This window comes from Panthera tigris, chromosome E2 (assembly GCF_018350195.1).
Source record: "Panthera tigris isolate Pti1 chromosome E2, P.tigris_Pti1_mat1.1, whole genome shotgun sequence".
Lineage (NCBI taxonomy): Eukaryota > Metazoa > Chordata > Mammalia > Carnivora > Felidae > Panthera > Panthera tigris.
In genome coordinates this window covers 2,894,993-3,030,371 of record NC_056674.1, presented here as the reverse complement: position 1 = coordinate 3,030,371, position 135,379 = coordinate 2,894,993, and the positions used below count along the sequence as shown (strand labels likewise).

Here is a 135,379-nt window from a genome sequence, read left to right as displayed (position 1 = left end):
AGGCGCCGCTCTGCCGCATCCGGGCCAGTGCCACCAGCCTGTCCACCTGGCTGCGCGGGAGACGGAGGTCGTTGGTGCCTTGGCCCGCACGCCCAGATGCCCGGCAAGGTTGGCAGGGATCCCACTCCTCCTAGACACCCCACCTGCGCCCACGTGCACCCACCCCTCAGCAGGACCCCCTCACCTGCGGGAGGAGCAGGCATCCACCACCACATGAACCTGCAGCCCCCGGTCCAGGAGGTCCAAGGTCGTGTTCTGGGGGCGAGACATGTCAAGGGCAACCTCAACCCCAGACAAGAGCAGGGGCCTGGGGAGGGGGACGGGGATGAGGGAGCCTCAGATCAGGGCAGGGGGCCCCCACGTTACGGCAGGGTCCTAGGGCCCCACGGGACCATGAGGCAGAGAGGGGTCCTGGGAGGGATGAAGGTCCCAGGTCAGGAAGGGGGTCCTGCCAGGAGGACAGAGGATTCGGGGTCAGGGAAGGGTATCCTTTTGAGGATGGAGGTACCCAGGGGTGAGCTGGGGGTCTCACCAAGATGCAGGCCTGGGTCTCAATGCCACAGAGGAGCACGGAGCGAAGCTGGGGCCGCGTGTCTAGCTCCTGTTGCACCGCAGGCACCATGCTGAAGCAAGTTTTGGCCAGTGGCCGCAGGCCTTCGGCCCCCAGCTCGGGCACCGTGGGACCCAGGCCTTCTGGGTACTGCTCTGTCAGCACAGCGGGTACCCCCAGCAGCCTGGCCACCTGCGCTAGGGAGGTGAAACAAAGGCCTGAGCCTGAGGGAGGGGCCTGTGGGGGCAGGACTCCTGGGTCTGAGGGAGGAGGGGGCTGGGGGCCTGGGCTCCTGGGTCTGAGGGAGGAGGGGCTGGGGGCCAGGACTTCAGGGTCTGAGGGAGGAGGGGGCTGGGGTCTGGACTTCAGGGTCTGAGGGAGGAGGGGGCTGGGGGCCAGGACTTCAGGGTCTGAGGGAGGAGGGGGCTGGGGGCCTGGACTTCAGGGTCTGAGGGAGGAGGGGGCTGGGGTCTGGACTTCTGGGTCTGAAGGAGGAGGGGCTGGGGGCCAGGACTCCTGGGTCTGAGGGAGGAGGGCCTGGGGGCCAGGACTCCTGGGTCTGAGGGAGGAAGGACTGGGGGCCAGGACTTCAGGGTCTGAGGGAGGAGGGGGCTGGGGTCTAGACTTCTGGGTCTGAAGGAGGAGGGGCTGGGGGCCAGGACTTCAGGGTCTGAGGGAGGAGGGGGCTGGGGTCTGGACTTCTGGGTCTGAGGGAGGAGGGGCTGGGTGGGTCTGAGGGAGGAGGGGCTGGGGGCCTGGACTCCTGGGTCTGAGGGAGGAGGGGCTGGGGGCCTGGACTCCTGGGTCTGAGGGAGGAGGGGCTGGGGGCAGGACTCCTGGGTCTGAGGGAGGAGGGGCTGGGGGTCAGGACTCCTGGGTCTGAGGGAGGAGGGGCCGGGGGTCTGGATTTCTGGGTCTGAGGGAGGAGGGGGCTGGGGTCTGGACTCCAGGGTCTGAGGGAGGAGGGGCCGGGGGTCTGGACTCCTGGGTCTGAGGGATGAGGAGCTGGGTGGGTCTGAGGGAGGAGGGGCTGGGGGTCTGGAGTCCTGGGTCTGAGGGAGGAGGGGCCAGGGGTCTGGATTTCTGGGTCTGAGGGAGGAGTGGCCGGGGGTCTGGATTTCTGGGTCTGAGGGAGGAGGGGCCGGGGTCTGGAGTCCTGGGTCTGAAGGAGGAGGGGCTGGGGGCCTGGAGTCCTGGGTCTGAGGGAGGAGGGGCCGGGGGTCTGGAGTCCTGGGTCTGAGGGAGGAGGGGCTGGGGGCCTGGATTCCTGGGTCTGAGGGAGGAGGGGCTGGGGTCTGGACTCCTGGGTCTGAGGGAGGAGGGGCTGGGGGTCTGGACTCCTGGGTCTGAGGGAGGAGGGGCTGGGGGTCTGGAGTCCTGGGTCTGAGGGAGGAGGGGCTGGGGGTCTGGACTCCTGGGTCTGAGGGAGGAGGGGCTGGGGGTCTGGAGTCCTGGGTCTGAGGGAGGAGGGGCCGGGGGTCTGGACTCCTGGGTCTGAGGGAGGAGGGGCTGGGGGCCTGGAGTCCTGGGTCTGAGGGAGGAGGGGCTGGGGCCTGGAGTCCTGGGTCTGAGGGAGGAGGGGCTGGGGGTCTGGAGTCCTGGGTCTGAGGGAGGAGGGGCCGGGGTCTGGACTCCTGGGTCTGAGGGAGGAGGGGCCGGGGGCCTGGAGTCCTGGGTCTGAGGGAGGAGGGGCTGGGGGCCTGGACTCCTGGGTCTGAGGGAGGAGGGGCTGGGGGCCTGGACTCCTGGGTCTGAGGGAGGAGGGGCTGGGGGCAGGACTCCTGGGTCTGAGGGAGGAGGGGCTGGGGGTCAGGACTCCTGGGTCTGAGGGAGGAGGGGCCGGGGGTCTGGATTTCTGGGTCTGAGGGAGGAGGGGGCTGGGGTCTGGACTCCAGGGTCTGAGGGAGGAGGGGCCGGGGGTCTGGACTCCTGGGTCTGAGGGATGAGGAGCTGGGTGGGTCTGAGGGAGGAGGGGCTGGGGGTCTGGAGTCCTGGGTCTGAGGGAGGAGGGGCCAGGGGTCTGGATTTCTGGGTCTGAGGGAGGAGTGGCCGGGGGTCTGGATTTCTGGGTCTGAGGGAGGAGGGGCCGGGGGTCTGGAGTCCTGGGTCTGAGGGAGGAGGGGCTGGGGGCCTGGAGTCCTGGGTCTGAGGGAGGAGGGGCCGGGGGTCTGGAGTCCTGGGTCTGAGGGAGGAGGGGCTGGGGGCCTGGATTCCTGGGTCTGAGGGAGGAGGGCTGAGGGTCTGGACTCCTGGGTCTGAGGGAGGAGGGGCTGGGGTCTGGACTCCTGGGTCTGAGGGAGGAGGGGCTGGGGGTCTGGACTCCTGGGTCTGAGGGAGGAGGGGCTGGGGGTCTGGAGTCCTGGGTCTGAGGGAGGAGGGGCCGGGGGTCTGGACTCCTGGGTCTGAGGGAGGAGGGGCTGGGGGCCTGGAGTCCTGGGTCTGAGGGAGGAGGGGCTGGGGGCCTGGAGTCCTGGGTCTGAGGGAGGAGGGGCCGGGGGTCTGGACTCCTGGGTCTGAGGGATGAGGAGCTGGGTGGGTCTGAGGGAGGAGGGGCTGGGGGTCTGGAGTCCTGGGTCTGAGGGAGGAGGGGCCAGGGGTCTGGATTTCTGGGTCTGAGGGAGGAGTGGCCGGGGTCTGGATTTCTGGGTCTGAGGGAGGAGGGGCCGGGGGTCTGGAGTCCTGGGTCTGAGGGAGGAGGGGCTGGGGGCCTGGAGTCCTGGGTCTGAGGGAGGAGGGGCCGGGGGTCTGGAGTCCTGGGTCTGAGGGAGGAGGGGCTGGGGCCTGGATTCCTGGGTCTGAGGGAGGAGGGCTGAGGGTCTGGACTCCTGGGTCTGAGGGAGGAGGGGCTGGGGTCTGGACTCCTGGGTCTGAGGGAGGAGGGGCTGGGGGTCTGGACTCCTGGGTCTGAGGGAGGAGGGGCTGGGGGTCTGGAGTCCTGGGTCTGAGGGAGGAGGGGCCGGGGGTCTGGACTCCTGGGTCTGAGGGAGGAGGGGCTGGGGGCCTGGAGTCCTGGGTCTGAGGGAGGAGGGGCTGGGGGCCTGGAGTCCTGGGTCTGAGGGAGGAGGGGCTGGGGGCCTGGAGTCCTGGGTCTGAGGGAAGAGGAGCTGGGTGGGTCTGAGGGAGGAGGGGCCAGGGGTCTGGATTTCTGGGTCTGAGGGAGGAGGGGCCGGGGGTCTGGAGTCCTGGGTCTGAGGGAGGAGGGGCTGGGGGCCTGGAGTCCTGGGTCTGAGGGAGGAGGGGCCGGGGGTCTGGAGTCCTGGGTCTGAGGGAGGAGGGGCTGGGGGCCTGGAGTCCTGGGTCTGAGGGAGGAGGGGCTGGGGGCCTGGAGTCCTGGGTCTGAGGGAGGAGGGGCTGGGGGCCTGGAGTCCTGGGTCTGAGGGAGGAGGGGCTGGGGGTCTGGACTCCTGGGTCTGAGGGAGGAGGGGCTGGGGGTCTGGAGTCCTGGGTCTGAGGGAGGAGGGGCCGGGGGTCTGGACTCCTGGGTCTGAGGGAGGAGGGGCTGGGGGCCTGGAGTCCTGGGTCTGAGGGAGGAGGGGCTGGGGGCCTGGAGTCCTGGGTCTGAGGGAGGAGGGGCCGGGGGTCTGGACTCCTGGGTCTGAGGGATGAGGAGCTGGGTGGGTCTGAGGGAGGAGGGGCTGGGGGTCTGGAGTCCTGGGTCTGAGGGAGGAGGGGCCAGGGGTCTGGATTTCTGGGTCTGAGGGAGGAGTGGCCGGGGGTCTGGATTTCTGGGTCTGAGGGAGGAGGGGCCGGGGGTCTGGAGTCCTGGGTCTGAGGGAGGAGGGGCTGGGGCCTGGAGTCCTGGGTCTGAGGGAGGAGGGGCCGGGGGTCTGGAGTCCTGGGTCTGAGGGAGGAGGGGCTGGGGGCCTGGATTCCTGGGTCTGAGGGAGGAGGGGCTGGGGTCTGGACTCCTGGGTCTGAGGGAGGAGGGCTGAGGGTCTGGACTCCTGGGTCTGAGGGAGGAGGGGCTGGGGTCTGGACTCCTGGGTCTGAGGGAGGAGGGGCTGGGGGTCTGGACTCCTGGGTCTGAGGGAGGAGGGGCTGGGGGTCTGGAGTCCTGGGTCTGAGGGAGGAGGGGCCGGGGGTCTGGACTCCTGGGTCTGAGGGAGGAGGGGCTGGGGGTCTGGAGTCCTGGGTCTGAGGGAGGAGGGGCCTGGGGGTTGGACTCCTGGGTCTGAGGGAGGAGGGGCTGGGGGTCTGGACTCCTGGGTCTGAGGGAAGAGGAGCTGGGTGGGTCTGAGGGAGGAGGGGCTGGGGGTCTGGAGTCCTGGGTCTGAGGGAGGAGGGGCCGGGGGTCTGGACTCCTGGGTCTGAGGGAGGAGGGGCTGGGGGTCTGGACTCCTGGGTCTGAGGGAAGAGGAGCTGGGTGGGTCTGAGGGAGGAGGGGCTGGGGGTCTGGAGTCCTGGGTCTGAGGGAGGAGGGGCCGGGGGTCTGGACTGCTGGGTCTGAGGGAGGAGGGAGCTGGGGGTCTGGACTGCTGGGTCTGAGGGAGGAGGGGCCGGGGGTCTGGATTTCTGGGTCTGAGGGAGGAGGGGCCGGGGGTCTGGACTCCTGGGTCTGAGGGAAGAGGAGCTGGGTGGGTCTGAGGGAGGAGGGGCTGGGGGTCTGGAGTCCTGGGTCTGAGGGAGGAGGGGCCGGGGGTCTGGACTCCTGGGTCTGAGGGAGGAGGGGCTGGGGGTCTGGAGTCCTGGGTCTGAGGGAGGAGGGGCTGGGGGCCTGGACTCCTGGGTCTGAGGGAAGAGGAGCTGGGTGGGTCTGAGGGAGGAGGGGCTGGGGGTCAGGACTCCTGGGTCTGAGGGAGGAGGGGCCTGGGGGTTGGACTCCTAGGTCTGAGGGAGGAGGGGCTGGGGACAGGACTCCTCGGTCTGAGGGAGGAGGGGGCTGGGGTCGGTCTCCAGGGTCTGAGGGAGGAGGAGGTTGGGGATGTAGACTTCTGGGTCTGAGGGAGGAGGGGCTGGGGACAGGACTCCTGGTCTGAGGGAATAGGGGCTGGGGGCCTGATTCCTGGGTCTGAGGGAATAGGGGCTGGGGGCCAGGACTCCTGGGTCTGAGAGAGGAGGGGGCCGGGGGTCTGGACTTTTGGGTCTGAGGGAGGAGGGGCTGGGGGTCTGGACTCCTGGGTCTGAGACAGGAGGGGGCTGGGGGTCTGGACTCCTGGGTCTGAGGGAGGAGGGGCTGGGGGCCTGATTCCTGGGTCTGAGGGATTAGGGGCTGGGGGCCAGGACTCCTCGGTCTGAGGGAGGAGGGGGCTGGGGTCGGCCTCCAGGGTCTGAGGGAGGAGGGGCTGGGGACAGGACTCCAGGGTCTGAGGGAGGAAGGACTGGGGGCCGGGACTCCTGGGTCTGAGGGAGGAAGGACTGGGGGCCAGGACTCCTGGGTCTGAGGGAGGAAGGACTGGGGGCCAGGACTTCAGGGTCTGAGGGAAGAGGGGGCTGGGGTCTGGACTTCTGGGTCTGAGGGAGGAGGGGCTGGGGGTCTGGACTTTTGGGTCTGAGGGAGGAGGGGCTGGGGGTCTGGACTCCTGGGTCTGAGGGAGGAGGGGCTGGGGGCCTGATTCCTGGGTCTGAGGGAGGAGGGGCCGGGGGTCTGGAATCCTGGGTCTGAGGGAATAGGGGCTGGGGGCCTGATTCCTGGGTCTGAGGGATTAGGGGCTGGGGGCCAGGACTCCTCGGTCTGAGGGAGGAGGGGGCTGTACCTTGAGCATGCGGGCGGCCACCGAGACTATCTGGGGGAAGTAGGCGACATGGCGGAACTTCTCCTGCATGTCACACAGGAAGAGGATAGAAGACCCAGGGAGGACTCGGCCCAGGTTGGGCCTCACAGCTGCCATGTCCTGGGGGTGGGCAGAGGTGCGAGAGGGAGGGGCCAGTCAGGGCAGGGGCTTTGACTCCCTGTCCAGGGTCTGTGCACTCAGACCCGTGAGGGTCCCACACAGTCCTTTGGAAACCTCCCCCTTCCCATGTGCAGCGTGTCCGCAGATCCCTGGGGCCCGGAATCCATTTGTTTCTTAATACGTCCTACTCGGCTGGGAGGTCACTTTCCCTGGGAAGCCTTCTCTGACCTTGACCACCTGGTGCTCCCAACCTCACTCTCCCAAGGTCCCTGGGAAAGCCTTTTCCTTCCGGGATACACGGCAACATCAAGGTCACCCTCTGCCCTCCACAAGGAACACTCCAACTGTGATCCTCACCCTGCCCTTCGGGGTGGGGGTGGGGAACAGAGGAGGGAGGTGAAGGCCGGAGGGCCCACAGCAGGTAACAGGGCGCGGGTGTGATTCCGGATGAAAACCAGAGCCCAGGTGCAGTGGCAGTGTCCTGAGTGAGGCTCTTCAAGTCTGACTCCCCCTACGCAGCCTCTGAAACTCAGTTTACCCTCATGCAACATGCAGGCTGCACATCCCTGCAGGTCGTAGAAGGAAAGGCCGGTGCACCTGCACAGGGGACTGTTATTCATCCGCAGAAAGAATGAGACCCTGCCACATGCTACATCACGGGTGAACCCCAAGATCGCCGCGCCCACGAGCGAGGCCAGTCACCAGAGGCCACACGTTGTGGGAGCCCATTCGCATGAAACGTCCACAGGGATCCAATCCAGAGACAGGGAGCAGACTGGTGGGGGGCTGGGGCGGGGACAATGAGGGCTGACTGCCTCTTGTGTGCGGTGTTGCTGCTGGGCTGATGAGCACATTCTCAAACTAGGTGGTGGCCACGGTTCAGCAACATCACGAATATTTGTTAACTGCCACTTAATGGTACGCTTAAAAATGGTCGAAATGGTCAATTTCGTGACTTGTACTTTAGCACAATGAAAAAAGGGGGGGGGCGGGGCTGTTGGAATCACCTGCCCAGCAGCCCTGTTACAGGGGAGGCCACTGAGACCCGAGGGGTCCACGACTTGCCCCCGGTCCCGCAGGACTAGAGGACAGAACCCCCCCCCCCCCCCCCCCAGTCAGAGCGGCTCCGTCTCCAGCATCTGGGCCCCGCCTCCGAGACTCTCAGCATGTCCCAGCCCATGTGCCCAGGAGGCTTGAGTCCCAGGGTCCTCAAGTTGCTGCTCAACTGGGGGTTCTGGCCCCGCTTACGTCTGCACGTCTCACGCCCTCGGCGTGTTCACTCATTTACTCGTTAACTTATGTGGGACATGGGAGACCCTGCAGACCCAGGGGAAGGTGAAATGGTTAATGCGGGGAAGTCTGGAGGCTGGCTGGTGGGCGCACAGGCTGTTTATGACGATTCTTTCAAATGAACACATCTACTGTAGAAAATGTTTTCTATGGGCAACATAGTGCAGAAACAGTGTAAAAACTCATGGGTGGTTACAAGGAAGAATTTTATGCTATGTGAATTTTGTCTAAAAAGAAAAAAAAAAGGAATGGAAACTCCCGCAAAAACAAAACCACGCTGAATGAATTAATCACATTAATTACGACTGCGATCAGTGCTGGGATTTCGAGGGAACCTGATCTATCTTGGCAGAGTCTGCAAAAGTCTCCCCCGAGGAAGTGGAGGGAGAGAGAGAAAACAATGTTTCTGAAAACCCACGGTTGACTCTGTTACTCCCCTGTCTTAGCCCCCACCTTCCAGGGCTGCTCTCAGGTCTTCAGGACTAAAACGTAACCTGCTCAGGCAAGACGCCTGGAACCATCCCAGCCAAGTCCTTCCCCTTTGTGGTTCCCTCCACCCGGGCTGCTTTCCTCACTTCCCTTCTAACTTTTCAGGAGACAGGAGGGACAGGGTCAGATCAGGGCTATCATGGCTGAAAGCCTAGGTAGGACAGGGTGTCTGAAGCCACAAAGATCTCCCTTTCAGGCTGGTAGGAGTGTGTTTTGCAAGAACCCCCAGGGAAACACATGTGGCCAAGGTTTCTCAAAATTCTAGTTACATGAACCCTGTGACCCAGAAAACGTGCTAAGTATTTACCCTGCAGACATACACGTGAAATGACACAAGGTTATTCCCTACCAGACTTTTTGGTTATTCATTATGGGACTTTTCCGCTGAGCAAAGGAATGGAAATACATGTAAACGTCTATGGTTAGGGTTCTGGTTATGTAAGTTATGGTATAGCTGTACTATGGAATTCTTTGTAGCCAGGGAAAATTACAAGGAAGCTCTTTGAGTAACAAGAGATGTTAACAGTGAAAAGAAGCGGAACAGTATACACAGCAATGCTTCCCTCTTCGTCTCCCCAAAGAAGAGAAAAAGTGAGTTTTCTGCTCCTATATTTGCTGTCTCTGGTGGGTACACGTGGAGGTGCTTCAGGTGGGGGGGATGGGTCACTGAGGGACAGGGTATGAAGGAAATCTTATTTTCACTGAGTACTGTTCCTTTTGAAGTGTGGACAGTGTGTGATAGGTTGTCTGGTCCGTAATATATACCATAAAATACTTAGATAAGCTGAGAACCCAGCAAAACCAATCTGTGTTAGTAAAGTTATAATGGTTATCACTGGGCAGCAGTAAAGAAAGGGGCACAAGGCAGGGGGGCTTCTGGGATGCAGTGGGGAGTTCTACTTCTGGATTTGGATGTTGTTTACACCAGAGCGTTGGCTATGTGAAAAGTTATTTGAGGTATTTGTGATTTGTATGTATGGTTTTTCCCCCCTGGATATGCAGTATACTTCCATAAAAAGTTTTCAAAGTATCAGATAAAAGGGTGGAGGCCAGGAGAAAACCGGGGCTGGAGTCTAGGTGGACAAAGGTGAGGCCTGGGCTCCACTTTAGGCAGAGAGAAGAGAGAGGAGGAGGCAGGACAGAGAGATTCAGGGGGCAGGTGCCGCTGGCTGTGGGGGAAGGGGCAAGGAGGAAGATCTACAGGTTTCCGGTCCATGGGTGGTAGGTCCTAGGGACTAACTGGGAACCTGGAAAGGGGAAGTGGTCTGGGGGAGATGAAATACTGAGGGTGGAGGGTGGGGAGTGTGTGTGTGTGTGTGTGTGTGTGTATGCGCGTGTGTGAAGGTGGAGAGGTCTGGGCTGGAGACTGACTTAGAAATGCTGTTAGGGAGAGAGAGATCTGAGCTCCAGGTGGGGGGAGTCAAAGGCCGGAGGAGGAGGGGCAGTAGCGGGGGAGGGTGGGGCGTGCAGCCCTGCAGCCAGGATTCCCTGAGTGTGACCCTGGGCAAACTTCACGCTGTCTGAGCCTCAGTTGCCTCATCGGAGAAATAGGGGTCAAACTAACCCACCCCATAGGGACGATGCAAAACTCGGCCAGTGATGCACAAAGGGCGGGCGCGACCCGTGGAAGGTTCGAGTCCCCGGTCAGCCAATTCTGTAGGGCCGGCAGGAGTCCTCGCCCTGGCTGTGTCACCTCGGCCCGGACGTCCTGGCAAAGCCTCAGTTTCCCCACTTGCAAAGCGGGAAGGTCAGCGCCCCCGAGGCGCTGGGGGGCCTTACCCGGAAGGCGCTGGTTTCCAGCCTGGCCCGCCCCTCCGCTGGAGAGGCCTGGGGGACACTCACCGCTCCGAGCCGGGACTCACGCCGCTCCGGTCCTCACGCCCCTTTCCAAGGCAGGGTCACCGTTTTGCACTGTTCCGACACGTGGCCCGCCCCCGCGGTCCGCGTCCCGCCCACCCAAGCCGAGCCGCCCAATCGGCGCTCGCCAAACTCTGCCCCGACCCTGAGTCCGGCCAACCTACAAGCGGAGCTGCTTAGCCCTCCTCGGAGGGGCGGTGCCGGGCAAGATGTCCATCCTGAGAGCGTGATTGGTCCGCCGGTGGGAGGGGGCGGAAAGGCAGCGCGTCCGACCAATGGGGAGCCGGGAAGGGCGTGAATGGCGGGCCCGGGACAGAGCGGCTCGGTGGGTGCAGAGACAGCGAATTCCAGCTGGGGCGGTGGGTCGCCCTCCTGTGGTCTAGAGGAGACCCCTGAGGCCCAGAAAGAGGGAGTGAGGGGTGTGCGCAGGGCGGAAGCAGGCCTGGGGTTCCAACGCTGGCCTTTGAGTCAAGAGTCAGAAACTTATCAAGAGACCCAAGCACTTTACAAGAAAGGGAACTTAAGTCTTTGCAACCCCGCTCAGTCTCAGTTTCCCCATCTGTACTGCACCTGCCTCCCAGGGTGACGTTTGTAATATTTAGACTCTGTGCTTGGGAATGGGGTTGAGAAAAAAGCTCGGAATGAAATCCAAACTAGTCCCAATTCATGTCGGCCTTTTTGATCTCTGTGACCTCATCTCTTACCGCGATCCCCCTGCTTACTCTGCTTCAGCCACCTCAGGGCCTTTGCACATTCTGTCTCCTGTGCCCAGAACCCCAGACCTTTTCTCAGCCAGCTCCTTCTTGTCATTCAAGGCTTTCCCTGAGCACCAGATGTCAGACAGCCACTCCATCAGGTCTCTGCTTTATTTTCTTCACAGCACTAATTCCAATCTGAAATTGGAAGTTTATGTTGCATTTTTTTAAATTTTTTTTAACGTTTATTTATTTTTGAGACAGAGAGAGACAGAGCATGAACAGGGGAGGGGCAGAGAGAGAGGGAGACACAGAATCCGAAACAGGCTCCAGGCTCTGAGCTGTCAGCACAGAGCCCGACGCGGGGCTCGAACTCACGGACCGCGAGATCATGACCTGAGCCGAAGTCGGACGCTTAACCGACCGAGCCACCCAGGCGCCCCTATGTTGCATTTTAAAAAGGTACCGGCATATTCATTTATTGTCGATCAACCCTACCTGTGCCCTGCCCCCCAAGCCCCTTAAATGTTTATTTAACAGTTTATTCACTGCCGAATCCTCAGCACCTAGATGGGGCCTGACACATAGTAGGTGCTCAGTACATATTTGAGAATAAATGAGACAAGACCAGACATTAGGCAGAGATGAGCCAAGGTGAGAGGGAACTGGAGTGGCAGACACTGAGAAGATGGGGCTGGGGAAAAAGAAGAGAGAAGTTGGGGGTGTGGGAGAGTGTGAGGGGCACCTCTGGCAGAGGCAGAAGTGGGGGACATGCACCGGGGAGCCCTGTGAGGCCGTGGTCATAGGTGGGGGTCTGGGCTTGATTCATGTTCCCAGGGGCTTCCAGGAGGGGAGTGGATGGGACAAGGGGTTCCTGGGGGTGTTTGCTGAGCTATCATGAAGGGGACTTCTGATTTGTCCCGGGGTGGGGGTGGGTGGGTTGGGCATCATGGGGAGCAGCTCCCCCAGCCCTCAGGGGTTCCCTGAGAGTGACAGGCACAAGGCACCTCCCACCTGCCCACCCAGTCCCCCTCAGGAGCCCAGAGCCCGTCCACTTCCTCCAGTGCATTCGGGGTAGGGGGCAGGCGGTTATAGAAGTGTGAGGCCTGCCTCAGGTCTGGCTGGCCCCAAGCACAGTGGGATAGACCAGATGGCACTGAGGGACACTCTGGGGTGAGTGCAATGTCATCAAAGAGGTCGAGGGTGGAGGCGTCCAGGGCGGCGAGACTTGGGCCGGGGCTGGCGCAGGGCTCCTCAGTGGGGGCCACAGCACAGGCCACCCCCAGGAAGGGGGACGGAGGCGGCGGGGGCGGCCTTCGGGGTGGCGGTCTCTGGGGAGGTGCCTTCTGAGACAGGATAGACAGGGCCAGGCGCTGGGTGGCAGCCTCAATGTTGGCAAACTGCCTGCAGAGAGACAGACATATGAGCTGTGTGGCCGTCAAGCATTCGCCTCCTGTTTGCCCTCCCGGGAGTGGTTTCCCTCTTCCTTTCCTCTCCATCTTTTTTCTCCGTGCTAGTCTCCCCGCCCCTGGGTCCATTTTCTTGAGTCTGACAATTCAGTTTTTCCAATCCCGTTCATAGGGGAGCCCTGAACGGCTGTGGGGTTTGTGTACTGCACAAGGCAGCAAGTCCAGTTCCGCTATAATGCACGTCTTTTGTCATTTACATTTATTATGGCCACATTCCAACATATAAAAGTGAAAAACGGGGGCGCCTGGGTGGCTCGTCGGTTAAGCGTCTGACTCTTGATTTCGACTCCGGTCACGCATGGTCTCACGGTTTGTGAGTTTGAGCCCCGCTTCCGGCTCTGTACTGACAGTTCAGAGCCTGCTTGGGATTCGCTCTCTCTGCCCGCCCCCACCCCCCCCCCGCCCCCACCCCCTGCTAGCTCTCTCTCTCTCTCAAAAAAACAAACTTGGGAGAAAAGTAAAAAACATCCGAAGGAAAGGATGCTTTAACAAATGTTTTTCACACAAAGGCGCACTGTGGGCTAGGGGTGCACCTGTAACACTGATGCCCTGTGACTTCTACTTCCGGCAGAGCTCTTAAATCTGCCCACCTCTCATCTCCAGCAATTCTTGGTTCAAGTCGCCAGCATTTCCCACCTGGATGACTACAGCTGCCACTGCACTGGCCTCCCCCACCCAGCATTCCTATCCCTCAAGAACTATATGGATGGATCTGACAGCGATGGGCTCAGTATTGTCCCCCTAAAATTCGTATGTTGAAGTTTTAGCCCCCAGTACCTTAGAATGTGACTGTATCTGGAGACCCCTGAGGGTGGTCTCTCATCCAACGAGAGATTAGGGCCCGTGGAGGGAAGACCACGTGGAGACACAGGCCACCTACAAACCAAGGAGAGAGGCCTCACCCTGCCAGCACCTGGTCTCGGATTGGGTGAGAAAGTAAATTTCTGTTGTTTCAGCCGCCCAGCCTGTGGTGCTCGGTTCTGGCAGGTCGATTTCTGTCTCTCAAAGCTAAACATTAATTTTTTTTTTAAATGGGGTGACCCAGTGACAGAGAAATCACGATGGCAGCTTCTGGGAAGGAGACACGATGAGGGCCTCCGGGGGCCAGAAGTGCCCTGTTCCTGGATCTGAGTGTTGCTTACACGAGTGGGTTCCTTTTGGGAGCGTTCATCAAGCTCTATGCTGACAATGTGTGCATTTCTTGTAGTTTTTTTTTTTCCTTTTTTTTTTTAAGTTTTGTTTATTTTTGAGAGAGCACAAGTGGAGAGGGGCAGAGAGAGAAGGAGACACAGAATCCGAAGCAGGCTCCAGGCTCCGAGTTGTCAGCACAGAGTCCGTCGCGGGGCTCCAACTCACGAACCGTGAGATCGTGACCTGAGCCGAAGGTGGACACTGAACTGACTGAGCCACCCAGCCCCCTCTCCCCCAAAGGTTTTATTTAAAAAGGAGTCTGATGGGGGCGGCTGGGTGGCTCAGTCGGTTGAGCGGCCGACTTCGGGTCAGGTCACGATCTCACAGCTCGTGACTTCGAGCCCTGCATCGGGCTCTGTGCTGATGGCTCAGAGCCTGAAGCCAGCTTCGGATTCTGTGTCTCCCTCTCTCTCTGACCCTCCCCCGTTCATGCTCTGTCTCTCTCTGTCTCAAAAATAAACGTTAAAAAAAATTTAAAAAAAATAAAAATGAGTCTGATGTTGTATGTTTCTGTTTACATGAAATGTCCACAATAGGCAAATCCCCAGAGACAGAAAGCAGATTGGTGTCTGTCAGGTTCTGGGGAAGGAGGGGTGGAGAGTGACTGCCTACTACTAATGGGTATGGGATCTCCTTTGGGGGTGATGAAAATGTTCTGGAACCAGACAGAGGTAATCGGTCGCCAAACATTACGAACGTAGGAAACACCCACGAAGCGTCCGCTTTAAAATATTCGAAATGGTGAATTTCACGTCGTGTATATTTTACCACAAGAAAATAGGCTTAGAAATAAGTTAGTAAGAGCTGACATTCTGGAACTGTCTCTGGAGCTAAGGAGGATAGTTCTACTCTGAGTGCCCCTGGGAAAAGTTCAGAGAGGGCAGGTCAGGTTAAATGACAGAGAATGGGAGGGGCAGAAGGGGGAGCTGATTTGAACAAACTTAAGTATAAATGACACTTAGGGCCGAAGAGTCATGACGTCTGTGACTTACTACAGCTCTTTTAGGACGATAGGTGAAGGAAGTAGGCTAAGATGTCATCGGCAGTGAAGTGTAACAGTGGTGCGTGAGTGGCAGCATTTCTCAAACTTGAGTGCCCGGCCTAACACCCGGAGGGCTGATGGGAACACAGGTCCTTGGGCCCCGGAACTTTGGGTTCTGCAGGCCCCGGGGTGGCGTCCAAGAAGCTGTGTTTCTGGCACATCGCCACGCCATGCTGAGGTGCTGACGCTGCTGGTCTGGGGTCCAGATGCAGACCAGATGCCGCTGGCCTGCTGCGTCAGACAACTGTCGTGACGTTTCTGTGGGCTGGAAATCCTTCACAACGAAAAGCCAAAAATCCATGTCCAGGGTGGGAGGGGGGCTCCTGAGGGGGCAGGGCCTGAGGGGACCTGGGGGGAGGAGGAGGAGGAGGACGTGGGTGGGAAGATGCTGAAGGTAGTTTGCCTCTGACCTGGATTTTCTCAGGGTGAGCCCGGGCGCTCAGGGGAATATACTCCATAGCTGCCTGTGCCGCCTCGTGGGTGGCCTGGGTCTCTGGGGAGTATGTGGCAGGGCCAGGCGTGGGGGTGGGAATATCTGGGATGCTATAGGAGAGAAGCTGGCCCTGGGGAGTGGGGAAGCTGAGCTGGGGAGGGTAGAGGGGGGACCTGGGAGGTGAGAGACAGGCATTAGCACGGGGTCCAGACTGGGAGTGAGCAGGGAGCCCTCCAGGTTGGGGCTGCAGATGGGGAGGGGTCCTTGAAGTGGTTGACAAGGGGGGCTGGGGAGGAGTTAGAAGGCTCGCTCTGGGACGAAGGGCTGGACCGTGTTTGGGGAGATGCATGTTTTCCTCTTCGATAATGGGTTTGTAGAGTGGTGGTGGTGAACATTCTGGGCTGGTCAGGGCTGGGCATTCTGGTGGAAGGGGGTTTGCAGTGTGGAGGCAGGAGTTAGGCTGGACGAGGCACCTATTTGCTCAAATTTGGTTCCAAGACCTCCTGGGACAAGATTCTGGCTGGCTGGGAGGAACAACCTACTTGCAGAAAAGCAGGTCCTTGGACGAGTAACTTCGTCTCTCTGTGCCTCAGTTTCCTCTTTGAGAAATGGGGATTGTAATAACATCTACTTCCTGGGGTTACTATGGGGGATTAATGAGTTCCTGTTCATTGTGAGTGAGTATTACCAGTTACCACTAAAGTACTTAGAACAAGCACCCGGCACATATGAGTGTTGATCACCACCATCATCACCATTATTATCACCACCATCACTATCACCATGATGAGACTCCTTGTCTGCAATGTGAGGACAAAGTCAACCTACTGTGCAGGTCTCTTGGGAGCATTAAGTGACATATTATATGTCAAAGCCTCAGTGTGGTGTACCTGACACCTGAAAGTGCTCAAAAAATGGTCACTGTCACAGAGTGAGGAGAGAGCACAGGCTAGGGTGGGATGGGGCTGGGCGGGGTGTGAGAGCGGGGACAGGCTTGAGCAGAGAACTGAGGGGCTGAGGTTCCCACCCACACTCCCAGAGACGGCGAAGGACATTGCCCCACAAAGCGAACAGGATGGGCAAAGGCCAAGAAGTTGGATGGTCAAGTGCTAAAGGGGGAGCTCCTGTTTCTTTAGAACCTAATTCCCTCCCCCCTGTCCCCCTTTCACCCTATTCTGGCCACATTGGTCCTCAAACATTCCAGGGATGTTCCTGCCTCAGGGTCTTTGCACTTGCTGCCCCTTGCCTGGAATGCTCTTCCCTCAGACATCCACAGGTCTTATCCTCTGGCTTCAGTCAGGTCTTGGCTCTGTTGGCACCTTCTCAGCCGAGCCTTCCCTGACACCTTACCCAGTCCTTCCCCCACCCCCGCATGCCCTCCATAGCACTTATCACCTTATAACATGCCATATCATTTTAAAAAATTGAAGTGAAATTCACATAACTGAACCCCTTTACACGTGCAGTTCAGTGGCATTTAGGACATTCACAGTGTGCAACTACCACCTCTAATTAGTTCCAGAACTTTTCGTCGCCCCGGGAAGAAACCATGAACCCCCTGCCAATCACGCACCACCCCCACTTGCCTCCAGAGGTGCCTCCTCTGGCCCCGCTACCCCGCTTTCTGGCTCTGCCTGTTCTAGACATTTCACACAAATGGAATCATACAACAGGTGGCCTTTTGTGTCTGGCTTCTTTCACACGGGATCGATCAGCTTTCCAAGGTTGGTCCATGTAGCGTCATACTGTCTCACTGACATTATGTGGCTGTCCCTTGCCGGCCACCTTCCTGCTGGAACACAAGCTCTATGAAGGCAGGGAATTTTGTCCGCCTTGCGCTAATGGATCTCGGGCCTGGCCCACAGTCTATGCTCAATAAACGCATCCTGAGTGTTGATTGCGTCCAGCCCTGGGGTCCCCTTCTCTCTGTTCTGTCTGAGCCTGGTCTCCCCGCCTCTGAGGTGTCTGACCCCGACCCCTCCCCCTCTGCCCATCTCCCACCCTCCACCCCTCCTCACCTGCAGATCTGGTTGTGCAGAAACCTCCTGTGGTTGGGCCTCCTTTTGGGGGGCCGGGTCCTCCGAGGGTGTAGGGCGCGTAGCACGTGGGCGGCTGCCCCACTCACGAAGGCACACAGCTCCCGAGGGCTGGGCTCAGAGCCCCCAGAGGCTGTGGGGGCCCCGGGGTGCATGGCTGGGGTGATCTGGAATAGCCCCTCCACGGTATTGCTGCTGGTCAGAAAGCTGCTTCCACATCTGAGGAGAGGGGAGCAGCCGGGGCTGGGGGCTCGGGGCTGGGGAGGCAGACAGGAGGAGAGAGGGCTCTGGGCAGGGTAGGCCGACCCTGGAGGGGGGCCACCGCTCTGGTTGGAGGAGACAGGGCCCCGAGAATTAGGGCAGGCCCTCCCTCCAGTGCCTCATCCCCACCTCCTGGAGGCTGGATGCTGAGCTTTGAGGAGCCCGCGGGTGGAGGCTGATATAGGAAGGTGAGGGGGGGGGGTGCTTTATGTGTGCCCCCCAGGGGCCCAATTAGCACATAGTTGGACCTGGGATATGGGACAGGGCAGCATGGTGGGGGGCAGAGAAAGGCGCCTGGAGATAGCCAATTAAGGGGACAAAGGCCTCGTTAGGGAAGCGAGGCCAGGGGCTGAGTCAACCGGCAGCGATTAGCGTTGAGGACCTTTAATTGGAGGGGAGGGGAGGGGAGGGGGCGGCAGGAGGCTTGGGTGCAGGCTGGGAGGGAGGGGGAGATGACCTTCGGGAGGGCTGCCGGAAGCCTTCAGCTGTGGAGCCCGACGCTTGGACACCGACTCTGCCCACCTACCTCCAGACGCACCTGCCTGGGCCTCCCTGCCTCTCTGTGCCCCGGGCCCAACCTCCTGGGGAAACTGAGGCTCAGAGAGCAGGGCTTGCCTGTGCCCAAGGCCTCCAGCCAGCCGGAAGGGCTGGCTTCTGTGCAAGAGGGTTGATCCCCAAACTCTGACTTTCCGCCAGAGCGGCTAGTGAGTAGGGGAGAGGGGAGGATACACGTGCTGGCCCAGCTGGTTGCTCAGGTGGGTGACGCTAGGGACTGTTTTTTGGCGCAGCCTGGCTGTGGCCGTGGGAGGGGAAGACAAAACATGGGTGTGTGGTTTCCCTTAAGGCATTTTACTGAGGGACTGGGGGGCCCTTGGTATTCGGGGAGGCAGAGGACAGACTGGGGCATGGCGGGGTGGAGAGGCTGGCTCCGGCGGGGGCGGGGGTGGGGGTGGGAAGGGGGTCCTCTTGTCTCTGGAAGGGCGCTGGCCGGAGTGGGGGGGACCCTGGTCTGGGCTGGTGTAGGGATAGGTGCTGCGGCGCTTGTTGTGAGGGGGCCGCGCGGAAGGTTCGCGTTGGGGGGCGTGCGGGTCACCTGTGGCTACACACTCACGCACACCCAGTGCCTCATAACCACGTGCACTGATTGTCTTGCACTTCTGGAGGTCAGAAGTCCGAGGCGGCCCTTACGAGCTGAAATCAAGGTGTTCCATCTGGAGGCGGCGGAGGGAGAATCCATCCGCCCCCCCCCCCCCCCAACCCCGTGACTTTTCCGGCTGCCAGAGGCGCCGGAGACTTCTAGCTCACGCTGCGAGTTAAGTGGCAGAGCCCAGACCCGGAGGTGGCTCAATGTGGGCCCGACACCGTGTGTTTGCACGGCAGGTCTGTCTGCTGCAGGGCCAGCAGCAGGGGGTCAGCGCAGGGCTCCGACGGGGACCACCAGGCAGGCAGGCTGTGCCAGCAGCGGGCGGCCGCTTGGCCTCCCTCCTCAATCTCTGTCTTGGCCTGGGCAAGTCGTGTGTGTGTGTTTGCCTGTGTGCGCACAGCCTGGACGCGCATGTGGTGTTGTGGAATCGCCTGGAAGCTTTCCCGTCCTGTTACTTTCAGGCCCCGCGGGGAACGCAGAAGGTCGCTTGGCAGGGGGCTGTTAAGGGAGTGGACCCCCGGGTCTCTGGAGAATTGGAGGTCAGCGCTCAGGCTCAAGGACGGCCGCCACTGCGTGGCGGGGGCCCGACCTTTGCTAGCCCACCTCCAGGAGGGGGCTTGCACCCATGCCACCAGGAGCCGAGGGCGACATCTGCTAGCCAGCCCTGTCCCACCGACGGGCAGGGTCGGGAACACACGTAGGGCCACTGGCCGTTCTGGCTCTGGCCTGGGGACGCGCCACCAGGGGGCGCCAACATCCCAGGCAGGGCCGGGAGGCCGTGCGGAAGCAGGCTCACCCTCACTCACCCTTGGGCCCCCCTCCTCTTCTCTGGTGGTGGATAAGAGTCACCCACAGCTGGGGACTGGCTTCATCTGATGTTTGTTGAGGACCCGCCCTTCCCGCTATTACAAGGTATATACACAGGCTCCCTTCCCCTCGTCCCAGCCCTTGCAATTAGAGGCGGGTTATTTCATAAACATTTATTGAGCACCTACAGTAGACGGAGAATGTAGCAGTGAGCGAGACTAGCACAGTCTGTCCCTGGAGGAGTCTGGGAGTGAGATGCCGACAAACAAGAAAAGACCGGTTCAGGGTGTGCTGGACAGTAAGTTGGATGCTGGATGGGGGAGCGTCCTGCTTCAGATGGAGAAGCCCTCTCTGAGAAGGTGACAATTGTCCTGCAACCTGAGCGGAAGAGGGGGCAGCCAGGAGCTTCCCAGGCAAAGGGCACAGGGCATGCAAAGGCCCTGAGGCAGGAGCAAGCTTGAATGAGGTGAGAGAGAGGGAAGGATAGGAGGAGGTGAAGTCGGAGAAGGGGACAGGGGCCAGACCTGAAGGGCTTTGTAGGCCAAGTAGGAGTTGGGTTTTGAAGGTAAGAGTGACGAGGGCCATGCTGAGTTCAATGTAGGGGTAGCGTCGAGACCTCAGGGCCCTGCCCCAAACTTCCTTTGCTGTCTTTACACCTAGAATGTGGAGACCCCACTCCTAAACCCCCCTCCAATATGGGGAGGGGGAATCGAGAAGCTGAGATGTCAGGGCCAGGCCAGGAGCCCAGGCAAAACTTGTCTGTCCTTGCCCCCATTGTGCTCATCTCCCACCTCTCCACCTAGTCCCAGAGGGACTCTGGTTCCCTTAAAATTTATTGTGAAAATGTACAGGTGGCAGGTTCCTGGTGTTTCCAACCCAGAACTCTGAGAGGCCAACACTATTATATTTATTTCCCATGTTTTCTTCTGAGAAGAGGGATGTTATGGGCTAAATTGTGACTCCCCAAATTCGTCTGTTGAAGTCCTAACCCCCATATCTCAAAATGTGACTGTGTTCAGAAATAAGGTCTTTATTTTTTAAAAATGTTTATTTTTGAGAGAGAGAGGTGGGGAGGGGCAGGGAGAGAGGGAGACAGAATCTGAAGTAGGCTCCAGGCTCTGAGCTGTCAGCACAGAGCCGGACACGGGGCTCAAACTCACAGACTAAGAGATCATGACCTGAGCTGAAGTCGGACACTTAACCAACTGAGCCACCCAGGTGCCCCAGAGATAAGGGCTTTGAAGAGGTGATTAAGTTAAAATGAAGTCATATGTCTGAGCCTAATCCAATTTGCCTGGTGTCCTTATAAGAAGAGGAGATTTGGATACAGACAGGTACAGGTAGACCATGTGAAGACACGAGGAGAAGACAGATGTCTACAAGCCAAGGACAGAGGCCTCAGGAGAAACCAACCCTGCCCACACCTTGATCTTGGACTTCTAGTCTCTGGAAATGTAAGAAAATAAATTTCTGTTGCTTAAGCCACCCCGCCTGTGGGACTTTGTTAGGGTGGCCCTAGCAAAGTAACACAGAAGTGTATTAGTTATCTATGCTGTGTAGCAAACCCCCGCAAATACCATGGCATGGAACAGCGTATACTAATTTTCTCCCAGTTTGCATGGGTCAGGAGTCCAGGCACCACGGCTCACTGGGTCCTCTGCTCAGGGCCTTGCGAGGCTGCAATCAAGATGTAGGCGGGGCTGCAGTCTCATCTGGGGTTCGGGTCCTCTTCTAGGTTCACAGGGAAGTATTCATTTCCTCACATCTATAGAATTCGTGGAGGTGGATGGCTTCAAGGCCAGCAGGAAAATCACTGATGTTTCACATCTCTGACTTCTAGACCCAGTTTTAAAGTTTGCCTGATTATATCAGGCCCACCCGGAACAACCTTCCCGTGTTAGGGTTCTTCGGGGAAGCAAAACTAATAGGATCCATATCTACCTGTATCTACATCATCTGTATCTATATCTACAGCTATCTGTATCTATTCTATCTATACATACAGTCAGAGACACACAGAGATGTTATATATATTTTATATATAAAGAGATTTACTATAAGGTATTGGCTTGTGCCATTATGGAGGCTGAGAAGTCCCATGATCTGCCATCAGTGTGCTGGAGCCCAGGAAAGCCGGTGGTGTGGTTCCAAGTCTTAAGAACCAGACAGTCCATGGTGTGGATCCCAGCGTGGGTCTGAAGGTCTGAGAACCAGAAGCGCAGAGGGCCGGCAAAGATCCACGTTCCCGGCTCAGTCAGGTAGAGAGGGAATCCAACCTTCTGCCCTTTTGTTCTAGTCAGGACCGCCGTGGATTGGGTGATGCCCACCCACCCTGGGGAGGGCCGTTGGCTTTACTCAGTCTACTTATGCAAATGCTAATCTCTTCCGGAAACACCTTGGCAGACACGCCCGGAAATCGTGTTTCACCAGATACCTGGGCATCCTGTGGTTCAGTTGGTGGACACGTAAGATTAATCATTACATTTCCTTTTGATTAACATCAGCTGATGGGGAGCCTTGATTGCACTTGCCAAAATCCCTTCACCTTTGCCAAATCACATAACCTATCGCAGGAGTGCCATCCATCATGTCCGCAGGCCACCTGAAGAAAAGGCACTTGGTGTACAAGGACATGGGTCATTGGGGATCATCACGGAAAGTGGCGGCCACTCCTGGGGAGGGCAGTTAGTGTGTATCTGTCTCTGGCCACATTTCTGTACTTAAAACAGATGAATCTGTTTTCTTTCCTTTTTACTTTTATTTTTTTAAGTTTATTTATTTATTTTGAGAGAGACAGGGACAGCGCAAGTGGGGGAGGGGCAGAGAGAGGGAGACAGAGATTCCCAAGCAGGGCCCCCCCACACTGCCAGCGCAGAGCCTGGTGCGGGGCTGGAACTCACCAAACCGTGAGATCATGACCTGAGACGAAACCCGCAGTCAGGCGCTTAACCGACTGAGCCACCCAGGCACCCCCGGAATCTGTTTTCTAGGTACAGATGGGACTGTGTGACCTGGTGTCAGCCCTGGTTCCCCCAGGGATGGGCGGGGAGGCTCCTCTGGCTCCCATGCACTGGGCCATGACCACGCATGTGGGGACCTGCCAGATAGGGCTTGGGTGGGGGCGGGTAGACTCTGGGGCTGGAGACACCCTCAGTAAATCACTTCCGGGTTACAGGAATCACTTCCTGGCTGTAGGATGTATATCACTTCCTGGTCCTGTGTCTGGCCAAGAGACTTTAGAGGGCCTCTATTTGCCACCCCCTCCTCTCACCACCCCCACCCCCGCCCCGCATTGAAGTGAGGATAACACCCCTTCCCTGGAAAGAGGCCCATTCGGGCAGGGCTGGCTGGGCACCCATGGGAGCCACAAAAGATGTCAAAAAGGAGCATCCTTAGTCTGTGGGAGAAACAGGCCAGCCCTCTTGGCTCCTGCCCACACCCCAGCCCCCCCCCCCCCCCCCCCCCCCCCCCCCCCGCTTAAAATGCATCTCTGCTCTCCTCCTGCACTAGGGTGAAAATGGATATTTTACTTTTAGTCTTTGGCCCTGGGAATCCTGTCTTTGGTCCAGATACCTCCTGTTGCGTGTCAGGGGGAGACCGGTGCTCCAGGACAGCCCCCACCCCAGCCCCTAATCCTCTCCTCTCTAAGCGCAGGTGGCGCCATTACCAAGGCAACGGACCGAATGGCCCAAACCACGATCCAGTGTCCACTCAGCCCAACACCACACACCTTCTCCTTCCAGAGGGAAGGGATGTGGGTTGGAGGGCTTAAGCATGTGGGGACCAGGAGCATTGGTGCGGGCACAGCGAGTGGGGCCTGAGCCCTTCCCCACCCTGTGATCAAAAAGACTCTAGTCCTTGTTGGACCACCTTGGAGCTGGACTGTTCCAGAAGCCCAGGACACACCTCCCACCACCCACAGTATGGCTGGCAGGGTTGGTTGGGGGGGGGGGGGCGTCTAGTGTGAGGACGAGGGAAAGGTCCAGGTTCCCCACTTACTTCCAGGGTTTCTCTTCTCCTTTGACTACCAGTGAGGGTGGGGCTGCCTTTCTCTGGAAGTGTGTGTATGTGTCGCCCTTATCAACTTTTTTTTGGCTGACAGATTTAGGATGGGGATAGAGAGGGACAACCTCCCATGCACACAGGACTTTGGGGCACGGGTAATAGCCTAGGTCCCTGGGAAGGGTCAGGTAGGTTTGGGCTGCCTTCAAAGCCTGCAGTCCCCACTCCCAGCTCTGTCCTCTGGGATGAATGGTTCATCTGGCTGGCCAGGTGGGGGAGAGGGGTTCAGAGGGACTGGGCTGGATAAGATGCCTGATCTAGTTGGACGGGGCTAGTATCCCCTGGAGAGAAGGTGGAGGTCAGGGACAGGGGCGCTGCTAACCACCCTACGGTGCACAGGACGGCCCTCAAAACAAAGAACAATCTGGCCCAAGCGTCACTAGTGTCAAGGCTGAGAGACTGTTGGGTGACATGCAGAAGTCACCAAGGCTGAAGCCGTGGTGGGGTGACTTGGAAAGGAGGGAGAGGGGATCCGGGACAACTCAGTGGTTCCCTAAGCCCCCAGGCCTCCAAGGAGCAAGCACAGCAGGGTCCAGCTTCCCGGGACAACCGCACACTCCCGGGAACTGCGTGCACGTGGGACCTCTGCAGGGTGGGGGTGTGGGTGTGAACAGAAGCCCTGCGGGCCTCAGTTTCCCCGGCAGGGAAATTTTAGAGATCCAGGGACTGGGCGTGGCGGTCAGGCCAGGAATGACCACACCCTTGATGGGCTAGGCCCGTTCGGAAACCGCGCAGCTGGAGAGCAATTCTAGGACAGACGAGACGAGAGGGAATCGGTAGTAAAACACGGGGAACGTGAGACCCCGCCTCCGGGCGGGTCTTCCCGGGCCTTGAGCTGACTTCGGACACCGCCGAAACGACCGGGCCGTCGAGGTCCGGGGAGGACTACAACTCCCACGATGCCGTGCGCCGCCTGCGCCGGGGAGCGAGCGACGGCCGCAGGCTAGCGGGAGGGGTGGGGCGGGGCCTCGGCGCACGTGGCGTCGTGACGCGCCGACGGCGACGTCGGGGTTTGTGTGCGCGAGAGGCTGCCGATAAAGGTTGGGTGCCTCGCGCCGGGGGCTGTTGGGAGGGAGCGCGCCCCCGCCCCCCTCCCACGCCCCCACTCCTCTCCCGCCGCTGCCGGGGCCCCGTCTTCCCGTCGGCCCCCGCGGGAAGGCCCTGGGTCTCTCCCGCTCATTCCCCGGGTCGGGGCCGCAGGTGAGAGACCGGAGGGGTGGGGGTGGGGGGAGGGACCGGAGGGCGGAGACGTTGGGGAAATGGGGGAGCGTGAAGCCGGAAGGGATGCCTTAAAGGGAAGGGCGCTACTTCACCTCCGATTTTTGTCCACCAGGCCGGCTCCTCCCTTTTAAAGGGCGAGGGGCTGCTTTTCAGAGGGGCGGGGCAGGTTCTGCAGTTCCCCGCAGCTTCCCGCTTTTTATTCTCTGAGGAAGGATTATCTCGCGAAGGAGCACTGGCAGTGCCCCAAACTTTGAAGGAAGAGCCTCTGAGTCCCGGTGGCTTCCAACCAGACACTAGCTTAGCTCAACAAAGGTGGAGATTGGTGTGCCCTAGGAGCACCCTCTTAAAGGGGAAGTCGGGCCTGATGGAAGGGTGTGGTCCGGCCTTTTGAAGGGGATGCTCTTTATCGGACTAGATGGGTCCAGCTCTTCCAGAGAGCCGATGGCTCCTGTCTAAGGCGTGCTCGGCCTTCTGAAAGGCACGTGCAGCTTCCTGGGATAATTAGTGTCTTAAAGGACTTGCTTACATTTTAAAGAGGATGTTCATCTTGTTTTTGTTTGTTTTTTTTTTTAACTTTTTTTTAACATTTATTTTTGAGAGAGAGAGACGCAGAGAGTGAGCGGAGGAGGGACAGAGAGAGAAGGACACAGAGAATTTGAAGCAGGCTCCAGACTCGGAGCTGTCAGCACAGAGCCCCACATGGGGCACAAACTCACGCAAGATCGTGACTGAACCGAAGTTGGACGCTCAACCGACTGAGTCCCCCCAGGCGCCCCGAGGATGCTAACTCATCTTTTTTTTTTTAAGAGAATCTTTATAGCCTGTCCAGAGGGGATGCCCAGCCCTTTTACATTCAAGATGTGTGCTCACTCTGTGCCAGACGTTATTTTAGGCTCTGGGGTGCAACAGTGATTGAGATGCCACTAAAATTTAGAGGGGAGAGGCTAGGGATGCTGCTAAACACTGTGCAGTGCTCGGGACTGGTCCCTCGACACTGGTCCAGCCCCGGATCGCAACAGTGCTGAGGTTGGGAAACCCTGCTTAAAAGCAGGTTAGAAGGTGCTGAGTGCTAGAGAGAACAATAGAAAGAGGGGAAAGAGAACGGGGAGTGTTGGAAGGGGTTGCAGATGTAGGTCCGGTGCAGGGAATGTCTCCCTGAAGCGACCTGTCAGCAAGGACACTGTCGGGAAGGGGCTCCAGGCGCCGACTAGATGACGTGGGGGGAGAGGCTAGAGGAGGTCAGGGAGGGGAGGAGGCTGTGGGCACGTATGAGATGTATCTCCTCTGAAATGGGAGCTGTAGAAGCTTGTGGCACGTTCCCTGCAGCCTCTGTGTTGGGAACATACCAGAGGTAGGAAAGAAAGAGGGGTGGAAACAGGGAGATCTGTTTTGGGAGACTGTTGCAGCTGTCCAGGAGGGACACGTTGGTGCCCTGGACAAAGGTGACAATGAGGGGCTTGGAGAGAAGTGGCCAGGTTCCAAATATGTCCCTGCTGGAACAAGGGAACCGGCTGACGGATTGGTCATAGACGGTGAGAGAACGAGAGGGTGGTGAGGAAGAATAGAGGGGTTTCCGGGGATGGAGAAGATTGTGGGTGAAGAAGGGAGAAAGCAGGAGCAAAAAAGAAAAAGAGATTTGGGGCATGTTAAGTGTGAGTTGTCTGCTAGGCGTCCCTATGACAACTGTAGCAGGGTTTGGAGTTCAGAGGAGAGGTGTCAGATCTGCATTTTGGAGTCCTTCTGTTTAGACGGAGATCCTGAGGGTGAGTGAGGGCTCCCAGGGACAGAGTGTGGATGAAGAAGGAGTCCAAGGGTCGGCAGAGCCCTGGGCTCTCCCACATTCACAAGTCAGGGAGACGAGAAGGAACCAGTGCCCGAAAGCGAGGAGAGTGGCTTAAGGAGGGAGGGACCCCGTAGGGATTGAGGAGGGGCCGTGGAATTTAGCACCAGGGAGGCCATGAATGGAGTGGAGGGTCTGAGTGGTGGGGTTTGAGATGGGAAAGAGCATGTATTGACCGCACGTTTGAGTTGCTCTGCTGCAAAGGGGATGGGGAGAAATAAAGCCATAGCTAGAGGCAGTAGTGGGGTGAAGGCTTTTTTTTATATTTTTAATTTTTTTAATGTTTGTTTTTGAGAGAGAGAGGGAGAGAGCATGAGTGGAGGAGGGGCAGGGAGAGAGGGAGACACAGAATCTGAAGCAGGCTCCAAGCTCTGAGCTGTCAGCACAGAGCCCTGTGCGGGGTTCAAACCCACAAACCACGAGATCATCAGCTCTTAACCAACTGAGCCACCCAGGTGCCCCTGAAGGGTTTTAAGTTTATTTTTGAGAGAAAGTGTGAGCAGGGGAGGACAGAGGAAGAGAGAGAATCCCAAGCAGGCTCTGAACCATCAGCACAGAGCCTGACGTGGGGCTCAAACCCACGGACCATAAGATCATGACCTGAGCCAAAATCAAGAGTCAGTGCTTGCCAGCTGAGCCACCCAGATGCCCCTGTTGGTTGTTAAGGGAGGTGCAGCTTGTGGGTACCCAGATGGGAACGGTCCAGGAGAGGAGGAAAGTAGGTGGGAAGTCCGAGTCCGTGGGCCAGAGGCGGGCAGGTGGGAGGGTGGTGCACGGATTCTCAGCCTCAGCACTGCTGCCGTTTGGGACTGGAGCATTCTTTGCTGTGCTGGGCCGTCCCATGCACTGTAGGGTGTCGACCAGTATCCCTGGTGTCCCCCTCGCTAGATGCCAGGAGCACCGGCCCCTCCAGTCGTGACAACTTAGCGTCTGCAGGCTCTGCCAGATGTCCCCTGGGGTGGGAGAGTCGATCTCCTTGAGAATCACCGCTACAGTGGTTGGGATGTGGCGACATTCTCTTCTGATTGCATTTATGTTTTCAGTGACCAGATCAATGGCAGGATCACCTGCTAAAAGCAGGAGGGGAGAGGAGAGGTTTGAGGGGAACAGAAACATGTCTGAGTACCACCTGTTGGGTGGGAGTGAATGGACTAGAAAAATGCAGGTATGAGCAGTGCCGGGAACTTGGAGATTCGTGGGCATGAGTGCAGAGGGAGACCCGGACTAGGGGCGCCTGGCTGGCTCCGTGGTAAAGCATGTGACTCTTGGCCTCGGAGTTGTCAGTTCGGGCCCCATGCTGGGTGTGGAAGTTACTTAAAAAAAAAAACAAAAAACACATTTTTTTGTGTTTTTTTTTTTAAAGGGAGACGGAAGCCAGGCAGGAAGCGAGGAGGTGGATGGGTGTGGAAGGTGCAGCGTGGCTATGGATCTGGTGGAGTCTAGGGATTTTCGGTTAATGTGCGACAGGAAATAGGCAAGCAGCAGTGGGGGGTGGAGTGTGGAATGCTCGAAGGGGCTCTAGTTACAGTGGCTGGGAACTGGCGTTGAGGCAGGGTGGACGAGGAGCTCCTCAGAGGGAGCGGGCTCAAGCATCAGAAGCCGGGGTGTAGAGAGAGCCCAGGCCATCCTCAGGGACAGTGTCTGTCTTTAGAGGGGAGGAGCTTGGCCCTAAAGGACGCGCTTGGCCTCCTCAAGACCACGCCCACCCTTCTCACACTTGTCCAGCCTCCTGGTGAGGGGATGACCAGCATGCTGTGGCCGGTGAGCACTCCTCCCAGTTTGCCAGAAGTTTCTGCGTGGGCACCTAAGGTCTCGCTTTGGCGCAGCCCTGGGCCGCCGGGGGCCCTGATCCTGAGGGAGGCGTCCTGCCGCGCGCGTGGGCCGGGGACGCACCCTCTGCCGCTTCCAGGGCGAACGTGTGCGTCCAGGTTGAGAGGACCGGTGTTGGGGCGGAGGTGGGGCGGGGTCCCGCCTTCCCCTGACGCCGAGTCCCCCACCAGGTGTGATGGTCGGCTCCCACGCGGACATGGCGCCCGCCTCCACCTCCGAGGGGCCGGCGGAGAAGCCGGGCCCCGCGGCCCCCGCGCCGACGGCCCAGTACGAGTGCGGGGAGTGCGGCAAGTCGTTCCGGTGGTCGTCCCGGCTCCTCCACCACCAGCGCACGCACACCGGCGAGCGGCCCTACAAGTGCCCCGAGTGCCCCAAGGCCTTCAAGGGCTCCTCGGCCCTGCTCTACCACCAGCGGGGCCACACGGGCGAGCGGCCCTACCAGTGCCCCGACTGCCCCAAGGCCTTCAAGCGCTCGTCGCTGCTGCAGATCCACCGCAGCGTGCACACCGGCCTGCGGGCCTTCACCTGCGGCCAGTGCGGCCTGGCCTTCAAGTGGTCGTCGCACTACCAGTACCACCTGCGGCAGCACACGGGCGAGCGGCCCTACCCGTGCCCCGACTGCCCCAAGGCCTTCAAGAACTCGTCCAGCCTGCGGCGCCACCGGCACGTGCACACGGGCGAGCGGCCCTACACCTGCGGCGTCTGCGGCAAGAGCTTTACCCAGAGCACCAACCTGCGGCAGCACCAGCGCGTGCACACGGGCGAGCGGCCCTTCCGCTGCCCGCTCTGCCCCAAGACCTTCACGCACTCGTCCAACCTGCTGCTGCACCAGCGCACCCACGGGGCGGCGGCCGCCGCCGCCCCCGCCCCGCCGCAGCACGAGCCCGGCGCCAAGGTCTTGGTGTCCGACGCCTACCTGCACGCGCCCGCGCCGCCCCCGCCCCCCGCGCCCCCGCCCGTGGTGCCCGAGCTCTTCCTGGCCGCGGCAGAGACCACGGTGGAGCTGGTGTACCGCTGCGACGGCTGCGAGCTGGGCTTCGGCAGCGAGGAGCTGCTCTTGGAGCACCAGCCCTGCCCGGGGCCCGAGGCGGCGACGCCGCCCCAGGACGGGCAGGCCACCGCGGCGCCCAAGGCGGACGCTGCCCCCGCCGCCCTCGCGGTCCCCGCCGGCCCCTCCGCCGCAGCCCCCGCCTGCCGCCGCCGCCCCGGGCTTCGCCTGCCTCCCGTGCGGGAAGTCCTTCCGGACGGTGGCCGGCCTCTCCCGCCACCAGCACAGCCACGGGGCGGCCGGCGGGCAGGCGTTCCGCTGCGGCAGCTGCGACGGCGCCTTCCCGCAGCTGGCCAGCCTCCTGGCGCACCAGCAGTGCCACGTGGAAGAGGCGGCCGCGGGGCGCCCGCCCCCCCAGGCGGAGGCCGCCGAGGTCACCTGCCCCCAGGAGCCCCTGGCCCCGGCCGCCGCCGCCGCCGCCGCCGCCGCCGCCGCCCCTGCCGCGCCGGCGCCCGCGCCCGCGCCGGCTTGTGCCGAGCGGCCCTACAAATGCGCCGAGTGCGGCAAGGCCTTCAAGGGCTCCTCGGGGCTGCGCTACCACCTCCGGGACCACACGGGCGAGCGGCCCTACCAGTGCGGCGAGTGCGGCAAGGCCTTCAAGCGCTCGTCGCTGCTCGCCATCCACCAGCGCGTGCACACCGGCCTGCGGGCCTTCACCTGCGGCCAGTGCGGCCTCACCTTCAAGTGGTCGTCGCACTACCAGTACCACCTGCGGCTGCACTCGGGCGAGCGGCCGTACGCCTGCGGGGAGTGCGGCAAGGCCTTCCGCAACACGTCGTGCCTGCGGCGCCACCGACACGTGCACACGGGCGAGCGGCCGCACGCCTGCGGCGTCTGCGGCAAGAGCTTCGCGCAGACCTCCAACCTGCGGCAGCACCAGCGCGTGCACACGGGCGAGCGGCCCTTCCGCTGCCCGCTCTGCCCCAAGACCTTCACGCACTCGTCCAACCTGCTGCTGCACCAGCGCACCCACTCGGCCGAGCGCCCCTTCGCCTGCCCCATCTGCGGCCGCAGCTTTGTCATGGCCGCCTACCTGCAGCGGCACCTGAGGACGCACGCCCCGGCCCCCGCGGCCCCCGCCGCCGGCTCGCAGCCCCCCGCCCCGCCGGCCGCCGCCCCGGCCCCGTCTGCCACCCAAGACGTCCACGTTCTCCCCCACCTCCAGGCCACGCTCTCCCTCGAGGTGGCCGGGGGCCCGGCCCAGGCCCCGCCCCCGGGTCAGGCAGCCCCCAACTCCCAGACGTTTCTCCTGGTGCAGACCGCCCAGGGCCTCCAGCTCATCCCCAGCAGCGTGCAGCCCCCCGCGCCCCCGCCCCCACCCGCCCCCGCCAAGCTCATCCTGCTGCCCTCCTCGGGCACTGCGGCGGGGAGCAGCCGTGGCAGGCAGGGCCCACGGGCAGCTGGGAAATCTGGGCAGGGGCCTGGAGTCGTATGGCTGCCAGGTCCTGGGGGACTAGGGGTTCAGGGAGGGGGCAACGCAGGGGCCAGCGGGGGAGGGCAGAGCCTCATCGTCCTGCAGAATGTGGGGGGTGGGGAGGCAGGGGCACAGGAAGTGAGCGGGGTCCAGCTCCAGCCCCTCCGGCCAGCCCCGGAAGTGACCACGGTCCAGCTCCAGCCGGCCCAGGAGGTGACCACGGTCCAGCTCCAGCCGGCCCAGGAGGTGACCACGGTCCAGCTCCAGCCTGTGGCAGGCCAGCTGTCCAATCCCAGCGGGGCAGCTGTGACCACGGAGGCCCCCAATCTGCTGGTGGTTCAGAGCGGTGCGGCCGAGGATTTGCTGGCCGGTCCCGGCCCTGGGGAGCCAGGTGACGGTGAGGCCGGTACTGGTGTCGTCCAGGATGTGCTCTTTGAGACGCTGCAGACGGACGAGGGCTTGCAGAGCGTCCTGGTGCTGAGCGGGGCAGATGGGGAGCAGACCCAGCTGTGTGTGCAGGAGGTCGAGACGCTACCCCCTGGGCTGGCTGAGCCACCTGCCCCTGGTCCGCCGGGACAGAAACTGCTCATCATCCGCAGTGCTCCCGCCGCTGAACTGCTGGAGAATAGCAGTGGTGGGGGAGGCGGTGCCACGCTGCAACTGCTGGCCCCACCCCCACCTGGCCAAGCCTCTGTCCCAGTGGGCATCTCCACGGCTCCCGCCTCCCAGATGGTACAAGTGGTACCCACCGGCACTGCACCTGGGGGCGTGGCCCCGCAGGCCCTCCCCTCCATCCAGATAGTCCAGACTCTGCCCGCAGTCCAGCTGGTGCACACGTTTTGAGCAGAACCACTGGTATCTCTTCTTGCCCCACACAGAGACCCGGACTCACTGCTGGGGCTGGGCTGGGGGGAGGGGAGCTGCAGGCTGGGCTTGCTAATAAAGACCAGAATCTCCTCCCCTGTGTTTTGTTTTCTTGGCGATGGGTGGGATGAGGGGGAATGTCGTGGTCATAGCCACCGCTTGGGAGCTCAGAGTCTTGTAGCTTTTGCTTCCCGGCTCCCAGGTGACTGACTGCGATTTGGGGCCAGCCACTTCTATGTGAGGTTCAGTTCATCCTTTTAAAAAGATGCAGTGGGGGGCGCCTGGGTGGCTCAGTCTGTTGGGCGTCCGACTTCGGCTCAGGTCATGAGCTCACGGTTGGTGAGTTCGATCCCGCATCGGGCTCTGTGCTCACAGCTCAGAGCCTGGAGCCTGCTTCAGATTCTGTGTCTCCCTCTCTCGCTGCCCCTCCTCCGCTCTGTCTCTGTGTCTGTCTCTCAAGTAAACATTAAAAGAAAGTAAAAAGATGTAGTGGTCACCATAGTGGGGAAGCATTAGAGTCTAGAATCCTGGTTCTGTTTGTTCGCTGTAAGTCACCCCACCGCTCCCCTCATCTGAAAAATGGGTGGGTGGGAGTCCTTATCCCGAAGGTCCTCCCGGAGAGCCCAGGTGGGCTGGGGTGGAGGTTCCTGGGGCGGGTTCTCTGGGAACTGGTGGGCCCAGGATGCGGCCCCTCCCTCGAAGACCCCGGAGCCAACGAGAACTAATCCGCTCCCATCACCGCCCCCCCTCCCCCGCCCCCTGTCCCCCACGCTCGGCTCTCCGCTTGTTTAGCAACCAGGGAAGGTCGGGAAGAGACCGTGCGCTCCTCCTCTGCGGGCCGGGTAAGTACCTTGCCCGCCGGGACCCGCCTGCGGCTGCCCCTGTCTCCGCCCCCTACCCCACCGCCGGCGGGGTCGCCGCGTCCAGCTCTGGTCCCTACCGCCCCCCCGCGCAGAATCCTGCCAGGACGCTTGGCAACCGTTGCTAAGGCCGAGTGCAGGCCCCGCCCCCACTGTGCGCGAGCTTGACGTCACTTCCGCAGGCGACCCCTTCCCGACCCTGCCGCCCCCACACCTAGTGGGAAGATTGCAGCCACCTGCAGAGGTTCTTGCGGGCCTGCTCCTGCGGCGCGGGTCGGGGACGACTGTGGGGCAGGGAACGGGGTCCATGCCCTGGCTGGGGCGGGGGGCGGTGTTCCGCTGACTCCCCAGGGCAGTCCCTGAGCCTGGGAGCGAGCCCCGGCTTGCAGGGTGCTGACGTCCGCGGGCGTTTAGGGGGAACCGATTGAGCACCGCGGCGGGCGGGGGCGAGGGGCCGGGAGACTTGACAAAGGTCGCTGGGTGGAGGGTGCATCCCGAGCTGCGCTCGCTTGGGGGCCCCGAGCGTTCCCAGTGTCCTGATCTGGGACACGCTGCTGCGGGTCCCCTTCCCTGGGGCGCGGTGGGGACCAGAGGTGCCCTTCAGTGACCTGCTTGTTTTCACCAGGTGCACGCCTGCTCCCTTGGGGGGCGCGGGAGCCTGGGGGTTGCCATGGCCCCCAGCCACCTGTCCGTGCGGGAGATGAGGGAAGATGAGAAACCCCTGGTGCTGGAGATGCTGAAGGTGAGAACGGGCGCGGGGGGGGGGGGGGGGCGGGCGGCGGCATTGGGGCGTCTTCAGCCACCTGCCTGAGCCAGCCCGGGCTCCTGGGAAGGGATCTCTTCCTCCTAAGCGTCTTCTTGGCTCGGTCCCTTTTTCTAGTGCCTTCTTCCCACCCTTAGGGTCAGAAAGGTTTTCACAGCTGGAGGGCCGTGGGGCGACCCTGGCACAATTGCCTCCTCGTCTCAGACTTTGAGTCTGCCCTGCACCAGCCCGCGGAGCCCGTCCTCCTGCCCACACTCTGCAGAGCAGAGCCCTGGGGCCCCCGCCTGGGACCGCATCTCTTCCCTCCCCGAGTCCTGCCGCCGGCGCCTGCTCGGAACTGGGGCTGTCCTCTGTCCTGTTCAAGGCCTCAGCCTTCCCTGAGCCTCACACCTGCAGCCCCCCTGAACTGGGCGTCCCCCACAGCTCCTGATGCACTCATTCGCTCCGGGTGCCGGGAGCAGATTGTGTCCTGTCCCCTGCCTGTTCCTTGGCTGCAGGGCCCTTGCCCATCTGGGGGCCCCTGCCCCCAGTGCCCGGCACTGTCCACTCCCTCTCTTTTTCCCTGGTGTCTCTTGCCACCGGGCCCCCCTCCTCTGACTGCTCCTTCTGCCCACAGGCTGGCGTGAAGGACACAGAGAACCGCGTGGCCTTGCACGCCCTGACACGGCCACCAGCCCTGCTCCTCCTGGCCGCGGCCAGCAGTGGCCTGCGCTTCGTCCTGGCCTCCTTCGCCCTGGCCCTTCTCCTGCCCGTGTTCCTGGCCGTGGCGGCCATGAAGCTGGGCCTGCGGGCCCGATGGGGCTCACTGCCCCCACCAGGCGGCCTGGGGGGCCCGTGGGTGGCAGTGCGCAGCTCGGGTGACGTGTGTGGGGTGCTGGCCCTGGCCCCAGGCTCCAGTGCTGGGGACGGGGCCCGGGTCACCCGCCTCTCCGTCTCTCGCTGGCACCGCCGTCGAGGTGTGGGCAGGCGGCTGCTGGCCTTTGCCGAGTCCCGGGCTCGAGCCTGGGCGGGAGGCATGGGGGAGCCCCGGGCCCGGCTCGTGGTCCCAGTGGCTGTGGCAGCTTGGGGCGTGGCAGGGATGCTGGAGGGGTGCGGCTACCAGGCTGAGGGCAGCTGGGGCTGCATGGGTTACACGCTTGTAAGAGAATTCAGCAAGGACCTGTGACCGGAGCCAGCCGGGAGGGAGATCACTTCTCGAGCACTCGCCGTGTGCAGGTCCTCCCTGTGTGAACCCCCAGCCCTCTGGGGGCCCACAAACAGGCCTGCAGAGGGCAAGTCGCTCTGCTGCAGGCTGATGTCTGTGTGTAGTGCGTGAACTTCTCAGAGAGGTCAACCTGTGCAGGGGTTTTTGCGCACCGAGAAATCTCGGTCTGTCCGCAAAGGCGGCCCCCTTTGTGGTATGGGCCTGGGAGAGATGTGCGGGGAGGAGGAGAGGGGGCCGGACGAGCGTGCCCGCCTCTTGTGCGTTAAGACTTGGGGCGGGGGCACCCCAAATGGGGACACAGCCCTCCTGGGAACGGGGTGGAATGCGATGTCTGCAGGGGATGAACAGAGCCTCTGCAGGGGAGGGTCATCCGCTCAGAGAGGCCTGGGCAGGGTCGGGGTGGGCGCAGGGTGGGCGCAGGGCTGCCCGAGGCGGTCCCCTCCTGGGAAGGTGAGCCGAGAGGAGCGGCCAGACCCATCTGGATTTTTACACCCGATTGTTAATAAAGCCTGGTCTCGCTCTCTCTGATGCCTTTTCCAGTCCGTCTCTGCACACCACCCCCCTCCTTCTGTCTGGCTTCTGCTTTTCCCTGAGTTGACATTAATTGTTGCTGGGGGTGCTGGACGGGGAGAAGGGGCGGCGATGAGCTCACGGCAGCCCCACTCCCTGCCAGCCTCTGACTCACGCTCCCCATTACCGAATTTTTTCCGCCTCACAGCTGCCTGGTGCAGAGAGAGTGGGGGCCGGGGGAGCAAGTGTGTGTGTGTGTGTGTGTGTGTGTGTGTGTGTGTGTGTGTGTGTGTGGTGGCCCCCTCCCTCAGCCAAGACTGGACCCCCAAGTCCTTCGGCCCGCCCCCCCCCCAGCTCCCTGGAGTTCAACCACAGCTCCCACAGACAGGGGATCAAAGAGTTTGCATTGAACCCCATCAGGGGGGACAGACAGGGGTTTTTGTCTCCTTTTCCAACCAGGAAGTCCTTCCTGGTGTCTGGCTGCAAGCCTTCTTGCTGCTGAACCAAGAGCCCCAGATGTACCGGGTCCCCAAGCCCAGCTGCTAGTTTGAATCCACTCCCAGTCCGCTCCCTCCTGGTCTCCCCGTGTTCCCTGCTGGACAAGAGAGGAGCAGATGGGCGGGTGCTGGTGCGTGCTCCCCCCCCCCCCCAATCGGGTCCCTTTCCTGAGCATCTCTAAGCACAGCGGGTTGCCTAGCCTGGAGTCTCCGGCTCCCAGTGGGAGTTTGCAGTTGGACACCCTCGCTCCCCGCCGCCACCCCCCTCCTCTCCAGGCCTCAGCTGCCGGCCAGCCCCCTCCCTCCCCCCACTCCTGTCCCCTGCTGCCGCTGCAGCCTCGGCAGGCAGCCTCTCTTCCTTCTGGCAAAGTGTCCAGCCCCTGCCTGCTCCTCCCCGGTCCAGGGCGCCTCTGGCAGGCGCTCCCCTCGCTCCCGCCCTCCCTCTCTCCTTCCCTCCCTCCGGTGGCCGCAGCCTCCTCCCCTCTCCAGCTTTCGTCCCCTTTCACCCCGTCCCTGCCTTGAAGTCTGCAAACATGAGGGTCTTGGCCTGCCTTATCGGTGAGTGACCCCTTCTCCTTGGGGACTCAGGGACCTCTGACCCCTGAGCTCATCCACTTGAACGACTCAGACTTCCGGGACCCTGTCTCTGGTGCTTGGGATAAGGGACATCTGGTCCTCCTTAGCTGATTCCCCGAGGGACCCAGCCTTCTGCACAGCCAGCCCTACCCTCTTAGGACCCCAGGGACCTACCCTCCTCCCCCACTGGCCCTGACCCTGGGGGGGGGGTCACCCACCATTTGACCTTAGCCAGGCCCCTGGGGGAGCACAAAGCCTGGCTCCCAGCCCTGACCTGAGGCTTGTGGGGCCCCGCCTGTCTCAGGGACCTGAGTCTTGCTCAGCCCTCTACCCAGAGTCCTGCCTTGCAGTAGTGGGGTTTTTGGTTCAGAGGTGTGCACGTTCTGTGTGTGTGTGTGTGTGTGTGTGTGTGTGTGTGTGTGCGTGCGCACATGCGTTGGGGTATTTAAGACGAGGGGTCTGCACTGGAGAAAGCACCCCTTCGGGCCTGCCCTCACTCTACCCTACCCCTCCACCCCCCTTCCAGCAGCTCTGATGGGGATCCAGGCTGTTGGTAAGTGGCCCTGAGCACGGCTGCCTGACCTTGCACAGTTGCAACCCACCCCTGCCCAGCCTCACCCTCCACTGCAAACCTGGCTGCCCTGCGTGGGCCCATGACCTCGAGCACTTCTCCCCCACCCAGAACCACCGCTGACCAGCCTCCCACTTCCTGTGGGGGCCACTGTTCTCCTGGGAACTCAGGAGCTGGGCGGCCGGCCTCACACCACACCCTGCAGGACAGACAGCCCCCCACCCCGCCTTTCCCGGGCCCCGCCCCCCCAACTGTCACAGCCTTTCCTCTGTCCCCCCAGAGAGGCTGCGTCTGGCCGACGGCCCCCACGGCTGTGCCGGCCGCCTGGAGGTGTGGCACGGCGGGCGCTGGGGGACCGTGTGCGACGACGGCTGGGACCTGCGGGACGCCGCCGTGGCCTGCCGCGAGCTGGGCTGCGGGGGCGCGCTGGCCGCCCCCGGAGGCGCCTTCTTTGGGGAGGGCGCGGGGCCCGTGTGGCTGAGCGAGCTGGCCTGCCGGGGCAGTGAGGGCCAGCTGGGGCTCTGCCCCCATCGCGGCTGGAAGGCCCACATTTGCTCCCATGAGGAGGACGCGGGCGTAGTCTGCGCAGGTGAGGGGCCCTTGACCCTCCTTCGGGGGCGCTCCCACAGACGCGACCCAGAAGTCCGGGCACCCCCAGCCCCAGACGCCCCCTCCAGGACTCCCAGCTCACTGCCGCCTGCCCCCCCCCCCCCCCCCGTCTGCCTGTCTGGGGCGGGGGGGGGCGCCCCGGCCACAGCTTCTGTGCTGTCCTCAGGTCAGCGTGTGGCCAACTCCAGGGACGGGGACGATCCACCTTCTATCCTGGAGGGGGACCCCTGGCCGGGGCTGTCTGGGGAGCTGAGCCCTGGCTCGGAGGAGCCTCCAGGGACACACGGTGAGCCCACCCTAGCCACGCTCTCTCCCCGCTTCCCAATGTGAGGGAGAGGGGTCTTCCACTAGCGCCTCCCAGGGGACAGATGGAGGCAGCAGCCGCGTCCCCCGCAGGGCCCCCGTCACAGCCCCCTGCACATCCTCCTGCACCTCCTGGGGCTGTCGGGCAGCGTGGCCTGGTCCCCCCCCACCCCCCCGCGGGAGGGTGAGCGGCTCCCGGCTGAGGTCTCCCCGCTGTCTCTCCCAGCACCCCGCCCGGCTGGGACCCCACAGAACAGCTCCAGGAAGAAGGGTCCCCGGCCACCCAAGCAAGCCAAATCCACCAGGGCCCCTCAGCTGACAGCCGGAGCCCCCCGACACGGTAAGGCCCCACCACACATCTGGACCAGCCCAGCGACCCCTGGGTGCCCTCCTCTTCACCTGTAACTGGCAGGCCCCCAGCGCCACTACGCCCCTCGGGATCCAGCGAGGCCCAGCGCCCTGTCGTCCCCCGCCCCCACCTGCCCACCTGATCAGGAGACCCAGGCACCCCACCCCGCTCAGATCCTGGCACCCCTCTTCACGGCCTGGCTGGCAGGTGCATCTCAGGCCACCGCCCCCTCTGGGCGATGGAAAACCAGGGCTGTTTGAATCTGCTTTTCCCAAGCTGCCCCCCCCCAAACAAAACTCAACACTCCCTTCTTCCCTGCCCCCCGCAGAGCGGCTGCGCCTTGTCTCGGGCCCCCACGGGTGCTCCGGTCGGCTGGAGGTGTGGCACGGCGGGCGCTGGGGGACCGTGTGCGACGACGGCTGGGACCTGCGGGACGCCGCCGTGGCCTGCCGCGAGCTGGGCTGCGGGGGCGCGCTGGCCGCCCCCGGAGGCGCCAGATTCGGCCCGGGCTCAGGGCCCGTGTGGATGGATGACGTGGGGTGTGGAGGCGGAGAGCAGGCTCTGCGGGACTGTCCCCGAAGCCCCTGGGGTCGGAGCAACTGTGACCACAGCGAGGATGCGGGGCTGGTCTGCACGGGTATGTCCCCCGCCTTCCGGACGCTTACCCGAAGCTGCTGCTTGCCCCCCCTCATCTGCCCCTACTCACAGGCTGCGGTGCCCGCACCTGCTTGATAGAGCTCTCCTCGACTCTCTCCTTCCTCCTGCCCCTTCCCTCCTCTCCCTCCTCCCTTCCTTCCCCCTCCCCCCTCCCTGCCCTCCCTCCTTCCTTCCGTTCCCTCCCTCCTCTCTTCCTTCCCCCTCCCTCCTCCCTTCCTTCCCCTCCCCCTGCCCTCCCCCCTCCCTGCCCTTCCCTCCTTCCTCCCTTCCTTCCCCTCCCCCCTCCCTGCCCTGCCCACCCTCCTCCCTGCCCTGCCCACCCTCCTCCCTGCCCTCCCCCTCCCTCCTCCCTCCCCTGCCCTCCCTCCTCCCTGCCCTCCCCCTCCCTCCTCCCTTCCCTGCCCTCCCTCCTCCCTGCCCTCCCCCTCCCTCCTCCCTGCCCTTCCCTCCCCTCCCTGCCCTCCCTCTCCCTCCTTCCTCCTACCACTCTCCCTTCCCTTCCCTCCCCTCCCTGCCCTCCTCCTCCTACCTCTTCCTCACTCCCTCCCCTCTTCCCTCCTCCCCTCTCCCTTTCCTCCCTCCTTCCCCTCTCTCTTCCATCCTTCCCCTCCCTTCTCCCTCCTCCCCACTCTCTACCCTCCCCCTCCCTCCTTCCTCTCCTTCCTCCCCCTCTCCCTTCCCTCCCCTCCCTCCTCCCTCTCTCTCTTCCCTCCTACTCCTCTCCATTCCCTCCCCCTCCATGTCCCAGGGGGAGGGCAGGGAGGAGGGAGGGCAGGGAAAGGAGGAAGGGGGGGGAAGGGAGGAGGGAGGGAGAGGGCAGGGAGGGGGAGGAAGGGAGGTAAGTTAAGACTCCAGGGAGGGCTAAGTTGCTGGGGAGAAGTGAACCCCATGAGGCGCCTGGGGAAGCTTGGTGCCCACCACACCTTTCATTCCTGGGGGGGCCCCACAAGGGAGCCCCTCGTTTCCTAGGAGCAGATGCAAGTACAGGCGTGTCTGACCCCTCTGGTTGGTTTGTGTCTCTAGAACACTGACTGGGGGTGATTTGCCCCCCAGCCCGTCTGGGGGGGGTGGAAAGATGGACTCCACGCTCCCCAGTGGGCCCAGGCCTCACCCCAGAAAGACCTAACAGAAATGTACCCTGAAACCAGAAGAGGTTCCTATGTAGCAGGTGGTTCTCAGCGGTGGCTGGGGGGTGGTTTTCCCATCCCCCACTCCCCAGAGGACATTGGGTGAAGTCCGGCAGTCACGCTGTAGATGCTACTCTCATCTGGGGACTGGAGCCCCGGGAGGCCGCTGGACATCCTACAGTCGCAGGACGGCCCAGGCAAGGAATGACCTGTCCCGCGATGTCCTCGGTCCCGAGCTTGAGAAGCCCTGCTTTACAGGACTGAGGCAGGCGGCCGGGGAGCGGGGGGCCAGGCCAGGGCGGTGGACGGAGGGGATCAGGGCCAATGTCACCAGGGCCTGCCCCCGGGGAGGCAGGGGCATTGCGGGCAGGTCACAGCCCGACTCTTGGCGAGAGACTTCCCATCCTGGAGCCTTTTCCTCACCGGCAAACTGAAGTTGGAGTGCCTGCTGCGCAGCGTCACCGCGGCCCGGACGGATGGCTCTGCACCCGCGTGTCTGTGCTGGTTTCCTGCACGTGGGGCTTACACCTGCTCACCCGTCACAGTCTCCCGTCTCTCTGTTCTCCCCGTCTCCCCACATCCAGGCCCAGCCCCCCGGCTGCGTCTGGCCGACGGCCCCCACGGCTGTGCCGGCCGCCTGGAGGTGTGGCACGGCGGGCGCTGGGGGACCGTGTGCGACGACGCCTGGGACCTGCGGGACGCCTCCGTGGCCTGCCGCGAGCTAGGCTGTGGCGGCGCGCTGGCTGCCCCCGGAGGCGCCTTCTTTGGGGAGGGGGCTGGCCCCATCCTCCTGGATGACCTTCGGTGTCGGGGTAACGAGACAGCCTTGCGATTGTGTCCAGCACGGCCCTGGGGCCAGCACGACTGTCACCACCGGGAGGACGCCGGGGCCGTGTGTGACGGTGAGGAGGACAGCAGGGACCGCCTGGCCGGGGGTATGCTAGAGCCACCAGTAGAAGTGCGGAGAGCTGGGGGGGGGGGGGGGGGCTCGCGTGGTCTCATAGCGTACACCCCACGGGCCCCTCTCTCCTTCCGTCCTGACTGCCGCCTCGCCCCATCTTGTCCCCATCCGTGCAACCTCGTCCCGCAATGGCGGTCCTGGGCTGGAGGGCGGCACGTGGTGATCACCTTCCCCCCGCCCCAGGGATGCCTCTTGGATATGTCCCTCCCACGGCCCCGGCGGCGGACGGCAACCACTCTGCGTCCCGCGACGTGGCGTCAGGGCCCCCGCCCCCCACGGCGAGTCAGGCCTCGCGGACCGAGGGCGCCTCCCCTCCGCCTGCCTCCCCCACTGCCCCGCGGGAGCCTGGACCTGAAGCCGGTGAGTCTGGAATGCTCCCCAAGGAAGCGGGGTCTTCCCTTCTGCCTCCTCCCCCTTGGTGCCCCCCCCCCCCCGCACCCTTTCTCCCTGCTCAGAGACCCTCTCATCAGGGGTGGAGGAAACAGAGCCCCACACCCAGAAGGGTCTGTGCTTGCTTGAATACTCTGCTGTCACCATCCTGAATGTTTGGAGGTTGTCTCCTCACAAACGCTGAAGGGACCCACTCGATAGTTGTCATTTTCATTTTTAAAAAATGTGTATTTATTTATTTTGAGAGAGAGTGAGCATGAGCAGCGGAGGGGCAGAGAGAGAAAGACAGACAGAGAGAGAGAGAGAGAGAGAGAGAGAGAGAGACCGAGTGTCCCAAGCAGGCTCCCAGCTGTTGGCGCAGAGGTTGATGCGGGGCTCGAACCCTCAAACCGTGGGATCATGACCTGAGCTGAGAGTCGGAGGCTTAACCGACTGAGTCACCCAGGCGCCCCTCGTTTTGATTTTTTAAATGTTTACTTCTTTTGAGAGAGAGAGCTAGTGGGAGAGGGGCAGAGAGAGAAGGAGAGAAAGAATCCGAAGCAGGCCCCAGGCTCCGAGCTGTCAGCACAGAGCCCCACGCAGGGCTCAATCCCACTAAGCATGAGATCACGGCCTGAGCCAAAATCAAGAGCCAGATACTTAACCAAACGAGCCACCCAGGTGCCCCAGTAGTTGTCATTTTTTAAACACCGGCGTTAGTAGTGTTCGGGGTTGGTGCAGCCAGCCGATCAAGACGGGACCGTCATTGGAAAAATAGTGGGTTTCTCTCCCACCCCCGGGCAGGGGCCACCCAGGGAAGCCCCAGGGGCGGCCAGCAGGCAGAGGGAGCGAGGGGCAAAGGCCAGCAGGAGCCGTGACTGTGGTTTCTGTGGGAAGGATCGGGCAAGGCCAGGTGGGCAGGGTCAGGACCGGCTCGCTGGAATCACTTCAGGGAGCCGTGGGGCGGAGGGGCTGCCCCTGGTTGTGGGGCACCCGGCCCTGGGTGGCTGAGGGCAGGTGGCCGGTGGCCCGGAGCGTGAGAGCCGCGTGGAGGCGGTGGGGGTGGGGGTGGGCCCCAGACGGGCTGGCCTGCACAGACAAGGCACGCTCCGGCGGCGTCTCTAGGAATCAGCCAACCCTCCGAGGGACAGGCTGTCCGGGTCAGCGAGGCCCGACGTCACAGCAGGAGAAATACAGAAAATAAGAAGGCAGGGTTGGCGCAGCTGTCTCCTCGAGAACAGGAGGAGAAAGGCCTCTGCGGGAAAGGCCGCAGAGAGGGCAAAATTGGTTCTCCTACTGGAGGCCTCTTTCCCCTTTTGCTGAATGACAACAACTACGAGCATTCACTCAGCACTCGCTGGCTTGTGTGTGCGCGTACTGTCCCAAGTACTCTACGTGTCTACGCCAGGTGACGCTCCCAGCCACGCGGGCCCTGGGTGCTGTCTTGTCTCTGTGTCACTCATGAAACCCCGTGATTAAAAAAATATGGGAGGGGCGCCTGGGTGGCTCAGTCGGTTCAGCGTCCGACTTCGGCTCAGGTCATGATCTCGCCGTCCGTGAGTTTGATCCCCGCATCGGGCTCTGTGCTGACAGCTCGGAGCCTGGAGCCTGTTTCAGATTCTGTGTCTCCCTCTCTCTCTGACCCTCCCCCGTTCATGCTCTGTCTCTGTCTCAAAAATAAATAAACGTTAAAAAAAATTTTTTTTTAAATATGGGCAAGTCAGGACTCCAATGAAAGCAATTTGTTCCAGGGCCCATATTCTCTTTTTTTTTATTATGGTACAATATATACATAATATAAAATTGACCATTTCAGTCGCTAGTAAGTGTACAGTTCAGTGGCATTAAATCCATTCGTAAGGTCGTGCAGCCGCCAGCATCCAGCTGTAGAACCTTTTTGTCATCCAGACAGACACCCCAACCCATTAAACACGGACTCCTTAGTCCCCCAGCCCCTGGCTTCTACTTTCTGTCTCTAAGAATCGGACTCCTCTGGGGACCTCGTAGTATTTGCGCGAATGCCCTCCAGCTTCATCCATGCTGTGACACGTGTCTGAATTCCCTTCCTTTTAAAAAAGTTTTGTCTTATTTTATGTTTGAGAGAGAGCGCGCGCGAATGAGGGAGGGACAGAGAAATGAAGACAGAATCCGAAGCGGCCTCCAGGCTCGGAACTGTCAGCACAGAGCCTGACATGGGGCTCAACGAGCTCAACGAGCTCACGAGCAGTGAGATCATGACCTGAGCCGAAGTTGGAAGCTTAACCGACTGAGCCCCCCAGGTGCCCCCAAGTTCCCTTCCTTTTCAAGGTGGAATCATATTCCGTTCTGAGTGTATACACACCTCATTTTGCTGTCCCTTCAATCTAGTGACGGACGTTTGGGCTGTTTCCAAGAACAGTGCCGCTGTGAACATTTGTGTGAATAGCCATTTTCACTTTATCTGGGGTATATCCTGGGGAGTGGGATAGTAATTCTATGTTTAACTTTTTGAGGAACCGAGACTGTGCCCGACCCTATCCCTGTGCCTAAGGCGGACGGTGGCCCAGCGGAGGACTAATATGCGGCTGGATGGAAGGCAGGTGGAGGGACACAGAGAGCTGGACGGCTTCCTGACTCTCATCCTTTGGGTCTCTTCCATCCTAGGCTCCCCCCAACTGCGCCTGGTGGCAGGGCCCAGCAGGTGTTCGGGCCGGCTGGAGGTGTGGCACGCAGGGCGCTGGGGGACGGTGTGTGACGACAGCTGGGACCTCCGGGACGCTGCGGTGGTCTGCCGCGAGCTGGGCTGTGGCGGAGCTCGGCAGCCGGACCCTGCCGCTGGCCGCTTTGGCTGGGGGGCCGGCCCCATCTGGCTGGACGACGTGGGGTGCTTGGGCACCGAGGCTTCGCTCTCTGACTGCCCCGCTGCGCCCTGGGGGAAGCACAACTGTGCTCACAATGAAGATGTTGGAGTCACCTGCACTGGTAAGGAGGCCCTAGCCACCCACTAGTTCCTGGAGGGCTTCCTGGAGGAGGGAATGGGAACTACCATCTACTGAATGCCCGTCTCCTAAGCCCGGGCCCTGGGCTGGGTGTTTTCACACGTGTGACCTCACAATAGGTCCAAGTTAGTGGATGTTATGCTCAATTTACACGATGAGGCTGAGGCACAGAGAGGTTAAGTAACTTGCACAAGGTCACACGGCAACGAAGTGGCAGAGTTGGGATTCTTTCTCCCCCTCCCATTCCCAAGAACGCTCCCCAAGATGAAAGGAAGTGAAGACAGGGCCACTGGGAGATGCACAGAAGCCAGAGTGAGGGCCAGCTGCAGTAAAATCAGGCTTCGTGTTCGCCGTTCGCTTCCAACATTTATCGAGTGCCAGGCACTGAGCCAGGTGCTGGGGCCTCCGGATGCAAAGAACACAGTCCCGGCCTTTGGGAAGCTCGCAGCTCACTGACGCAAAGATGTACCAACAGATCACTGCAAACCTGTGTGACATGTTACCATTTGGGAGGTCCCCAAGACCAACTTCAGGTTCCATAATTTCCTAGAAGGACTCACAAAAGTCAGAAAAGCTGTCTTAAAAGCCAGCCGAGGGAGGCAGCACAGGGGGCAGGTTCAGGAGAGACCTTCATGGAGCTTCCAGCCACCCTCTCCCAGGGGAGTCATGCGACATGTGACAGCACATATGAAGTACTGCCAGGCAGGGACGCTCCCCAGACTCGGTGTGCAGGCTTTTTATAGGAGCTCGGTTACAAGCTGTGCCTGCCCACCTATCACCTGTCCACGGCACAACGTGGGTACCGATTCTCTGGTCGCCCCAGGAGCCGGGGGGCAAAGGGCCCAACCTTCCTCTGGGCACAGTGAACATTTTCCTGCACACAGTGCTAATCCGAGAGATGAGAGAACAGTGGCAGCCGTAGCAATGGAGCCCCTGCACCTACGCCCTTTCCCTCTCCTCTGGAGGCCGTGGGAGCCACGGCAGGGTTTTCAGCTGGGGAGTGAGCCGTCGGATCTGGTACCACCCTGGTGACTGGTGAGAGGTGGACAGTGAGAAGTCACAGGAAGTGAGGCCATGCGTGGCCAGAGAGAGGAGGACGACAGGTCGGATGTGAGAAGGGCACAGAGGGCCAGTCACATCACTGTACGAGACAAGGAGGCAGGGGGTGGGGTCAGATTTGGCTGGCCACAGTATCCCCAGGGTCTGGCACAGTGCCTGGATCGCAGAAGATGCTCAACAAATGTTTGTCACGTGAATGAGTGAATGAATAATGAAGGGATTAATGGAAACTTGGTGATTGCAGAGAGGGGAGGTGTAGACAGATAATCTTGTCATTATGGTGTCCGCCATCTTCCCTGTCCTCTCCTTGCACCTTCCAGAGACCCCTGGCCTGGACTCTATCTCAGACCCCTTCAGTTGGAGCTGGATCCCTGGCCTGGGTAGAGATCCGGATGCCTGGCTCCCCGGGGAGCTGGCCACCAAGCCCTCTGCGAGGCTGACCCCCAGCGTTCCTGAGAAAACCACCACCAAGGCCCCAGGGAAAATGCCCAAGAGTACTAAGAAGTGGGTGACCAAAAATGCAAAGCGACCGACCACTCAGCCCCCCGTGATGCCAACCACTAAACATTCCAGGGTCCTGAGCACCCAGAGGCCCCTTGAACTGACCTCACGGACCACCACAACCCTGACCACTGAGGCCTCCCACAGACCAGTTTCAGAGTCTACTGCAAAGCTGACCACTGGGGTCCCCCACGGGATGACCTCACATACCACTGCAACACGGACTCCCCGGGCCCCCCGAGAACGGACCTCTAAGGCCGTGGCAACGTCAACCACTCAAGGCCCCCGAGAGGTGACCTCTGAGGCCACCGCAACGCGAATCCCTCTGACCCCCAAGGAGTCATCAGCTGAGATCCCAGCACAGGGTTCTCCAGAGTCACCCAAAGACCCAGCCCCCTCCCCCACTGGGAGCACCACTCGGGGATCAGGTGAGTGGAGGGAACACAAGAGGTGAGGCTGGCCCCTCTTGACCCCTCCTGACTTGGGGCCTTCTACCGGCAGGCCCGTTCCGCGTGCGTCTGGCTGATGGGCCCAACCGGTGTGCTGGCCGGCTGGAAGTGTGGCATGCTGGGCGCTGGGGGACAGTGTGCGATGACAGCTGGGACCTGCGGGACAGTACCGTGGCCTGCTGGGAGCTGGGCTGTGGAAGGGTCCGGCCCCGAGTGGGCAAAACCCACTACGGCCCCGGGACGGGCCCCATCTGGCTGGATGACGTGGGCTGCAAGGGAATCGAGGCCTCGCTGAGTGACTGCCCTGCTGGGGCATGGGGCCAGCACAACTGTGACCACGAGGAAGACGTGGGGCTCACCTGCACTGGTACTGGGGATGGGGTGGGGGACCCAGAGCCACTGCAGGAGATTCTGGAAGGGTAGTTTGGAGCTGCAGCAAGGACCTTGGAGACAGGGCAGGGCTCAATCCATGCCCCACTTTCTCCCAAGGCTACGCCGATGAGGATGATTATCCCCCCTGGACCTGGGATCCCACCTCGGGAGAGGACCTGGCCAAGGGGACCACCGCCGCAGGGGTGCCTGGACACACGCTCTCCTGGGGCACCACCAAAAGCCCAGGGGGACCCTCCCCAGCAACCAGGCGTCTTCCACACACAGGTGAGGGGCACGGCCAGGGTGCGGAGGGGGCCATCATCGACCTGTGCGCGCCTCCCCAGGCAAGTTTTCCGTGGCCCTAGGGCCCCTAAAACGTTCCCTCTGGAACTCTTCGTGGAGAGGCTTGAAGAGGAGACCCCCCCCCCCCCATTCCCACCCCAGGCACCGTGTGTCTCCGAGAATCAGACCAGACTTCGCAGGGTCTGAGCCCACGGTCCTCCCGCAAACCAGCCAACCAGCAGTGACACCTGAGCCTGGGCCCTTCCACCCCGACAGCCCCAGCTGGCCCAGGTCACCGCGTTGTCATCCCCCCAGCGCCCTCCACTTGGTCCTCCCCTCATGCTCTGGTCTGGGTCAGGGAGTGGTTCAGTGGCGGGGTGAGGAGCCCCGAATAGAGGGTTCCCCTCCCTTTGGCCAGTGGGGCGGCCTTCAGCCCCACAGCTCGGCCCGCGGCCCCTCTCACTGCAGCGGGAACTGTCCTTTCCCCCTCTGTGGCCACACCTGGGGGCGTGGGCCTCAGCCCGGCTCTCTCCGGCTTCACAGCGCCTCCCTCCCGGGCCAGCGCCCTTGCGCTTGCGTGTACGTGCGTGCGCGTGCTTTCGTAGGCGTCTGCGCGGCCCACGTCCCTGCGCGTGCGCTTACGTGTGGGCGCGTGCACTCGTGAGCGTTTGCGCGGCCCACGTCCCTGCGCGTAGCGTGCTGTCGCGGGTTTCTCTGTGGCCCGCCCCCGCGTGCGTGTTGGTGCTCTCGCGAGTTTCTCCTTGGCCCGCGTGCGTGCGCGTGCACGCGCCCCTCCATCCTCTCGGCCCTCCCCGCTCGCCCATCCACGCCGCCCCTCCGTCTCCGCATCTCCGCGTGTCCGCCTCCTGCTCCCCGTGGCTCTCGCGTGCTCGCATCCAGTGCACGCTCCCAGCCTTCCTGTTTTCCACACTCCACGCCTCCGCCTCCTCTTCGGGTTCCGCTGTTTCTCAGGCCGGGTCACTACTTTCCCCATCTGACCATCCCCCCCCCCCCCCCCCGCGCTCCTTGTCACCCTCGTGCTCCTTGCCTCGCACGGTGGCTTCTTCGTCATCTCCTCACGGCTGTCTCCTCCTGCCCGGCCCCACCTTTGCCGCCAGGTCCAGCCTGCCGCAGCCGCTGCGCCTCGGGCTGCTCTCGCCCTCTGCTTCTCCGTGTGCCCTCCCATCTCCTGAAGGTCCCACTTCTGCCTGTCGCCCCGCGCTCCTCTGCCCCTCTTCTGCGAGACTCGTCCCCTCAGGACCACCCCTCCCCTCGCCCCCTTTCCCGCCTTTTTGTGGCGCGCAGCACGCACGCGCACTCCGCGGCCCTTGGCGAGAGAGCCCGGCTCCAGCGGTCTCACGCCGTGTGACGTCACAGGCGCTCTGCGCCTTCTGATTGGCCGGCCAGCCCCCGCCCGCGGTAATAAAAGCCGGGTGAGGCGCCGGGTGAGGCGCCGGGGGGGGGGCGGGGGGGGCGCTTCTAGAGCGGCAGCCTGTCTGCGAGGCTGGGCTTCTGTTGCGAGCGAGAGAGGGAGGGGAGGAGCAGGCCAGGAGCAGGCCGAGGGGCCGCCGCGCTGTAGGGTGGGGGACCCGAGTTGTGAGAGCCAGGGCCCGTCCAGCCCAGTTTTAGAGGTGCTGCACCTCGGTGCATTGTGGCCAGGGTTCTAGAGCTCTTGTTCTCTGCAACCCGGAGCGGGACCCCTGCCTGTCCCGTGGCGCCCCCTCGCGGTGGAGACGGTCACACGCTGGGCGGGGAGTCCCTTCCCTGGGAGTGGGGGGGTGCGGGGTGAGAAGGCATTGCTTGAGACCGAGAAGTGCGAACTGTGCAGGGGGAGGCTCGGGGTAGTCACGTGTACCGTCTTCACAGTGAGGCCAGCTGGGGAGTGGGAGCAAGCATAGACGTGGATTCTTGTCCTCACTGCAAGGTGACCTCGAAAAACATGAGTCCACCTCTATGAACCTCACTTTCTTCCTCTGAGGAAGCAGTGCAGGAGAGCTCACCTTTGCTGGGCACGCGTGGTTCCAACAACCGGGAGACCTGCGTCCTGTTGTTAACGCTCGTGTTTCAGGTGGGGGAAAAAAACTCCGACTCAGAACTTGAACTCAGGAACCCCCATGGCGATCCATTTGAAACGATTTCACGCACAGTTTGCTCATTGGGCTGGGAAAGATTACTGAATTACTGAGGGAATTAGCGCTGAGTTCTGGAGTCCAACTCCTTGGGTTCCGGTTGTGGCTCCACCAAGATGAGAACTAGCTGGGTGACCTCCGGTCGCAAACCAACGAGCAAAATGTGTGTGAAATAGTTTCAAACCACAGAACGTTGGCTGTTAGGTTTATTTACCGTAAATGAACAGTCCTGGGGAAGGAGTCGTTCTTTCTAGCAGAGCAATCGGGAAAAGCCTCACAGAGGAAGTGGTATTATCCCCAGCAGCAGACACCTGGAGGAAAGGATTTCTCAGAGGAGCAAAAAAGCTGACGTTGAGAAAATTGCACTGCCAGTCTGGGCCATTGTCATCTCCACTGGACTTTTAGTTCTGTCGTGTGTTTAACTGTCCGTTTGTATTGCTACCCTGACACGGAACCACACATTTAGTGGCTTAAAACAACACAAACTTATTTTGCAGTTCTGTAGGCCGGCCAGAAGTTCAACAGGGGTCTCCTAGGGCCTAAAACCGAGGCGTCAGCAGGGATGTGTTCCTTCTGGAGGCTCTAGGGAGAATCCATTGCTGTACCTTTTCCAGCCTCTAGAGGCGCCCACATTCCTTGGCTCTTGGCCCCTTCTTCCATCTTCGGAGCCAGCAATGTTGCATCTCTCCGAACTGCCTTCAGATCTTTCTCTGTCCTGATTTTAAGGAGTTGTCCCAATTGGATTGGGTCTCCTTGGACTGATGCAGGACAATCTCTTCATCTCAAGGTCTGGACCTTTAATCACATTCTGCAGTATCCCTTTTGCCACATTAGGTAACATATTCACAGGTTCTGGGGATTAGGGCATGGACATCTCTGGGGGAGCGTTATTCTCTCTACCACAGAATCTGTGTTGTAGAGACTCAGTAGGAACTTAAATGTTTGTTCAATGATTGGTTGAATGAATGAATGAGAAACCACAGTGTAAGTCTGGAGACGGCATACAGCCGAAGCTAGACAAAGTCTAGCTGAAACTCACAAAGCTTGGATTTTCACTTCCTAGTTCACTGAAGTAACATTTCTTGAGGCTTCTCTGAATTTGGAGACACGGACATTAACTTTCTGTTAAATGCCCACTGTGTGTCAGGCACGAATACTGACCCCTGGGAACGTAGCAGTGATGAGCAAGGGAAAGGGAGGCTGAGATTTACAATTTAGAGTAGGATGGGCAAGAGATTCCTTACTGAGAAAGTGCCCTGTAAATGATGACCTTAAGAGAAGGGCCAGGACATCAGCATGGCTGGAGCAGAGTGCGCCGGGCAGGGGGAGAGTGATAGGAGAGGAGGCTAGAATTTGAGTTTTGTTTTGCATGCAGTGGTGGAGAATTTTAAGTTTGGAAGGACATGATCACATGTGTATTTTCAAAGCAGTCACTGAGGATGCCAGATGAGAAATGGATGGAGAAGCTAGAGTGCATGGAGGGAGACCCGGAGGTCTGTGGCGAGGTGACAGTGGTCTTGACTGGGGTGGTGGTGGAGACTGAGGGAGAAGTGGATGTATGTAAGCTGTATGGTGGGAGTTTTGAGCTGAGGTATTTGAGCGATGGGTCAGATAGGGTGTGAGAAGAGGAAGGTAGGGGATGGGAACCCACCTTCCACTGGATCTGGGGACATTGCGGGTGGATGCAGAGGACCACAGTGGGAATATAGATCCATTGGGGATGCATTGGACACACTCAAGTGGACACATTAGATACGCAATCCTGGAGCTCTGAGGTGTGCCTGGGCTGAAGCTATAAGTTGACAGATGGAATTTGAAGCCGTGGGGATGGATGAGGCTATGCAGACGGACAGCTGTGCCTAGCGGACCTCACACACCCAGCTCGGAGGGTGGGATGACTCATGGATTTGGGCTGTTGCCGTATGTCATGGCTGCATGAGGCCGTGCAGAGGGGAGAGGACCCAAGATCGAATGCAGGATTAAATGTAGAGGTTGGATGATAATAAAAACAGTAATAGCTAATATTCATCAAATGCTCTCCATGTGCCAGGCACCATCTACATGTGTCACATGGTTTAATTCACTTCCTCCCCGTGGAACCTTATGAGAAGAGAAGAGAACTATCCTTAACACCGTTTTACAGATAAGGAAACTGAGGTGCAGAGAGGCCAGTACAGCAAAGGGCAGAGCTTGGCTTCATACTCCATCATTTACATTTGTAGCCACTCTAGCCACGGAGACAGGGAAGGAGCATATGACAGAGTTAGCTCTGAAGAACCCAGGAAGCATAAAGCAAGGCATGACTTCATTGAGGGGGAAAAGGGAGGGGGCTTTGAATAAAATCCTGCAGGTTGAATAAAAGCTCACCAGGGAAGGAGTGAAGACTCGGGAAATTTGCACCCCGAGGGAAAGAGGTCTCCATTTAGGACCAGGTAGACCTGTGTGGGTCTGAAACCTAATACTGCGCCTTAGCTGTGTGACTTTGGGAAAGCCCCTTGCCCTCTCTGGGCTTCAGTTTGGTCATCTGTACTGAGACAGCAGCTTCTCCACCCACCCTCTCCGCATGAGATTGCCAAAAATTAATATGTCTGACAGCACCAAGGATGTGGGATGAAGGTGGGCATGAGACTCTGTTCCTGGGTAGGAGAGCGGTTTGACACTAGGGAGATACATTTGCCTTTCACACAGCAATTGTACAACTAGGTGTTGAGCTCTCACTCATGAGCCCAGGGACACAAGTATAAATTCACTACAGTTGTATTTGTAACCGCGGAACATTGGCCACAGCCTAGCCCTCTGTCAACAGGGGCGTCGATGAACCAACAGATGTGTATTTGTACAATAGAACATTATCCAAAGGTTAAAAAGAAGGAACCGGAGATATATGGATTCAATTCCAAGAATAAGCTTATCACATGCCATTCAGTAGATGCCACCACGGTACCCACTTTACAGGTGAGGAAATTGAGTCGTGGAGAAATTGGTGGCTTGTTCACCCAGCTAGGAAGGGACACGTCCGAGAAGTAGCTGCCCAAGGACATGTACGGGATATACGTGGATGTGCATGGTCTTAAACTAATCGTAGGAAGTGTGGAGAAACAATATGGCGTCGGGGAGTACTTCCTCTGTAGCCAAGCTGTAAAGACATGTTTGGCAATGATAAGCTGGACTTTGAGCAGCGGCTCCCCCTGATGCAGGGAAGGGATGTGGTTGGGTCTCATGAGGGCTATAACTCTGCCATGCTGCTTTTTTCAATTAAAAATGCATATATTTCAATGAAAAAAAAATCAAATCGATCACACACTAATGGACCATGAGCAGGTGGCCATATCTTAGAGCACATTTCAAGAACACAGAGACCCAATGCGTGTGCTTGCAGTTGGGGGACTGACACTTTAACAGGAAGAGAGCTTCCATTTGTGTTCTTAATGGAGCCCTCCTAAAACCCAGCATCCCGAGAAGAAGTCTTCACAGCTAATGGTTTTTTTTTTCCCTCTAAACTCTTTTTTCCATTTTTAATTTTTAAATTAATAGTGCTGCTAATGTTTTTTTAAAATTCCATGGGGCGCCTGGGTGGCTCAGTTGGTTAAGTGTCCGACTTCGGCTCAGGTCACGATCTCACGGTCTGTGAGTTCGAGGCCCGCGTCGGGCTCTGGGCTGACGGCTCAGAGCCTGGAGCCTGCTTCTGATTCTGTGTCTCCCTCTCTCTCTGCCCCTCCCCCATTCATGCTCTGTCTCTCTCTGTCTCAAAAATAAATAAAAACGTTAAAAAATAAAATAAAATAAAATAAAATTCCTAATGAGTATGACCATCAGGTAGGATTTCATAGCTATCCTCTTAAGGTATTTATCAGGCATGGGGAAGGTATTTAATTAAGAACAGTTAACAGGGAGACATGAGTATAGTATCTGCAGTGCTGGGCATCGGGATGAAGACCCTTGTTCTGTTGGCATGCAGTGTATTAGGTGACAAAGCCAGGGATTTCTGCACCTGGGACAGCTAGCCACAGAGCTCAAGGCGACCTGGACAAACATGTCCAGGGTGGCAGACACCATCCTTCTGAGCACCTCAAGGTTTGGGGTCCAGTGTGAGCAGCAACGTGTGGAAGGTGCTGGAGAGGTGGGCAGGGACAGTTAATGAAGGGATTTGAGGAACGTGGACTTTATGGTTGCACAGTTTGAATACACTAAAACCCACCGAATTGTACAGTTTAAGGTATATGAATTATATCTCAACAAAGCTATTGTTAAAATAAGTTTTTTGATCAAGCTAGAAGACTTATTTCAATCTTTCTAGTCTCCCTATATAAAATGGTATATTTTACATTTATAAAATGGCATATTTTTATATTACACAGCTGACCATTGAACAACATGGGGGTTAGGGGCACCGACTCCCACGCAGTTGAAAATCTCCATGTAACTTTTGACTCCCTTAAAACTTAACTACTAATAGCCTGTTGACTGGAAGCCTTACCAATAACATAAACAACACACATTTTGTATGTATGTATGTATGTATGTATGTATATGTATATATATGTATGTATATATGTATTACACTGAATTTTTAGTAAGCTAGAGAAAAAAGTTACTAAAATCATAAGGAAGAGAAAACGCATTTACAGTACTGTACTGTGTTTATGGAAAAAATCCACATATAAGTGGACCTACACATTTCAAACCCACAGTGTTCAAGGGTCGGCTGTATATTATACATTTCTATGTTATATAAAATTGTCATGTAGAGATTATCTAAGAGACCTAGGAAAAATATTATGGAAATATTCCTGGTAGTTCATTACTAAATATATTACAGGGTTTTTTTCCCGCTGGGAAAAAAAAATAAAGAATGAGGAAGAGCAGGGACTTCAGGAAAGCGAAGTAATAACTGTTCTTATTTTATAAGCTAGTTTAGTCCCGGTTTCTGTTATTGGTAGTTGAAAGCATCTCAGCTGAGTCACCAGGGTGGCTGTGGGGTCAGGGAGGAGATTGGGGTGGTGGTCCAGGTGACACAGGATGAGGCCTGAGTTGAATTCCGGGATGAACAGAGGGTCAAAATCAAGAGAAGTGAGACTCAGTTCTCCCTATATCTCTTAAGGTGACAAGGATGGTTACGAGTCTTTTCGGACATGGGATACACCTTCAGGAGGGGCTCTGCCCAAGGGGACACCCACCACTCTTACCACTGGCACCACCCGAGACCCAGACCATCCCTCTCCATCTCCAAGGATCCGTGGAGACACAGGTGAGGCATGTAGCTGTGGTGAGGGACCAGGGGTTTGTGTTGTGGGGCAGAGATGGACTGCACATTCCCCAGTGGTGACCCCACTCTTACCCCACAGACCCAACAGAAATACACCCTGAAACAAGGGGTTATTATCTACATCAGTGGTCCCAACTGGGGATGGTTGGCAATATCAGAATATGTTTGGGATCGTCACAACTAAAAGAAGGGAGTCTACTAGAACCTAATGGGTAGAGGCCAGGGATGTTGTTACATATCCTACTCCGCACAGGACAGTCCCCCACAACAAAGAATCCCAGCTCCAAATGTCAACAATGCCTGGATTTGAGAAACCCTAGCCTATACTATGCAGTTCACTCTGACAAATCAGTAAGAAAATGACAGGAAACGCTCTAAGAAAATGGGTAAGAGTTATGAACAGGTGATTCACAGAAGGGGAAGCCCAAATGGCCAACAAGTTTATGTAGAAACACTCACACTCAAAAGAAATCAGGAAATTCAAATGAAAATGATGACAAGCTTGGAAAAAAAATGGAAAGGTAGCTAATATCAAGTGTGGGTGAGGACGTAAGGAGACAGACATCCCCACTGGATACAGCGATTCGATAAAAACAATTCAGCGAAATTAGGGGCACCTGCCTGGCTCAGTCGGAAGAGCGCGCAACTCTTCATCTCAGGATCGTGGGTTCAAGCCCCACGTTGGGTGTAGAGATTGCTTAAATACAGAAAACTTTTAAAAATTGTAGTGAAATTAAATATGATTGCACATTATGACCCAGCAATCCTGCTCCTAGATGTGTATTCCAGAGAAATTCTTAGGTAGGCTTATAAGGGAAACCTATATGAAGGTGTTCTTTGGAACGGTGTGGTATCAGGGAGTTGGAGGCAAGTTAAGTGTCCGACAGTGGGTAACGAGAAATGCAATGGGTGCACACGATGGATCCATGCAGTAGCTAAAAGAATGACTAGCTGCACACACAGCAGCACACGCAGTTCATGGTAGGTACGAACAACATGATATGGAGGAAGGAAGTCAGAACCAGAGTGAGAGCTCCAGCAGAATGTGATTTACAAAAACTCAAAGCACAAACACAAAAATACACGTACACTTAATGTATTAACATACGCACTTATATGGATTCTATATTGTGTGAGAACATACATATCTTTAAGGACATATGTCAAATACGTTAAAGGAGGTAGCTATGGGAGAAAGTGAGAGGGATGGAGGTCGGGGAGGAAAAAGAAAAAGGAAGAGGAGACCCTGCAGGACTGTTGGTGACAATGTACACAGGAGTATGATTAGCTTAGCTCTCTGCACCGTGGGTCTGAAAAATTAAAAATCAATACCACTCTAGATATCTGAACCCCTACAATACCTAAGCAAGCTGAGATTCTTGAAATAGTAACTAAAACCAGCTAACATTTACTGAACAATATGCCGCATGTCAGGTATTATTATTCTAAGCAATATATATATATATATATATATATATATATATCAATAAAAACAATTCAGTGAAATTAGGGGCACCTGCCTATTACCCCTTTAGCCCTCATAACATCTACATGAGCCCTATGATGTAGGTGTTAATGCCCATTTCACAGAAAACAGAAATTGAGGTACAGACATCAAGGCCTATGACAGTATTAATAGTCATGAGAGTGTCTATTATGTGCTGGGCATTGTGATAAGTGCTCTGTATACACATGAGCTCCCTGAATCCTCATGACAGCTGATCCACAAACCGAGATTCAAGACAGTTTTGTGACTTGTCCACAGTCACCCAGTTAGGAAGCGATGGAGCCGGGGTGTAAGCCCAGGCAGCCTGGCTGGAGGCCAAGCCCTTTACTTAACTGCTTCTCCAACGTTGTAAACACAAGGCAGGAACAAGATGCACCTAAAAAATCCTACAGGAAAACTGGAATCCTCTAGCGCTGTGTCATTCAATATGGTAGCTACCAATACAGCTATTTTAAGTGTAAATGAATCCAAACCATTTCCTTGGGCAGACTAGCCACATTTCAGGTACTCAGTGGCCACGTGTTATCATTTCCATCACTGAGAAAGTGATGTTTAATGGTCTAAACTCTAAATGCAGAGGACCTTGCTTCGCATCTTTCCCCCGCAATTTGTGAACTGTATCCGTGCCACCTGTGGCAGGTTACCCACCATCCAGGCCTGATTCCCTGCATCTGCAAAAAGGGATACAATCCGTTCTTACCTGGAAGCTAGGCCAGGAAAAGAGGGCGAGGCTTCTCACTCTAACTCAGTCCCTAAATTTAAGGGGCTGCCCAAACACTCAGCAGTCAAGGTAGATAATACCTTTATATTTTTAAAATAACAAATTCGTGCAAAACATTCACAGTGAACTAAATATCAAAAATTTAACTAAAGGCAAAAATTTAAGTCTCTTTTTTGGATCTTTTGCGATAATTTTACTTAAAACTGTGACATAAAAATCTTGATTACTGAGATTGCGCTTTGGAACCGATCTGCATCCCCCCCTCACACTTCTGCCCCTTCTGGCATTTCCCACATCCCTCCCCCAAATACCCCTGCGGCCCCTCCTGCATCCCCAGGTAAGCCTCCACATCCCCCACACTTTCGCATCTCCCTGCAAGCTTCCAGTCCTCCCACCGTCTTGCTGCCCCCCCACATTTTCGCTGCCTCCTGCCTTCTGAGGTAGCCCTCTCCGTCGCGTCCCTCATGCGCAGCGGAGGACGCCAGGTGGCGCCTGGAGACATTGCAGGAGGTGGGGCGGTGGGGCGCTGGGGGGGGGGCTGAAGTCTGCCGGCGACCCAAGACGTCACGAGGCCTTGCGCCTTCTCATTGGTCAGCTCTTCCCTGGAGGGGCGTGGCGGGCCGCGGGAGTAGGTGGGGCGGACTGACCTCGGGCCATCCGTCTTTCCTCCTCCTCCAGGTTCCGAGAGAAAACTGTGGCCCCAGCGTAGGCTGCTGCGCCCCACATCGTCCCGGACGGTGCCCCCTGCCCCTTCCCCAGATCCCTCCGCTTCGTCAGAGCCCCCGGGCTCACCGGTGACCTCCGTGACCTCCAGCCCTGCGCCATGGTTCATTCCTGAGGCAGCTTCAACGCGGAAGGTGACCTCTGACCCTCCTGACACTTTGCCACCCAGCCCGGACCTGGCCTCCTGGATGAGCTCTGACCTCACCTTGACAACCCCTGGCCTCACTTTGTCTACCCCTGACGCCACTGTGATTGCAGCATCGCCGTCTGATCTCTCACCTACCCCACCACCCGCCTTGCCCAAAGAGCTGACCTCTGACCCCTCTGCACCAGAGGTGGTGACCCACCTTTTTTCTACCTCAGAGTTGACTACAGAATCTGTCACAATCCCAAACTTGGACACAGCTCCATACCCCAACTCAGTTCCAGATAATTCCAGATCCCCAGACCCCTCCACAAGCCCCTACCCCACTACCAGCCCTCACTCTGCCTTGACCTCTCACCCCTCTACCTCCACTACCTCTCAACCCACTACCACCCTTCCCCCAACTACAACACCTCACTCCACCGCCACGCCTCACTCTACCACAACCCCTCACCCCACCACAACCCCTCACCCCACTACCACCCCTCAACCTGTTACACCCCCCCAACCCACCACACCCCCTCAACCCACCACACCCCCTCAACCCACCACACCCCCCCAACCCACCACACCCCCTCAACCCACCACACCCCTTTACCTTACCACAACCCCTCACCCCACCACAACCCTTCACCCTACCACAACCCCATACCCCACCACGACCCCTCAGTCCACCACACCCCCTCATTCTACCACTGCTCAACCCACTACAACCCCCCACCCTATCACAACCAGTTACCCTGCCACGACCCCTGACTCCACCATGACCCCTCATTCTACCACCTCTACTCATCCCACCATGACTGCTGACCCTACCTCAACCCCTGTGGTTACTGTCAAATCCATTCTAACTTCCTTGGGAACAGAATTCTCTCCCACTCCAGCGCCAGCAGTCAAGCCTAGCCTGCACCCCTGGTTGACCTCCATGGGAGCCGCTCATCTCTCTCAGATGTCCAGCCTAGCGCCTTTTCCAGCCTCAGAGTCCAGCCACCCCAGGTCTTCTCCAGGCCCAAGCATGGACACACTGTCCACTGAGGATTTCCAACCACCAAGAAGCCAGAGCCCCAAACCAACTCCACCACCCACCCAGACCCCACACTCAGCCTCTGACCCCACAGGGACCTCTGACCTCCATCTGTCTTCCACGGTCCACCCCTTGGATCAACCTCCTCCTGACCATTTCACCCTAAGGCCAACCCCTGGGCAGGACCCAGACCCCGTTGGCCCATGTGTGACTCCAGCACCACCCGTAAAGGTCATGGCCTGTGAGCCGCCTGCCCTGGTAGAGCTAGTGGCTGCTGTGAGGGATGTGAGTGGCCAGCTGCAGAGGCTGACCCAGGTCCTGAAGCAGGACCAGCAGCAGCGCCAAGCTCTGGAACTGGGGCTGACTCAGCTGGTGGAGGCCACCCGGGGTCTGGGGCAGCTGGGTGAGGTTGTAAAGAGACTGGCCGAGAGAGCCTGGCCGCCCAGCACACCTGCACCAACCACCACCACCCCAGAGGAGGAAGAAAGGCCTCTGAGGGGAGATGTGTGACCCTATATGGGATTTGAGGGGCTTAAGATGCTCCCAATCAAAAAATGAAAACCAAAGTATCTAATTAAAAACAAGATATCAATGACATTTGTGGGGACCTAGGGGAACCCCAGGGAGATGGAATCACAAGAGTGACCTTGATTTATGAATGCCACAGGCACCATGCAAGGCACTGATTTTATGATGAGGATGTTGGTGATGATGGGTGATGATCATGATGGTCATAGTCATTATATGTAGTGAGAATGATGATGGTGATGGTCATGATGGTGACAATGACAGTGGTCACAAGGATGATGGTGATGGAAGTAATGTGGGAGATGATCATGGTGGTGATGATGACAATGGAAGTGATGATGATGACGATGAAGGTGATCATGGTTGTGGGCATGATGTTGATGATCATGGTGATGAAGATCATGGTGGAGAGGATGATGATGGTGGTGGTCATGGGAATGATGGTGATGATTGTGGTGATGAAGATCATGGTGGAGAGGATGATGGTGGTCATGGGCATGATGGTGATGAAGGTCATGGTGGAGATGATGATGATGGTGGTCATGGGCGTGATGGTGATGAAGGTCATGGTGGAGATGATGATGATGGTGGTCATGGGTGTGACGGTGATGAAGGTCATGGTGGAGATGATGATGATGTTCATGGGCATGATGGCGATGAAGATCATGGTGGAGATGATGATGATGGTGGTCATGGGCGTGATGGTGATGAAGGTCATGGTGGAGATGATGATGATGGTGGTCATGGGCGTGATGGTGATGAAGGTCATCGTGGAGATGATGATGATGGTGGTCATGGGTGTGATGGTGATGAAGATCATGGTGGAGATGATGGTAATAATAGTGGTGATGGGCGTGATGGTAATGATCATAGTGATGAAAATCATGATGGAGATGATGGTGATGAAGATGATGCCACCATGGGAGCTGATGAAGCCCTATGAAGGCAGAAATCTTTGTCCTATCACAGATGTATGCCCGGCTCTTAGAGCCTGATGCAGGGTACACACTCCATAAATATCTTTTGAATGAGTGAGTACATGACAATAATAATAATGACTAATATTTGTTGGGTACTTCCTTTAGGTCAGGCTCTGTTTTCAGGGCTTTATGTGCCTAACGACACTTTATCTTCATGAACACCTGCTGAGGAGGGTACTGTTACCACAGCTCAGCAGAGACAGGGTGAGCTTTGGAGCCTGAATGCCTGAGTTTGAGTCCTTGTGCGTGTGAGACTGAGCCAGTTTCTTGATTTCTAGGTGTGAGTTTTTCCAGCTATGAAGGAGGGATAATAAAGACACACCTTATGGGTTGCTGTGCCGATTAAATGATAAATTAATGCATATGTAAGTGTGGATAACACAGGGCCTGGCTCTTGATTAAGTGCTCGTTCTGGGATAGCTGTTATTGTACGTATCCCGTTTTTTACGGATCAGGGCACTGAGGGCCCGGGTCATTCAGGGCATACCTAATGGAGCCATGACTGGGACCCAGGCTTGTCTGACCCAGGGTTCTTGCTCATAAGTCAGAGTATCCTGGACTCGAGACCGTGACCAGGCGATGGGACTCTGGTGGTTTGTTTCCTTTCTCTGAAAGGGAACTTTCTCCACCTCTTCACTGGTGCACAGAGATAGTCATAGTGTCTGCCTTTGGGGAGGTGGTGGTTGTGGGGATTAGATGAGGTAGTGTGGGCTAGGACAGAGCTCGGCACATCATGTGCTCAGTTAACAAGAATAATCACGATCCCTTTCTGAATGCACTTCTGTGTGCCTGACCCAGTGTGCCCTCTTAACACACAACATTCCATCCTCACCACAGCCCTTTGCAGGAGGAACTCGATCCTCATTTCACAAAGGACACTGAAGCTCAGAGAGGGCAAGCTCTTTGCCTAAGGCCACACAGCAGAGTAGGAACTCAAACCCAGAATAATACAATGCATACTCGCCTGCTTTGACATTGGCCTGGGGCTCCGGGTTAGGACTCCCATGATGGCCCCTCTCTGAGTGACCTTGGGTGCGCCCCTTCCCCTCTCTCGGTCTCGGCTTGTAAACTGGGGACCGTCTTGAGAGATCCAGCTCTGATTCGGCTCCTGTGGCCTCAGGCAGGAGACGGTTCCCTCCTCCTCCTCTCCCCGGTTGGGAGCCTGGCTCAGAGGTGTTGGAAGGTCATGGAGCTGGCGCCCCCACAGTCCTGCAAAGGCCAGCGGGGTCCAGTTACTTGTTGGGGGTGGGGAGGGATAATGTCTGGGGGTCCTGATAGATGGACTCTCTGCCCCCGTCAACAGGCGAAGGAGCACGCGGAGAATTCTGTTCCCTGGGTCTCATTAAGCCCCAGACTTACAGAACTGCTGACTGGCAAACTAGGAGGGGGCTGAGGGGGGGCCTCTGCCTGCCTTCCCCTTCCCTCCTGGGTAGTTAGGGGCTCACAGGACTGCACACCAACTTGGAGGCAAAAGGTCTGCTTTCCCATTTGTAGATTGGAGCAGGTGCACCCCAACTCTGGGTCCCCCCCAGAGGGCCCCACGGGGTTTTAGGCTTCGGGCTCCCCCGTCAGTGGGCTGAGGTTGGGGAGGGGACTCTGGCCCAAGGTCCCTCCACCCTCTGCTGCCTTCTGCCAGCCCCAAAGAGGCGAGTGCTTAATTATCCGGTCACTCTATCCCTGCTTGGCCAGGCAGCTAAGCCCAAACATCTGGCCCCGGGGCCCAAGGCCAGGGTGGATGGCCAGCCTCCACCTACTGCTGGCCCTGACCTGGACACCTCCCACGGGACGGCTGAGCCCTCTGCTGTGCCCGCCAGCTTGCACCAGGCCCAGAACAGTAGCTGCAGAGGCCTAGCAAGGTCAACTGATGCAGAAAAAACATCTGATAAAATTCAACACCCATTCACGGTTTACACACATACACTCTTAGCAGAGTCGGAGAAGAGGGGACTTCCTTAATCACACAAAGGGCGGACAGAGAGACACAGATCTATCCTTTCCTGTGGGCAATAATGACAGTCCGTGTAGAAAACCCCAAAGAATCCAGTGCACAAATGATTGGTGTTAGTAAGAGTTCAGCTAGGGTGCAGGATCAGTACTCTCGAGTTGTGTCCCTTGCACCAGCAAGTGTGACCCGTGCTCTGGTGGCATGGGGCTCACCAGCACCGCCTCAGACCCACCAGATCAGAATCCGGGTTGTAACAGGGAGGCAGGTGATTCATGGCTGGCAGCCTTCATGTGTGAGAAGGATGGCCCAGGCCATTTGCATATCTGTGTGGCACCGAACTGCGAAGACTACTGCCAAAGAGCTTGTTTCTAGAGGCTTCTCTGCTGGCCCTGCTCTGGCCCGAGGCAACCCCCCCCCCTCCTCCATGCGAGCAGGGTGCAGGTTGGGTGCGGCCGCAAGGGTTTGATTCTCTGCGGCAACCGTCCTGACGTTCCTCATGAGTTTTCGTTTTGTGTTTTGTAAGTGAGGTGGATGGGACAGTGAAGCACGAGCCTGGGCTCAGGCCAAGTCACTTCCCTAATGGGTTCTGGTGGCTGGATCCTGGTCCCATCCCCGTGAGGATCTACCAGCCAGTATCCCCATGCAGAGAGAGAGAGAGAGGACAGAAATACTTTTTTTTTTTTTTAAACGAGAAACTCCACATTTTCACTTTGCACCGGACACCCACATGACCCAGCTTGCAAGCTTGGGGTTCCCCAGCTGGTGGGGGGCAGAATGTCCTTCGTGGCCACAGGCCCGGGGAACACGTTAGAATTGCTGGGTGGGTTTTAAGAACAAAGACTGTGGAATCAGGCCAGAGCTGGGATGGAATTCAGGCTCTTTGGAAAGTAGGGTGTTCCCTATAGGGGCCTCAACTGTCTTTTCTGTAAATCGGAGGAGGAGTAGGAAGTGGGTCCTGAATTTAAGGGCTTGGTTTGTGATTAATTCAGAGCTACTGCAAAGACAGAAGGGCTTTTTCCTTTCTCTTTAATGGGGATTCAGGGGCCGGAGAAGGAAAGAAAACCGATCAAGGCATGAGAACCTGGGAAAAGCCTGTTTTGTGGTGTTTTGTTTGTTGTTGTTTTTCATCTCATTGAGATGAAATTTACATGTCATAAAATTCACCCTTTCTCCGTGTACAATTCAGTGGCTTTTAACATAGAGAATTGTACAACACATACCACGATCTAATTCTAGAACGTGTCCACCACCATCACCACCCCCAAGAAGAAACGCTGTGCCCCTTAGTGGCTGTTTCCCATTGTCCCCCAACAGCCCCACCCTCAGCAACCACCAGTATTTCCTCCTCTGTCGATTGGCCTATTCTGGACATTTCCACAACGGAATCCTACGATGGATCATCTTCCACGACTGGCCTGTCTCTTCCCGTGGTGTTTGTGAGGTCCGTCCACGCTGTGGCATGTATCAGTGCTCCCTTTGTCCCTTTTCATGGCCAAGTAATGTTCCAGAGTATGGATGGACCACATTTTGTTCATCCACTCATCTGCTGATGGACATTTCGGTGGTTTCCGCTTTTTGGCTCTTGTGAGTAACGTTGCTGTTAGTATCTGTGTGGACGCACGTTTTCGTTTCCCGTGGGCACATACTAGGAGTGGAATTGCCGGGCCACGTGGTAATTCTGTGTTTAATGTTTTGAGGAACTGCTGACTGTTGTCCACAGTGGCTGCACTGTGTCACATCTCGCCAGCATGGCACGGGGGCCCAACTTTTCCACGTCCTCATCAACACGTGTCAGTGGGTCTGGAGGCTCCTGTGACCTCCCATTTCTATCTCCATCATTTACTCCCGACCCCCAAAGCCCGTGTCCTCCCAGGAAAGAGTGTCTGCCTCACAGCCACAGGCATACACTCACACAAGCCCCCATGCACACTCACGCACACACGTATACCCACACACACTCCCTCACGCTGACTCACGCTCACACAAACCCCAGCCTGCTGTGCGGGACCCTTTTGGTGCTGACAGCCTGAAGATGCAATCTGGGTTTGACTCCTGGCTCCGCCCCTGCCCCTGCCCCCAAGGTGCTACCTTGGCTGCCCTGGCTGCCCCTGTGGCTCCTACCTGTGAAATGGGGAGGGTCCTAGCGAGCGGGCAGATGTGTCTGCAGCGGGCGGGGGGGGGGGGGGCGCTGCTGCTCGAGGAGCATGGCTTCTTCACTGTTAAGGTTTATGATCAGTATTAAGTTTTATTTAATAAGTAACTAATATTAATTAGCACTGCCCCTGCCCCTTTCAGGCCTTTCCTGGGAATCTTGGTCCCCCTCCCCTGCCCTGGGGCCCCCGACTGGGTGATTATCACTTCCAGTTAATCCTCAGCTGCTGCCACCAATTAACACCCTCTGCCATGCCCGGTCGGGGTGGGGGGGCCTGCCTGCCCCTCCTATCTCCACTCCCCTTTTACCAGGCTCCACCCTGCCCCAGCCACCTCCAGCTACTTTGGGACACATTCTTGGCCTGATGGCTCAGGCTATTTCAGATTCACGGATAAGATGGCAGGAGGTCCTGATCATGCCCCCCCCTCCCCCCCCACTCACCCCCCCCCGCCGCCACTTATCTACCTCCCTGTCTGGTTCTCTCCAGTGGTCCCCTACTCCAGTAAGCTCACCTGGGTTGCCTGGGACAGGGGCCATGTCCCTAGTCCTCTGGATTGAACCTAGATTGAAGGGCTTTGGGGGTCACCCCAAACCCCACCCCCTGCCCATGTAGCGCCTTGAGGCCACAGCAGGGGCACTGGAGGGGGTGGTGAGGGCCTGGGAGAGAGTGACACACGATCCAGCTCTGAGTTGTAGCCTTGCTCTGGGCTGGTGGCCAAAGAGGGCGAGGAGAGGAAGACAGAGTGTTTGCAAACAGGGCAGCTGCCAAGAAGGGGCCTGGGTGGAGGGGGGAAGGTGTGAAGGAGAGAGGGGCCCGGCCGGTGACTGGCAGTGGCGCCTGGGTGACTTTCCTCCTGCTCCACACACACATACTCAAGGTCTCGCGGACACACAAACAGGCCCGACGTCCACACGCACGGAGCAAGGTGCGTGCAAACTTCCACCCAGTCCCCTCACACACAGGCTCAGATGCTCGGACACTCGCAACACAATCACATCATCCACAGAGACACAGTCACGCCCTCACCGTCTCCCGCCCCCCCCCCCCCACGGGCTCAGACATTCACGGCCACGCTCCAGGCCAGCTCAGGCTCCTATCCACGGATGGCTCTGACACTCAGTGCCTCTGCTCACACACAGGTCCTTGCAGAAGTAGGCTCACTCACAGACATGCGTGCGGCTGGCCTCTGGCACGCAGCACGGCCACACGGGACCGTTTTCTGCCATTCTTTCCGTCTCTCCCTCCCTCCCTCTCTCTCTCTCTTCCTGACAACACGGTCCGGCATGTGCATTGCCCTTCTCTTTCCCAAGGTGACAGACCAACAGCATCATGGAGACCTAGGTGCCAGATGAAGTTGGGTGAGAGAAGAGAGGACACATTATCAAGAGGGCGACAGCCTGGTGTGCAGGCAGAAGAACAGGGCAGCGGGAGTAAGTGAAGCCCAGCCTGGGAGGAGAGAAAGACGGGGCAGGAAGACAGGGACACAAACCAGACGGGTTCGTTTATTGAACACGCATTCCCCGCCCCTTGCTATGGGCCAGGACAGCGACAGCTACGTGGGGGACCCCCCCCAGGACAGGCTGGACCCCTGTCCCCCAGCAGGACACAGACCCACGTGTATGTCACAGAGGGAAGGGGGGCAGAGAGTCAAGACATGCGGCTGCCCGGTGGGGGGGTGGGGGGCTTCACTGAGGAGCGGGAGGTGAGGAAATGAGCCACGAGACCACAGGCAAAGGCAACGGCGTTTGCCAAAGCCCCGGGGCAGATGGCGACGGTGACACGGAGGCCCCCCAGGCCACGCGAGGGACACGGAATGCCCACGCAGGAGGAAAGGAAGGCCGAGAGGGGCAAAGAGGTGAGAGGGAAGCCACAAGCCACCCCGTGAAGGCGGAGGAGACCTCAGGATGTGGGGCCCACCCGGCTCCCTTCGAGAGTCTCTGCAGGAAGGTGGGCTCAGGCTGTGCCCGCTCACTCTCCGTCCTCCTGTCCGTCCCCCTCGTCCACCTCCTCAGCCTCCCCCTCCCGCTGCCTCCAGGGACGCCCCAGGTAGTCCTGGACGGAGCCCACGGGGCTCCTCTTGCGGGGGCGAGGATCCAGCAGCCCCCACAGGAGACTGTCCGCCGCCAGCGTCAGGCCGAACCAGGGCTGAGGACGGTCCTCGGGCTGGCCGGACGCCTGCCAGATGAGGAAGTCGTCATAGAAGGGGTCGGCCTCGGCCAGGGGCTGGTCCCAGGGGAAGTAGCCGGTGAGGAGGCAGAAGAGCAGGACCCCCAGCGCCCAGGCGTCCAGGGCAGGCTGGATGGGCAGGCCCTCGGGGAGGGGCGGGGGGCAGCAGAGCTCGGGGGCCGTGTAAGGGATGGGCGGCCCGGTCAGGCGCAGCAGGGTCCCGCGGGGCCGCGTGTGGCCGAAGTCGGTCAGTTTGACCCGCTGGCAGGCAGGGTCGCACACCAGCACGTTCTCGGGCTTGACGTCCCGGTACACCAGGCCGCGGGAGTGGATGTGCTCCAGGGCTGAGGCCAGCTGAGCCGCGCAGCGCTGTACGGCCGGCTGCGGGAGGCCCACCTGCGGGGGACCGGCGTCAAGGCCCTCCGCCCCGCCCCGCCCAGCCCCAGGGACACCCCGGAGAATGCACGACCTCAGATAAGTCTGCCACGGTGAGGCCCAGCGTGTGACCCCGATGGGCCCAGGGGGCCCTAGTGTGACCCCGTGAGGGCTCATGTGACCCCCATGAGGCTCAGTGAAACCGAGTGAGGCCTGGGGTGAGTCCATGAGGGCCGGTGAATCTCAGTGGGGGATAGTGTGGGTTCTCTCTCCTCCAGGGAGGCTCCATGAGGGGCCTCGAGGGCTACAGTGAGGCTGGGTGAAGCCCAACTCAGTGAGCGCACTCCTGAGCCCCAGAGGGACCCTCGGAGGCCTGCTCGGGGTCTACCTACCCACCTTGGGCTGGATGAAGGTGATGAGGTCCCCACACAGGACAGGCTCCGTCAGGAAGCTGTAGGAGGTGGCGGACTCGATGCCGATGCCGTAGGCCGCTACTATGGCCGAATGTGTGCCCAGCGAGAGGCCCACGCAGAACTCATACAGGAAGCCGCGGAGAGACGTGGAGGCCTTTGGGAGTTCCTTCAGGGCCAGGGTAGTGCCTGGGGGCAGCAGAGACAGGTGTGGAAGGAGTGTGAGAGCCCAGGGTCACCTTGCCAGCCCCTCAGCCCAGACTCGTCCCCACATGCCGTCGCCGTGTCTTCCAATCCCTGCCTCCCTACCCTGCCCGCCCCAGATGGCCACGAAAACATTGCCAGCGGTAATGACCGTAATAATGCAGGCATTCGGTGAGTTTCTGCCCCGCTGTCTCAGAGCGGACGGAGGGGAGCCCCGTAGACCGAACTCAGAACCTCACATGACCGAGTTTGCAAAGCCCCTCATCCCAACAAAACCCCGGGCACAAAAGCCACGTCGAAGGCAGTGGGAGAAAAGACGTCCTGCACTGGGGAATCGATCTGATCAAGGAAGAATCCTAAGGAGGTTGTCACCCATGCAAGCCATTTCCTGGAACGAAGTTCCCCGAAGCCAGGAACTCTGGTGACTTCCATTTTTTGATTCCCCAGCAGCCGTGAGGGCCCAACCTCCTGCATCAGGAGGTCATGCGTGATGGAGAGAGGTCACCTCCTCACCTAAAATGCTGACCATTCTCTTCCCACCCCCCAGCCGGATGCAGCAGCGCCTTTTCTGACCGTCTGCAAGTACCCTGGATTCCCGCCATCATGGCACATGCCACCTTCTATTTTGATGGCACCCGTCCCTCTGCGCTCGCTCTGCGCCGTGAGCCCTCAGGGGCTCTGTGTCTCTACCTTGATGCCCCCACTGCCTCCCAGCGTGGGGCGGGCACCCAGAAGGTCGAATGAAGCAGTGCCCGCCCCCCACATCCCCATTACTGCCGGTGCCTCGACGTTCTGCGACGACTCACGTCTGCATCTCTGTCTGCCTGTCTCTCCGTCATGGGCTGAACCGTGCACCCCCCTCCCCAAATCCTGACGTCGGGGTCCTCATTCCCAGTTTCACAGAACATAACTGTATTTGGAGATAGGGTCTTGAAGAGGTAAAATGAGGTCACAGTCCACCGCGACTGGCGTCCCTATAAAAGGAGGAAGCTGGACAGAGACACGCACATGTGAGGACACTGGGAGAAGACGGCCGTGTGCAAGCCAAGGAGAGAGGCCTCGGAGGAGACTGAGTCTGCCCACACCAGGGTCTCGGACTTCCGGCCCCCACAGGTGTGAGCAAACAAATCCCTATGTTTTCAGCCGCCCTAGTCCGCGGGGCCTTGTCTGGGCCGCCCAAGCACGCCAGTACTGTCTCTGTCCCTATCCGTCCTGGAGCTCCTCCTTGAAGGCAGGGCTGACTCAGATTGATCTCTGGCTTCCAGGCAGCAACCACCCAGGACAGGGCAGAGCCCCCAAGGTGGCCTTGGAAGCCCGAATTGACACCGACTCTGAGTCCATCCATACTGTCCCTGTTTCAGGGGAAGGACAGAGGATGTGTGCACACTGGCAGAAAGGTAACAGACAGGGGGTGGGGGCAGTGTGCCCTGCAGGCCCACTGTGCACCAGCCTTGCTAAGTACCTGGCAGACGGCATGAGTCCGCATCATCCCCATGGCGACCGCTAAGCTGGCCACATGTGAGCGCCAGAGGGAGGGACTCTGTCTTGCTCCCCTTTCTTACCGGCAACTCGAGCCATTGACATATGCTCAGAGAAAAACACAGTCTTTCCAGAGAAGGAATCATCACCCGCATTCCCGAAGGAGGAGGCCGAGGCTCAGAGAGGGTAGGGAACTTCCCAAGAACACACAGCCCGGAAGGGGCAGAGGCAACGCTTGGTTCATGTTTACGGACTCCCCGGCCTCGGCTAGCTTATGCCGGGGCCCAGTCCGCCACCCTCTGCCCCTCCAGTATCTGTCTCCAGGCCCTGGTACCTTTCTGGCGATGGGTGACCAGCAGGACCCGGCCGAAGCGGCCCTGGCCCAGGGGACGCACTTGCTGGTAAAGCTCGTCCACCTCGGCTCGGACCAGGGTCTGGGCACTTAGCGCCATCATGTCCTCTAGCTCCAGGGCTGCCTCCTGGCCCTGCCGGAGCTCCTCTGCCGTGAGGCCCCCTAGGTCCTCCTCGGCCAAGTTCTCCGCAGCCCCCGTCTCCACCTGTTCCTCATCTGACTGTTTGCCGGGCATCTCTGCAGGGCAGAGTAGAGACAGTGACCCAGGGCCGAGGTCCTGCTAGACCTGGGGCCCACGGGACGAGGGGCTGCGAGTCTGGCCTCCTGGGCCTGAGGGAGGAGGGGGCTAGGGGGGCGTCTAGACTCCTGGGGCTAGGGGCTCATTGGCACTTCCCACTGTGACTCAGTCTCTCTCTTCATTAGCCGCATCTGAGGAGTGGGGAGACCAGTTGCGGGTTGGGGTGAGGTCAAGCCTAAGGTCACAGATATCTCTTGCCCCTGCCCCCACATCCCTGCGCCACCCAATGGCCCAAGGGTGAAAGATGAACCAGATAACTCGAGACACCCCCCACCTTGTTTCCAAAGCAAACAGACTTGGGCCCTGGGGGTGGATGAGTAGCCTCTTTCGCCTAAGAGCAAACAGGTGTTCTCTGCCTCCAGGGGCTGGGGAGGGCGGCTGCGCACTCCGAGCCGTGGGGACACTGGGACCTGGATGGGAGCAAGCACTTGGGAGAAGTCCCCAAGTCCTTGAGACGCCTGGGGTCCAGCTCTGACCTTACTCCTCCTCTCTCAGACCCAGGAGTCCTGGCCCCCAGTCCCTCCTCCCTCAGATTCAGGACTCCAGGCTCCCTCTCCTCTCCTCCCTCAGACCCAGGACTCCAGGCCACCACCCTCCTCCCCGCTCAGACCCAGGACTCCAGTCCCTCCAGCACCTCCTCCCTCAGACCCAGGAGTCCAGACCCCCCCCCCCCAGCTCCCTCCTCCCTCAGACCGGGAGTCTGGACCACCAGCCCACCCCTCTCCTGAACCTTGTATGTCTCACACATCTTTTGACTCCCAGACTCTCTTTCCCTAACACTCAACCACCCTACGGCCTCAAAGTTCAGCCCCGGCCCTCTGAGGGATCTAGGACTGTGGCCAACTGCCCGGCTTCACTATCAGGTGCTGCCCACCTCACGCGGCTTAACCCTTGCCTCCTCCTGACCTGGGCTCCGGCCTCCAAGCCTCACCTTCTCCAAAGCTTGCCCGACCCTTCGCTGCCTGCTGTGGTCAGTGCCCAGCACTAGATCCCATGCCAGCAGAGGCCTGCCCGGGAGCAGACCCCGCCCCCACCTAGGGGGTCGTAGGCCCCGCCCCTGGCCCCGCCCCTTCTACCCCACTGGGGCCAGAGCGACATCGTGTGTTGACTCCTAGAACTGGCTGCTGTCAGAAATGTGTCCCAGACCCAGGCCCCCAGCCCCCTCCTCCCTCAGACCTGGGAGTCCAGGCTCCAGCCCCTCCTCCCTCAGACCTGGGAGCCCAGGCCCCCAGCGCATCCTCCCTCAGACCCAGGAGTCCGGGCTCCCATTCGCCTCCTCCCTCAGATCCAGGAGTCCAGGCCACCAGCCCCTCCTCCCTCAGACCCAGAAGCTCAGGCCCCCAGCCCCTCCTCCCTCAGATCCTCCTCCCTCAGACCCAGGACTCTAGGACCCCAGTGCCCCCTCCCTCAGACCCAGGAGTCCGGGCCACTGTAGAGGATGACATCATTTCTCTAGCTTGCCCCTGCCTTGACCCCACCCAGCTGCCCCATCAATGCCCCATTGACAGGTCAGACACAAGTGTTTGGTGAGGGGTGTCCAGGGGATGAGACACTGGGGTCCTGTTTGGGGAAAGGATGAGACAACGAGATTCCAGAACGATGCAGTGAGAGATGATCTCAGACTTGGGGCAGAGGGGAAGCAGGTGGTGGAGCAACTGGGAAGGGAAGGGAGGGGAGGGGAGGGGAGGGGAGGTCTGCGTTCTGAGTCCGAAGACTTTAAAGTTGGAGGGAGGGGGTAGGCAGAATCTCCAGGGTCTGAGGGAGGAGGGGCCGGGGGCCTGGGATGTCACATCTCCTCGCCAGGTTTACAGCAAGAGGACCACTGTGGACTCACTTCATTTTTTTTTTTTTTTTAATAAACCTTTATTTCACAATAACTTTAGATTTCCAGAACAGCCTGAAAGATGGTGCTGAGAACTGCCGGGCCGTCCGCCGCTCCCCACCAGGTTGATATCTGACACAGCCAACGACCCCACATTTGTCCAAACAAAGAAATCATCACTCAGACGCCTCCGCCAACAACCTTACGCTGTCCCCGGGTCCAATCCAGGACACCACACTGTGCTTGGTGGACCCACGTGTTTAAGTCTAGAAGGCACGAGGGACAGATTCCCGTGGAGGGAGCAGTTCCCGTTCCTGACTCTGCCGGGTGCCGGGGCCAGATGCACGCAGCCCCTGCCCTGCAGGTGTGAAGCATCATAAGCAAGGGGTACGTGTGCCTGCGTGTGCGTCGTGGGGCACACGGCTCCCAGCCTGGCCCAGGTGAATGCACGGTCTTCCAAAGCAGCTGTGGCCCTCCACATGGACGGCTCTGAGGTCCACACGCCTGGGACAGTCACACACCTTGGTGCTCTGTGCTCGTAGGGAGCCGGCGCAGGGCGCTCGCCATGTGGGAGCGGAAAGGATGTCGAAACGGAAAACAAAAAGAAAACCAAAAACAAGTCCATCCTGGACAGTACAAGAGGTGAGGCCGAAAAAGATGGGAGACACAGGTCACCCGGATAAAAGTTCCCGAGGCTGGAGAGGGCCTGGGGAGAGGTCCACTTCTTGGAGGCACTGAGCTGTGACAACGGCATTCTTGGGGAGGACGCAAGAAGTAGCTGCAGGAAGTGTGTGTGTGTGTGTGTGTGTGTGTGTGTGTGTGCGTATTTAGGTCCAGAAAGAATGAGTGACTTCCCTAATATGTCACCCAGAGCCCCGGGAAATGGGAGAAGGAGATGAGGTGTCCATCATCAGGTTTCAGTCAGATCCTGAAAGCCCAGATTTAGTGACAGGGACAGTGAGCGTCAACCGGGTCTTGGTGGGGATGAGTGACCCCATCAGAAGTCCATGATGAGGATTCAGCATGTCCCTGCACTGCAGAAATGCGTCTGCAGAAACAGTGCCTTCCTTCAAGAAGACACATTCAGGACAGAAGGAAGAGGGGCTGAGGGCCTAGACTCCCGGGTCTGAGGGAGGAGGGGCTGGGTCTCGGGCTCCCGGGTCCTCAGCTGAGAGGGAGATTGTGCGCCCCAGTCCAGCCCTCAGCAGGGTGAGATGCGGTATGTTCCATCCCTATCCTCCCGGGAGCAGCTGTCTCCATCCAGGTGGCCAGGGTTGGGGGAGGGAGGCTGCGGGAGGGGCCTCTGGCCCAGGCTGTGGCCACCTGTCTCAGTCACCTGGTCAGGGAGCTTCCCCATCTGTCCCCATCCTCCTGCCACCTTTGCCCTCCTCCTCCTCCTCCTCTTCCTCCTCTGTCCCCTCTTCCAGGCTTGCTCCCCCCTCTTCCTCCTCCTCCCCATCTTCACCAGACATGTCCCCCAAGCCCCCAGACCCCTCTCTGTTCCTCTCTAACCCCCAGTCATCCCCCAAGAAGTCCAGGACAGCCAGCGGGGGGCTCCTAGTCTCGGGATCCAGGTCTAGAAGCCCCTGGAGCAATGCCAGAGCTGGGGGAGCAAACTGGTCCCAAGGGGGGGGTGGTTGAGGCGGCTGGGGCCTGGTGGTCAGCCAGCCAGCAAAGGCCTCGAACTCGGGGTCAGGGGCCAGTGCCACATCCCAAGGGAAACAGGCAGTGGCAGCGCAGAAGAGAAGCACCCCCAGGCCCCAGGAGTCCACCGCTGGGCGCAGGGGCAGGGTGTCAGGTGGCAGCAAGAGGCAGAGCTCGGGCGGGGCGGAGGGCAGCGGCCCTGGTGGGGCAGGGGTTGGACTGCCCTCGGGCCGGGTCAGACCTAGGTCACCTAGGGCCACACGGCTGCAGACAGGGTCAAAGACCAGCACGTTGTCTGGCTTGACATCCGCGTGGACCAGCCCCCGGCCATGGAGGAAGTCTAGGGCTCCGGCTAGCTGGGCCACCACCCTCTTCACCAGCAGCTCTGGGAGGCCCTGCGGTCAAGGAGAGATGAAAGTCAGGCTCCTTCTTTATTTTGGTTCTTGGGGTTCAAGAATTCAGAACCTCAGACCAGTGGCTACCTCTAGTGTCTCCACCGCACCCCTAACACCTTCTCCAGATTATCCTCAGCCACAATCTGCAGCCGCCCTGCACTCTAACCCCCACGTATGTCGTCACTGGAACCCCAGACTGAACCAGAAGCTCTTTTAGCTTCCACCAAGGTTTCTCCTAACCCTGATACTCAGACCCACTCCTTACATTTCTTATCTCCTCTAGCCCTACCACCCAGATCTCCAATGGGAACCCAAATCTCATATTTTATCCTAATCTTAGTCCCTACTAATTTAGATCCTGTATCTAACTCAGACCCCAATCTAAAGTCAGTTTATTTCATCAGTCAATTGAGAAATCTATCTATCAAGCTAGCCGGGCAGCTAGTCAGCAATCCATCCATCCAACCTCTCATCCAGTCAACATTCTACACAGCAGGGTTTCTGCTTAACATCCTTCCCACCAGCAAGTCAGCAATCCAGTGATTTATTCAAATATTTAATAACCAAAATCCATCCATTCTTCCTTGCTTCCTTCCATGTATCTACCATCCACCCATCCATCCATCCGTCCGTCCATCCGTCCATCCATCCATCCGTCCATCTGTCCATCCATCCGTCCGTCCATCCATCTGTCCATCCGTCCATCCATCCATCCACCCACCCATCCATCTATCCGTCCATCCATCCATCCACCCACCCACCCACCCATCCATCCATCCATCCATCCATCCGTCCATCCGTCCGTCCGTCCATCCATCCACCCATCCATCCTTCAATCCATTCATCCACCCACCCACCCATCCATCCGTCCGTCCGTCCGTCCATCCATCCATCCGTCCATCCGTCCATCCATCCACCCATCCATCCTTCAATCCATCCATCCACCCACCCACCCACCCATCCATCCATCCGTCCATCCGTCCGTCCATCCATCCACCCATCCATCCTTCAATCCATCCATCCTCCCACCCACCGATCTTTCCACCCACCCATCTTTTCATCCATGCATCTTTCCAGCCATCCATCCATCCACCCATCCATCCATCCATCCATTCATCTGTCTCCCTCCCTTCTCTTTTTCCATCTGTTTATCTCCAGCCCGATCTCAAATCCAAAATCTATTCTTAAAGATGGTCTCACTCTAATCTTCAAACTCACGTGCCCCCAGAATCTCATGGATTCAGTCCTGACCTGGTCTCCTCACCAGAGGAAACCTCAGTACAGCCCATCTCCAACTCAGTCTGTATACCTATCCTTACCCATCCCTGTCTCACTCTGCAACCCCATCAATACTTTTCACACCCATTACCATTCTATAATCAAACATAAACTCAACCCACCCAACTTCACCCACTCCCACACTCCCAACCCCAGTGCCAATTAAAATCCCACCCCTAACTTCATCCCCAACCCCAAATCCAACCCCTGCCCGTGCAAACTTGCGTTGAGTGGTCGGGTGGCTTAAGGTTAGAGTTAGGCATGGGATTGCACTGACAATTAGAAATAAGGAGGTTGTCTGGGGGCTTAGGACAGAGCGAGCTTGAAGACAGATTTGGGTGTCAGGATTGGTGATAGGAGTGGGTTAGGGACAGAATTGTACATGGGATAAGCAGTCCCGACCTTTGTCCCCAACCTGCCTCACCCGTTCCTGCAGCATCCCGCTGAGGTCTCCATATGGTGCATACTCCTGGGCAAAGGCAAAGTGTCGGGGGGTCTGCAGGGGTCCTGCTAGGGTCTGGAGTAAGCCTGGGTGTGATGAGACACAGCGGCCCACACAGAACTCTCTCAGAAAGGTGGTTCTCAGGACCATGTCTCGACGCAGGAGCTTCAGGGCCACAGCAGGACCTGCCGGGGAAATGGGTGCGGAAGGGAACTCAGGGAGCCCTGATCTTTGCTGTGGGGCCTTAGGCAAACTGCCTAACCTCTCTGAGCCTCAGATGTTTCATGTGCAAAAACAAGAGTGGCAGTGTCTGACCTCTCTGTGCTTCCAGTTTGTCCTTGTATGAAGTAGGGGTTGAAGGTGGCCTTCCCTGAGGACTCTTCCTGCTCTGTGTGGCCTTGCACAACGGTCTTACCCTCTCTGAGCCTCAGTTTTGTCTCGAATAAAGTAGGGGACGTGGTGACTTGAGTTCCAATCCAAGCTGCCTTCCTGCCTTGCTGCGTGGCCTCAGGAAAGTCTCTTACCTTCTTTGGATGAGCTCTGTTTATTGGAGGACCAAAGAGCTCTTAACTTTCTGAGAACCCCCATCCAGATGAAGGGCTCCCATCATCTCCTGAGGATGCTCCTTGTCTCAGTGGCTTCTGAGAACCCTATTATGGGGAAGTTCTAGGGTCTGCCCTTTGGTGGTCCAACTCACCTCCTTGGCGAGGCCGGGCAAGGAGTACGCGGCCATAGGAGCCAGAGCCAAGCTTTCGGATGAGGCGGTACTGAACACGCAGATTTCTCAGTGGGGTCACCCTAGTGGCTGTCAGCTCCACAAGCCGTTGGAGGGCCGTAGCTGTGTCCTCCTGTAGGAGAGGAGTAGAAGTGGGGAGGGGGTGAGTCTGGGGCCCACTGAGAGCAGTGGGGGAAATTGGAGGCCCAGCCCAGGGCTGATGTGGGGTGCCAGGGTTATAGGGTCATTGTCCCCGGGGAGGAGGATGAGTCATAATGACTCACTGGCCTTAGGGCCACCTGTTTTTGCGTCCTAGCGGGGTTAAGGGTGATTGTCTCGGAGACCCTGCCCACCTCCATCAGTGGGAACCACCAGGAGCCCCCCCGCCCAGGTTGGGACTGCGCCCTCAGCCGACACAACCCCCACCCCACCCGATTCTCTCTCCATCCTCCTCATCCAGTGCTTTGTTCTTTCTTTCTGAGCCTATTTCCCTGGCAGCCTCGGTCTTGCTGTGTATCCTTGGGTTTGCGTCATTCTGGGTCTCTGATGTTTCTGTTTCCCGGTCTCTTCCATTGCTCTCTGTGTCTGCTCACTGTCCCTCCGCGTGTCTATCTCCGACTCTGTTTTTCTGCATCTCTGTCTGCCTTTCCCTCGTCTCCCGGCTCTCACCTCTGGGTCCCCATCCTCATGGTTCTCGGGGTCCCTTAGCTCCATGTCAGGGTCCCCTGGTGTCAGCTGGCCCTTGAGCAAGCACCTCCTGTCTGGGTCCGGAGAGCCCCACCGGCCCCACAGGCCCAGCAGAGCTGAGATCTAGAGCCCGTGTCAAAGGGCCTGTCTCGATCTCCCCCTGCCTGGTCAGGATTTCTGGGACATCCTCCGCCCGACTTTTGCCTCCTTGTCGGCCCTGGTCTCTGTGTGTCCGTCTGTATTATCCTGTCGACCTCTCTCTCCCTCTCAAACCTCCTTGCCCTCTCTGACCTCGCAGTATCGTTGCTTCTGTGTGATTATCTTTCTCAGTCTCTCTCTCCTCCCTCCCTGTCCCGGCTCTCAGGCCTCAGGGTGGGTCTCCCTGTCCCTTCTCTCGTCCCCACTGTTGTCCCCACTGTCTGTCATTCAGGATAGTCCACACTCCGTGGCCCCCCGTTCTTCCCTGTCTCTACTTTTCTGTTCTCCCGCTCGGCCTCACTCTGGCCTGCTCTCCCGAGTGTCTCTCTGTCTCACTCCTCCTGCCTTTGTTCCTGACTCTCTCTCTCAGAGCCTTTGTCCCTCCCTTTCTCTGAGCCCGGGACAGGGGTGTGTGTGACAGCTCAGAGACATCCTGTCCCCCCCACACCCCTCCCTCACCCCCTCTGACCCGCTGCCCCCCTCCCTCCCCCTTCCAAACTTAGACCAGCTTGGACTCTGGGCTCTGGTCCCAGGACAGAGGGGACAAAACGTATTGTGAACCCCCAAGGGCCAGGCCTGAGGGCAGTGGGAAAAGGGGAGACAGGCCCCTTCACATACCTTACTTGGGATGGGATATCCAGAGCTCCGTGCATTCTGTCTTCCTCCATGGGATGGGGGTCTGGCCTCCAGGAACCAGAGAGACCATTCCCAAAGTCCCGTTCTTTAATACTGAGTCCCCAGCCCCCTCCTCCCTCAGACCAGGAGGAGTTCAGACCCTCAGCCTCCTCCTCCCTCAGACCAGGAGTCCAGGCCCCCAGTCCCTCCTCCCTCAGACCAGGAGTCCAGGCCCCCAGTCCCTCCTCCCTCAGACTAGGAGTCCAGGCTCCCAGCCCCTCCTCCCTCAGACCCAGGAGTCCAGACTCCAAACCCTCCTCCCTCAGACCCAGGAGTCCAGACCCCGCAACCCCCTCCTCCCTCAGACCCAGAAGTCCAGGCACCCAGACCCTCCTTCCTCAAACCCAGGAGTCCAGGCCCCCAGTCCCTCCTCCTTCAGACCCAGGAGTCCAGACTCCAGACCCTCCTCCCTCAGACCAGGTTGTCCAGAACCCAGCCCCTCCTCCCTCAGACCCAGGACTCCAGGCCCCTAGTCTCCTCCTCCCTCAGACCTAGGAGTCCTGGCTTCTCTTCCCTCAGACCCAGGAGTCCTGCCCCCAGCCCCTCCTCCCTCAGACCAGGTTGTCCAGAACCCAGCCCCTCCTCCCTCAGACCCAGGAGTCCTGCCCCCAGCCCCTCCTCCCTCAGACCCAGGAATCCAGACCCCCAGCCCCTCCTCCCTCAGACCCAGGGGCTCTAATAGCCAAGAGATGCACCGGGCAAAAGGACTTCTTTCCTGGCCTCAGCATCTGCTCTGAGCCTGGCTCCGTGCAGGGCGTGGGGTGGGGCTTTACCCTGGATCCTCCCAGCCATCCAAAAAAGGATGGACATTTAGCCCCAGTTTTCAGAGCAGGAAACTGAGGTTCTGAGCTGGGATCACCTTACACAAGGTCACAGGGGGAGGAGGAGATCGTGGGACCTGAGCCAGGTCCGAGTGACTCACAGCCCTGTTGTGTGCCCAACTCGGTTTCACTACTACTACAGCCCTGCTATTAATAAAGACACAGCAACAACGTTACCCAGACTCTGGAAGGATCCTGAGAAACTGGCTACGGCGTTGCCCCTGGGAACCCGGGAGGGGGAGGGGGAGGGGGGCGGTGCTGGCAGAGAGAGAGGCAGAGAGAGAACTCTTCCCTCTTTGATTTTTTTTTTTGGGGGGGGGGGGGCGTTGGTTGTGAAAAGTTGCAAACATGCAGAAACGTCGAAAGAATGCCACCCTGACCAGACTTTACATGTTCACTTTCTTCAGCACTCTCTTTTCTTTTGGGGGGAATGAAGTATTTTAAAGTAAATTACAGCCTAGGGATATCTTTCTGGGTTCAGGGGTATGCTGCTGGTGTTTGCTTTCAAATATTCCAGCGAGAGAAAATCCAAGAATGCATGGAGGGTTGGAGGGGGGGGGGGGGAATGCCGAGACAGGAAGGGGACTTGGGCGCGTGGCTCAGCGAGAAAAAAGGGATTTCTTTCACTCTTTAGTTCTGGTTATGCTGGACATTTTTCCTCCTAAAGAGCTAAGAGTCGCCAAATACACCGCAAGTGTCATAAGAAATTCTTGCAACACTGGGGTTGACATCTCTATGAAAGCAAGGATCATTTCCAGGTCAAGCGCAATGCTATTATGATTGCTTCTAATAGCATTAGCAATAATTCCTTAAAACCAGCTCAGAGGCAGTCTTATTCCCTTTCCCCCTGTTTGTCCAAACAAGTCCCCTATTCCTGCTGCCGTTGGGTCCGTAATCAGTGTCAACACACAGCTTTGGGGGAACTTTGTCATTGCCGTGCCTTTCATCCTGTGGATTTTTTTTTCCCCCACAGCGTATGTTACCTATTCAAAAACCAAAGCTGAAATGAATAAATACAGTGGTGACTATTCAATGCTTATCAGATGCCAAATGCCAGGCTCTGCCCTTTTTTTTTTTTTTTTTTTTTTAATTCAAGATTGTGGAGTCCTCCCTACAAGCTCTGGACGGGTACAGTGATGCTTTCCAATGTACTGGTGGGGAGACTGAGGCCAGGAGCAGCGGAGCCATTGGCCAGCAGACAGAGCCTGGGCCAGGACTCCGTGCGGCTCTGAGGACTCCAGGCCGCTCTCCGCTCCCTGCCCAGGTAGCTTGAGTGAGCCAGAGCCCCGGTGTCCCAGCAGAGCTGAGCTTCTCCACTGCCCACTAGGACCGGACTTGGGGCCGGATGTGTGCACGCAGGGGGCCGAGGGGACTCTGCAGCTGTTCCTCCTGGGTCTCCTGGGAGGGGGGTGAGAGGGGACGCTGGTGCAGGGCTCTGGCTCTCCCCAGCCCCCTGACGGGCTCACCGATGATCCGGGGAGCTTTGCACTTCCCCATTTAGCAACGCCACCCCACAGGGTCACCCGGAGTGACCCGGAGGAGGCAGGTGTGGGTGGGGGAGGCTCCAGTCCTGGCCCCGCGAGGCACACGCCCCTCATCAAAGCTGGCCTCTAGGCCTCCCGCCTGCCCTCTCCTGTGTCTCCTGTCTGCCAGTCCCCAAGGGCTCCTCCGGTGACTGTCCTCCCGGCTCAGTCCCTCCTGGCTGAGTGAGTACTCCTCGACAAGCGTCCAAATGCCCCCGTACCTCAGCGTCCTCCTAATGAAATGGGAGTAATTGCACATTCTACCCAGAGCATTATTGTTAAAGAAACACTTGACATGCTATATTTTAAATATGTCATATATCGTATATAATAATCTATGGACTATACATGACCATGTGTATAATTATATTATGTATTATACATATCATTATCTATTATATAGAGTATATATCTTATATATATAATATATATATTAAGTTTTTATTTATTTATTTTGAGAGAGAGAGAGAGAGAGAGAGGGAGAAAGAATCCCAAGCAGGCTCCACACTGTCAGTACAGAGCCCGATATCGGGCTTGAACCCATTAACCGTGAGACCATGGCCTAAGCCGAAATCAAGAGTTGGATGCTCAACAGATTGAGTCACTCGGGTGCCCTGTTATTATTATTTTTTTTATGTTTATTTATTTTTGAGAGACAGAGCACGAGCAGGGGAGGGGCAGAGAGAGAAGGAGACACAGAATCCGAAGCAGGCTCCAGGCTCCGAGCTGTCAGCACAGAGCCTGACTCAGGGCTCGAACTCATGGACCGCAAGATCGTGCCCGGAGCCAAAGTCGGACACTGTAACCGACTGAGCCACCCAGTCGTCCTAGGTGCCCTGTTATTCATTTCAAAATGCATTTGTGGGCGCCTGGGTGGCTCAGTTGGTTAAGCGACCGACTCTTGGTTTCTGCTCAGGTCATGGTCTTGCAGCTCATGAGGTCAGGCTCCTTGCTAACAATGCCGAGCCAGCTTGGGATTCCCTCTCTCCCTCTCTCTGCTCCTCCCTCGCTCCTCCCTCTCGCTCCCTCACTCTCACAGTAAATAAATAAATAAAACTTAAAAATGCATTTGCTACATATGTATATACGTATAACTGCTGTAGCCTGTCTCCTTGCATGTTGTTAAATGTTGCATGAATAGTATCACGTCTGTGACCTTCTGCAGCTTGCTTTTGTTTGTGAGTTTCATCTGCACCCGGTACTTGGAGCTCAAGCTCTTTCCCTTGCAAAGATGTTGCATATTCTAGTGTATGAACACGCACTCGTTGATGGACCCGTTCTTCCGATGAGGGACACTTTACCTTTCCTCCAATATTGTGCTCTTTCAAGCAGGGTTGCAAAAAATATTTGCAGACACGTTGCCTTGTGCTCAAGGGCCCACTTTCTCTGGTCCTGCCACATGCTCTCCAAGGCGGTTGTATCTGGCATTGACCTTTTGTTGTTATTTTTTTGAGTTCACAGGCCCCTTTGAGAATCTGAAGAAAGACATAGAGACTTGCACTGCCCAACACAGAAGCCACCAGCCACGTGTGGCTCTTAAGCACTTGAAACGTGGCTGGTCCAAATTGAGAACTCCTGTGAGTGTCAAATTGACCTTGGATTTCAAAGACTTAGCACCAAAAAGAGAATGTAAACGATCTCCCTGATGGTTTTCATATTAATTGCATGATGACCTGATAATGTTTGGGATGTACGGTCGATCGCGCCAATCGTGGATTTCGTGTTTGCAAACTCGCCTACCCCCTAAAAATTTTCTGTAGCCCTCATATCAAGTCCCGGCACTCTGATGGGCGTCTGCGGGGCTGCGAAAGATCTGAGCCACTGACACCCACGTTCCCAGCTGTGGCGGTGCACGGAGACCCTCTGCCTTCTTGCCTCACCTCTCGCCCTGTTAACAAGTGTCCTTTCTGCAGCCTGGTTATTGCCACATTGTCCGCAGTCTGGTGCCTTTCGTGGCTGATTTTGCGGTTTAAACTGGCCCCCACACACAACGCTGTAGTGCTGTCTGGTGCTCCTGAGCTCGAGGAGGCTGTGATGTGCCTTTCAGAGAAATATCTGTGTTAGGTAAGCTTCGTTCGGGGGCACGAGTTCCCTGGGCTGGTGGCTGGGATTTAAATGTTAGCGAATCAACAATATATCGGAAGTGAGGCGTCTTTACACAGAACACACGTAAAACAAGCTTGCGTGTTGATCCGTTAACGAAAATACTATGACTTGGGCTCCCAGGAACCTAATCCCGTATCCCCACCCCGGGGGGCAATGGTTCCATATTCACTAATCCAGCATTCACTTCATAGACCACAACTGGCACGAATACGGAGAATCAACTGTGTCAAGTAACTCCAGTAACAAAGAGACACTAAATTAAATGAAAGAAAACATCAAAATTATTTTTGCCTTGTTTCTTCTTTTACTATTGGAAGAACGGAGGCACAATTGGGCAGACAGCATCCAGGGTTACTGACCCTGCTGGATCTCCCTAGAAGTCTAGAGACCATGGGTTAAAAATCATTGCTTTCTCCATGTCTACGGGGCTTCAGGCCAAGGTCCCTCACTTATGTGGCCACACATGGACCACCTTCCTCCTGGCCTCCTGTCTCTCCCCCCTGGAGGTCTCACCCACCACCCCAAACACATCTGATACCCAGACACTGTCCCTCTCCTTCTCATTAGCCTCCCATGGCTCCCTATTACCCTTGGGATCGAGTCCAAGCTCCCCAGCCTGGCCTCTGAGCCCTTCTGGAGTTGGAATTTGCATCTTATCTGCCGCCCCGCCCTATCGCACCCGACACCAGAGTTGCACTTACGGTCCCCTGGAGCCGGCTGGATTCTCTCGCCCTGTCCTCAGGAAATGTGTGTGGAATGAGACTGACGGATGGCCGGGGTGCACTTGTAATGGCTTCGTAAATCCCGCGTGATTAACGATAATTATAGCAGCATTTACTGAACTCTGTGTATTACCAGCCCCTGTGCTAATCCTCACAGCAGTCGGGAAAGGTAGGCCCTATTATTAGCTCCGTTTTATAGTTGAGGGAAGGGAGACTCTCACAGAGATTAAATCTCTTGCTCTGTGTCCCGCTCGCTCGGGGTCAACGGCACAGTTGGACTCCACCTGTCACCCCCACCCCCTCCCCCGGCCGCTCTGGGGTGTAGAGATGTTTGCAGGCCAGGAGCTAGGGACCGATGCACGTCAAGGTTGCTGAGTTCTCGTTTCCACTCAAATGCAACACGCGTTTCCCGGGGACTGAGCTGGTGCAAAACCCAGCAGGTGGGTTCTGTCCCTGCCGGGGGCGGGGGAGGAGTCTAGAAAGTGGCCTGGACACGGATGTAAGCAATCATGAAACAAGGTGTTATCTGTTCTCATGGAGGTGACGGAGCGGGGCCCAGAGGTGATTCTGAAAAGTCCTGATGGGACGACGGGCTGGGGAGAAGGAGGCCTCTGGGCCGGGACCCGTCCTATCTGGGATTCCAATTAAGACAGGGGCGCCTGGGTGGCTCAGTCGGTTGGGCGTCCGACTTCGGCTCAGGTCACGATCTCGCGGTCCGTGAGGTCGAGCCCCGTGTCAGGCTCTGGGCTGATGGCTCTGAGCCTGGAGCCTGTTTCCGATTCTGTGTCTCCCTCTCTCTCTGCCCCGTCCCCGTTCATGCTCTGTCTCTCTCTGTCTCAAAAATAAATAAACATTAAAAAAAAATTTTTTTTTAAATAAAAGAAAACAAAACCAATTAAGACAAACAGATGAAGTGGATAACTGGGGAGTGCCTACCCGGTATGATGTATCAGGCAGAATTGCAGGTTCTGGGGGTACAGCCGAGAGCGATAGGAGCAACAATCCTTGTCCTCAAAGGCAAATCCAGAGACTGGAATCGGATGAGTGGTTGCCCAAGGCTTGGAGGGGACGGGGTGAGGCAATGCTTCGAGGGGGTCTTTCGGTGGGGGTGGGGGGGTGGGGGGACAGGAGTGTTCTAAAATTGATCATAGTGGGGTGCCTGGGTGGCTCAGTCGGTTGAGAATCTGACCGGCTCAGGTCATGATCTCGCGGTTTGTGAGTTCAAGCCCCGCGTCGGGCTCTGTGCTGACAGCTCGGAGCCTGGAGCCTGCTTCAGATTCTGTGTCTCCCTCTCTCTCTGCCCCTCTCCTGCTCTCTCTCTCAACAGATGAAATGTGTGGTATGAGAACAATATCTCGATAAGGGAATCGAACAAAGCCCGTGCTCTGGCGGAGCACGTGTCCCAGCGAGCCCCCAGTGAACGTGGCAGAGTGGACACCCAGCTCAGTTGAGCTTCCCCTCCTCCTGTACACAGCACACCTATTTTCAGCAATAATCACAGAATTAACCATCAGCTTCGTTTTCTTGATTTGTGGGGTTTTTTAATTCCTTTTTTTTTTTTTAATTAATCGACTTTAGTTTTTAGAGCCGTTTTAGGTTCACAGCAAAATGAGAGGAAGATACAGAGACTTCCCGTCGCCCTCCTGCCTCCACTCATGCACCCCCCCCCATTAGCAAATCCCCCACCAGGGGGTACATTTGTCACAGTTGATGGCCTTCGTTGACTGGTCATAATCACGGGAAGTCTACAGTTTAGGGTTTGTTCTTAGGGTTGGACGTCGTAGGGTTTGGACACACGTCCTAATACATACATTACAGTACAACGTGGAGTAATTTCACTGCCCTAAAAGCCCTCTGTGCTCCCCCCGCCCCCCGCCCTCCCCTGATCTTTTCACTGTCTCCAGTTTTGCCTTTTCCAGAACGACCTACAGTTGGACCCGTCCTGTATGTAGGAAGCCTTTTCAGCTTGGCTTCTCCCCCTCGGAACTGTGCATTTAAGGTTCCTCCTTTTTGTGACTTGATCGCTCATTTGTTTTTCGCACCGGATAACATCCCGTTGTTGTCCGGAGGGGCCCTGTTTGCCCCTTCACCTACTGAAGCGACTCTCCCATTCTTGCCAATGGCAACATTGAATACAGCTGCCGCACACATCGTGTCCGGGTTATTGGGTGCGTGTAACTTTTTTTACTCACTCCAGAGGACACTAAGGAGCGTGACTGCTGGGTGTGCCTCTCTTAAATACAACACAACTGTTTTTAGGAACCATCGTTTGTCATTTTTTTCTTGCTACATATATTTTTTTCAGTTGAAAACAATCAGACATGGAAAAGAAGGACACGTTGGCAGTTTTAGAGACGTCGGTTCAAGCCGAGCACGTTATGTCAGGGTATGAGCTCAAAGGTGCACTTCAATAAAAAATATTACATCACACGGCCCGGCGCTCTGCCTCTCGGTTTGGAACTGGATATGCAGATACCAGATGCAAGGATGGCAGAGAAGGTCATGATCCCCGGTTATTCAGGTTCTAGTTCTTTGCCTTTATTATTGTTTTGTTTGTTTGTTTGTTTATCTATTTTGAGAGAGAGAGAGAGAGGATCCCGAGCCGAAACCAAGAGTTGGACACTTAACCAACTGAGCCCTCCCACCCCCGCCAGCGCCCCCAGACTGCCATTTTAAATATAGCAGGACCACATAGCTGCACAGATGCGGACTGCCTCTGAAGTGACCTTGGACTATCCGGTCCTCAGGAACTTACTATCAAAATGAACACATGTAGTGGAGTCTGCATGCATCGATGCCGGCTGTAAACTGGAATTCTCTGCATTAACTTCCACGTGCCATACAGCGCTTTATTAAAGGATAGGGATTAAAAAAATAAAACGTGCAGGGCGCCTGGGTGGCTCAGTCGGTTGAGCTTCTGACTTCGGCTCAGGTCATGATCTCACGGTTTGTGAATTCGAGCCCCACGACGGGCTCTGTGCTGACCGCTCAGAGCCTGGAGCCTGCTTTGAATTCTGTGTCTCCCTCTCTCTCTGCCCCTCCCCTGCCCAAGCTCTGTCTCTCTTTATCGCTTAAAAATAAGTAAACAGGGGCGCCTGGGTGGCTCAGTCGGTTAAGCGTCCGACTTCAGCTCAGGTCACGATCTCGCGGTCCGTGAGTTCGAGCCCCAGGTCGGGCTCTGTGCTGACGGCTCAGAGCCTGGAGCCTGCTTCGGATTCTGTGTCTCCCTCTCTCTCTGCCCCTCCCCCGTTCATGCTCTGTCTCTCTCTGTCTCAAAAATAATAAAATAAACATTTAAAAAAATTTTTTTAAAATAAATAAACATTAAAAAAATAAAACATGCTAATTATATCTATGAATATATACACGTAGTATATATATATATTTCTATATGTATTCTGTATCTATATACATATATATTTAATATATATTATATCTAAAACTCCATGGTAACATCAGCAGCAAAGGTTCAGAACTTAGACCGATAAAAGATGTTTTGCACAGAGAGGTCTCTATCCCCGACACTGTTTACCATTGCTGGGGCATGACCTAAGTGAAACATGGACCCAATGTTTAGTTTGGTTTTATTCTTGTTTTTAAAAAAATTTTTTTAATGTTTATTTATTTTTGAGAGAGAGAGAGACAGAGACAGAGTGTGAGTGGGGGAGGGGCAGAGAAAGAAGGAGACACAGAATCCGAAGCAGGTTCCAGGCTCCGAGCTGTCAGCACAGAGCCCAACATGGGGCTTGAATTCACAAACTGTGAGATCGCGACTTGAGCTGAAGTTGGACGTTTAACCGACTGAGCCACCCAGGCACCCCTGTTTTTTTTTTTTTTTTTTTAATGTTTATTTTTGTTAGAGAGAGACAGAGTGCAAGCGGGGGAGGGGCAGAAAGAGAGGGAGGCACAGAATCCGAAGCAGGCTCCAGGCACCGAGCTGTCAGCACAGAGGCCAACATGGGGCTTGAATGCACAAACTGTGAGATCGTGACTTGAGCTGAAGTCGGACGTTTAACCGACTGAGCCACCCAGGCGCCCCAGTTTTATCCGTGGTTTTATATCCGACGCGCCCTGATTGCCTGCATCCAGGGCGGGCGGCTCCCCCTGCTGCCCCGATGGCCCACCACTGAGGGGAGATCCCACTCGGCAGGCAGAAAACAGGAAGTGGTTGAGGATGTGGGGAAACAGGCCCCCCACCCCCACCCCCGGGCTCTGCTGCTGGGCATGTAGCTCGCCCTTCCGGCGAGTGGGGTGAAAGACCTGAGTGAACGTGGGAGCCCCACGCTTGAGGACTCCTCCTGTGGGTGTACCGTTCCTGACAGATTCTCCCACAGAAGGCGATCGCGTGTGCCGGCTACCTCCCCTCCGTCCACCTGTCTCCTCTCTGTCCAGGTGAGCCCTTCTGACCGGACCAGGTGGGCTTCTGCTAGGCTCAGCCAACGGGAAGCATCACTGGTGGAAGGTGATTGGAAGGTAGCGGGCAAGTGACAGTAAGGTCTGCCGCCAGTTTGGCACTGAGTGACCTTGAACAACTCACGTCCCCTTTCTAAGCCTCAGTTTCCCCCTCTGCAAAGTGGCGGTGGGGTGAGTTACAGCCTCAGGTCATTTGTCGAACAGCTGTTTGCTGTGTATCTACTGTGTGTCAGGCAGTGTGCTGGGTGCCGGGGACCCAGTGATGAGCCACACGGGCACCTTTACATTCTAGCGAGGGGTGGTGGGTGGCCAATTTGTAAACCAAACGAATTAGTAAATGAGGAGAAAACAGTGAGGGTGGTGGCCTTATCCTCACCCAAAAGATGTGGAGAGAGTCGCTGAGAAATAGTTCGTCAGATGATGTACCAAAGAACAACAACAAACTTAAGTGCCTGCTTTGCACCAGGCGATACCCTAGGCTCTAGGAAGCCAGAGATACCCAGCCAAGATCTGCACGCTGCTAGACTGCACACGCGGACAGGGCTGGCGCTGGGGATCAAATTGCGCCCCCCACCAAAAAACAAACAAAACAAAACAAAACACGTGGGTTGAGCCCCCAGTACCTCGGAAAGTGACCACATTTGCAAATAGGATCACCAAGGATGCAGTTCGTTAAGGGGAGGTCATAAGGGAGTCGGGCGGTTTCCTCCACAATTTCCCCCCAGAACACGGTGGGAAGACGGTCATGTGAGGCCACCGGCACGTGGAGCTGCAGGTGGGGTACAAAAGTGATGAGTCTACAAGCCACAGATGGCTGGCAAACCACCAGGAGCCAGGCAGAGGCGAGGAAGGATCTCCCTGCGCCTTTCAGAGGGAGCTCAGCCTTGCTCCCTCTTGGGCTTCTAACCGCAACTGTGAGAGAGGATACATTTCTGTTGTTTGAAGCCACCTGGCTTGCGATGCTTTGTTGCACTGGCCCCGATGCTTTGTTGCAGTGGCCCCGGCAAACTACTACAGCCAGATGGACGTATTTGAAACAATTAAACAATTAAAGAAACCGACCGACTTTAGACAGTGAGTACCGTCAAGGAAACAAAACAGATCACATTTGTTGGCTCTGCTGTGTAGCAAATGACCACAAACGTAGCGGTTTCAAAGAACCAACCCCCTCCCCATCAGCTCCTAGCGCCTGTGAGTCAGAAGCCGAGGCACCAGGCGGCGCCTGGGTGGCTCAGGTCATGATCTTGTGGTTCGTGGGTTCGAGCCCTGCATTGGGCTCTGTGCTGACCGCTCAGAGCCTGGAGCCTGCTTTAAATTCTATGTTTCCCTCTCTCTCTGCACCTCACCTGGTCGCTCTCCGACTCTCTCAAAAGTAAATAAATCTTTTTAAAATTTTTTTAAAAAAGGAAGCTGAGGCACCAATGACTAGGTTCTCTGCTCAGGGAAAACTGTGAGAGTCTCATTTCCTTGCTGCTTGTTGGGCAGAATCCACTCTCAGTTCTGGGAGGCTGCTTGCATTCCCTGGGGTGGCGTCCCCTCCTCCCTCAAAGCTAGGAACGGAGCATCTCCCTCTTGTTGAATTCCCCCTCACGCTCTGAATCTTTTCTCCATCCGTTTTATGGGGTCGGCTGATTAAGCCAGGCCCACCAAAGATCATCTCCCTAGCTTTTTTCTTTTTTAAGTTTATTTATTTTGAAGGAGAGAGAGAGCAAGTGGGGGAGGGGCACAGAGAAGGGAGAGAATCCCAAGCAGGCTCTGCACTGACAGCGCAGAGCCTGATGCAGGGCTCAAACCCATGAACCATGAGATCATGACCTGAGCTGAAGTCAGACGCTTAACTGACTGAGCCACCCAGGTGCCCCGTTCATCCCTGTGACTTTTATCTGTTTGTACCTCTTATTCCTTTTATCTATTTCTCCCGCCCCTCCGCCGCCCTGCCCCCTGGCAGCCAGCGGTTTCTTCTCTGTGTTCATGAGTCTCTTTCTGTTCTGTTTTGTTTTGTTTTTTAGGTCCCACATATGAGTGCCGTCACCTGTCTTGCTCTGCCTGACTTATTTCACGGAGCATAACGCCCTCCAGGTGCATGCACGTGGTCTGATTTGGAATCTTAACACCACGTGCAGTGTGCCCTTCACAGCAGCACCTATGTGAGCTTGGGGAGGAGGCGTGTGTGCCCCGGGGTGGGGGGGAGCAGGAATCTTGGGAGCCATCTGAGAATTCTGCCCTACAAAGAGGGATCGGTGGAGACGGGAGGAGGTAAGGAGGGCCTCCTAGAGGAAGCATAAAGGGAAAGACAAGGGAGTCATCCCAGGCAAAGAGAAGTGTCCATCCAAGGCCGCGAGATGGGAAGGCTGAGAGGTGCCACGAGCCTGCAGAGCTGTTCCGGGAAAAAGAGCAGCCAGTGCACTGGAGAATGGGCGTGATAGTAAATAGTAGCTACAATTGTTACCCTGATACTAGAAGTCTGGAGGCGGCCAGTCTGGGAGGACTCGCTTTCTCTCTCTGGCACCCCCCCTCCCGGTGACCTTGGGTGGGTCACTTCTCTCTCCCTGGCTCCACGTCTGGTGCCGGCAGCGCCTCTCTTCCCCCCGCCACCCCACCCCCCACCTCCTTGAGACAACAGAGCTGAGGCGGGAGGAGGGCACAAGTTGGGCACGGCCCCAGCGGTGGGAAAGGAGGGCGGCCGGGGCTCGGGAAGCTGGGCGAGTGGCAGCAAATATGTGTGTGGCGCAGGTCTGTGCCAGGCACAGTGCTGGGCGTGGTGAGATAAGGGGCCCAGGAAGAGCCCGGACTTGGCCTCTGGGGCTGAATTCCAAACCGCCCCCCAGGAGGCCGGGAGCAGGCAGTGGAAACCGCCCACCGTGGGCTTGGTGCCCGGAGGAAGGCAGAGCCTCCGCGGTCCTGGATGCCTGTGGGTCGGCGGCTTGGAGCCTGGGAGCCTCAGAGCCCCTCTGCAAGGGGAGGGCGTCCCTGCTTCCGACTCATGTGCTGGGTCCCCTCGCTCCTATGGACCACATCTCAAAGTGCCCCTCCTCGGAAGCCCTCCAGGACCACCGAGCCAAAGTCACAGCTTGAGCCAGAAGCCCCTGCTTCTCCAGCAGCACCGCCTTATTCTTTCTCTCTCTCTTTTAAATGTTTATTTATTTTTGAGAGAGAGAGAGAGAAAGCGAGAGAGGGAGACACAGAATCGGAAGCAGGCTCCGGGCTCTGAGCCGTCAGCACGGAACCGGATGCAGGGCCCGAACCCATGAGCCATGAGATCATGACCTGAGCCGAAGTCGGAAGCTCAATCGACTGAGCCCCTCCAGGCGGCCCTGCTTTATTCTCTCTCGATGGCATTGATACAGGTGGATCTCAATGTTGTATGGGACCATAATATACATTTATATGAAATAAGTAACATTGTATGGGAGTGTAAGCATAAACATCCCTGAGTGCATATGGATACAAAGAAGTAAATAAATAAATAAGTAGGGGAAGGAGACAGAACAGTCTTCAAAACTGTATCTGGATGCTTCTCCCTCCCCTCCCCTCCCCTCCCCTTCCCTCCTCTCTCCTCCCCTCCATGTGGGCTGTGCTCCATGACTCGTGCAGAGTGAAAGGGGGAGGGGTCGCTTTACAGTGAAGACACCTGGCAATCAGCACACGTCCCTGTCTGCCAGGTGACCAGGGCGGCACCATCCGTGGTCAGTCAAGTGGATCCACGTGCTCCCCCTCCCCCCACACCGCCCCCTCTGAGAGGACGTGCTGAGAAAAGCACTTAGCCGGCTGGCTTCGGGTTTCTCCCCAGGACGCCCCAAAGCGGTCAAAGTCCTCAAAACCCAAGGCAAGTTTGGGAAATGATCACAGACCAGCGGAGACTTGAGAAGGCATGGCAGAGGCCGGGCGGTACCCCGGGTGGGGTCCTGGAACAGAAAAGGGGCATCAAGGGAAAGTGAGCTAAATGCGAGTAACGCCCCGCGTTTGGTTGACAGCAGTCTAGTGGCTTTGGTTCCTGGGTTTTGAGAGCTGCGCTGTGGTAACGGGAGAGGGTAGCGCGAGGGGGCCCTGACTCGGGGACACATGGGAAGTCCCCGTACTATCACTGCAAATTTTGTGAAACCGAAAACTGTTCTAAAAAGAAAAGGTTATTTATTTTTAATGTTTTTTATTTATTTTTTGAGAAAGAGCGATGGGAGACAGAACATGAGCAGGGGAGGGGCAGACAGAGAGGGAGACACAGAACCCGAAGCAGGCGCCAGGCTCCGAGCTGTCAGCACAGAGCCTGACGTGGGGCTCAAACCCACAAACCGTGAGATCATGACCTGAGCCGAAGTCGGAAGCTTAACCGACTGAGCCACCCAGGTGCCCCAAGGAAAGCTTATTTAAAACGCAAACCAGCTGGGCTTAACAGAACCTTTGCCCCCCTCCTCACTAGTTAATTCTCCAAACAGAAGCCAGAGGGAATCTGTTAAATCAGGAGAGGAGTCTGTGCCATTCAGGGGGTACGTATTCCCCAACATTTATCAAATGGTAACACGGAAAATGCATGCATTTCACCGTATTTAAATTTTACCAAGGACAAGAAGCCTAAACAAATATTTGATGTCTTGTTACAATATGCATGCCGCTGCAGTGTTTAGGCGGTGATATGAACTAATATTTGCAAATTGCTTTGAAATGATTTTTTTTTTAAAGGCAGATATACGGGATCTGTCTGTAATTTCCACTCAATTTTTCTGGAAACGTAAAACTGCTCACCAAAGGAAAGTGTATTAAATTTTAAAAAGATGAATGTTGGATAGATTGCTGGACGGACAAATGAAAGGATAGATGGATAGGACGTGAAGCAAATAGAGCAAAATGCTCATTGTAGACTCTCTTGGGTTAGTGTATGTATTTACTTTCTAATTCTTTCCACTTTTTTTTTCATTTTATTTATTTTAGAGACAGTGTGAGCGAGCAGGGGAGAGGGGCAGAGGGAGAGAGAATCCTAAGCAGACTCCATGCTCAGCACAGAATCCAGTACCGGGCTTGATCCCATGACCCTGGGATCATGACCTGAGCCAAAATCAAAAATCAGACTCTCCACCGACTGAGCCGCCCAAGCACCCAATTTTTTCCATTTTCTATGTGTTTTAAGATTTTCAAATGTTGGAGCACCTGGCTGGCTGTCGGTGAAGCATCTGACTCTTAGTAACAGGGTCCTGAGTTTGAGCTCTATATAGGCATAGAGTTTAGTTTAAAAAAAAAAATTTTTTTTAAGGGCACCTGAGTGGCTCAGTCAAGCATCCAACTTCAGCTCAGATCATGATCTCACGGTTCACCAGTTCAAGCCTCACATCGGGCTCTAGTGCTGACAGCTCAGAGCCTGGAGCCTCCTTCGGATTCTGTGTTTGTGTGTGTGTGTCTTTCTCTCTGCCCCTCCCTTCTCATGCTCGCTCTCTCTCTCTCTCTCCCTCTCAAAAATAAATAAACATTAAAAAAATTAAAAAAATTCTTTCCCACTGTTAAAAGTCTAAAGTGAAGTCAACTTGTGCCAGCCTCCACATGATCCCCACCCCCCAGGGCTCTCTTCCCATGTCACGTGGAATAGAAATCAGACTCTTCATGGTTTCTCTACCAGATCTGGACCCCCCGATTCTCCCTGATTTCTTCCCCCTGTCTCCCTCCTTCTCTCTCCTTCCTGGTGGCCTCTGTGCTCCCTGAACACATCAGACACCTTCCTGCCTAGAGCCTTTGCACCAGCTGTGCCCCTTCCTGGGACTCATCTCCTTCAGTTTCTGCTCCAATGCCTCCCCCATCCCACACCTTGCTCCACACCATGTGTCCCCTCCTAAGATGTTTTTTTTTTATTTTAAAAAAGTTTATATATTTATTTTGAGAGAGGGAGGGAGAGCACCCGAGAGAGGGAGGAAGAGAATCCCAAGCAGGTTCTGCACAGTCAGTACAGAGCCTGACGTGGGGCTTGATCTCATGAGCTGCCAGATCATGACCTGAGCTGAAACCCATAGTTGGATTCTTCACCGACTGAGCCACCCAGGTGCCCACTAAGATGTTTTGTATAGTTTACCTTCTTTGTTTGGCTTTGTGTCTGTCTCCTGCCACTACCATGGAAGCCCCATGTGGGCAGGGATTTGGGTCGGTTTCATTAACCAGGGAGTGATCAGCACCTAGGACAGTGCCCAGCACATAGTGGGGGCTCAGTAAATACCCGCTGAATCCGTGACCTACGTGTATTGGTCAATCTGTGCTTCTTGCCAAAACGTAACCTTGTCTGATGTTTTCCCCACCTAGAGCCCAGTACTTTGCACAGAGCCAAGAGTTTTAAGATGGGGGCACCGGGGTGTCTCAGTCGGTTAAGTATCCGACTTTGCTCAGGTCATGATCCCTCAGTTCAAGGGTTCTATCCCCGCGTCAGGCTCTGCGCTGACAGCACGAGTTTGCTTCAGATTCTCCATATCCCTCCCCACCCCCCTATGCCCCTCCCTACCCTCTCTCTCTTCCCCCAAAATAAATAAATATTAAAAAAAGAGTTTTAGGATGAATGAATGAATGAATGAATGAACGAATGAACAGGGTAAGAATGAATCTTTGTATAAGGGCTAAGAGCACAGGCTTTGTCATTGCAATGCTTGGAGATGTACCCAGATCGGCTCCTTACCAGCCAAGAGACCCCGGGCGTGTCAGTTCACTGAGCTTCCTTCTCCGGATAATGGAGCCCCCACGGGGAACCCTCATATCTCCCTGATGGGATGTAAGTGGTGTGGCCGCTTTGGGAAACAGTTCTGACAGTTTCTTAAAAAGTGTATCATGAGCTTTTCACACAGCCTAACAATTCTGCTCCTGGGAGTGTGCCCAAGAGAACAAAACCCATGTCCGCAGGAAGGGTCGTCCCATGTGTTCCCAGTGGGACTATTCATAACAGGTGAAGAGCAGATACGACCCAGGTGTCCATCAGCAGATGAATGGCCGAACACAATGCGATATGCCCTGCAAGGGGACGTTACTCAGCCATAAAGAGAATGAAGTACTGGTAAAATGTGCAGTGTGGACGAACCGTAAAGACAGTATGCTGAGTGAAAGAAGCCAGACATGGGAGGCCACCTATTGTATGACCCATTGATAGGAACTGCCCAGGGAAGGCGAATCTGTTAAGACAGAAAGTAGATTCATGGTTGCCTGGGGCTGGGAGTGGGGATGGGAAGTGACTGTTACCGGGCACAGGAGATCTTTTGGGGATGCTGGATATGCTCTATCATTTGATTTTGGTGATAGTTGCACAATCCTGTAAACTTACTAAAAGTCATTGAGTTGTGCACTTAACATGAGCAAATTCTATGCGGTGGGGGAGGGAGGGGAAGATATCTCAATAAAGCTGTTTAAGAAAAAAAAATTGGAGAGCGTCTGGCTTCGGCTCAGGTCATGACCTCTCAGTTCCTGGGTTTGAGCCCTGCGTAGGGCTCTGTGCTGATGGCTCAGAGCCTGGAACCTGCTTCGGATTCTGTGTCTCCCTCTCTCTCTGCCCCTCCCCTGCTCGCCCTCTGTCTCTCTCTCTCTGTCAAAAATAAACATTTAAAAAATTAAAAAGAAAAAAATTGGAGCCCATAACAGTGTGTACCTATTGATGGTGTTGTAAAGATTAAATGAGACGTAGGGTAAATACCCAAGAAATGTGTTTGTATGATTATGAACACACGTGATTGAGGTCACGTGTGCAAACTGCTCAGCGCAAGGAACGAGTAGCCTACAGGGTTTGATTCATGAACAGCAGTACTATCACCCCCCAAGAATAGTAACCATGCGTGTGTTCTATCATTTTCTGTGCGTGTCCCACATATCAGTTTTCTCGTCTGCAAAGTGGGAGACCTGGGCTTCAGCTTTAGGGAACTTTTCTCACCCCAAATTCTGTATTTTCTTCTAGGAATGTTTCTCTCCAATACAGCAGATCCTCAAGGCAGAGTAAGTGGGGATGGGGGGAGAGGAGGAGGGTGGTAGGCAAACCCACGGAGGGGTGGGGGTATGATGCCTTGGGACCTGGAGACCGGGATGCATGTAAGGAGGGGATCGTGTGCCTGGGCGCTGATCCTAAGGGTTATGTCGGCCTGGTTAAGGGTGTTCAGGGTGTAGAGCTGGTCCAGCCTGGGTTCAAATTCCGTGCCCGCTATTTCCTAGCTATGAGATTTTGGACAAGGGACTCCCCTCTCTGAATGTTGTTTTGCCCCTAGAAAAGGGTAAGGATGTTTCCTAATTCCCAATGGAGTGGTGAGGATTCCCTGAGATCGTGTCTATACCAGCCTGGGAAAATAACAAAGCAACGACAGCAATGACTTCCCTCCCTGGTGGCAACCACTGGTTTTCAGCCTTTTCCACAAAGTACCCCGTTGAATACAAAGGACTCAATTCATGGTGGTGATTTCCAAAGTAGGACAAATGACTTCACTTTAATCCTGTTTGCCTCTTCTGTAAAGGGGGCTATATAACCCCCTCCGTCAATGAGCTGTATCAGTGTGGTTGTGCTGAAAAGGTGTCTGGCCCTTGTAGGTGCTCGCTAAATGGTAGCCCCTGTTTGGATGCAGTAATAGGGAGTCGCTGAAGGTTCCTGGGGAGGGAAGTAGCTTTGATGTCATGAACGCACGTCCCAGCTCCCCAGCTGCCCACACCTGAGGCTTAGTTGCAGGATCTAGTTTGTTGGAGAACTGTCTCATTTGGGAACCCTGATTTATTTGTGCCAATATTTCATTATTGTCCACGTCGTCTGCTGGTCTTCAGTTCCATGAGGCTGATGCCCAGGTGGTCTCACTCATCACTCTGCTCCTAGCATCCAGGCCTGGGTGGTGCAGTGACAATCAAACAGATGACCTTTGTTGAAATCCTACTATGTGCCAGGCACTGTTCCAAGGGCTCAGACAAGATGTGTTAAATCTTTCACAAGGGGGGAATTCTGCACAGCTCTGAGTCAGTTATCTCCCTTCCTAGACCCTCAACCTCCATCCTTCTGGCTTCCCTCCCTCCTGCCTGCTCCTGCCTGGTGTTTCCGTCACACCAGGGCATGACCTTCCCTCCCAAAGCCTCCGTTTGTTGCCCTGGAAAACCAGGATGATCTCACCCCTCTTTTCCTGGCCTTACAGGCATAAAGATGCCTAAGTGGACGATGTCATTGTTTGCAAAGGGCAAGAGAGAGCCACTGAAGGTGCTAGAGGAAGGCAGGATGTCAACAGAAGGAAAGGGAAGGGGTTTAAAGAAGATTGGCTTGGACACACCCTTCCCCCTCTACTCAAGACCCAAACAAATGGGTATGTGTGTGTGTGTGGGGGGGGAAACATTAGAAAGTTTGCAGAAAATGACACTTCCCCCACCAACCCCCAATTCCTTGTGGTTTCTCAAACATGCAGCACCAACCCACCTCACAGCATTTGTCCCTGCTGTTCCCTCCACCCGGTTCTTCATTCAGGTCAAAGGTCATCTCACCAGAGGGTGAGATGCTCACTCATCACAGCGCCATGTGGTTTTCTTAGAAACCCTTACGATATCTGGTGCTCTACGGCAGATGGGTTTATTATCTGGACCAGCTCTGTCCCGAGACAACTTCTTGCAATGATAGAATGTTCTAGATCTGTGCTGTCCAACAGGGCAGACCCAGCCGCCCGCCACTCAGGGCTCCTGAACACTGAGGAACTGAACTTGTATCCGTTCGTAACTATTTTATTTCAAATGTATTTACTTGTTCTAAATCTAAATAGAAACAGCCATGTGCGGCTGGTGGCTAAACTCTATTGGGTGGTGCAGATCTAGAATCTCAGCTCCTCATAGTGGGGGCACTGGTTTTCTCCTCTCCAGCACCCCCAGGGGCCCATCGTTGTGCCTGCCAGATGTTTGCTGAAGGAACGCACGAAGAGCGGGCGCCTGGGTGGCTCAGTCGGTTAGACGTCTGACTCTCGGTTTCCGCTCAGGTCATGATCTCACGGTTTCTGAGTTTGAGTCCCTGTTGGGCTCTGTGCTGGCAGTGTGGAGACTGCTTGGGATTCTCTCTCTCCCTCTTTCTCTCTGCCCCTCCCCCCCCCAGTGCTGTCTCCGACGCTCTCAAAATAAGTAAATAAAATAAAATAAAAAAGGAATACATGCAGAGATTACACAAGGCAGGGGGGGGTGCCTGGGGCTCCCCAAAGATGCCTGGACGGATGGTAACCTGGGTTGTCTCACTCCCGTTTCTCCTCCTGAGTCTCTTGCTGGCTGAGCCCCTCCCTCCCAGTCCCTGATGTGAGTGTGTGGATCCTTCCTGCTTGGAACCCAAGCTTAGGGTCTGCGCCCCCCTGCAGCCCCCCCCCCCCCCACAGACAGCCTCACTCTCTCCTGTTTCACGAACTCACATTTATTCACAGACAGACAAAGGGACAGGGATGGACCTTTGCTCACTGGGGACCCCCAGCGTCTGGCAGTTCCAAAGAGGTGACGGTGTCCAGTGTGTATCATGGGGGACAGCCAGGCAGGGGATCCCCCCCCCACCCCCAGTCTCCATATCTCTGGCCAATATTCTCCGCCTCCTTTTTTCCGAGTAGTCCTGCCTTCAGAGGCCTGCTGGCGCAAGCAGTTCCTAACCAGGGTCGGGGGGCCTGGGGGTGGGCGATGGGGAGGGAGGGGCGGTCCAGGGCCCCCCCTCCTTAGTGTTGAGGGCTGGAAGGGGACGGGTGGGGAGACAGAGGAGGCGCCTGCTCTTGGACTTCCCTCCTCCGTCTGGCAAACCGGGAGCCAAATGGAGCGGCCGAGAGTGGGTGTGAAGGTCAGGAGGCCAGGCCGCCCGACCCGCGCAGGTGAGCCTTGCTGTCGAGCTCTTCTTCCTCCATCTGGAAGGCCGAATGGTCCTGGCTGTCGAAACAGGAGGCGCTGAGGAAGACAGGGGGAGCCGGTGGCGGCGACTGGGGTGGGGACCCCGGGGAGGGCGGCTCTTCCTTGATGTGTGCGACGGGCAGCGGGAGCCCTTCCTCGTCCTCCTGCCCGGCTGGCGGCGGCGGCGGGGGCGGCGGGGGCGACGGCGGGGCCTGGGCCTGGAGCGCCTGCAAGGCGGCGGCCCTCTCCAGCTCAGCGCGGTGGCAGCGTTGGTGGCGCAGGAGGCTGTAGGCGCGCGAGAAGCGGCGCGGGCAGCGCGGGCAGGGGTGCGGGGCCGGGCCCCCCGCGTGCACCTGCGCGTGGCGGGCCAGGTCCGCCAGGCGCTTGAACTCCCGCTGGCAGCGCACGCACTGGAACGGGCGCGCCCCTGAGTGGGTCACCCCGTGCTGTCGCAGGTGCGCCCGGCGCCGGAAGCCCTTGCCGCACTCGGGGCACCAGAAGCGGGGCTCCCCGGCGGGGGGCCGGGCCGGGGCGGCGTCGCCTCCGTTCTGCCCGCCTTCTCCCCCCTCCGAGGCGCTCCCGCACTCGGCCCCCTCGCCCCCCTCGGGCCCCTTCCCTGAGTTCCGTCCGCCCGAGGCCTTGTCGTCCTTCCTGCCCGCCGGGGGCAGCGGGGCCAGGAGGCTGAGCGCGCCGTGGACGCGGCGGTGCTGGCGGAGGTAGGAGGCGAGGCGGAAGGCCAGGCCGCAGTCCGGGCACACGAAGGGGCGGTCGGTGGAGTGGACCAGCCGGTGGCGGGACAGCGACCAGGGCCTGGCGAAGGCCTTGAGGCAGATGGAGCACTGGTGGCGCTTGGGGCGGGGCGGGGGGCCCCCTTCCCCCTCCTGCTCCCCCTCGGGGCGCAGACACGGGTGCGCTTTGAGCTCGCCCTTCGTGGCGAAGGCTTCGCGACAGCGGAGGCACAGCAGCGTCCAGTCGGCCTGGAGCAGGACCTGCTTCTCCTCCTGGCGCCCGGCCGCCAGCGCCAGCTCGGCCCTCAGCTCGGCCGCCCCGGCCTCGGCCTCCTCCTCCTCCGACTCGCGGGGCTCCGAGCTCGCGGGGGCCGCCAGCGTGGCCGGCTCCCCCGCCGGCCACGTCTCGGGCCACGCTGCCTCCTCCTCGGCGGCCCCCGCCGCCGCGGTGCTCGGCTGCTCGGCGCTGGCGTCCTGCGGGCCCCAGCTGGTCTCCGCGGCCTCCTTGGCCGCCCTCTCGATGGCCAGCTCGACCTCGCCGCCCGCGTGCTCCTGGGCCAGGTGGCGCCTGAGCTGGGCGGGCTCAGGGAAGGTGCGGGGGCAGGCGGCGCAGCGCAGCGGGGGTTGGGGCCCGTGGCCACGCAGGTGGCGGGAGAGGTGCGCAGGCCGGCGGAAGGCCTTGGGGCACAGGGGGCAGGCGTGGGGTCGGAGACCCGAGTGGCTCAGCCGGTGCCGGGAGAGGTAGTAGGGGAAGCGGAAGAGGCGGCCGCAGGTGGGGCAGGGCAGGGGGGCCCGAGGGGCTCCAGCGCCCCCCCTGCCACGGCCTCGGCCTCGGCCACGGCCCCGGCCGCGGCCCCGGCCCCGGCCACGGTGAGGCGGGCTGCCCTGGGCGGGTGGAGGGGGCTGCGGATCCATGCCTGTAAGGAGAAAGGGGAGACAAGGAGACATTGTGGGGAGGGTGTTGGATCAAGGGAGATGTGGGCAGGGAAGCAGAGACAGAGAGCCAGACGGAGATGCAGAGATGGTCAGGTGTTTAGCCAGGCAAAGGAGAGAGCCAGCAAGACAGAAGACACACAGAGAGGTGGGGACAGAAAGACAGACAGCAGGAGAAGCGGTCAGACAGGATGGTGGGAGACAGCAGGAGAGAGAGGTGAGGACTCCCAGCAGAGACAGAGATGAGGAGAAAACAAAGAGGTTTGGGGAGAGAGGGTGCAAACACAGAGACCAGAAGAACCTCAGCAGGGTGGAGGTGGGGAGAGACAGCGAGACAGCGAGAGGGAACAAGCCAGAGACACGGACAGGAGAGGAGACAGGGAGACAGTGAGCCAAGCGCTCTTCCTCAGGGGCCGGGCTGGAGCGTTTTGGGAGGGGCTGGGAACCAGCCTGTGGTGCCCGAGTGGAGGGGGTGGAATTCAACACTGGGAGGCCCCGGAAATGGAATGTGGGTACCCAGACCGGGGTCTGGGAGAGGCCAGGAGTAGGAGGGCTGCCTCAGCCTCTCAGCCCAGGAGAAGGCTGGGCGGCCACACTCCTGGGACTGAGGGAGGTGGGCGCCGGGGCCTGGGACCCCAGGTTTGGGAGGTGGCTGGGATCCACTCCTGTGTGGGAAGCGGTATGGATTCCTGGGTCCCAGGGGCAGAGAGGATTGAGGGAGGGGGCTGGGCTCCTAAGACAAGGGAGAGGAGGGGACTGGGGGCTCCACTGCCTGAATGCTCCAGGGAGGAGGCTGCTGGGGGCCAGGCCCCTGGACGCCTGCCCCCCACCAAGGCTGCTGGGGTCCCGAGCCCTAGGTGCCCAAGGAGGTTGGGGGGGGCGATCTCCCCACTGGGCCCAGCCTGCGGTTCCCCGCAGGCCTGATCAGCAGAATTGGGGCCGCAGTTCGAGGCCTCACAGATTTCTGGGCCCAGGGCCTGGGGCTCGGCCCTGATCGCTGGGCGCAGGGTTCTTACCTCCGCCTCCTTCGCTCCTTTCTTCCTTCCCCGCGGCCGGCCAAACGCGGACGGTGGTGGCGGGGAGGGAGGGAGGGAGGGCCCGAGCGTGGTGGGGGGTGGAGGAGGCTGGGCTCTGTGTCACCGCCTAAGCCTTCCCCCCGGAAACCGGGTCTTTCCACGGAGCCCCGAAGAGGAAAGACTGGCTGGGAAGCCGGAAGCGGGAGGACGAGGGGACCCAGGGGGTGGGGAGGGAGGGTGGCTTGGATTCCTGGGTCCTGCACGGGGAGGGGGCTGCGGGCCTGGGAGGCCGGGTCCAGCTCCCCTCCCCACCCCAACAGACACACATATTCATTCATGGCTTCAACAAATACACATTTATCAGGTCCTGTCTGTGCCAGGCACTGTGTCGGGAGAGGGGGGTGCCAGGGGACCGCGATGAATGAGGCGGTGGCAGAGGCCTCAGGGAAAGTGGGGGCACTCTGGACTAGAACCCGATTCCAGCCATCACTTGGCTGCCTGAGCAAGCGACTTCCCCTTCTCCTGGCCTCAGTGCACCCCTCCATGATAAGCCCTGTGCATAATCATTCGCTCCTAAGACACCAGTATTTACTGAGCACCTACTCCAAGTCCGTTCTGCATATTCCTTGCCACACATACTCACTCCATCCTAAGCTACCGAGATCCGCTGAGCACCTACTATGGGCTAGCTCTGTCCTTGGTGCTGGAGCTTCAGGGGCAAAGACACAGGCCATTGGACCCTGTCTGCAGGAATCTCAAGGAGGACGCAGTCAGACACAGATCCAATTGCCCTCCTGGAAAAATGTGCTCTGTCGCAGGAAAGAGGGTTTGGTGGGAACACAGAGAACAGAGACGGCACTGAGCTGATCCCACACAGGGGTGAGAGCAACCCTCAAGGTCTTGCAGGAGGCAACACTGTTTCAGCGGAAACTTGCACGAGGAAAGTCCAGGGTTAGGGATGAGAAGGACGAGCGAATGGAAAGGGTAGAGACGTGTGCCTCCACACACCTCAAATACCTGATGCTGAGCAGAAAAGGCACGTGGTGGAGGTATGCCTGCAGCTAGTCGCCGTTGGTTTAAGGTGAAATACATGCTCAACATTGTTGGCGAGAGTGTGGGAACTGGAACCTCTTGTACTCGGCTGGGGCGAATGGAATTTGACGTTTATTTGTTTTTGAGAGAGAGAGACAGATAGAGCACGAGTGGGGGAGGGGCAGAGAGAGAGAGAGAGAGAGACAGAGAGAGAGAGACAGAGAGAGGGAGATACAGATTCTGAAGCAGGCTCCAGGCTCTGAACTGTCAGCACAGAGCCCGACGCGGGGCTCGAACCCACAAACCATGAGATCATGACCTGAGCCAAAGTTGGATGCCTAACCGACTACTGAGCCACCCAGGCGCCCTGGGGCGAGTGAAGTTTGGAACAACCTTAACAAGTGAACAATTCCAGGATCTCTTCTGTCAGACCTGTTTGGAAACATGCAAAATGAAATCTGTATCAGGAATGAGTGTAGGGCTACATATCACTGCAGAAGCCTGGAAATGAGCTAAATGCCCATCCGTGGAGGATTCGAGCGAGAAGTCATGACTGATCTGCCCAGTGGAATGCTGTGTGTCATCATCATCATCATCATCATCAGATTAATAAAAAAGATGAATATAACAACAACAACAACAACAACAACAGAATGAAGAAACTTACGGGGTAAAAATATGAAAGGCTCCAAGTAATAATGTGAAGGGAAGGGGGGGAAAAGGCAGCTGGAAAACAGTCTGTAACCTGTTCTAACTATCTGCTCATCAGTGGTTTGCATCTGGAAGAACTGGACGAGGAGACGGGAAACTCGCAACTTTGTGTAACTCTCAGAACTGAAACTTACTACACTCTATCCTTTTGTACTTTTTGAATTTGAAACCATGTGAATGTGTTCCATACTCAAGAGAGTAAAGGTACAAGAAATAAATGGGAGGGGGGAGGGTAATGAAAAAGAAATAAAATGAAAATTAATAATAGTGTAGCCTTGTAAGCGCCTTACAAATACAAACCCAGTTGTGTCTCCTTGCCATATGGAGTGGGTCATGTTATTCTCCCATTTTAAAAAATGGTAAAGCGAGGCACTAAAACATTTCAAAGCTAAGCGAGTCTCCAGGAGTCTTTGCATCTCACAAAGAGATGGGGGAGACAACAGAGGCCTACAGCTTGATTTTTAAAAGCATCTGGTCGGGGCGCCTGGGTGGCTCAGTCGGTTAAGTGTCCGACTTTGGCTCAGGTCATGATCTCGCGGTCTGTGGGTTCGAGCCCCGCGTCAGGCTCTGTGCTGACAGCTCAGAACCTGGAGCCTGTTTCAGATTCTGTGTCTCCCTCTTTCTCTGACTCTCCCCTGTTCATGTGCGCTCTCTCTCTGTCTCAAAAATAAATAAACGTTAAAAAAAAAAACAAACCCTCAAGATTGTGATCTGAGCCAAAGTCAGATGCTTAACTGACTAAGCCACCCAGGCACCCCAGGTAGGGGGTATTTTATAGCAGGGAGAAGCAATCAGATCCTAGAGGCGCCTATGGAGAGTGAGGTTTATCTCTAATGTCCCAAAGCTGGTAGTATATAGGGGTGGGTGTGGCATTAATGTCAGTGGCATTAAATACATTCTCAATGTCACCATCGAGATGTCAACTATGCCTACCATCTAGTATCAGAATTTTTCATCTCCCCAAACAGAAATCTAGATCCATGAAGCTGTCACTCTCCATGCCCTTTCTCCTCCCAGCCCCTGGCAACCAACGTTCAGCTTTGTCTCTCTATGGCTTGGCCTACTGTGGACATTTCATATCGACTGAGTCATACAATACATGATCTTTTATGACTTGTTTCTTTCACTTAGCATGTTTTTGAGATTCATCTATGTTGCGGCATGTATCCGTATGCCCTTCCTCTTTATAGTTGAATAATATTCCACTGTATGGGTAGACTGCATTGTGTTGGTCTGCCCATTTGTTCTTGGACATTGGGTTATTTCTACCTTTTGTTTGCTATTGTGAATAGTGCCGTTATGAACGTTCAAGAATATATTTTTGTTTGAATGGCCGCTTTCAATTCTTCCGAGTCTATATCGAGGGGGTATGTGTGGCTATTTCACCTTCATTATCTATATTTTACAGGCTTAACGTTTTTTTTCCTTACCCCCCCCCCCAAAAAAAAAAAAAGGAAGGAAGGAAGGAAGGAAGGAAAATTCAGGAATGGAAAGGTGAGAAATAACGTGTCAAGCAGAGAGAACAGCATGTATGGGGTGGGGTGGGGTGGGGAGAGGGGTCTTGTCTTGGGGGAGACTGAGGGCCTTGGATTGGGACATCAGAACCGGCAGTGTGGTGGAGAGAGCCCGGGAGCTGCACGAGCCACTGTGTCCAGCCTCTTAGTCCAAGCTGAATGCTGGACGCATTCCTAGCGCACTGAGAAGCCATTGAAAAGGTTTTAAGCTGGAGAGTCACATGATCCGATTAGTGTTTTAGAGAAATTCCTGTGGGACCCGCGTGGAGGCCCGGCCGGATGCAGGGGAGACCCAGGCTGGGAGCAGGGAGGAGGCGGGGCGCGGGCCCAGGTGAGAGAGGGGGGCCTGGGCAGGGCTGGCCTCTCGGGCAGGGGGCGGGACCTGGCTCTGATTGGCTCGGGGCTGCACTCCGGGGGGCCAGTCCCACTGCAACTGCCTCCTCATTGGCTCTCCTGCTTCCAGCCTCCCTACCTCCCGGCCAGTCTCCCGCACCCAGAAATCACAGGCTGTCACTCCAGCGCTGAACAACCTCTCGTGCTCCCCATCCCTTCCTCCGGAGTTCCTCACCCCTCCCTGTAAGGCTGGACGGGTCTGGCCCCTGGAGCCTCCCTCAGCTGACTGCCACCTCTCTCTCCCTGCTTCACTCTCTGCTCCAGCCACACCGTCCTCTTTGCTCTCTGTGGACCCCAGGGCCTTTGAACGTGCTGTTCTCCCTCTCCGGAATGCCCTTCCCCTAGATTTCCACGAAGTTTCCCTTACTCCCATCATTTCTTTCAGATGTCCTCAGAGACACCTCTCCTGTCCGCCTTAGCTAAAAGATCCCTCCTGTCATCCTCTGGTCCTTACTCTGCCTTAATTTCCAACCTGTACTTACAGCAAAGTAGCATTAGGCTACTTGTGGATTACCCACTGATTGCCCATCTCCCCCTCCGCAGGAGTAGAAATAATTCCCCGAGGGCAGGCTTTGCTGAAATGCTGAAATGCTCGCCCTTCAGCACCAAGCCGCGCACAGAAATGTGGATGAGGAGTGAAGAGGGGACGAGGCTGGGGCTTCAGGAGAGGGGGACCCCCTGAAGGGAGAAGACTGAGGCGGGGTGGGGAGACGAGGAGCTCGGGTGAGCCTCCAGGTGGCCGCCTGGACGGATCAGCTGCGAGCGAGTCGTCAGCGTCAGCCCAATAATCGGCTCTCTGGAGAGCAAAATCCTCCCTCGTTCCTTCGGAGCCTCAGCACACCTATGAAATGGGGCCACAGTGAGAGGAGTTAGGTACAGGGTCCAGCCTTGGGCCCTTGGGAGGCCCTGGGGTGGGGGGGGGGGGAAATGGGTGAGTCCCTTTCGCTGTTGTCTCAGAAGAGAAAGGATTGGATTCGAGGTGAGGTGGGAGGAGTTGAGCCTCCACAGGTCCCTCTTCATTAATCCTTAGCTGGAGGCCATCTCCATGACAACCCTGGCTCCTTTCCAGACCCTCTGCGCTCGACACCGAGCAGGTCTCCAAGTGGGCGGGTCTTGTCCCTGGGGCGGTGCCTGAATCTAAGGGGGCGGGTCTTGTTTCTCATAGACAGATTCTCTTTTTTTTCTTTTTTCTTTTTTTTTTTTTTTTTGCCCCAGGGGATGAGTCTGGTTCCTGGATCCCGGGTTGCCTCCTTTACATTTTTTTTTTTTCTTGTGAGATACGAGACTCATAGACTAAAAGAGCACGATACAAATGCACAGTTAGCAAAGAATCATCAATGGATCACCTGATTAAGACATGGAATGTTAGCTCCCACCCCAGAGTCCACAGAAGATTGGGCGTGATGCATCCAACCCCACTGTTCTGAGTTTTTATGGGCCAATGTTTTCCTCGCTTTTCTAGATGGTTCACGACCCACGATACATCCTAAACAGTATTATAGTTTTGCGGGCTTTATGAATGTTATATAAATGGAGTCATACTCCATGGGCTTCTTCTTGCCTTCTTGCATTGGGTTTCTTTGTAACTTTCATCCAGGCAAATGTGGGTTTCTGCACTCCTTTCCTTGCATTGCTGTATAGTATTCCACAGCATAATATAGCACTGTTTATCGATCTGCTATACTGTTGATGGATGTCTTATTCTGTTCTGGCTGCTGTAACAAAATACCGCACACCGGGTGGCTTGTAAACAACAGAAATTTATTGCTCACAGACCTGGAAGCCAGAGGTCCAAGATCAGATCAAGGCACCAGCATGCTTGCCTTCTGGGGAAGGCCCTCTTCTAGGCCCTCATGGCCACTGCCTTCTTGCTGTGTCCTCACATGGTGGAGAGGACTAGGGAATCACTCTGGAGCCTTTGGAATGTGGTCACTAATCCCACGCACGAGGACTCCACCCTCGTGATTTAAGCACCTCCCAATAGCTCCATCTCCAAATACTGTCACGCTGGGCTTTAGGATTTCAACATATCGATTTGGATGGGGACACAAACATTCAGACCCTCACAGCGATGTTCCAGTTGCTCAGAGTTTGAGGCTGACCATATGTGCTGCTGGGAGTGTTTTTCTATGTGTCTCCCAGTGCAGGTGAAGGGATTTCTCTGGGGCTTGTGCCTAGCAGTGGGATTGCTGCATCGCGAGATATGCACATCTTCAGCCTTGTTAGAGCATGCCAATCTCCCAGGCATCTTATATTTAAGAAGCTCAAAATGGAATTCTTGATTCACCTAAACCCCTACCCAAATGTGTTCTTCCCCTTTTCTGTTCTTAATTCAAAATGCCACCACTCAACCAGACCCTCTTGATTCCTCCCTTTCAGTTACACACACACACACACACACACACTCACATTCTACTTACAGAATTCATCTCGAACCCACCCATTTCTCTCCACCACTAAGGTCTAGCCACACCCCCCCCCCCATCTCTCCTGCTGGACTGCTATAGTCTTCTGCTTCCACTGTGCCCCTCCAGTTCCTGCTCCACTCAGCAGCCAGAGGGAACTTTGTAAAGTGCAAGAGTGATCCCATCCCTCCACGTTAAAATCTTGCTTTCGATGACCTGGAGAGCCCACCAGCCTCTGCGTGACCTGACCCCTCGACCTCAGTTCCTCCCTCTTCTCCGTGCCCATCGAGGCATCCTCCTCGCTGGTCTCTCGCCACCCTTCAGGTTTCAGATCAAATGCCACCTCTGTAGAGAAGCCCACAGGACACCCGAACTGGGATGGCAGAGTCACTTTAACACCTCTCCTCATCTCCTTCAGATGCTCAAAACCATCTGGAAATTACTCTCCTTTCTTTGATTACTCTTTTCTCCACCCTATCGCCCACACACTAAACATATAAACCCCATGAGGAGTTATTTTCTTTGCTGTTGGATCCCCAGAGAGGATTACAATGCCTGGCACAGAATAGGCACTCAGTACAGGAATGTAATCTAGTGCACAGAAGACAATACGAATGGCTGACCCCTTCCCTGATGGGCAAATCCTATCCTAGGAATTGGATGTAAGCGTTCAAGGTACAAATTTGGACACCTGGAGGTGGAGTCTAAGAGATAGGGTCTCTGCTTAGGGGTAGAACTTTTCTTTAAGGAGATAGTTTGGTTTTTAGGGGGTAAGTCTTATGGGATTGATGGTTTCTAAAGGGCATGTTTAGCCCATTGGAGATGGATGTTGTATTTAAGGGACTGGGTTCCCTTTTGGTGAGACTTAAACCCTTTCTGATTTTAATGGTCGTGCACTCTCGACTCAAAATTTGTCAGGAGGGAGGGAGGAAAGATCTTTATTTAGGGGGCCTGTCCTAAACCAGGGAGGGAGAAACTCCCACCTCTCTGGAGCCAAGGATCAGAAAATGAGACATCAGTGACTGACAGGACAAGGTTTATTGGGGTCCTGGAGACATTAGGGAGTGGGATGAGGGGGCAAGGTCGAGGCTCACAGGGGGGAACCCCCTAGCCAAACCCCCTTCCCCCTTGGGGTTGAGGGGAACACAGAGACAGACAAACCAACAGAGATGGAAAGACTGACAGGTGCTACAGCAGAGTGGGAGGAAAACCCCAATGTCCACCACCTCCCATTCAGATGAGTTCACAGGATGGGGAATGACGTGGACTGGCCCACACTCCAGAGCGAGGGAGGAGTGTCTGCCGTATTCACCTAAGGAGGGTGGGGGGGCAGGCCACAGTCTGGACCAGCCCATTCCAGTGGACAGGGGCGTGTATCTGAATCAGTTCATTCTACTGGGCAGGAGGGATTTCAAACCAGCCTATTCTAGTGGTTGGGGGTGGGGAAGATCATTAGGGTTGATCCATTCTGCAGTAGGGGAGGGAGACCTAATTGGGGAGTGGGGGCTGAGGGCAGGGGACATCTACCCTGGTCCTCTTTCAGCATAAGGAATGAAATGGGGTGGGAGCGGGGGAAGGCAGATTCCGGCTATATCCATTTTTTTTTGGGGGGGGGGGACACCAGTGACTGGTGGGTAGCATTTGGAGGGGATCTAGGGAAATTCGGGGTCATGATCTCCCCACATTCTCCAGATCAAGGTCGTTGGGAATGATGGCTCTCAGGGAGAGGGGCAGCCTTCCCTTGGGGGAGGGGAAAGGTGCCCATCTGTCATTATTAGGGCCCTCAAGATGAGAAGTACTTGGGAGACCCATTTCTCACTGCTAGGTCCCCACAGCTGGGAGGCTGCCTATTGACTTGGGGGTGCCCAGCGTATATTCCAGGGGTCTCACACTCAGGGGTCCTGGACCCCGGAGCTGAGGAATCTCTCCGTTTATTTGCTGCCCTCCAGCTCAGGGCCCTGTGTGGGCGTCTGGTGGCCCTGTCTCTCCAGCCAGGGTCCCCTTGCTCCAGGGCCCGTGGATCTGGATCCAGACCGGGCCGGGCCCAAGTCCAGCCCCGCCCCGGGGAGGGGCGGTTGGGCGGAGGCGCGGCCTGGCCGTCAGTCCATGCCCCGGTGCAGCTTCAGGTGCCGAGAGAGGTTGCTGAGCGTGATGAAGCCCTTGCCGCAAATGTGGCAGGGAAAGGGCCGCTCGGTGCCGTGCAACAGCCGGTGGCGCTTGAGGTAGCACTCGTGGCGGAAGAACTTGCCGCACTCGAGGCACGGGAACGGCTTCTCGCCCGTGTGCACCAGCACGTGCCGCTCCAGGTCGCGCGGCGAGCGGAACAGCTTCTCGCACTCGGAGCAGCCGAAGATCTTCTTGCCCCGGCCCGAGCCGGACGCGGCCTCCCCGGCCGCCGGCTCCCCCTCCGGGGCCGCGGGCGTCGCCTCCGCCCCTCCACCCTCGCCGTGGCTGGCCCGCCGGTGCTCTTCTAGGGCCGCCAGGGCCGCGTACAGGGCCCCGCAGTGGCCGCAGCCGTAGGTGGCGGGCCCCGAGTGGGCCTCCAGGTGGCTGGCCAGCGCGGCAGCTGACGCGAAGAAGGTCCCGCAGTCGCACTGGTACAGGGTGTCTTCCGGCGCCTCGGCCACGGCCGCGGGCGCTGGGGCCTCCCCGCCGCCCTCGGGGAGCAGCCCCCGGAGCTCAGGCACGCCGCCCCCGGCGTGACCCAGGAGCAGCCCGCCGTCCCAGGCCGGCTGGGCGCTGCCTGCCTCCGCAGGACCGCCGCCTCCGCCGCCGTCGGCCGCCCCCGCGGCCCAGGCCTGCGCAGGGGGCGCGCCCGGGCTCTGCAGGTCGTGCGTCAGCTTGTGCCGCTCTAGCAGCGCGGGGGCGTTGAAGTCGCGCTCGCAGCGCGGGCACTTGAAGGGCTTCACATCAGTGTGCGCCGCCCAGTGGGCCGCCAGCTCGCGGCCCTGGTCGAAGCGCCGCGCACAGGCTCCGCAGGCGAACGGGGGCAGTGAGGCGGCGGCCGCGGCTGCGGCCTCCGCCAGCCCCCAGCTGCCCGGGCCCGCGCCCGCCGCCTCTGGGCCCTCTCCGCCAGCAGCTCCCGCACCCCCGCACACCGAGCAGGGGCCCACGTTGCAGCAGACGGAGCAGGGCGCGCTCAGGGCGGGCAGGCCTGGGCCGGGCTGCAGCGGAGACGGGAGCACCCCGCGGTGCTGGCGCTTGAGATGGCGGCCCAAGCTGGAGCGAGAGGAGAAGCGCAGCTCGCAGACCAGGCAGCAGTAGGGTTTCTCACCAGTGTGGACGACCTGGGAGGGAGAGAGGGAGAGCGCGGCATCAGAGCCGAGGGTCCAGCCTGCAGGGCGGATTCCTGCCCTCCGGAGTGGCCTTGCCTAGCTTCGACCTCCTCCCTCATCTTCTCTGATTTGGGTCATGTTGCGATTCTTTCTGCCCCTTCCCTCACAGGACCTTTGCACGTGCTGTTCCTTTAGGCTGGAGAATTCTTCCTCCCATTCGTTCTAACTCTTACTCATTTTCACCAAGCCCACCTAGGAAACTGGGACTCCCTGGGAGAATGGCTAGGTACTTGGGCTCTGAGCACTAACAAACCTGGGTTCAAGTCCCCCTCTGCCTTCTACTTGCAGTGAAAACTAGACAAGTAACATCATCTCTGAGGCTCTGCTTTTCTCCTCTGTGACACGGGCACAAGATGTGCCATCTCACAGGGTCGTTGTGAGTATAGGATAAAATCATCGCTAAATAGCTGCTCAATTCCTAGAAATTGTACTTATTATTGATAAATGTTCCGACCTCCTATGGATGTCCTCTAAGGTGGTGGATATCAGGAAGAGGTGGGGAGGATCTTTCATAATCCCCTGGGATGGGAGGTGGTTTTTCAAGGTAAATGTCCAACCTTCTAGAGCAAGAACTGTCCAACAGAACTTTCTGCACTGATGGAGGTGTTGTGTATCTTCACTGACCAATATGGCAGCCACCAGCGACACCTGGCTTTTGAGCACCTGAAATGTGGCCAGTGTGTTACACAAGACTGTGCCTTACTGATAGTGGCCCTTGTGGTTTACTTAAAAGTCTGGGAGTACTAGAGACAGATTCTGAGCGTCCAGTCCTTTTGGTTGGTAGTGCCTGCCTGTTGAACTGTAAAGCTAAGTGAGAAAGCACAGCGCTGTCTGCTGCCCAAAGTGGGGCCCTGTGGCTCCAAGGGTGTGTCCAGCCCAGGGAGGCCAGCCTGAGCCCAGCCTGCGGGACTCACCTGGTGGTGCAGCAGGCCGGTGGAGTCTCGGAACCCTTTACGGCAGGCAGAGCAGCGGTAGGGCCGCTCGCCGGTGTGCGAACGCAGGTGGTTGGCCAGGTTGAAGCTGTGTTTGAAGCCCTTGCCACAGCGCGGACACGCGTGGGGTTTGAGTGCAGTGTGCCGGGCGAAGTGGCGCCGAAGGTCCGAGCGGTAGCGGAAGCTCTTGCCACACTCACTGCAGTGAAATGGGACCCGGGGAGCAGCAGCAGCGGGAGGTGCTGGGGCGGGGGCCGGGGCGGGGACCGGGGGCACTGGCAGCGGGGCATCATCCATGCTGGCGTGGTGGGAGGGCAGTGGCGAGTGGAGGCTCTCTCTGGAGCAAGGGGAGACATGGAGGGCAGGTGAAGCAGTCAGCTCCCCATCAGCCCTCTCCTATCAGTCTCCTTGGACTCAGGACCCGCTATCTGTCCCCTGGGAACCCTTCCCACTTCCCTCCAAGCTACACTCAACCTCCAAGCCACGACCACCCATCGTTAAGCCTCCCCTTCTCCTACAAACCCTCCTCTCACTCATCTGCCAATCTTCCTAATTAGTGCCAAGTGGCTAATACACTCCTGAGTGTTTTTAAGCCTCTTCTCTACTTGGACCCCCCCCCCGCCCCCCCCCCGCCACTTCTCCCTAAGCCCCGCCCACTCTGTTAGGCCCCAGCCACTCTGAATCAGGTCCCACCCACTCCTCCTCAAGTTCGAGTTGCCTCTTGAATTCTCTGACAAGTCCCTTCCTCTCTGAAAGTCCCTCCCAGTCTTCTTCGAGAGTGAAAGTCATCTTCGGGGAAAAGATTCACATTCCTAGCAAATGAGTGGGACAAAGATTTGGGGCCAAGTGCACTTGGTTCAACCTTCCAGGGCGACCAGGAATGGTCCTGGAACCTCTGAAGAAACCAACTGTCCATCTGCAGAAAGTCTGTCCATCTGCACAGTGGGAATAACAGGGGTACCTACCTCATGCAGTGGAGGTGAGGCGTAAGCAAAACTGTGGCAGTGCGTGCCGCGCCCTGACTCAGGCAGGGACCCAGCAAAGGCTCAACAGGCAAGCTGTTCTGATTACTACTGCCTGCCAAGTTCCTCTGAGATTGCTCTCTAAATCCTACCATCTCTTCTCCGCTAAGGTGCGCCTCCAGAACGCCACACAGGTTGTCGTCTCCACCTAGCCTGTAGGGGGGCCCGTCCTTTCCAAGACCCCTCCACTCAGCCTTCCGGGGGGAGCCCCTTCCCAGCCCTCCAAATCATTGCACTTACGTTATGAAGACTTGTTATTTCCACTAAGACTAATTACACGCCTAAATCCCATCACCTCACTGCGCCCACTCCTGCACAAACTACTCCCCTTCTACTCTAAGCTCCGCCCACCTGTGCCCTGAGTCCCATCCCCGCTCCCCCTCCCGCCCCCCCCACTCAGCCCAGGTAAGTCCCTTCCACCCTTCGACCTGGGACCCTCCTAGCACTCTTTGGCCACGCCCCTTATCAAGCCCCACCCATTGCTAAGCCCCACCCATTTTCTACCCATAGTCCCGCTTCTTTCACTAAGCCCAGCCTATTTCCATTCTAAACCACGCCCCTCTGGAAGCTCCTCCCCGCAGCTGCTCCGCCCCTGTCGCCACTAAGCCCCGCCTCCTTCCCACCCAGTCGCCTGCAGGACTGGCCCCCCCCCTCCCCTGTCGGCTCTGGGACCGAGGCCCTGAGTACCGGCCTTTTGTGCCCCTCCCCCCTGTCCCTAAGAGGTGCGGCCCGGGGCGCCCGGGGTGGGAGCAGGTCAGGCGCGACCCGCAGCCGGGCGAGTCCACCTCGCTCGCACGGAGCGGGGGTTTTGGAGCCCTGGGGCGGCCCCAGGAGGCCGGGAAAGTCAGTCGGCTTTTCTCTTTAATTACTTACACCTCCCTCTGGGCGCCGACATTTTGGGCAGCGGGGGCAGCGTCACTTCCACCCGGGGGCCCCTCGACTTCCGCCTCGGCTCCCTGCTCCCCCACACTCCTTTCTCCCGCCCCCTTGGCTTCCCCCTCCCCACCGCCCGCCCTTATCCCTGTTTCCCGTCCCTTCCCCAGCACTGGAAGTTGGGGAAGCCAGGGTGGCGCCATCTTTGGTGAGGGCAGAGTGGGGCGGAGCTAAGGGGGGAGGACTCCCGGCGCCATACAGACTGAGGGCAACAGGCTCCCGCCGCGGCCTCCTGCCCTCGGTGTCTGTGCTGGCGGGAGTTCACGTTGATGAGGGCAGATGTGATTCCCTTTTCACAGCCTTAGACTCCTCCTGTGTAGGATGTAGCTTTGAGTCCGGAGAAAAGAAAGATCAAAGTTCGGCGACTTTGGTAGAGTTAGGAGGAAAGAGCAGGTCCCATGTTGTTGTCAGCCCTCCAGGGGGTTTTGAAGCCTATCAGGCGCCATGTTAACTACGGGAACAAGCAGCCATTTTCCCGCTCCTCATCCTTGCGGTACCTGCCTTTGATTGGGTCACCCGGCTGGGTACTTTGTGGGAGGAAAGACATTTCTATGTGGTCCAGAATGTGTTGGTGGGGTTATTTCCCGCTCGGGGCCAGCGAAGGCGACGGGCGCGCAGGCGCGTTTTGGCTGCAAGGACGTGACCGGTCCTTAGGACCCGGCGCGTCCTCTTTGTTCCCCGCGGGCGCGGGCCCGACTGAGAGGGAGTGGGGGAGGGAGAGGGCGGGGCCGTCCCCAAGCGCGCCGCCGAGGGGCAGGGCCCCCTGGCCCCCGCCCCTTCCCACGCGCCGGCCCCGTCGCCCCCGCGCGCGCACACTCGCGAGCCCAGGCGACATGCAAATGAGGTACCCGAGAGGCGGGGGTCCGGGCGGGGAGAGGGGAGCGGAGGGAGGGGAGGCCCGGGGCCGCGCGCTCCTGGAGCGCGCCCCCACACCTGCTTCTGCGCCCGCGCCCGCCGCAGCGCGCGCGCCGACCTCGCGCCCCGCGGAGTCGGCCCGGGCGCGCGCGCGCAGACCCCCTTCCTGGAGGCCCTCGCCGTCCGCGGCCCGCGCGCCGCTCATTGGCCGCCGCCCCCGCAGGGCCCGCCCCGCGCGCTCGGGCCGCCGGGCGCGTGCCTGCACGGGGGTGGCAGAGGGGCAAGGGGCGAGGCCCCTGTTCCGGAGACCCCGGTTCTAGTCCAGGCCTTCCTACCGGAGCGAACCATGTGATCGTGGAAAAGTGGTGGCCCCTCTCTGGCCTTCAATGTATGTGCCTGTTCCAGTGGCACCTGCAGCCCCAGCTGTTAACTGCACCTCTTCCTTCCTCACTCTCGCCTTAATTACACCCTAGTCTCATGGTCCCATGCTCTGTCGATGGAGGTCATGGTGGTGATGGTAGTTTACTGAGTGCTTACTATTACCGACTGACAACTTGCTATAGCCATTTTACAGAGGTGGAAACTGGCCCAGAGAAGCAAAGTCATTTGTTAATTAATGGCAGAGCTGGATCTAACCCAGGTGTAAGGAACCCTATGGTGTCCCCTTGTCTCCTTGGGTGCATTTCTTCTCACTCCCTGCGCCTTTGGGGTCCTGGAGATCTAGTTCGAGTCCTGATCTCGCTCTTGTTTGCAGAGAGGGCTTGGGCAACTGACTTGGCTTCCTGTGCCTCTGTTTCCCCAGCTGCAAAATGGGGGTGATGTACCATTATTCAGAAAGTTGGCATGGGGCTTAGCTGTCAGTGAGTGCCTAGCTGATATCTTCTAGGCACTTCTGTGCACTGAGCACTTTATGTGTATTATCCCCATGCCATGTCTGTGCGAGTAAGATGACCTATTCGTCCTATTTTGCAAAAGGCTTAATGGAGGCTCAGAGAAATAATTGCCCCAGACCACACAGAGAGTGAGTGATAGACTCAGGAGTTGAACCCAGACCCTGTGAGTTGGGAGCCTTAACAGTTCCCATATATTTCTTCACCCACGACTTGGGGCCAAACCACCTGGGACCACCAGTCCCTGTCTTCTCCCAGTCCTGAACTCCCACACTCCTCCCACTTTGCCAAACAGAAGCGGGACAAAACATCTAGGCCTCCATGGCTCAGGTTTGATGGGTTCTTTGTTTTGAGGATCACAATACTGGCCCATACCCTTAGTTGGACTCTATCCTATCCTCCTATGAAGATTTTCCTTTATTTTGATTCAAGATGACTCTGAGCTTCTAGGAAGGGGGTGAGGGAGGCTTAGGAGACACCTGTGTGGCTAAAGGTAGTGTCTTTTTACCAAGTGGTTGGAATTATCTTGCTATTTTACCCACCAGTGTAGCTATAACTGTCCAGGTGAATGTTGGCCATGCCCAGGTCGAGAGACTCAGACCAAGGGATGGGCGAGGTGTTGGGGGACAAGGGATGACTCAGACCCTCCCTGCACTGACGGCTGCCCCCTCTCTTCTCTTAGCCCGGCTCCAGTGCCCAGACCCAAGCCCCCCACTGCTCAATGGACACCCCCAGCCCAGACCCGTTGCCTTCGCCTTTGCCCGGGGAGGAAGAGAAACCTCTGGCCTTACCTCCTCCTGTTCCCCGGGGCCGCCGAGGCCGGCGCCCTGGGGGGGCCACCTCCTCGAATCGGACGCTCAAGGCCGCCCTCCCTCGCAAGCGGGGCCGCCCCCCCAAGTCAGGGCAGGAGCCCCCGCTGGCACAGGGGGTGACAGCCCCTGTGGGCAGCGGCGGTGGCAGCGACCTCCTGTTGATCGATGATCAGGGTGTGCCCTATACAGTCTCTGAGGGGTCAGCGGCTGGTTTGCCTGAGGGCTCCGGCCCCAAGAAGGCCCCGCACTTCTGCCCGGTGTGCCTGCGGGCCTTCCCCTACCTCTCCGACCTGGAACGCCACAGCATCTCGCACTCAGAGCTGAAGCCGCACGAGTGCAAGGATTGCGGCAAGACCTTCAAGCGGTCCAGCCACCTACGGCGGCACTGCAACATCCATGCCGGCCTGCGGCCCTTCCGCTGCCCACTCTGCCCTCGTCGCTTCCGCGAGGCGGGTGAGCTGGCCCACCACCACCGTGTCCACTCCGGGGAGCGCCCCTACCAGTGCCCTGTCTGCCGGCTGCGCTTCACGGAGGCCAACACGCTCCGGCGCCATGCCAAACGCAAGCACCCCGAGGCCATGGGGGCACCCCTGTGTTCCCCGGACCCAGGGCCCGAACCACCGTGGGACGACGAGGGCATTCCGGCTACGGCAGGGGCTGAAGAGGGGGTGGAGGAGCCGGAGGGCAAAGAGCTGGCTTGACCCACACCCTGGGCCACCTGTCCCCAGGCCAGGTTTAGAGCTGGGAGTTCAGCTGGTGCTGAGCCTGGGCAGGAAAGCTGGGACGCCCTCATACCTGGTGGTCTTCCCGTTGTGGGAGGGGGTTGAGGGTGAGGACCTAAACTCCTGGGTCCTGCTGCCTTCTGCCACCCTCCCCCGGACTGACAGGCCCCTGGAGGCAGGGGCCTTGGAAATAAATATCTGCCTACTGGCTTCCTGTGTGTATTCAGTGATGGTACCAGGGCTGGCCCTCCCTTCAAATGTGCTCTGGTCGCTATGCCACCCTGATAGGAGTGCATCGAATTTGGGAGAACCCCATGTCATGTGCCTTGTTAGCTTGCCACTATGGGCTGGCTTGGAGGAAGGCTTTGCCCCCTCTCCCGGTTCCAGCAGACCCCAAAGTGCTCCCTGTAAGTATCCACTCTAAGTAAAACATTGAACCTCTGTGCAAATGTGATCTAGGTCCCCATCCCCCATCCCAGCCATATTCTTGGAAATTCTGCCCCCACTACTTTGCCCCATCACTTCGTCCTGACACTAAGGAAAAACCGAGTTGAGGGTTGTGAGTAGAATTGACAACTTTGGTAAGGCTTACGTAGATAAGAGGTGTGGCCAGGAGGGGGCGGGGCTAGGGAAACAGGGGGCGGGGTTGGGGCTAAGGGGTGAGGCTGATGAGCATTGTGGGCGGGGTTTAGGGGGCAGGTGTTGAGAACAAGGGTGGGGCTTGACTTGGTTTAAGGGTTGGCAGGCAGAAGGTGGAAACGATTTAGAGGCCATATGAATAGGGTTTATCTGAGAGGAGACGTTTCAAGGGGGAACTGCAGGAGAGCAAGGTGTTGGGACAGACGGGATGTAACTGTGAAGAGAAGGTGCTGTGAGGAGGGCATGACTGTTGTTCAGGCACAGGTGACAGAAGGGGGTACCTAAATAAATACTAAGGAAGGGAAGTGCCTGAGACGAAGGGCGCTTAGTAGGAAGGGGCTGGGCTAACACAGGGGGCTTGGTGCAGCCTAAAAACCTCTGGGGGGCACTGCTTAGAAGAAAGTGTTGGGGCTGTGGGCGGGGCTGGGGGGAGATAGGTGGAGTTCTTGGGGACTTGGAGGTGGGTAAGAACAGGAGAAAAATCGTGGGTGCTGGGGCGAGGAGGATGGATTTTAAGGCAGTGGGCGGGGCTTAAATAATTAAGCTATAAAACGGGCGTGGTTCAGAATAGGGGAGGGGCTTACACGCCAGATTTACGCGAGGGGCGTGGCTTAACCGGATGTCTGGAGCGTGTGGGCTGTGTCCTAGGAGGCGGGGGCTCAGGGCGCAGGCGCACGTTGCTTAGCTCGCCTACCGGAAGCGGCCTAGGCTCTCCCCGTCCGCGTCCCCGAGCCAGTGCGCAGGCGCACTTCTCTTTCCCGGTCGCCGCCACCGCCTCCTCTTTCCGCTCCTCCACGCCGGCGCCTCGGAGACGGGCGCGACTTCCGCTTCCGGGCGGGCGGGCAGGCGGGCGGCGCGGGGCTGCCGGGGAGGGGGAGGGGGCGGCACTTCCGGTCGGGCCCTCGGGTCTCCCCGGAGCGGCGGCGCCTCCTCCGCCTCCTCGGCCTCCTCCCGGCGGAGACCCCTGCGCCGGTGAGTGACGGGGCGCGTGGCCCGGGGACCCGGGGGCAACGGGGGCGGGGGGTCCCGCCCTGGCCCGCTCTGGTCCCCAGAACGTCCCCGTCAGTGCCTCTCCCGCCGGGCCCTCGCCAGGGGTCCCCCCAGTCACTGCTCCCCCATAAGACCCTTCCAGACATCTGCCCCATTAACGCCCCCATGCAGGACGGCTGCCAAAGCGTCCTTATTTGTGGCGATCCCTTAAACTGCTGCCAGGGCCCCCATGAATGCTTTCTCATAGGATCGCTTCTGCGTAACCCTCGTCATTGCTGCCTCCAGGACAGCCCCCCAAATGCCACCAGCACTGCCTTCCTTCATGGAGGGCAGCTGCCCGTGAACCCTCCGTTAGTATTCCCTATAGGCTGCCTCCAAAGAGTGTTGCATTAGTGCTTCGCTGCAGAACTGCCCCTCTTATCTCTGTCCACACACAGCAGCCCCCAAATCTCCCACATTTCCACTCCCCCCCCCACCCCCCCGCCTCCTCCTGATGTAAAAATACTTTCCATTCTGGTCTGCAGCAGAAAATACCTTTTTTTTTTCTTCTGCCACCACCCCCCCCCCCCACCCGGTACCATAGTGGTTGAGAATACCCCTTTCAACCCTCCCCCTCCCTCCCCCCCCCCCCCAATAGAACAGCTAGCTCCCTCTAGAGTTCTGCTCTCACACCCACATCCTCTCCCCATTCAGGTGGAAACAGCTGCCTGTTTAGCTCCAGGCTCCAATGAAACACTTCTGCTGTACCTCCCTCCTCTCCCCAAGCCAGGTCAGCTCCTGTCCCCAGTCCTCCCACAGAGCAGTGCCCCACAGTGAGCCTCTCCCTCTCAGACCACCTCTTTCTGTGGCGTTAACCTCTCCCACTTCGCACCCAGCTTCATTTCATCCTCCTGGACGCCCTAGAGAAGACCCCCCATCTTTACTATGGCCTGACCTCTTTTCTTCCCCAGGCATGTGTTCATTCATTCATTCATTCATTCACTGTTCTAGGTACAGGGCATACAGTGGTGAAGGAGAGAGATACACATGGTCTTTCATTTTGTGGGTTTTACAGTCTACTTGAGAGAGTTCAAACACAAGTGAACGAATAAGATAAATCCTGTTTTCTGGGTTCTCCCAGAGCCCGATGGTTTACCTCAGAGGTGAAAACTGAATTAGCAGAGGTGACTTAGCCATGTAGAGATCTGGGTGGACGGTTTCAGGCAGCGAGAATAGCAAGTGCAAAGGTCCTGAGGTGGCCGTGATCATGGTGAGTGGAGGAGCATCAGGGAAGCCAGTGAAGGAAGAGAACAAGAGGGAGAGGGTTTGATGTCTTAGGGCATTGGGGATAAGGGCACTGTGATCAATTTTCTCGCCTTTGTCAGCTCTACCAAGCCCATACTGTTCTTCATTTGTTCATTCGTTCATTTGTTCAACAAGTGTTTGATGAGGACCTGTTACACGTGGGGGATGCAGCAGAGACCCAAACAGACAAAAACCCTTGCCCTCATGGAGCGCATATGCTAGCTGATGGGACAATTAAAAAACAAAATGTGTGTGTGTGGATAAAATACAGCAGGATCAGGGTATAGTCACAGAAGAGGGTGGCAAAAAGGCCTTCTTCAAAAGATTCCCATTGTCATCTTGTCGCTCCCCAAAGCCACACACACACCTCTGTGTAAGTCCCAACCCTCCTGGACAACTGTGGCCAACCGGGGGCTGCTCTTACCAGCTCCCCCCAAGAGTGAAGTGGTTAAGAGGGTGAGTCCGGGATTCCACTGTGTTCATATCTCTGAGCAAACCACTCCCTCTTTTCCTAGCCTCATTCATTCACTTATTTCATAAATATTTTTGGAGACAGGCACTGATCTAGGTCCTGGGATAGAACAGTGAACAAAACAGGTAAAAATCGTTGCCTGTATGGAGCCCACCTTCTAGAGGGGGAGGCCAGCAACAACAAGACAAGCAGAATATGTGGTTTATCGGGTGATGCTGACAGGTAAGGACAGAAACAAAGCAAGCTGGGAAGAGCCGGAATGTTGGTGTGGATGACAGGTTACAGGGGCCATGGAGAGCCTCACTGAGGAGACAGCCTTTGGGCAGAGGTGTGAAAGAGGTGAGGGGGAGAGAGGTATAGAGATAGCAGTCAGAGGCTTCCAGACAGAAGCAACAGCCAGTGCAAGGGCCCTGGGGTAGGAATGCTGGCACGTTGGAGGAGCAGCCAGGTGGCCATGGAGGGTATGTAGGTCATCATAGAGACTTTGACTTTAAGTGGGATGGGTGTCATTGACTTTAAGTGGGATGGGTGTCATTGCAGGGTTTGAACAGAGGAGGGACGTGGTTTGGCCTTAGTCCTCCCATCTGTTAAATGAGAATAATAGTAATGCTTATCTGATGAGTCTGTTATGAAGTTGGAGACAAACCACATAAGATACGTAGTACGGTGCTTATTATGTTCAGAAAATCCTGGTGGCTGGTTCTGGGCTCGGGTATCAAGGAAGTGGGTGCGGCGAAGTGTATTTCTAGTATAAGGCAGAGTGGGGGGCCTTCCTTTATTTTGGAGAGAGAATGTTGAAAGACAGCATGCTGTAGTGGGTAACAGCACGCACTCTGGGGCCCTGCTGCTTGCCTCCTATTCCTGGCTCTGCCACGGCTTGTTACTGGTTATGACGTTAGGAGATGAATTTATGTCTCCGGCCCTCAGTCTCTTCCTCTGTGAAACAGAGTTGAGAGTGGTCACCATCTTCTTGACTCAGTAGGAAGATTCGTTGAAGGATTTAGAAAAGCACTAGGCAGGTAGAAAGCACTTCACATTACGCGGTACCGTGTGTCCACGTTACTGTTATTAACAGAGTACAGCTTCATCCCAAGTCGAACCTGTTGTAGCAGAATGGCCCACAGGTCCTGGTATCGGAGAGATTTGGAATCTCATACCTACTTTCCCCTTGACTGGCTATGTGACCTTGGGGAAATGACCCCCCCCCCCTTCTCAGTTTTCCCACTTACAAAATGGAGCTGATAACAGTACAGGACCATCCTGAGGCCTCACGATGCTGCACCTCAAACTGGTTGAACAATAAACACAAACATGAGCTGTTACGATTACGAGTGTCGTTGCTGGAATGACAAATACTGTAAAGGAGGTGCCCAGAGACTGACTGCCATTGCACAGGAGGCAGGGAAATCCCCATTGTCCCCTTGGGACATGCCCCCATCATGCTTCTCTCCATAGGATGCGTCTCCCCTTAGAAAGACACCGATTTAAGGCTGGGATCCCCTGAAAGAGGAAATGCCTCTTATTTCCCAGTGGAAATACTGGGAGCGTGATCACTTCCACCCCCCAGTGCTCCTCGCTGCTCTTCACAGCAGTAGCCCTTCACATCTTCCCACTCGCCTTTGGGTCCCTCCTTACAACATCACCGCCCTTGAATTCCTTCTTCTGGGGACCTCCACCCCGTGTCAACTCCCATCTCTGCTAAACGTCCCCCTCCCTCCCTCAGGGGGTTCTGGTCAGCTCAGTCTTGTTCCTTTGCTCATTTAACAAACACTTATCGGTATAGGCTATCAGTTTACCTCTGAACCCTACTTTGGCTGCATCTTCCCTAAGTTTTGGTACGTTGTGTTTTCATATTTATTCATCTGGGGTTCCTTGTTTCTTGTGGTTTCTTGGTGGGTCTGCTGGTGATTTAGGAGGGTGCTGTTTAAGTCCCATATATCAGCAAATACTTATCAAACAACCACACCGTACTGGGTGCTGTGCTCGGTGCTGGGGGCACAGCGGCAAACAAGACAGACCAAATCCTTATTCTGTTAGGTGGGGATGCCAGACAGTAAACACACAGTCAAAGAAATACACACAGCAAGTGGTGGCAGTGACAGTGATGAGAAAATGCAGCAAGATGAGGGGTTAGGGAGGATTGGGTAGGATGGAGAGGACATCTGAACAGGGACCTGAAGCAAGCACAGGACTGAACCTTGAGATCTGAGGAATAGACTCGCCACATCACTGCTCCATCCGTTCAAGACAGAGACCCCCTTCCCCTCCCACCCAGCCCCCTACATAAACTCCCATCACCTAGGTAACACCCCCCAGTAAGGCTCCAGGCCCCACAGTCCACCCCACCTTTGTCCACCTTAGGAAACAAACAACCTGGTGGGGGAAGTGGGGAGGCTGAGCCGCAGACTTGCTCTGTGACCTTGGGCAATTTACTTGACTTCTCTGTGCTTCTGTTTTGTCAAAAGGGGATAATAGTCCCTGTGTCATAGTCTCATAGATTTTGGGGGGATTTGCTGGGAACACACTGGGCTTGTAGGAAATGCCCAGTCAACATTAGCTGTTATTAATATGTACCCTGATGGAGGCAAGCCAGGGCGATGGTTTCTTCCCTGACACCTCCTTCCCCTGCCCCTTGCACTCCTCTACCATGTGCTTTCTGCCCACCCAGCCCGCTCTCCCGGTCTCCTGGGTTTAGGTTTCCCCCACAGGCTCCCACCACCACCGCAGCCATGCCTTTGTTCCTTCTGGAGAGCAAATTAACCAGAGGGGGTGTGAAGGGCATGGGATGTTGAGTCTCGTCCAAGGACACCCAGAGCTAGAGGCTAAAAATATCGACCTCTTGGCGGAGGAGTGGAGGAGACACTCACCTTTCACCTGTGGGGGGGAGAGAGCCAGCTGGCTGGCTGGGGGCAGATGGGCCCTGGCCTTGGTAGGCATCGCTGACCCCTGTTGTGGGCACAGAGCCAGGCCCCCATGGGCCAGGGATTATGGACAAGAAGCATGCTACACCTTGGGGGCTCTTCTCCCACTGACTGTCCGCGACTTGGTGGAGGTGTTTCCCCGGCCCCCTGGGTGGCTCAGGTTCAAAAGTCCATTGTAGGAGCTGAGGTTCTTGTGGGGGCCGGGGCGCAGACATGGACACCTGCCTTCTGGAATGACGAATACTATAAAGGAGGTGCCCAGAGACTGACTGCCATTGCACAGGAGGCAGGGAAATCCCCACCTGGGGCGAGGACGGAGACCTGCACCCCCTGGGCATCTGCTGTCGGTGTCCCCCAGGTGTGTGACGTCACTGAAGGCACACATAATGTTTCCTTCCGTGCAGAGTGAGCTCCCTAAATTCCCCCTGCAGCCTAGGGGTTACCGCCTCCTCGTAGAAATGGAGAAAGCGAGGTTCGGGAAGGAGAGGGAATGTGAACCCAGGTCTGCCCGGGTGCAGTGCCCACCTGTTTCCTGCTGCGTCAGGCTGCCTTCTCAGTGCCAGGCCTCCCGGTGTAACTTGCTTCTTCCAGGCAAACACCTTGTAGTAAAAGAACACGGCCCTCCCCAACACTGATTTCATTCCAGTTCTTTTGGTCTGTCTTGACCTTATCTACTGCCAGTGCTGAGAGGGTATCGATATGATACCACTTACCGCATGCTTGCAAAGTGCCAGGAAGCCTCCACCCAAAGGCCTGCTGTTTGCTTGCTGGAGCCTCACATCGACCCTGAGCAGGAGGGGTGTGCTTTGTCACCTCTGTTTGTAGATGTGGAAATCCGGGCACAGAGAGGTTCAGGAACTTGCCTGTGGTCACACAGCTGGAATGTGGTGGGGCTCAGATTCCTATCTGGCACTCGAGCTCTAGAGTCCACCCTCTCATCATTTTAGAGGCAAAACCTGAGGGGATTGAGAACGGGGCTCGTGTGTGTGTGTGTGTGTGTGTGTGTGTGTGTTTTGGAGAGGGGGTGTGTGTGTGTTTTAGGAGGGTGCTGATACCCAAGAGTTTGTAAGGGGACTGCCACCAGAGGCAAGGGGTGCTGGGAGAATTAGATTGGGGGTGCGGAGCTGAGGGCCTGGGGCATGGGGAGAAAGGATGTGGGAAGACCCCAGAAACAACGGGAACGTGGAAGGGATGGGAGGGCAGGAGCAAAGGGGCCCCAGCAAGGAGGTGGACGGCTGAGCAGGCGTCTGTGGTGCGCTAGAGCCAGGAGGGGGGCTGCCCTGTGCGCTGGAGGGGCGGGGGGCCGAGAGGAGCAAGGCTGGGAGGCAGACTGTGGCTCCGGCAGATGGCCATGACTTCCGGCGCCCGGTCCCCTTTCCTCAGCCCTATCCTCTTCTCCACAGGGTCTGCCGTCGCCCACCCCGCCCGAGATGGAGGCAAACGCAGCGGGCGGTGCCGCCGGGGCGGTGGGGGCAGCGGCATAGGGGGCGAGGACGGGGTTCACTTCCAGAGCTACCCCTTCGACTTTCTGGAGTTCCTCAACCATCAGCGCTTCGAGCCCATGGAACTGTACGGGGAGCACGCCAAGGCGGTGGCCGCCCTGCCCTGCGCCCCCGGGCCGCCGCCCCAGCCCCCGCCCCAGCCCCCTCCACCCCAGTACGACTACCCGCCCCAGGCGACCTTCAAACCCAAGGCTGAGGCGCCGTCCTCGTCCTCGTCCTCCTCGTCGTCGTCCTCGTCGTCGTCCTCGTCGTCGTCGTCCTCCTCGCAGGCCAAGAAGCCCGACCCGCCCCTGCCGCCCGCCTTCGGGCCCCCTCCGCCCCCCCTATTTGATGCTGCCTTCCCCGCCCCGCAGTGGGGCATCGTCGACCTGTCTGGACACCAGCACCTTTTTGGGAACCTGAAACGCGGAGGGCCCGCGACCGGGCCGGGGGTGGCCCCGGGGCTGGCCTCTCCCACCGGGACCCCGGGGCCGCTTCCCGCCCCCTCACAGACCCCTCCGGGGCCCGCCGCAGGGGCGGCGGCCTGCGACCCGGCCAAGGACGACAAAGGCTACTTCCGGAGGCTCAAGTACCTGATGGAGCGGCGCTTCCCCTGCGGCGTGTGCCAGAAGTCCTTCAAGCAGTCCTCGCACCTGGTGCAGCACATGCTGGTGCACTCGGGCGAGCGGCCCTACGAGTGCGGCGTCTGCGGCCGCACCTACAACCACGTGTCCAGCCTCATCCGCCACCGCCGCTGCCACAAGGACGTGCCGCCCGCCCCCGGGGGCCCGCCGCAGCCCGGGGCGCCCCTCCCGCCGCTGGGCCTGCCGGCACCCTCGGCCGGCGCACCCCCCGCCGCCCCCACCCCCGTGCCCTCCGGCCCTCCCGCCCCGCCCCCAGCCGCCGCCGCCGCCGCCGCCGCCGGAGCCGGAGCCGCCGTGGCCGCCAGCGTGGCGGAGGCGGCCGGAGCCCCCGCTGCGGTGGGCGTGCCCCCTCCCGCGGCGGGGGGCGGCGAGGGCCCGTTTGCCTGCCCGCTGTGCTGGAAGGTCTTCAAGAAGCCCAGCCACCTCCACCAGCACCAGATTATCCACACCGGTGAGAAGCCCTTCTCCTGCTCCGTGTGCAGCAAGAGCTTCAACCGCAGGGAGAGCCTCAAGCGCCACGTGAAGACGCACTCGGCCGACCTCTTGCGCCTGCCGTGCGGCGTCTGCGGGAAGGCCTTCCGCGACGCCGCCTACCTGCTCAAGCACCAGGCGGCCCACGCGGGCGCTGGCGCGGCAGGACCCCGGCCCGTGTACCCCTGCGACCTGTGTGGCAAGTCGTACTCTGCGCCCCAGAGCCTGCTCCGCCACAAGGCGGCGCACGCCCCGCCCGCCCCCGCCCCGGACGCGCCCAAGGACGCGGCGGCCGCGGTCGCGCAGCCCCCGCCAGCCTTCCCTGCGGGCCCCTACCTCCTGCCCCCGGACCCTCCGGCCACGGACAGCGAGAAGGCCGCGGCGGCCGCGGCGGCCGTGGTGTACGGCGCCGTGCCCGTCCCGCTCTTGGGGGCGCACCCGCTGCTGCTCGGCGGGGCTGGCACCAGCGCGGCGGGCGGCGCGGGCGCCAGCGTCCCCGGAAAGACTTTCTGCTGCGGCATCTGCGGGCGGGGCTTCGGGCGACGCGAGACTCTGAAGCGCCACGAGCGCATCCACACCGGCGAGAAGCCCCACCAGTGTCCCGTGTGCGGGAAGCGCTTCCGGGAGTCCTTCCACCTGAGCAAGCACCACGTGGTGCACACCCGCGAGCGGCCCTACAAGTGCGAGCTGTGCGGCAAGGTCTTCGGCTACCCGCAGAGCCTCACCCGCCACCGCCAGGTGCACCGCCTCCAACTGCCCTGCGCCCTGGCTGGGGCTGCGGGCCTCCCGGCCACGCAGGGTGCGCCCGGGGCCTGTGGGCCGGGCGCCTCGGCCGCCTCTGCCGGGGCGGCGGATGCCCTGAGCTATGCCTGCTCGGACTGCGGCGAACACTTCCCGGATCTCTTCCACGTGATGAGCCACAAGGAGGCCCACATGGCGGAGAAGCCGTATGGCTGCGATGCCTGCGGCAAGACCTTCGGCTTCATCGAGAATCTCATGTGGCACAAGCTGGTCCACCAGGCTGCCCCCGAGCGCCTGCTCCCGCCCACGCCCGGGGGTCCCCAGCCCCCGGACGGCTCCGGCAGCGCCGACGCGGCCAGCGTGCTGGACAACGGGCTGGCGGGAGAGGTGGGGGCGGCCGTGGCTGCCCTGGCGGGGGTGTCCGGGGGTGACGACGCCGGCGGGACGGCGGTGGCGGGGGGCGGCGGGGGTGCCAGCTCGGGCCCTGAGCGCTTCAGCTGCGCCACGTGTGGCCAGAGCTTCAAACACTTCCTGGGCCTGGTGACTCACAAGTACGTGCACCTGGTGCGGCGGACCCTAGGCTGTGGCCTCTGCGGCCAGAGCTTCGCCGGTGCCTACGACCTGCTCCTGCACCGCCGCAGCCACCGGCAGAAGCGGGGCTTCCGCTGCCCGGTGTGCGGCAAGCGCTTCTGGGAGGCGGCCCTGCTGATGCGCCACCAGCGCTGCCACACGGAGCAGCGGCCCTACCGGTGCGGCGTGTGTGGCCGAGGCTTCCTGCGCTCCTGGTACCTGCGGCAGCACCGCGTGGTGCACACCGGCGAGCGCGCCTTCAAGTGCGGCGTGTGCGCCAAGCGCTTCGCGCAGTCGTCCAGCCTGGCGGAGCACCGGCGGCTGCACGCCGTGGCCCGGCCCCAGCGCTGTGGCGCCTGCGGCAAGACCTTCCGCTACCGCTCCAACCTGCTGGAGCACCAGCGGCTGCACCTGGGGGAGCGCGCCTACCGCTGCGAGCACTGCGGGAAGGGCTTCTTCTACCTGAGCTCGGTGCTGCGCCACCAGCGCGCCCACGAGCCGCCGCGGCCCGAGCTCCGCTGCCCTGCCTGCCTCAAGGCCTTCAAGGACCCCGGCTACTTCCGTAAGCACCTGGCGGCGCACCAGGGCGGACGGCCCTTCCGCTGCTCCTCCTGTGGGGAGGGCTTCGCCAACACCTACGGCCTCAAGAAACACCGCCTGGCGCACAAAGCCGAGGGCCTCGGGGGACCTGGGGCAGGGGCGGGCGCCTTGGCCGGAAAGGATGCCTGACCAGGAGGGGGTTCCCATCCGCCACTCCAATCAGATGTCCCCTCCCAACCCCTCCCTTCCTTCTCTCCAGTTGCTGATCAGACTCTTAACCCCTCCTCGCTGTTGCCCAGCCATCCTTCAGAACTTCGGACAGACTAGCCTCCTTGCAGGCTCATGCCGCAGACTCCGGTCCCGGACGTCTCTGGCCCTCCCCTCAGCCCGTCAGACACTGAACTTGACCCTCCGTCCAACTCCGTTTTGTAACCTTCATCAGCGCCCCCTCCCCCAGCAGCATTCTGTCCCCCGATAAGCTTTGGTGGAGGATGTGGGTCTGAACTGCCCCTCCCCATTCCTTTGGGATCTGGCTGGAACCAAGTATGCGTGGAGTTGGGAGGGCACAAGGGGGACTGGGTGCTCTTTTGGATTGTGGGGGTGGGGGCGGGGTGGTAGACGCGGCTTGTACAGAGCGGAGAATAATAAATCGTATCAACAGGGCCACCGGAGTCCTTTCTTGCATCCCAGGGAGAGGGGATTAAGCGCTGACGAAGTTGAGAACTTTTGCTTCCCAGGGATTTCGATTCCCCAACAACCTCTGCCTCACCCTCAGGCTTTCTGCTTTGCCTCATCCAAATGATAATTACTGAGGATTTACCGTATCCAAGCTTCAGTCTGCACGTTGGGCAAAGGGAGATGAACAAGACAGGTAAGTTTCTGTTCTCAGAAACTCACAGTGTGCCTGGACTCCTTCCCCCTTTGAGATGTTGTTGGCGTTTGTTCGCCTGGCCCACATTTCCAGAAGCCCTCCCCCACCCCCCAACGTCTGCTGGGTCCTTCACTGGATGGCGGGGAAACATGAATTGGACACGTTCCTTGCCCTCAATGGAGGAGAACCCCTGTGTTCCCGCGTCGCACAGACTCCTCGTCCATCGCACCCATCCGTCCAGGATAATTGGGAGGGGCTTCAAAAGCCCTTCCACGGCGCTCACTTCCGTTGTTGGAACAGTGAGCCAGCTATGTGCTCTCTGTGTTGTTATCCCATCTGTCAGAAGAGGAGGCGGAGGTCCTGGAGAAGAAAGAGGCTCCAGGGACCGCCAGCAAATCCACAGTAGAACAGGGACTGCGGGCCCAGGGTGCTCAGTGCTGGGACTGGAAGACAAAGCTGGTCAAGGGGGCATGGCCTGGGCGGGTTCGGCTTGACCCACTCCGGGGCAGCAACCTAGTATGGCCAACCTATGTCAATGCTGAAGACCTGGACTGAGAGAGTCCTTGTGCCAGGTCCCCAGGGTTCAAAAGTCCCAGGGACCCAGAGCCACACCACAAAACGTCCACAGAATTATCCCTGAGGGCAGAGAGCATGGAGGAGTTGCTTTGTGAGACTGGGGGGTAGCCAAGCTCCCTGGAGGAGAAAGTAATGCCTGAACAATAACAAGCCACAGAAGCTTGCCAGGTAAAGTGGGCACAGAATTCTGGGTGGAGGGTTGAGTGTATTTAACTGAACCCAGCTGTTACAGAGAATTTCAGTGAGGAGTATGGCTGGGAGGTTGGGGGGGGGGGGTGTGGGAGGCTGGATCCTGAAGGGCTTTGAATTCCAAACAGTAGAGCTTGGATGATCTTGTAGGCCAGAGGCCGGAAGCTGGCAGCTGCTGGAGGCAAGCCACTGACATGCTTTGTTTAGCCCATGCATTAAAAAATTAATAATAAAGTTTGACTTAGTTGCCGACATTTGAAAATCAAAGGATTTTGCATAATATGAACTAATGCAACCTCTGAAAAATTGGGGAGATCTAGCAACCCGGTCTGCACTCTCCCAGAGCTGAGTAACCATTGCCCTCTCTCTAATCTGCCACCAAATTCTGCCATTTCCCCTCCCTGGTGCTGGCACTTTCCCGTCTCACCCAGCCACCTCCCTCATACATTTACATTGCCACCCAGCGCCTACAAGCACTCAGGCTTGCGATCCCATCTTGAAGCTACAAGGAGTAGCGGATTGGTAACAAGGTGGGGATCTGTGTTTTTGGAAGAGCCCGTGCTGCCGCGTGGCTCTTCAAATGTGGGATCATTGTTGGCTTGGCCCACAAGGGTAGTGACAATGAAAGTGTTTAGATTCCAAAGATACTTAACCAGCTCAACAGCGGGGAAAGGATGAAGGCAGGGATTAGATAAGTGGATGAGGGATCAAGGCGACTTAAAGAGTCTGCCCAGGTCTCTAGCTTGGGTGGTGAGGCCAATGACAGGAAACACAGGTGTTTCTTTGGAGAAAACAGAATGAGTTCTGTTGGTGCTCTGACCTCTCGAAGGGCTATCTCGGGGGAGATGCTGGGAAAGAGGAAGGTGAGCAAATCCGGGGCTCTCCCTTGTTGATAAATATGCTGATCACTGGAGTCCCTTCATTTTGTCAAACTTCCCCTGATACCCATTCCCACAGGTGAAGCACACAACATCTCTGAAGAGCCAGACACTGTCCACCCCCATTGTAAAGATGAGGAAACAGAGATTTGGAGAGAGATCTGCAATTCACTGCTCCTGGCAAGACCACAGTGTGGACCCTCTACTCCCACCCCCGAAACACAAGACTGACAGAGACCCTTCAGAAAGTCCTTTAATAGGAGAACTGGAGGCTCCCCACCTCCAGCTCCCAGGTCCTCCTTTTGCCCCCGCCACAGTGACTCAGTTCATTCCACACCTGCCGTACACAGGCCAGCCCACCATGCTGCCTTCCCCAACACTTCCGTGGGATAGCATTGGGTCAGGCAGTAAGCTGTTTGCTTCAAACAGGGAGTGGAGGAGATCAGAGAAAACTGAGGCTACTCTGTAGCCCTGGGGGCCATGGGCTCTGAACCTAAAGGCCTATGATGGGGTATTAGGTGGCTGTTTGGTGTCTGTTGTAATGCTGTTGCCTCAGAGTCAGTGGGTTAAGGAGGGCCCACCATGGGAGCAGGGAGCAACTCTTAGAGTCAAGATCCTTAGGGTCATGCTTACATCCTTGAGGCTCAAGTGCTCTCAGCTAGGACTTGGGGACCCTCTGGCTTCGAGGTGATGGGATCCCAGAGTCTCTTCATGGAGGACCTGGTGGGTGTCTTCTGCCTGAGGGTGAGTACGCATCCCAGGTTCAGTGCAATCCAGTGAGGTAGGCAAAAGATTCCATCCTGGTCCACCCTAGGCCCCCAAGATAGTCCAGGGTTCTGTAGATGAAGGACTGACCCCAGTTCTGCCCCTTCCATTCAACCCTGGCTCACCCTCTTCGGTGCCCAGGCTCTGTGGGGACAAACTGTGTCTTGCATGAGGACAACCAAACGAGCAGGCGGCTTGGGCGTGAAAACCAGCCTGTGTTCCTCACACGTACCTGGGCATCCACAAGTCTGTGTCTGTGCCTTTCTGAGTCTCATGGAGGTGCTGTATGGGTCTGTGGGTGTCCCGAAACCTGTTCTCCTGTACTAGCTGCTCATGGCCATCACTGTTAGCTCTTTTCACCTCTACCCCCATCTCCTCTCTCCTGCCTCCTTTTCCCACCCACCCCCTCCCTTGCAATGTGCCTCCTATTTCCCACGTTGATGCCCCCATGTCCCTGCTCTCCCAGCCTACTGGGCGACCTCCACCTTCACCTTTGCCGTCTCCCCTTGGCCTTCTTCCAGACTGTCTCCTGCCCCACAGCCACTCCCTGGCTCCTCGGCCCCGGACGCCAGCTGGCTGCCAGAGTCCCCCACCCCTGGCCCTGGCCCGTGGAAGTGGGTGCGCTGGTGTTTGCGGAAGTTAGAGGAGTTGTTGAAAGTGCGATCGCACAGGGCGCAGCGGAAGGGGCGTTCCCCGGTGTGGATGCGCGCGTGGCCGCTGAGCACCGAGGACTGGGTGAAGCCCTTGCCGCAGATGCCGCAGTGGTAGGGCCGCTCGCCCGTGTGCACCCGCTCGTGGTCGCGCATGTCTGATGAGCGGCGGAACGGCTTGGCGCAGAACCTGCAGGCGAAAGGCTTCCCCACCGCCGCGCCCGCTGCCGCCGCCGCCATCACCACCTCCGACCTCTCCTGGGGCACCCCGGGCCTCTGTTCCCGAGCCGCCGCCGCCTCCGGGGGCCTCTGAGAGCTCCCCGGCTCCACCCCGTGTCGGTGCTGGTGCCGCAGCAGAGGCGCCAGGGCCTTGAAGGCCCGGGGGCAGAGGGCGCAGCGGTAGGGCCGCTCCCCCGTGTGCAGGCTGTAGTGCGCGCGGAGGCTGGCGGGGCCCGGACAGCTGTGGCCACACACATGACACCGGCTGGGGTCCCCACCCTGCCCGCCGCCCTCAGCCCCCGCCAGGTGGCCATGTTCGTGGAACAGCAGCTCAGACACCAGCCGGAAGGCAGCTGGGCACAAGGCACAGTGGAGGGAACCTGGCTCCGGGGGCTCAGGTACCAGCGTGGTGTCCGTCACCTTCACCACCTGGATCTCGATGAGGTCACTCGGGGGTGTGGCGGGCCGGCCATCATCTGGCACCAGGACCTGGGGTGAGGGGGAGAAAAAACCAGGAGCCTGTGGACCCTGCCTCAGGGCCTCACCCACAAGCCCCCCACTTATTAAAACATCCATCTCCTTTGTAGCGTGCTGGGCCCCTCAGTTTCCAGATCCTGCCCTCCATCTTCTAGGATTCTGCAGTATCCCTATCAAGACTTCCCCTCCGGTCCCAAATACATCACGGATCCAGCCATTTCTCTCCCCTACCCCAGTTAAAAGCCAATTATTTCTTGGCTTGACAACGAAAAAGCCTCCTGAAGAGAACCTCTGTTCCTATGTCTGCTGACTCCCCAAAGCAGCCTGAATGACCTTTTGAAAATGGAAATCAGGTCGTCATTTTCCCACTCAAAACCCTTCCATGGCTTCAACTGCACCTAACATCCCAAACCGCCATCATAATACCCATCGTGATCCGGCTCCTGCTTGACTCTGACCCCAGTGTAAATATAAGCCAGCACGCAGCTGACTTCTCTCATTTACATGTAGCTCCCCTTACCCCTCACTCTGACAGCTCACTCTTTATTTCCTTCATAGCGTGTATCACGATAAATATCCTCTATTGTCTCTCTCCCCCGCTGGGCTGGGAGCTCCAAGAGAATACAGTCCTTATCTGTCTTGTTCACTCTCTACCTACTGAGCCCCAGGAAGAGCTCAGTAAATGTTTGTTGAATGAATGAGTGTCTGTTACTCTCCAGCCCCTAGTGGGGAAAGTTCCAAAGTCACCTGGAGCAGTCATTTCTACCCCTGCCCCCCAAATCCCCCCTTAGGCATTGGAGACACATCACTCGGACCCTTGCAGAATCATTACCCCACCCCAGCGCGGGTGCCCCGACCATAACCACCCACCCTTGCCTTTCAGGGTCACCTTCCCAATCATCCATCCAAGTTCTCTAGCCCCAGAATATAGGAGGCCCCGCCCCCTTAACAACACAAACTCAATCTCTGAGATTTCTCTCCCCTTACCTATCTCCTGCCCAGATGTTCCGCCCAACCCCCTCCTTAGGCCACACCCCACACAGGCCACGCCCCGCATTCTCATAGGCTCCGCGTTAGGCCACGCCCCTCGCCCACCCCGAGAGGCCCCACCCCCAGACCCGGAGCCCTAAATACGTCCCCCGCCCAGCCCTCATAGGCCCCGCCCCCTGCCCTGAGCCCTCTTCCCGCCTCGAGTCCCCCGCCGAGGCCCCTTCCCCGCCCGCACCAGGTCCGGCGTCTCCGGGATCGCGGCTCCGGGGCCGCTGAGCTCGGACTCGGGGGCTCCGGGCGCGCGGCAGCCATCTTGTGCCCAGGCCCCGCCCCCAAGCCCGTGGTCTCGGCGGGAGGGGGCGGGGCTCGGGCCGGCGTCAGAGCTGCTGCGCAGGCGCACTAGCGGGCGGGGGGGTGGTGTGGAGCTCTACGGAGGCCGAGCCCCGCCCACCCGGAGGGAGCTCTGGGTCCCTTCTAATCACCTGTCAGCCGGGGAGGACCGCGCGGTTGGGGCTCTGGGTGGCGACCGGCCAAGCGGAATTTCTCCTTCTAACCAGCATTAGCAGGCTCTGGAAGTCAGCCGACTCTGGCCTGAACGTCACCTTTGTTGTTTTCTATTGTTTTCCTACAGCATGTTTTTGTCGCCACCTCCGCGTGGCTCCTCGTCACAGAGCATGGCAACGTTTACGAATGTCAGGGTTTTTCCAAGTCGGTTTACAGAGGGTGTTCGGCAAACAGCGACACCGGTGGAGACGCCTGGGAAAGGCATATCAGGAGGAAAGAGCCCACAGACGGTGGGTTTGGGCAGCACCGAGGACAGGACTGGGGTCTTGATTCCTTCCCTGGCCTGGCTGTGTGACCGCGGAGAAGTCACTGCACTTCCCTGGGCACATTTTGTCATGTATAAAACTGCAGGTGTTGTGGAAAAGAGGAAAAGAGATGAGGAAAAAGGAAAAGAGAAAAAGGGATATGGAACACCTTTGAACACCCCTTAGGCAGTTTCCTTGGGAGGGCAGGGTAGGTGATGCTTAAACATCATATTAATTCCTGGATTTGCTGTTTTTCCTCCTTCTGGGTACATGATAAGATTGCACTTTCCTTTGAAGGTGGACGTAGCCCTGTGGTTCTCTTTGGCGAATGGCCTGTCAGGGACAGCGATGTGCTTCAACCTCAGTTGGTCGGGAGAGCCATCCAGCCGTTGGCCAGTTTCCATCCTGCCGTTTCAGGCCAGGGATCGGCTGGTTGAAATGGTTTCCATTAGGCCGAGTTCCAGAGTGTCTACAATGAGCAGAACCTGGCGCCGAGCTTCCTTGGGGATATAGCATTTATTTATTTATTTATTATTTTTTTTTAAATGTTTAATGTTTTATTTATTTTTGAGAGAGAGACGGAGCATGCGCGGGGGAGGGGCAGAGAGAGGGAGACACAGAATCCGAAGCAGGCTCCACGTTCCGAGCTGTCAGCTCAGAGCCCCACACGGGGCTCGAACTCGTGAACTAGGAGATCATGACCTGAGCCAAAGTCGGACGCTTAACCGACTGAGCCACTCAGGCGCCCCTAGTTTTATTTTTTTAAGCTTATTTTTATTTATTTTGAGAGAGAGAGAGAGAGATGGAGAACAAGCAGGGCAGGGACAGAGAGAGAGGGGGGCGGAGAAAGAGAACCCCACGCAGGCTCCACACTGTCAGTAAAGAGCCCAACGTAGGGCTCGAACCCACCAAACGTTAGCAGACCTGAGCATGACCTGAGCAGAAGAGCCACTTAATTGAGCCACCCCGGCGCCCAGGACATGTAGCATTTAAAATAAACGTTTTATTTTGTGAGGCCCCTGGGCCATTGCCCTTGTTACTACAGCATAACTTAGTCTTCCTACACAGAGGGGGTCTTTTCTTTACATTTATTTTATTATAAACTATTTCTATATAAAAGGTGTTCGGAACAAGGGGTACCTGGGTGGCTCAGTCGGGTACATCTGACTCTTGATTTTGGCTCAGGTCATGACATTCGTGGGATTGAGCTCCGCCCAGGCTCTGTGCTGGCAGAGCAGAGACTGCTAGGGATTCTCTCTCTCCCCCCACCGCTGTCCTTCCCCCCGCTCCATTTCTCTGTCTCTCAAAATAAATAAACCCCCAAAAATTTTTTTAAAGTAAAAAAATAAAAATAAAAATTTTCTAATTGATTCTGTAATTTCAGTCTAACCTCTTTTTTTTTCCTTCTCCCCTTTTTATATTTGTATACATTGATACCTGCAGTCTAGTTATTGCTGGTATCAATGCTGGTATGATATCCCACTGAGGACAATGTCATGTTACATTTATTCGTTCTCCTATTGTGGACATTGGGCTGGTTCCAAATTTTTATTATTATAAACAGTACTGCCGTGTGCATTCTTGCTTACGTGTCCTTGACCCCCAAAAGAGAGCTTTCTCTATATTATGCAACTGGGAGTTGAATTTCTGGATCAAAAACTATTACCACGTTCAGCCACTCTCCTCACTTTGGTTGCTATCAATCTCTTGCCTTTGTAACACCCCGCCACTAACTACCTGGGAGCTCTTCAGATCATTTAACCAGTGCTTTCTCCAGTGTGGTTTCATGAACCCTGCCATTTCTGCCTCCGTGGGCCCCTTCATTTCAAAAACTATATTTAAAATGATATTTTGTGACTGGGTTGGTGTAAAGATAAACATAAGCCAGGCTGGATTACATTTCTGATTTCAACATTAACATATTTTTCATGGGCACCCAGAAGTGTCATGGGCCCTAGGCACTGTGTGTACCTGCTGTGTCTAATGAGAAAGGCAGTCCATTCTGTTTTCTTGCTTGTAAAGCAAACATAACATAGTAGTACTTATTTAACAGCTAAGTGCTGGCTGCTCTGCTGATCAAATGAGTCATTATATGTAAAGTGTCTTGCAACACAAAGTAGGCACTATGTATTATCTATAATTACTACTGACTTCCACTTCCACCAGCTATGAATGGGAGCTCATGTTGCTTGAAATCTTTACTACTATTTGATAGTCAAACTTAAATTTTTGCCAATCTGATGGGTGTAACATGGTTTCTCATTGAAATTCCTTTTATTAAATGAGATAATTCATGATACAGCGTCTAGCACAGAGCTCATCCCTGTTGTCCTTTCTCATGGGTGGGGTCCATTTCATCTCTGCACCCTCAGAGAGAAGACATATACATGCCTCAGTGAATGTTTGGTGAGTGAATGAACAAATGGATGAATGAATGAGTAGCTGAATTAATGGAGATAGAAGAATTTATGTATCAGAGCTTGAGAGAATTAAATGGAGAGGAGACAGTAGTTCAGTGAGATGAACATAAAGTTTCAAGTTGGACAAACCTGGGTTCATATCCATGCATCCATTTGCTATGCAACTTTGGGCAAATGATGTCCCTTCTCAGGGTCCAGTTGTCATCTACAAAGTGGGCAGCATATTGCTACTTGGCAGGACTGTATTGAGAACACCATAGGTGGAGAATGCTATGGGTCTAGCGTAATTCCTGGAATGAACTGGTGCTCAATACACGTGGGTTCCTTGCCTTTTCCCCTATGTGCCTCTGAATCCATCAGAGCCTGGCACTACATCAACAGTCTATTGCATGGTCTGATGCTAGAAGTCTATAAAATGGAAGAAAGAGTCCTGAACTTGGAAATAGAAGATGTGGGGTCTAGCCTCGCTTCTTCCTATCCCTACTGTGAGCACATCACTTCTCCTTGCTTCTTATTAAAAATTTAA

At 57.6% G+C, this 135,379-nt stretch overlaps 12 protein-coding genes across 18 annotated transcripts in view; 5 read left to right on the top strand and 7 right to left on the bottom strand.

Annotated features, from left to right (window-relative positions):
• The window catches only part of ISOC2 (isochorismatase domain containing 2), a 12,044-nt gene extending 1,946 nt beyond the window's left edge, over window positions 1-10,098 (bottom strand). The window contains exons 1-5 of the mRNA XM_042970264.1: window positions 10,003-10,098; window positions 6,244-6,381; window positions 533-742; window positions 185-255; window positions 1-50 (exon numbers count right to left, since the gene is read on the bottom strand). The exon at window positions 1-50 is cut by the window's left edge and continues 68 nt beyond it. Coding sequence (XP_042826198.1) covers window positions 1-50; window positions 185-255; window positions 533-742; window positions 6,244-6,378 — 466 coding nt within the window. The 5' untranslated portion in view covers window positions 6,379-6,381; window positions 10,003-10,098. The remainder of the gene's footprint in view (window positions 51-184; window positions 256-532; window positions 743-6,243; window positions 6,382-10,002) is intronic.
• A 1,561-nt stretch (window positions 10,099-11,659) lies between these two features.
• CE2H19orf85 (chromosome E2 C19orf85 homolog) lies at window positions 11,660-17,038 on the bottom strand. Its single transcript, XM_042970056.1, has 2 exons — window positions 16,866-17,038; window positions 11,660-12,116 (listed from the first exon to the last, which is right to left on the bottom strand). Exons 1-2 carry the CDS (start codon window positions 17,036-17,038, stop codon window positions 11,660-11,662), a joined length of 630 nt encoding a protein of 209 aa, XP_042825990.1.
• Window positions 17,039-24,056: 7,018 nt separating this feature from the next.
• On the top strand, window positions 24,057-31,467 carry ZNF628 (zinc finger protein 628). Its single transcript, XM_042969992.1, is given in 4 exon segments — window positions 24,057-24,099; window positions 24,145-24,357; window positions 28,219-29,192; window positions 29,194-31,467. Coding segments are annotated over 4 exon segments (3,390 nt in total). The 3' UTR covers window positions 31,354-31,467.
• Window positions 31,468-32,402: 935 nt separating this feature from the next.
• NAT14 (N-acetyltransferase 14 (putative)) lies at window positions 32,403-34,734 on the top strand. 3 transcript variants are annotated; one of them, XM_042969165.1, is made up of 3 exons: window positions 32,403-32,478; window positions 32,860-32,976; window positions 33,614-34,733. In XM_042969165.1, the coding sequence occupies exons 2-3, from the start codon at window positions 32,905-32,907 to the stop codon at window positions 34,160-34,162; spliced, it is 621 nt and encodes a 206-aa protein (XP_042825099.1). In that variant the 5' UTR covers window positions 32,403-32,478; window positions 32,860-32,904; the 3' UTR covers window positions 34,163-34,733. The 3 variants fall into 3 exon arrangements, with proteins under 3 accessions (XP_042825099.1, XP_042825100.1, XP_042825101.1); XM_042969166.1 differs by having other exon boundaries at window positions 32,432-32,507; window positions 33,614-34,734; XM_042969167.1 differs by having other exon boundaries at window positions 32,460-32,520; window positions 33,614-34,734.
• A 921-nt stretch (window positions 34,735-35,655) lies between these two features.
• On the top strand, window positions 35,656-58,753 carry SSC5D (scavenger receptor cysteine rich family member with 5 domains). The gene is made up of 14 exons (XM_042969690.1): window positions 35,656-35,766; window positions 36,311-36,337; window positions 36,636-36,944; window positions 37,131-37,250; window positions 37,494-37,607; window positions 37,945-38,253; window positions 39,985-40,302; window positions 40,545-40,721; window positions 43,374-43,691; window positions 45,088-45,696; window positions 45,770-46,084; window positions 46,207-46,374; window positions 53,602-53,748; window positions 56,673-58,753. The coding sequence occupies exons 1-14, from the start codon at window positions 35,742-35,744 to the stop codon at window positions 58,394-58,396; spliced, it is 4,680 nt and encodes a 1,559-aa protein (XP_042825624.1). The 5' UTR covers window positions 35,656-35,741; the 3' UTR covers window positions 58,397-58,753.
• Window positions 58,754-64,974: 6,221 nt separating this feature from the next.
• SBK2 (SH3 domain binding kinase family member 2) lies at window positions 64,975-69,776 on the bottom strand. 4 transcript variants are annotated; one of them, XM_042969172.1, is made up of 5 exons: window positions 69,708-69,776; window positions 69,051-69,203; window positions 68,461-68,715; window positions 66,430-66,632; window positions 64,975-66,054 (listed from the first exon to the last, which is right to left on the bottom strand). In XM_042969172.1, the coding sequence occupies exons 3-5, from the start codon at window positions 68,711-68,713 to the stop codon at window positions 65,461-65,463; spliced, it is 1,050 nt and encodes a 349-aa protein (XP_042825106.1). In that variant the 5' UTR covers window positions 68,714-68,715; window positions 69,051-69,203; window positions 69,708-69,776; the 3' UTR covers window positions 64,975-65,460. The 4 variants fall into 4 exon arrangements, with proteins under 4 accessions (XP_042825106.1, XP_042825107.1, XP_042825108.1 ...); XM_042969173.1 differs by having other exon boundaries at window positions 69,051-69,186; window positions 69,708-69,735; XM_042969174.1 differs by lacking the exon at window positions 69,051-69,203 and having other exon boundaries at window positions 69,708-69,770.
• Window positions 69,777-71,843: 2,067 nt separating this feature from the next.
• On the bottom strand, window positions 71,844-75,786 carry SBK3 (SH3 domain binding kinase family member 3). The gene is made up of 4 exons (XM_042969991.1): window positions 75,742-75,786; window positions 75,055-75,205; window positions 74,340-74,542; window positions 71,844-72,637 (listed from the first exon to the last, which is right to left on the bottom strand). Exons 1-4 carry the CDS (start codon window positions 75,784-75,786, stop codon window positions 71,939-71,941), a joined length of 1,098 nt encoding a protein of 365 aa, XP_042825925.1. The 3' UTR covers window positions 71,844-71,938.
• Window positions 75,787-96,554: 20,768 nt separating this feature from the next.
• Window positions 96,555-99,758, bottom strand: ZNF579 (zinc finger protein 579). Its single transcript, XM_042968830.1, has 2 exons — window positions 99,701-99,758; window positions 96,555-98,668 (listed from the first exon to the last, which is right to left on the bottom strand). Exon 2 carries the CDS (start codon window positions 98,664-98,666, stop codon window positions 96,978-96,980), a length of 1,689 nt encoding a protein of 562 aa, XP_042824764.1. The 5' UTR covers window positions 98,667-98,668; window positions 99,701-99,758; the 3' UTR covers window positions 96,555-96,977.
• Window positions 99,759-106,671: 6,913 nt separating this feature from the next.
• FIZ1 (FLT3 interacting zinc finger 1) lies at window positions 106,672-112,110 on the bottom strand. 2 transcript variants are annotated; one of them, XM_042970272.1, is made up of 3 exons: window positions 111,918-112,110; window positions 110,005-110,359; window positions 106,672-109,042 (listed from the first exon to the last, which is right to left on the bottom strand). In XM_042970272.1, the coding sequence occupies exons 2-3, from the start codon at window positions 110,317-110,319 to the stop codon at window positions 107,855-107,857; spliced, it is 1,503 nt and encodes a 500-aa protein (XP_042826206.1). In that variant the 5' UTR covers window positions 110,320-110,359; window positions 111,918-112,110; the 3' UTR covers window positions 106,672-107,854. The 2 variants fall into 2 exon arrangements, with proteins under 2 accessions (XP_042826206.1, XP_042826205.1); XM_042970271.1 differs by lacking the exon at window positions 111,918-112,110 and adding an exon at window positions 110,988-111,401 and having other exon boundaries at window positions 106,673-109,042.
• A 614-nt stretch (window positions 112,111-112,724) lies between these two features.
• On the top strand, window positions 112,725-115,730 carry ZNF524 (zinc finger protein 524). Its single transcript, XM_042969158.1, has 2 exons — window positions 112,725-112,821; window positions 114,405-115,730. Exon 2 carries the CDS (start codon window positions 114,444-114,446, stop codon window positions 115,233-115,235), a length of 792 nt encoding a protein of 263 aa, XP_042825092.1. The 5' UTR covers window positions 112,725-112,821; window positions 114,405-114,443; the 3' UTR covers window positions 115,236-115,730.
• Window positions 115,731-122,992: 7,262 nt separating this feature from the next.
• ZNF865 (zinc finger protein 865) lies at window positions 122,993-126,667 on the top strand. Its single transcript, XM_042969600.1, is given in 2 exon segments — window positions 122,993-123,020; window positions 123,023-126,667. Coding segments are annotated over 2 exon segments (3,204 nt in total). The 3' UTR covers window positions 126,199-126,667.
• Window positions 126,668-128,628: 1,961 nt separating this feature from the next.
• Window positions 128,629-131,936, bottom strand: ZNF784 (zinc finger protein 784). Its single transcript, XM_042968778.1, is given in 3 exon segments — window positions 128,629-130,646; window positions 131,860-131,879; window positions 131,882-131,936. Coding segments are annotated over 3 exon segments (966 nt in total). The 3' UTR covers window positions 128,629-129,755.
• Between the last annotated feature and the right edge of the window lie 3,443 nt (window positions 131,937-135,379).

Coding starts and splice junctions, on each gene's coding strand:
- CE2H19orf85 (XM_042970056.1), bottom strand. CDS start 17,038: ATGCACCCCGGGGCCCCCACAGCCTCTGGGGGCTCTGAGCCCAGCCCT. Junction 12,117..16,865: donor CTGCACAACCAGATCTGCAG/GTGAGGAGGGGT, acceptor GTCTCTCTGCAG/GCAGTTTGCCAACATTGAGG.
- NAT14 (XM_042969166.1), top strand. CDS start 32,905: ATGGCCCCCAGCCACCTGTCCGTGCGGGAGATGAGGGAAGATGAGAAA. Junction 32,977..33,613: donor TGGTGCTGGAGATGCTGAAG/GTGAGAACGGGC, acceptor TTCTGCCCACAG/GCTGGCGTGAAGGACACAGA.
- SSC5D (XM_042969690.1), top strand. CDS start 35,742: ATGAGGGTCTTGGCCTGCCTTATCG. Junction 40,303..40,544: donor CGCCGGGGCCGTGTGTGACG/GTGAGGAGGACA, acceptor CCCCCGCCCCAG/GGATGCCTCTTGGATATGTC. Junction 45,697..45,769: donor GAGCACCACTCGGGGATCAG/GTGAGTGGAGGG, acceptor TTCTACCGGCAG/GCCCGTTCCGCGTGCGTCTG.
- SBK2 (XM_042969172.1), bottom strand. CDS start 68,713: ATGCCCGGCAAACAGTCAGATGAGGAACAGGTGGAGACGGGGGCTGCG. Junction 66,633..68,460: donor GGTCACCCATCGCCAGAAAG/GTACCAGGGCCT, acceptor TGCTGCCCCCAG/GCACTACCCTGGCCCTGAAG. Junction 66,055..66,429: donor TCACCTTCATCCAGCCCAAG/GTGGGTAGGTAG, acceptor GGTCCCCCGCAG/GTGGGCCTCCCGCAGCCGGC.
- SBK3 (XM_042969991.1), bottom strand. CDS start 75,786: ATGGAGCTAAGGGACCCCGAGAACCATGAGGATGGGGACCCAGAG. Junction 75,206..75,741: donor ATGAGGATGGGGACCCAGAG/GTGAGAGCCGGG, acceptor CCTCTCCTACAG/GAGGACACAGCTACGGCCCT. Junction 72,638..74,339: donor GCGGGATGCTGCAGGAACGG/GTGAGGCAGGTT, acceptor CCTTGACCGCAG/GGCCTCCCAGAGCTGCTGGT.
- ZNF579 (XM_042968830.1), bottom strand. CDS start 98,666: ATGGATCCGCAGCCCCCTCCACCCGCCCAGGGCAGCCCGCCTCACCGT.
- FIZ1 (XM_042970271.1), bottom strand. CDS start 111,139: ATGGTAGGATTTAGAGAGCAATCTCAGAGGAACTTGGCAGGCAGTAGT. Junction 110,360..110,987: donor CCTCACCTCCACTGCATGAG/GTAGGTACCCCT, acceptor CCCTTGCTCCAG/AGAGAGCCTCCACTCGCCAC. Junction 109,043..110,004: donor CCGGCCTGCTGCACCACCAG/GTGAGTCCCGCA, acceptor TCTCCCTCCCAG/GTCGTCCACACTGGTGAGAA.
- ZNF524 (XM_042969158.1), top strand. CDS start 114,444: ATGGACACCCCCAGCCCAGACCCGTTGCCTTCGCCTTTGCCCGGGGAG.